The following is a 115,672-nucleotide window of genomic DNA, read 5'->3' as shown; positions in this document are numbered from 1 at the left end:
CTTTCAAATGCGGTAAGCAGAATTGCTACTTTATTTTTTATCAAAAGTTATTCGGGTTCGAAAATTGCAATTTTTCGATTTTTTGAAAGTTCAACCGCGGTTATCTCGAAAACTATGCATCCTACGAAAAAACTTGTCAGAGCATTTTTTGCCTAGAATGACCCAAAAAATACAAAATATGTTTTTTTTTGCGAGAAATCACTGTTATGTAATTCCTCAAGTTCTTTGTCTGTAACAATCTTATCGACATCCGGATCAACTGTTACCCAAAAAATTCGTATTCTGCGGGTCAAAATATATAAAAAAAACTTGGGTAAGTCCATCTGAATTAAGGAGGCCGTTGTACCCCCCCTGGCGACAGGACTAACAACAAAGTTATATCATTAAAACTTCCTGTAAAAACTAGATCGGGTTCAATCCTTAATTGTAAAATAGCCTTGTGTTTGAAAGTGCTTTACAAATGCGTATGGTCATAGAGGGAGAAAATTTAAAATTTTCACGGAATTTTAAACAAAACTGTCTGGATGATGAAATATTTTGAATAAAGTTGCAAAACGTAGCAGTTGTGCTAACACCAATAATAATTGTAAAATGGATTACTTTATTGGAAGGCAATATGTTTAAAATATCCCAGGTTGTCGAGGCATTTAAAGACATAGTAAATATTTTTACCCAGATTATTCCATTACTTCCAATCAGTAAGCCCGAGGAAAAGGAATGCTTATATCTAAATTAGAATAAAAATGGCAGTGAAGCTGCACTATGCTGCAAACTGACTTGATTCTTTTAACAGGACAAAGCATCACTGGTAAAGAGCATATATTAGCTAAGCAGTGTATAGACAAAATATTAACCAACCATCCTAAGTTTATTGACAAAAAAGAAAACATTTTTATAAAACTAACATACAATAGACATACAACATACATACAATACACACTAACATGCAATAGACTAACAAGAAAAAATACAATATTTCCATAAGTTTCCGAAAGTTTCCAATATTCCCGGAAAGTTTCCGGAAACTGTCCGGCGTTTGAATCTTCCCGGAAATTTTACATCACTACCTACACCTATATGATATGAAGGGTTATATGCGCTGTTTGGGATGTGATCATTAACACTATCCAATATGAGACCAAAACAAGTTCAAGCCTGACAAAACTTGCTATCAACCACTATTGCGATCCCATTATAGTGATGAATAACTTCATTTCCTGAGTAGTCTATTTTGGCACCGTCGACATCGATTTCGCTAGATCCAGGCCATCTGGTCTCGCTTAGTCCCATTATATTGACTTTCAGTCGACACATCTCATGTATCTCATTGTGGATCTTCCCTGCTTCATATATAGGCTTCACATTTCCGGTACCTATCTGCAGTGCGTTCATATTTTTGTGCCTGACGCGGGGTTTTCGCATGTTGACGACCTGGAAGTCACTGCGGTCTAACTGACAATTATCTCCCCTGCCTGATCTTGGTATCCGACATCCATGATCAGTAGATGTGAAGTTGTCATTTATAATAGCCATTAACTATCAAATATAATATCATTAACCCTTTAGTGGTTAGTGCCCTCTTTGTTTCATATTTCGAGAATTTACTAAAAGAAACAAAAAAATGCGCTACTATATTATTATGAAATCTGTAGACCCACTAGAAGCAGAGTTATAGCGAATGAAAAGTTGGGTTATATTGGTTTAATTCCAATTCAAATATTTAACTTAAAATAACCAAAAAATCAAGCACTTTTTGGAGAAAACTCGTTGCTTAAAACTTTTTTAAAGTGTTCTAAAAAAAGTTTTACTTTTGTTTTGTTTTTAAGTTTCTTTAATAGCTAGATAAAAACAAGAAAGAAAAACTTAAACCAACATGTAAACCGACTGGAACCAGATGGATTAGCGAATATCTGTAAAAACACCAAGCCAACTAATGAGGTTTTTTTACATTACTATCTATAAAAAAAAAACACTTTCTTGGTTTTCCTTCTATCTTTCCTTGGATTATTTTTTTTTCATACACTTAAGAAACGGAAGTAAACGGAAATTTTGTGTTTTTAGCCACTCCCGTGAAAACTTAGACCTCCCATTACCATCGGAGAGGTAGGACAATATCCAACCATAAGTCACTGACAGCAGTCATTTGGGGAAACAAGTTTTTTTTGGGGGCATTCTGGCTCCTTTTCGTCTTCTCACCTGGGTCTACAGGAGGCATGGTTTTTGCCCCATCCTGGTGCTCATTTCCGGGGATGCAGCAGCAACCTCTTTAGGAATTGTTTGGGTTTGTTTGGAAACAATCAGTGTGGTAATATGAGTAACTATTGTGGTTCATATGGCAAACATTTGGTTGATGTATTATGTTAATAAATAATTTTTTCAGATTTATCTTGCATTTATTTGTTTTTTTATATACATAAAAGTTAAATACGTTCCCAAACTCATGTATAAACCTGCGGTATTGTATGTTGAGCTCGGCATAATTGCCAAAAAGGTAGTAGGTTTTTTTTATATTTTATTGGTAATTTAGTCGATTTCATATCATTATGTAAATTTAGGTTGTATTATTTGCTTGTTTCCCAAATATGTTATTATTTATTCGCTTTATTTCATTTGTTCGGTTAATTCGTCGTTACTTTATTTCATTGCATTTGCTCGTTTAGTTTAGGTAATCCTTTCGGTATTTATCTTAACTTCATTACTATAACTTTTATTCATTTGTATATTTAATTTTGCTTATTCATTATTGTATTTTCTCTTAGTGAGGCTTGGGCCTATTTATTTGTATTATTTTCATCTTTGTCGGTTTCAATTTAGTGGTACGTAGCAAGCATACTATAACCATTTGGTAGAAGACTCATGTGAGTTGTACCCTATATATAAGTAAGAGGTATAATTTTGTACATACAAGTACCAGTATTGTTGTTATCTTGAATATATCATGTTTAAGTATAACGTATGTCATTTTAGAGTCACATTATATTCAATTTGATCTAACTCAGAGATTGTTAAAAATCTGGTAGTTAATTTTAATAAATGTTTATTTATTTTGTATATCTTATTTCCTTTATATTTCCATATACTCATATATTTAATATATATAATATTTGACAGCAGTGTAAGATACCTGGGAGAATGATCTAAGATCATTTTCATGGCGCCCATGATTTGTTAGTTTTATTTATTTTGTTCGTCTTTAGAAATTATTCATCTTCATTTATTTTCAGTACATTATTCTTATTTTATTATTTCACATTTTAGTCATCATTACTATTTACTTAGAGCTACTGTTCTTCGACAGGCATGCAAACGAGCCGTATCCATCCTTGAGTGTCAAGTTGTTCTCCTGCATCTCTTGCTAGCCCAACTCCATTCAGTTTGCCTCTGTCTCTTCCCACTTCTACTTCTATCCCTTTTAATCCCCCCTTTACTTCTACTTCTGCATCTTATCATTTTTCCCTTTCTTCAGTACTACTGTAAAGTAGTATTTTTCCTTAATATTATTCCTACTGCGGCTTCTCAACGTAGAAGCCACTTCACTCTCTTCTTTACATCCCATCAATCTTTATTTTTGTCCCACTAGTTACTTCTCATTTTCCTTACTTCTGTTGGAGTATATTTTTCTTTTTACTTTCACTACAACAGAAGTTTTCTTTTACTTGTTTCACTGGCACAAAGTGTTCTAAAAAAGTTTTACTTTTGTTTTGTTTTTAAGTTTCTTTAACAGCTAGATAAAAACAAGAAAGAAAAACTTGAACCAACATGTGAACCAACTGGAACCAGATGGATTAGCGAATATCTGTAAAAACAACAAGCCGTAAAGCAGAAGACCCGTTGGAAGGCCGCCGAAAAGGTGGGAAGACAATGTACTGTCAACATCAACTGAAACAGAATAAGAGGCAGACAAACAGGAGTAATCCTATTCGCACGAAGAAGAAGAAGAAGAAAAAAGTTTCTAACAACAAAAATTAAGTAAGTTATGCTCAAAATAGTGTTTGTCCATTTTTTTGTTAAAAACATCATGAAAATCAAACCCCAATTAGCATCGCAAGTGAAATTAATCGTCATCGCATCACAAGTTACTTTATTTATGTATTGTTTATATGATCTATAAGTTTCGTCGGTTCTTTTTGAAAAGGCTTGAACGAGTCATTAATCACAAGGGTATGCAAATTTTGAACAGCCATATCTTAACCAATTTTTGTCTTACAGTAAAACAAACAATTTAACACATTGAGAAAAGCAGAACCTACATAGTTTACTCATTAAAATTTTTGGTATCACTAATAATTTTTAAGTTGTTTTGAAAAAAAAATTTTTTCAAAAAAAATACTTTGAGCCCAATTTTTTTTCAAAACTAATCACTTTGAACCAAACAAACTTACAGATCATACAAACAATCCATATGTATAAGTAAATTAACTTGTGAAGAGTTGATGATTAATTTGATTTGGGAAGCTAAGTGGGGGGTGATTTTTACGCTTTTTTTTAAGGAGCCAGCTTTATTTTGAGCGTAACTTACTTGTGATGCTAGAAACTTTTTTAAAAATAAAAATAAAGCTTTTTTAAACAGTTTAAAAAAGTTTTGAAGAGTTTTCCTTAAAAAGTGCTTCATTTTCTGGTTACTTCATGTTGAAATATTCGATTTAGAATTTGACGAATAAGAATTTATTTTTCATGCTCTGAGTTTTTACTGAGTTTACTGACTTTTATACTATTTGTTTCAGTTTTTTGTGAGCTATATTTTGTTATAAACTATTTTTAATGGGAAATAATCCACAATTTTCCAAAAAAACATTATTTTATTAACGTTTTGACGCCCAAGTCGGGTGTCGTTGTCAATATACAAAATACTACTACTTGATAATATTTTGTATTTTGACAACGACACCCGACTTGGGCGTCGAAACGTTAATAAAATCATTTTTTTGGTAAAATTGTGTCTAATTTCCCATTAAAAATAGTTGTAACAAACGAATTCCTTACGATACGTCCCTGGAGGGTGACTGTATGATCGTCAAAAGACCCAGAGGGCATATGGCTTTCCGGGAACTGGCCCAGGGCCCCGCTGAAACATATGTGTTTACCTAAGAACGATACAAAGACCTTTTTCAATTAGTTAGCATCGAGATCTTATAACGTATAGACGAAAATACACCATTTGTTCGATTATCGTGATTTTCTTAAGCGTCGTTTAAACACAACGACAAGTCACAGCAACTAGTTGTGATGACAAGTTGAAACGCTGTTTAGACGCTGCGATTCAATGCGATACCACCTTCAACCCAACTCCAACTTTGATAAGTTGTGCGATGCACCGTTTACACACAATGATAAGTTGCAACAACTCGATTGACCTTGATAAGTTGTTTGATTTATCGCTGTGTTTAAACGATCCTTTATAATCTACCCTAAAACCTGAGATAATTTCCTTAATTAACCTTTACATAGTTTATTATAAAAATGCCACAAGGAAATAGCTTCAGAACAACATTAAAAAACTATATTTTGTTATGAATATTTTTTGATAAAATACTCACATTTTGAGTTATTTGCGAAAAACCGTCTAAAAACGGGTTTTTTGTTGAAAAATAAACATATTCACTCGCACATAACTCGAAAAATATTGACTTAAGGAAAAAACTCGATGGAACAAAAGTTTCTTAGAATTAGTCATTTTATCAAATTCCGGACTAATTTTGAACGTATATTTTTTCACCCCCGAGAAGGGGGTGAAACTTACCCCAATAATACTTTTTTTGTTTGACATGTTAGCTGTGTGTATGGCAAAGTTCATGTCAATCCAAGCGGTTCTTTAAAATCTACAGCAAAAACCGTGAGAAAATGGATGACCTGTGAAAGTCTATACGGTAAATAATAGTAGATTATACCACGAGTCAATAATGATGGCTATTATTCCCGAGGAATATTTACGAACCGAGCCGCGTTAGCGGCGAGGGAGTAACATTCCGAGGGAATGAGAGCCATTATTGCGAGTAGTATACTCTACTTTATCTACGACAAATTAATTAATTTAAGATTTTTAATGAACAACTTTATTTGTTAAAAACATTAAAATTAGTAATAGTACAATTAATAAACTGAATTGGTTGAGAATCATCATTAACTTTAGTAGAGTTTTTAATACAAATATTTGGGATCTCGATTGCTGTAGAACAAGAAGATGGTACATTACTGTTTATCTCTTTAGCGATAGTATCTGCTGTAGTTGCCTTGTTTCTCATAGACTAATCAATGTATCCTTCAGCTACCTGTGTTGACTTCCAGCCCCCATGACGCTTTAATCCAGTTAAATCGCCTCCTCCATCAATATACAGAGTGGCAGATGATCTGCGATAAGAATGGCCGGTATAACTTTGAGGCCGATATACTATTCGTTTGACAGTGACACTTTTTGAGGTTGATTATTTTGTTTCCGTGGTGAATTTTGTGATTGTTGTGCGAGAGGGATTAATAGCTATTAATCCCTAAGGGATTATTATATGGCATTATATTGCAAACACCACAAGTATAATACATATATTATGTATCAGTCGTAGGTAAATAAATAAAAAAATTGGAAGAACATCTCACCTGACAACTTAGGAACATCTGAACAGTACTTTATGCACACAAATCAGGTATGTCCTATTCGATATCTATTTTAATTGTACGATTCGATTAATAATGATTATATTATATTGTTTTTTATTTAAGTATATTTTAATGAGCGGTAAAATTTAATTAATTGTCCAGTATTGTCCATTGTTTCTTATGCCATAACCCATCAGGGAATGAAAATATTTGGGTATAAAAGGGAAAAAAATCTGAATCAAGGCACTTGTGTTTTCAAAACTAAGAAGATGAAGCTTAACTTGATTGTCATTGCATTTGCGATCTGCATTTATGGTGTTCAATCACACGCTGTACCAGGGTCTTCAGAAATTTCTCCGTAAGTGTAAATTATAAATTCTACATTTTATTTTTTATTATCATAGATTATCAAAAGTTTTATATATATATATATATATATATATATATATATATATATATATATATATATATATATATATATATATTCATATATATCATAGATATTCATCGTGATTATGCAGAGCAAGAACGAAAAATTTGAAAAGCAGTGTACATGAATTAATACATACATCTGATGTAGCAAACCCACTAAGAGCTGGAGAATTCTTAGAAATCTACGTAAAGAGACAGGAAAAGAACTTATAACGGCAATATCACCGAAAGAGTGGAAGGAGTATTTCAGCGACCTACTGACAGAAAAAAGGAATGAATTCGAAACACCAGAACCATCCCAGGACACAGTAAGAGTAACAGGATCTCCAATAAGGCTATCCACCAATGATATAAAGAAAGTATGTACCGAACTAAAAAACGGTAAAGCACCAGGACCTGGGGGATTCCAGCCGAGTTGATACAAAAAGAAACTCTAAGACTTTACGAGTACATAAGGAAACTGCTACAAAGACGCATCGAAAACAAAGAAATCCCACAAGAATGGAAATTATCGTATATGTCACCATTATACGCATACACACTCCATTTCTATCTATATTTTTCTTCAAACTCACTTTACATGAAATTTCAATATATTCAGATTTTACTATTCTAAATGTTGATTTGAAGTGCCGCAAGCAAAATCAGAATTGCCATGTTAATAGCCAACTTTCGCAACGGACAGGGCACTTGAAGAAGAACAAATGTTGATTTAGATGTATATTTCTTTTAGAGTCTGTATCTGCTCTGTAATCTACATCAGTTGATTGTCTATGAAATAGGCAATATTTTAAATTTACACTTAGACTTAGACAACATTACAGACAAAACGAAGTGTACCTATAAAATTTAAATTCAGGGCACGCGAAATAGAATTCTATTTTGCTGACGTCACAAAATAGAATTTCATAATGGGAGAATCGACGGTTGCTAGGCAACGTGACGTCACTAAAATATAATTCTATTTGGCGTGCTCCCGCACCAGTGCTTGTGATAATATTGATATTAAAAGATACACATAGGTAGTTACAAAGGTTTTATATTATGTTTTTGATATATATTTTTAGAGAAAGTGCTCAGGCTCTTTTGAATATCGTAAAAAAGCTGCTCGAAGAATCTAAAAACCCAGTACACGTACAAAAAAAGGTTATTGAAAAGTAAGTCATTTGTTCCATTTTCTTTACTTATTTATCATATGTGTTGTACCAGAGCTGTAATTTATAGGCTATAAAAATTGAAGATATAGGTATTATCCTAAATAGTGCAGAAAGTGATACTTTCCAGTACCCGACTGTAGTTGATTAGATAGCGAATTTCGCTGGAAAGACACTTTCCGCATTAGTTAGGAACAATATTTTTTCTACGGTCGTATGTTTGCAAAAAGCCACAACAGATTATAGAGTTATATCAATTTTTATTTACGAGTAAATACAACATACAACAATGCGCCATACAAAAATGTATGCAAATAATTTGCATACATTTAATTAAATTTTAATTAAATTAAATTTAATTAAATTTATTTAAATCTAATTTAATCAGTTGGAAAAACAAGAAATATGGCCGGCGTAGCTCAGGCCGTAGTATGCTTGGCTCGAGTGCTGGTAGGTCGGAGTTCAAATCCCACCGCCGGCAAACAACTAGACATTTTTAAAAATGTATATAGGCCCCAGGTCGACTCAGCCTGAATAAAATGAGTACCTTGGGTAAATCCAGGGGGTTGTAATAGGCAGTTGAAGCGTAGCACTGGCCCTGTTACCTTCCTTGTATACCGTAGGCCCTTAATATAGAAGACTACCCTGCTATACTCCCAAAACCACGTGAGCGGTATAAAACGGGAGACTATTATTATTAAAATCAAGAACGTCTTTATTTATTTCTTGGTAATATTAAATGTACACGAGCGATTCGTGGCATTTACAAAGTATCACGGGTACAAGCTGATCCTTGAATTTATTGTTCAATACGTTCTCTGACAAGGTTCTCATTTTTTCCAAACCAAAACCAAACAATAAATAAAATTGATTTCGATGACAAAGATTTCAAACCATTGTTTGTGTTTAATGATTTGTCTTTTGAATATTATGTCAAAATAATTCTCTTTCAAAGAATTACCAGTAGTAATTGCACAAGATCTCTAAAATTATCGAATTTTTCCCGAGTGACACTTTGACAGTTTTAATTTCACGACCCGAAGGGGAGTGAAATTATGTCAAAGTGTCACGAGGGCAAAATTCGATAATAATTTTAGAGTTCGAGTGCAATTTGTTGCGATTATTTCATGAATAAAACTGTTCAAAACCAAAATTTTATTGTAATTTATTTATGTAAGTACAAATTAGTACAATTAAACACAAAGTTTTTATAAATATTTGACGATTGAAAGTTATCACTTTTATAATTTTTAAAACATTAATTGTCATTACTGTCATTGAATGTATTTTTCGTAGCAACGAAGGGCATCTGACGTAATATACTTGACGACGGGACATTATCAAAAATTATCAGTTTAATTTTTATTTCTGTAGGTAGCTTTCTATTGGTCAGAATCTCCCATGAATGAAATAATCGCGTTAATTTCTTTAAAAGATGTGTTCATCATGAGATAACTTTGAAATAAATTAGTAAATAATATCTAATAATTAGTTTATTGCATATATTATTATAATACATTATAAAACCATATTACAAGCTATTCTACTTGACCGTACTAGTGCGTGAAAATTTACTTTCCCGCACTAGTGCGGGAAAATGCAACTTCCGGAAAGCAAATTCGTGCGGGAAAGTGGCTGTTTTAGCACGGCCGTAGAAAAAAGGCTTTTATCAAAATAAGAAGAAATCTTAACATATAGGCAATATAGGTAACTAACTTATTATTTATTATACAATGTAATCTAGTTTAATATTAACTTAACACACATATTTAATACACAACATAATATTAGTAACATAATATTATATTAGTAATTAAATAATATAGTCCTGTCGCCAGGGGGGGTACAACGGCCTCCTTAATTCAGATGGACTTACCCAAGTTTTTTTTATATATTTTGACCCGCAGAATACGATTTTTTTGGGTAACAGTTGATCCGGATGTCGATAAGATTGTTATAGACAAAGAACTTGAGGAATGACATAACAGCGATTTCTCGCAAAACAAAACATCTTTTTGTATTTTTTTGGGTCATTTTAAGCAAAAAATATTCCTACAAGTTTTTTCGTAGAATGCATAGTTTTCGAGATAACCGCGGTTAAACTTTCAAAAAATCGAAAAATTGTAAATTTTAAACCCGAATAACTTTTGATTAAAAAATAAAGTAGCAATTCTGCTTACCGCATTTGAAAGTTTAAGTCAAATTATATCGGTTTTGATTATTTGCATTGCTAAAAATTTATTATTTTATTGTTAAACAAAGCTGTAAACTGTAGTAAACACCTAGTATGTGAGTGATGTTTTCTATGATTTCTCATTTAAAATCGAACGAGTAGGTAGAGTAGCTACAAGTGCAAGCGAGGCAATTTCTACGTAGCATGCGGTAAAACGCATGTATTAGGCACGGGAAACCTATGTGTTTATAGATTAGTTTAACAATAAAAAAATTAATTTTTAGCAATGCAAATAATCAAAACCGATATAATTTGACTTAAACTTTCAAATGCGGTAAGCAGAATTGCTACTTTATTTTTTAATCAAAAGTTATTCGGGTTCAAAAATTGCAATTTTTCGATTTTTTGAAAGTTCAACCGCGATTATCTCGAAAACTATGCATTCTACGAAAAAACTTGTAGGAATATTTTTTGCTTAAAATGACCCAAAAAATACAAAAATATGTTTTGTTTTGCGAGAAATCACTGTTATGTAGTTCCTCAAGTTCTTTGTCTATAACAATCTTATCGACATCCGGATCAACTGTTACCCAAAAAATTCGTATTCTACGGGTCAAAATATATAAAAAAAACTTGGGTAAGTCCATCTGAATTAAGGAGGCCGTTGTACCCCCCCTGGCGACAGGACTAATAATTGTTTATTAATAATTAAAAATTGTATCAATAACTTACGGGGAACGGAGCAAAATGCAAAATTTTGACGTATGTCAAAATTTTCAATGTGTTTTAACTGTAATTATGTTTTTTTCGAATCTTGAGAAAACTAATAAGTATTTTTGAAAAATTTAAATGCAGAATGAGAGGCTACTTTATTGCCGAGAGCCGAAAGTCTCACAAAATAAATAAAAGGTTTCTTTTGAATGAAATATTTACGATTAAAAATCACACTAAATTTTCTCTTTTATTTTCACACTTGTAACTTATTAAAATAAACATTATAGAAATTTTCAGGGACTTGCGGTTCTCGGTAATAATGTAGTGTTTCATTTTGCTCTTAAATTTTTCAAATATATTTATTAGTTTTCTTAGGATTCGAAAAAAATGAATACATTTTTAAAACACATTGAAAATTTTGACATGCGTCAAAATTTTGCATTTTGCTCCGTTCTTCCAAAACTAATCCGTACATTGAAAAATAATCGTCTATATCGAAAGATTTAATTGGGGCATATTTAAGGGCGTATTATAAATCTGGCTTACTTTTTTATTTCCCAAAAAATCTTTTAAAAACACAGCTGTTTGCGCTTGTAATAACATAATATGTCATTTTTTTTTAATAATTGGCCCTTACTTCCAAGTGCCCTTTCAATTATTTTTGACTTAAATTTTCCCTCTTGTCTTTCTAATGACGTAATTGTGTAGTCAAAACTATTACTTTTCTTTTTAATTGTAACTAATTAATTCATAAGTACACAATGACAGTACAATTGGAAGAAACCACAAAACCCATACCAATTAACAGAGGAGTGCGACAGGGAGATGTTATTTCTCCTAAACTATTTACATTAGAAAATTGGAAAAGTCTTCCTCAGCTGATCTGCTGTTCACGTGGGCTCAAAATGGTTTGACTCAGCCATGTTGTCTTACTAATTAATAAAAGAATTTAGATGTGATTTTATTCACTTTAAAGGGTTATTATACCCTATATCTGTGGCTTTTGCCCAGTATCCATGTTTTTTATTGTGTTGTTTAGCAATTGCTCTTATATGAAGGTTTTATAAGAGGACGAAGCTCTGATGATGACACGTTATGTGTCGAAAGTACTTAGCTGATAATAAAATATTTTTTACACACTATCAAAAGTTTTTTTGAAAACATACACCTGTTTGCCGTTTTGACCTATTTACATTAGCACTGGAAGATGTTTTCAAAACAATGGAATGGACAAACATGGGAATGAACATAAATGGAAAGAAACTAAACCACCTAAGATATGCAGACGATGTAGTAGTCATAGCATTAAGTTTTGAAGAACTACAAACCATGCTAACCGAACTAGCAAATGAATCCGAATAAATAGGTCTAAAAATGAATTTCTCCAAAACAGAAACAATGACAAGCACACAAGGCAATAGGAACGTAATACTAAACGACACCACAATAGAAGCGGTTAATGATCTTATATATTTGGGACAGATGATAAAAATAAATAAGGAAAACCAAACAGCTGAGGTAAAAAGAAGGGTCAGATTGGCCTGGGCAAGATTTGGAAAATTAAAATGGGTCCTAAAGAATAAAAAATACAACAATACTTAAAAACAAGAGTGTTTGACCAGTGCATACTCCCAATTCTCACATACGCATGCCAAACATGGACCTTGACCAAGGCAAACATGGATAAAATAATGAAGACACAAAGAGCCATGGAGAGCAATGTTAGGAGTAAAATTGACAGACAAAAAGCAAAACAACTGGGTCAGAAATAGAACAAAAGACGCAGGCCAACATATAGCCAGGCTAAAATGGAGCTTCGCAGGTCATAACGCTAGACAAACGGACAATAGGTGGAATAGCACGATACAACAATGGAGACCATGGACAGAAAAGAGAGCAAGATGACGACCCCAGATGAGATGGGGAGACGACATTAAAAAGATAGGAGGAACGCACTGGAAACAGAAAGTACTAAACAGAAGCGAATGGAGGAAACTGGGGAAGCCTATGTTCAAAATTGGACGAATTAAAGGTCAAAAGAAGAAGAGAATTAATTCATTAATATGATTTGAAAGTGAGATTTGCAGCAAAATATTAACTTAAAATATTAACTTTAGACTAACCACTAACGGATAGCCTTCTACGGTCGTTATCAACTGAAAGAGACCAACTTTCAGTACAATAAATTTGCACAGATGGTCATATTATCAATCGTTGCTTATTTACTTTATTTACAATTAACTGAATAGATTACATATTTACTTTGAGCTGTAATAAAGGCCTGGATCCCGTGTACCAAAAAAAGTTTATTAATAGCAAGCTGAAAATTGTTTGTATGGAACTGATACTTTGATGTACGGGAACACTGGAACAGGGGAAGTTTTAATTGTGGAACAGGTTTAAAGTGAGACTACGAAAACGTCCCATGTATTTTGTCGGACAGAACTTCCATTTGATTTGTTACCATTTCATTAAACTTTTACGCAAAAAATCAGGCTGCTATTTACCACCAAACATATCTGTCGGACAAACATTTTTTCATATATTATACAGGATGCGCCAAACCTCTGGTTTTCTTTGATTACGGCTAAATTATGGGATATACAAAAAAATGTTTTAAACAAAGTTAATGTATATCGAAGCCGCCTATAATTTAAAATTGTTTTCGATTATATAGGGTGAGTCAGAACGACGGTACGAACCCAAGTTTTGTTTTTTTAAATGGAACACCCTATATGTTAAATCATTTTTGAATATATTTTTTAAAAATATTAAGAATTTATATAAGGTATTATAGACCCAAAGTTAACAATTTTCGAAATATTTACACTTTTATTGAGAAAAATGGTAATATTCAAAGGGCTGTCAATTAGGCTTTCAAGGTAATAAAAATTTAAATTACATATCAAAGTTTTTTTAGTATACTGTTATTTTTAAATAAATTACCATATTTGACATACAGCCATAAAATATACAGTGTGATCACTATTTGCAAATACAAAATTTTCTCATTTTTTTAAATGGGACACCCTGTATATTAGTATTTCCTTTTGTAGTAAATATTACAACCTTTCTTTTGGTATAAGGTTGTATGTACCCAGCATGTTTCGTTTTGTAGATATTTAAAAAAAATACTATAGATTTTACGTTTTTGCGGATTTTTTATTAAAAAAATTTTTTTCAAAAAAAAATAATTATAATCTGGTTTTAGAGACATACGTCAAAATATCAAATCGGAAAATAAAAACGTAATTAAAGATTAAAATAAATCGTATACTAGTACAATTCAATTGAATTTAATTTACAATTATTTTACAAAAAATATTTTACCATACTAATGAATGCATAAATTAGTTACTAAATTAAATAAACAACCAAATTTGATATCTACCCTAGTAATTTTTCTACCACAGCAACTTTTCTGTACCAAATTAATTGTTAGGTATATTGTATTTACGAGTAAGATCAGTTAAACTTTTAATTTATCTTTTAAATTTACTTACATCTTGAGAACATAATTATAAAGTCTGCTTTGAAACAAGTGAATGTTAAATAAATGTATTAGCCAAATTATTTTTATTAATATCAATAGTATAAACTGTTGTCACAAAAGCTGGTAATACTTTTGTAGTTGAAATTTTTGTAAAAATTTTTTATATTTTAAATGTTAATTTTTCAACCGAACAATTGATGGATATGACATTTGTTTTGGGCGAAACCATTAGAAATTATTACCAGCTTTTGTAACACGACTACATAGATAGATACTATTTATTTCAGAATATACTTCTATAACGTTCATTTCTTTCAAAGCATACTTTATACGTTCTCAAGATGTAGGTAAATTAAAAAGTTATTAACTGATCTTATTCGTAAATACAATTTAACTAACAAAATGGGGTACAATAAAGTTACTAGGGTAGAAAAATTTCTAAGGTAGATTTTAAAATTGGTTGTTTAATTTAATAATTAATTTATTTATATTAATTACTTATTAGTATGTTAAAAAATGGTTTGTAACATAATTTTAAAGTTATTAAATTCAATTAAGTTGCACTTGCATACTTTTTATTTTAATCTTTAATTACGTTTTTATTTTGATCTTTGATATTTTAGTGTGTTTCTAAAATTAGATTATAATTTTTTTTTGCAAAACAATTTAATTAACATTATCGCTGGTATAAAATATCCGCGAAACGTAAAATCTATAGTTCGTTTTTAAATATTTACAAAACCAAACATGCTATGTACGTACATGCAACCTTATACCAAAAGAAAGGTTGTAATATTTACTATAAAATGCAATACTAATATACAGGGTGTTCTATTTAAAAAAAGTGAGAAAATTTTGAATTTGCAAATAGTGATTACACTGTATACTTTATGACTATAAGTAAAAGATATTAAATTATTTAAAAATGACACTATATTATAAAAACTTTGACCTACCACTTAAATTTTTATTATCTTGGAAACATAATCCACAGCCCTATAAATATTACCATTTTTCTCAATAAAAATGTAAATATTTCGAAGATTATTAACTTTACGCCTTTAAGACCTTATACACATTTTTCATATTTTTAAAAACTAGATTCAAAAATAATTTAATATATAGGGTGTTCTATTTAAAAAAAATACAACTTTGGTTGATACCGTCGTTCTGACTCACCCTGTATAATCGAAAATAATTTTAAATTATAGACGGTTTTATATAAATTAGTTTTATTAAAAACATTTTTTTGTATATCCCATAGTTTAGCCGTAATTAAAGAAAACCAGAGGTGTGGCGCACCCTGTATAAAGTTTGCCAATAAATAAACTTAAAACAACCTACTAGTTTTCACAATCATAAACTTGTCAGGATGACACATTCCACAATTAAAACTTCCCCTGTTCCAGTGTTCCCATACATCAAAATTTGTCCGACGAGACACCGTTAAGCTATTAAGAAATTTTCAGGTTGCTATTAATAAACTTTTTTTGGTAAGCGGGATCCAGACCTAATGCAAATAAAATAAATAATAAAAATTAAAAATGGTATTTATCGACCTTTTTTTTAGAACTCAAACTCTAAAAAATAAACTTGAAATAACTCATTCAGAACGTAGCCTAATCCCAGATTTGCAGTATTTGGTTGCACTCATACTTAATGGATTGGGGGATGTAGTTAGACTTTTATTGCCTCCTGGTCAGGATCTCTACCATGTAAGTATAGTGTAATTATGTAAATATCGTATTCATTCATTAATTCATTCATTACTTCATTAATTCATTCATTCTCTAGGCTATCTTCCTCTTTTTTATTAATCGTCGATATTTCCATCCCGTATGTAACAACTGGTCTTATTAAAGTTTTATATGGGTTCGTCTTTGTTCTCTTACTTAGAGTCTTGTTTCTCAGCAGATTTCTACTCATTCCATATGTATTTTTGCCTTTCAGAATTCTTTTCGCTGCTCTATCTTTTCCGGTTTTCCCTATTGTTACTTCCAAGTAACTAAATATCGTATAGACATCTAAATATATTGATTTTTGTAAGGGGGTTTAACAATTAAACTACCAACATACCATTATTTATTTTAATAAAAGTGCAGTACTCTTATACAGAACAAATCTTTGTGAAAATCACCGTTAAAAAATCTAATCCGATTTGTAACCTGTTTGAAACCTGGCATCTACAGACTTCTACATAGTTCCGGAATGGCAGAAGCAAAAATTCAAATTTCGATCATCTGTTGATGGTTAACGCTGTCAAATGTTTTTCTATAATCAATAAAACAGCCATACATTCTACATTCATGTCTCTGCATCGTTGTGAGCAAATATTTAAAGTAAAAGGACCTTCTCGTGTTCCCAATTCGTTTCGAAATCCGAACTGAGTTTCACTAATTTGGAACTCATACTTCTCGTAAATTCGTGTATAGATAATTATAAGAAAAGTTTTCAGGACATGAGGCATCAAGTCTAATATTCAATAATCATCGACTGTTGAAGAATTGAATTTTTTTCGCTAATGTTACGAATGTTGATTTTAGCCAGTCCTACTGTCTAGAAAATTTAATAATTAAGTAAAATTTTGATTTCGAATCGAAGTAGCTGGAGGTTACTAACACTTCTTCTTTATGTGTGTTGTCGATTCCGAACCTTGGCAATTAACATAACTATTTGTTCACGGCAGATCGGAATAGTTCGGCAAATGACAATCCGAACCATTTCCACAAGTTTTGGAGCCACGACTGTCTCCTCCTTCCCCGACCCTTTCTGCTGTCTATTTTCCCTTGAATAATTGGCTGAAGTGTTATACATTTACTGTGCTTTATAAGGTTACCCATGTCTTCCAACTTTCTTTAAGACCACTTCACAGCTTGCAATTATACGTGCAAGACGCAAGAAAGTTGCATAAAGACATGCGCATTATGTCGTCAGTTGATTATTGCCTGCAACTTCTTGCAATTCCGCGATAATCAGTTTGGTGCCATTTTCTCTGCCAGTTCTCATGCAAGTCTAGCGGAATTTGTAAGCCTATTATTTGTAGGAAGTTTGATTTTTCCACAATGTCAAATGTCATAATCACTTATTGACAGGGATACATCCTGATCAGCTATTTTCTTCCACGCTTGGGAATGAATAATGAAATGGCACTTTCTGAGATTCCATAATTGTACATTAGGCTCCGGAAGCTCTCTCGTGTAGCTAAGTATCTTAGGGTAATAATTATAATTTGTGTTTCGCAGAAATAGAATCTCGGAATATAGATTTTCTTGTGATTATGTTCAATTTTTCCCAAGAGTTTATTAAAGGTACTTTTATTCATTAATATTTTTCATCACCGACTTTTATAAATTCTTCTGTAAAAGATATATTACCCCTCTTTTTGTTCAACCAAGGTCTTACCCACCGTCTCCGATCTCGGCGTTCTAAATTAGTAATTAAAAGGCTGGCTGAAGCAATAATAATACTTATGGTTGCTGCTACCGCTACCTTTTTTCATTTATATTTGGCTATTTTTGATAATCTTGGCATTTCAAAATTTACTTAAGTAAAATAAACAGCAATAAAGTAATTAAAAAAAAAAAACAAAAGTTTATCAGTTAGGTTAAGGGTAAAACTTTCAACATTAATTGCATGCAAGCTGCAAAATCGCACATACAGACCATGCATGCAGACCTCGTTACTAGGGATTGCAATCCAGCAGCATTGTCAATCCATCTGGCTTTTTGCAAGATTGGCCTAAATCCAGCTGGATACAGCGCTGATCCAGCAAAATGTGGAATGAAAATAAGAATACGATTTTAATGTTTTTTTTTTGTCTGTATTCCAAATTTCTAAATAACAGAAACATGAATTATTTAGTTTTTTGGAAGTTAGACCTTAAAAAAACATATTTTATCTAACGTCTTATCGCCTAATCTACTTCACACAGAACTTTGGCCTTTATGCTGGTCGGTTTTAAGGTCACAAAATAGTCATAGAGCATGGACAAATGATCGCCTTTCACTCCTTCGGTCTCATCTGTTTCCAAAATCTTTTCGTAATTTTTTTGAGAACCAGTTTTTTTTTAGTTATAAAAGATTTTTCTTGCTTGTTTGAATACAATCTTAAGTTCTTGTTCCAAACTAAAATGCACGGGCTCCGGATTAGTTGGCCCATCTTCTTTCATTATGTCCTCTTCCACTGGTTTCACAATCACTTGTTTATATATTCGACTAAACAAATTTTTCATCTCTTGTCGCATTTCATTCATTTTCGGCATGGGGAAATTACCAGGATTGTTTAGTCCTTCGTCATACTTTCTTGTATTTCGTAATTACACTAATGTACCTGTAATTTCAGAGAGGTGCTGTTCCGCTATTCTGTTGACTTCGTTGCTATAGATTGGTACTAAGGCTAGAGCCTTAGCTATTTATTTTGTCTAAGACAAATTTCATGCCTGTGTCGGCCGTTATCAAAGTGGGCTCTCTTCTGCAAAGAGCTTCTAGAGTTAGTTTCAGCGGCTCATTGATTATTGACCACTCTTCAGCTGAGAATTTTATCGCAGAATCAATGTCTATCAATGCTTTATCGATGCAAACTTTAAGGCTATAGAAACTTTCCAAGATAGTGAGCTACTTTTAGCGTGATAGAATAGCTTGAGTTGCCGACTCACGGCTTTGAATAAAGAGGCTAATGAAGACATTAAGTAACTTATTTCGAATTTGATAAAAGAACTGGATTGCTGGATGCTGGATCCAGCAATTGCAATCTCTACTCGTTACTAAAGTCCTCGGTGCAGGATATACGTAATATTCGTCGGTAGGCCAACATTTCGAAGGCCCCTACTTTCTTCATTAATGATGTGGTCATTTTCCACGCCTCAGATCACATCCTTATCATATTCGAATCCGGGCTCGGGCTTCATGTCCTGCCCACTGCACAACGAAGAAAGATTTCTCCCTTAATATTAGGATTGTTGGAATGAATAATAATTGTTCTTATAAACCTAATTATTTATTTAAAAAATAAAACCCTCTCTAATGAAATGTTTAATGAGATAAAAGAAAAAGTGAAGAAAATTGAAAGTGTTCGACTGGCAACAGATTCATGTTAAGCTTCACAGTCCACTTGAAAAAACCTTATATTTATCACAAAATATGTACTACACAAACTAGATATATTCTGTTATTAATTAAATAAATGCATCTTATTTACAGGTCATCGCTAAAGGTTTACAGAAAGTTGTACGGTGGTTTGTTCACGACAACGAACCATTGCTAGAGCTCTTGGACAAACTCATCGTTGCTGGAGAGAATATAGCGAGAGTAGCAATTAATAGTGCGATAAGAATCCTTCTAGGACAACCTTTGGTTACTTTTATTGTTTGACCATAAATATTATTTCCTTGACATGTTACAATTCTATGATAATAAATGTTTTTATACCTAATAACGAGATTATTGATTAAAAATATTAAATATTACTAATAAATAATCATTTCGTTTTGAACCGAACCAAGAGCCGTCTTCTTTTAGTTAGTTCCCAGAGCGCAAAAAGCACTCTAACTAGTTTCAACTCTTTTTAGAGTTTCTTCTAAGAGAGCATATTTAATTCTCTCTGAACCACTAAAATTCTGGTCGCCGGCCTCTAAAAGATCATAATGACATGGAAGCCGTGGCGTCATCTGCTAAAGATGAACGAAAGTTTTATGTTAATATTAACAATACTAAAAATAAAACTTTATTAGAACTAATATTATGGTTACACCATTCGTGGCTTCTAAAATTTGCAAGCCAACGAATCGCCGGAGCTAAGAAGGCCGAGGTAGATCTATCAGGTTGTATCTCACTACCCGCCTGTCCAGCACGGTCAAATTCCACCAATAATTAGTTCTTATATGCATATTCTATATTCTTAGTTCTTATGTATAACTAATATACATTAAGTTCGCTTAATTTTATTAACTAGCGGGTTTTATTGGTTAAATTTATCTGTCGATAATTAAGTTTCATGCTAGCTAACATAATTTAATATTTCACCAATTTCTTTTTAATAATGAAAATATATACCATTTTTATTCAGCTGCAATGCGAAGCCAAAAAATGTCTTAATTTTTACTTAGATTAGAGAGGCAACCAGCACTCTTATCGACGATTTCACCTCTTGTTAGAGGCTCTTCAGAGAATGCATAGGTTGCTTTCTCTAATCCAGTAAATTTTTCGACATATATTAGTCCCACACTGCAACTGACGTGAATGGATTAGGTGACTAGCGTCATCTGGCAATTGAAAGATAAAGTTTTTCAATCATAATAGCAACATTAATAATATTGAAAAATATTAAAAATATTACTAAAAGATTTTTAAATTGAAAACTTATTGGTACATTTCCCTGGTGACACCTCCAAGGCTTCTACAATTTGCAAGCCAAATGGATGCTGCAGTGAAGTCAAAAGGGGAGGAATTCTACACTATGCAATTCACAACCCCCGTCTGCAGCTTGGTAAAGTTCCAACGGAAAATGCAACTAGTTACTCTACGGAGTAATACTACTAAAAATAAAAGTGTATACCATTTTTATTCAGCTGCAATGCGAAGCCAAAAAAATGTCTTAATTTTTACTTAGATTCGAGGTGGTCTTGGAGGTGTCACCAGAGAAATGTACCAATAAGTTTTCAATTTAAAAATCTTTTAGTAATATTTTTAATATTTTTCAATATTATTTATGTTGCTATTAGGACAGAAAAACTTTATCTTTCAACAGCCAGATGACGCTAGTCACCTATTCCATTCACGTCAGTTGCAGTGTGGGACTAGTATATGTCGGAAAATTTACTGGATTAGAGAAAGCTACCTATGCATTCTCTGAAGAGCCTCTAACAAGAGGTGAAATCGTCGATAAGAGTGCTGGTTGCGCTCTCTAATCTAAGTAAAAATTAAGATATTTTTTGGCTTCGCATTGCAGCTGAATAAAAATGGTATACATTTTTATTTTTAGTAGTATTACTTCGTAGAGTAACTAGGTGCATTTTCCGTTGGAACTTTACCAAGCTGCAGACGGGGGTTGTGAATTGCATAGTCGGGAATTCCTTCCCTTTTGGCATGCAAATTATAGAAGCCTTGGAGGTGTCACCAGGGAAATGTACCAATAAGTTTTCAATTTAAAAATCTTTTAGTAATATTTTTAATATTTTTCAATATTATTAATGTTGCTATTAGGATTGAAAAACTTTATCTTTCAATTGCCATATGACGCTAGTCACCTAATCCATTCACGTCAGTTGCAGTGTGGGACTAATATATGTCGAAAAATTTACTGGATTAGAGAAAGCAACCTATGAATTCTCTGAAGAGCCTCTAACAAGAGCTGAAATCGTCGATAGGAGTGCTGGTTGCGCTCTCTAATCTAAGTAAAAATTACGACATTTCTTGGCTTCGCATTGCAGCTGAATAAAAATGGTATACATTTTTATTTTTAGTAGTATTACTCCGTAGAGTAACTCGGTGCATTTTCCATTGGAACTTTACCAAGCTGCAGACGGGGGTTGTGAATTGCATAGTGTAGAATTCCTTCCCTTTTGTCTTCACTGCAGCATCCATTTGGCTTGCAAATTGTAGAAGCCTTGGAGGTGTCACCAGGAAAATATACCAATAAGTTTTCAATTTAAAAATCTTTTATTAACATTTTTACTATTTTTCAATATTATTAATATTTCTATTAGGATTGAAAAACTTTATCTTTAATTTTTTTTTTAATTTTGGACACTGTTTTGGGGAATATTCCCATTCCCCCCTCGTAGACCCGCCACTTGGTCTCTCGAAAAATTATAGTAAATCGTAATTGCAACAATTTCAGTTCTTACACTTTTTGTCGAAAAGTTGAAAATGGCGGAGATATTGAACAAAAACAATTAAAATCAATCAGGTCTTACGCTCGCGCCTTTACCGCATACGTACTAGTTTAAATATTGATTTTATCAAAAAAATGAAGATCAATTTTGCACATAATTTAATTCTCTTAATTTTTGTATAGGTTCAAATTTGTTGTAAAACTAATAATAAACGAGATAATTTAATAGATCAATAATTATGCTCTAACTGTCACCATAACTCGGAAAATATCGACCGTGCGAAAAAAATTATAATAAACGAATTTATAGAAAATCGAATTTTCAACAATTTTATTTTGTACACATTTTGTCGAAAAGCTGAAAATGGCGGAGACATTGAGCAAAGACCGTCCTCGTTTAAAATCTAGATGGCGGCTAAGTCAACGGTCAAATTCAGTCGAGACTTCAAATTTATACTACTATTGAATAAAGAATAGAAAAATAAAATTTGAGGCAGCTCATAATACAAGGTCAAATGCTATCCCGACTGGGATATAAAACATGCATGATACTAATGTCTCTGCTCAAACTGTCAGGAATATGTTGCATAAGGGTAATTTTCATGTTACGTGTCCCATTAGAGTTCCAGTGTTATCCCGTGGGAATCGCAGAAGTAGATTAGAATGTCCCGAAGAACATCAAATTTGGCAAGAACGAGAATGGACAAACATTATTTTCACAGATGAAACCAGATTTGATTTACGGCCGATTCACGAAGATCGAAGGTGTGGCGAGCACTTGGCAACGCATCTCGCTTGCAAACCGTTCAAGGAGTTGACAGATGTGAAGGAGGAACTTTCATGCTTTGGGCTAAAGTTCTAATAGATGTATTGAAACTAATCTCGTTCATATTGAAGATGTTCAATCAATCTATCAGGCAATAATCTTTATTTCATCTGACTTTTACAGAAAGTTAACAGAAAAACATATAAAATATACACAAAAATATACAAATTGTTAAAAAGATGTCTGCAAGTATTCCTCTAACGAATAGAAGGTGTTTTCCAGAAGTAAGTCCTTAACTGTTCTCTTAAATACATAAATATTTGACTCTTTAACATAATTAGGTAATCTATTATACAAACGAACGCATGTTGGGTAAGGACCCTTGCCCACAACGGTCAAGTGGCGAACAGGGGTCACCAAATCATTTTTGAAACGGAAATTGTAGCCACTCGTTAAGGAAACATCATTTCTGCAAATAAAATTGCATCTATGTTACTTTACAAAAACAACACAACTGAAAATATACAGCGAAATTACAGTTAAAATATTTAATTGTTTAAAAACTGGTCTACAGGAATCCAAGCGTCTTCTAAACATCATGGTACGAATACTTTTTTTTTGAAGAACAAGCACCTCATTAATTCGCGAGCAATTTTCCCAACAAACTAAGCAATATTGCAAAATTGACTGTACATGAGCAAAATAGTAAAGTTTTAAAATAATCTAGGGAGACAAAATTCCAAAGTTGCCATAGAACATAACAGTGCACAGACAATCTTCCCACTACATCATCAACGTGAGAGCTCCAAGACAAATTAGAATCTAAGTAAACACCTAACAACTTAGTGGAGTGGCTATTTACCACTGACCTATTGTCAAGTTTTACTAATGGACTCATCTGCATAGTAGAAGGTGAAAAGGTTACCATATTGGTCTTTGATCCATTTAAGATTAGGGCATTATTTAAACAGTAATGAATCATACTCCTTACAAGACAGTTTGCTTTTTGTACTACATGAAAAAAATTATTGGAATTTAGTGCAACTGTGGTATCGTCAGCAAATTGAGTGACATAACAGCCAGATTGCTGTTCCACGTTTTCTACTCGAAGGCCTATTGCATCAGAAAAATTTTCTAATGGATTCCGAAACAAACATGTTGGACTATCGTTTATCATTTGATTTAAATCATTGACGAAAATCAAAAATAAAAGAGGGCCAATGATACTTCCCTGTGGAACTCCGGAGAGGACACTTTCTTCTGAAGAAAATATTATATTTCCATTCACATTGACCTTAATTTTTTGAAACCTGTTCGATAAAAAGGAGTGGATCCACTTTAACGCAGTTCCTCTAACACCACTATGATAAAGTTTTTCCAGCAATATTGGATGATTTACAGTTTCAAAAGCTCGTGCTAAGTCAAAAAACAAACAGACAACTTTATTACCCTTATCAACGTTCGATAAAATATGATTGCACAGCGCTAGTAGTGCACCTTGCACACTTATACCTTCACGGGAACCAAATTAAGACTTTTCTATAATGTTGTTCTTGTTAATATACGAGAGGAGACGTGTGTGAAATGCCTTCTCATATATTTTTGAAAACACAGATAAAAGTGATAGGCCTCGATAGTTATCAAATTTTGATTTGTCACCTTTTTTATGTATAGGCACAACTAAAGCAGTATTTAGAATTTGAGGAAAACTCACTTCCTGAAATGAAAGGTTTACTAGAAATGTCAATTGTTTATATATGTTATGAGATACATGTTTAAGAGCAAATGAATATCCAGTTCATATTCTTAAACCTGTTTGGAGAAAATTTTGTGCTGGTGCACAACAATGCACGTCTGCATGTTTCAAGAATCATGAGATATTTTTTAGAGCAGAACAATATTCAGATATTGACCCCTGACTTGAATCTCATCGGTACATCCGGGATAACGTGTACAATATCAAAGATTAATGTTCCAGACAAGGGAAGAGCTACTATATTGTATGCAAGAGCAATGGCAACAAATTGAGCAAGACGATATTGTCAATTTGATAAAAAGTATATATACCAGATCAATGCCGAATTTATTTTTAAATGTATGTTGAGCATTTTTGTTTAATTATTTTTTTCAAATTTTTTAAACTCTGTATACAACGACCGGTTTTTGTGTTATTCATAAATTATTGTTAAGCAGCATCCATATTTGTCGAATTTCAATATTTTCCAAATAAATTGTCAAATAATCATTAAGTTATTATTTAATTACTTTGTCTCCTAGACCATTTTGATGTGGTACTACATATATGTACATATACTACTATGTATTGTAAAATAATATTTAAGTTATAGATTAGGAAGGATTTGTTTTTAGGTGGATGTGAGAGTTGGCATTCGGATTTTTGCAAATCCTTCTCAAATATGCCCGGAACATTAATAAAAAAAATAAAATATTTAAAAATTACAAAATATTTCATTTTTTTCTAATTTCTTTGCTTATAACTTTAAAACGATTCATTTTGGAACAAAGTCTTATAGGAGTAAAACAAAGATAGTTAAATTTTCTATCAGATACGATTGGTTAAAAATGTCGTTATCTAACACTCTTGCTGCAAAATAGCAATAAATAAAAAATAAGGGGCAAAACAAGCCTGTCTTTATTCAATGTTTTTCCATCACTTAAGTTACTCTTGGAACCTTCCAAATTCGCTTAGAAAACTTTTGTAATATTCTTAAACCGTCCACCAAATTTCATTAAAATTGACTTACTACATTTTGCATAATAATTTTGTAATCTAAACTTTTTTTTAATTAAAATTTTTAAATCTTGCACAACAAAAACTATAACATACAAAGATTTGTAAATTTTTTTACATATAAAGAAGCACTCCACCTATCTAATGAACTTTACAGAATTGAAATCGGATTGTTTGAGCAGCCTCAGCAATGTTTTAAAGTTATAAATAATTTTTTGGCTTATGGGCCATGGGCTCCTTTCTTTAGATGGACATATCCAATTTTTTTTTATGTATTTTGACCCGTAGAACCCGAATTTTTTGGGTAACAGTTGATCCGGATGTCGGTAAGGTTGTTATAAACAAAGAACTTAAGGAATTACATAACATCGATTTTTCGCAAAATAAAACGCGGTGGAACATTCAAAAAATGGAAAAATTGCAATTTTTGAACGAGAATAACTTTTGATTAAAAAAGAAAATAGCAATTCTGCTGACAGCATTTGAAAGTTTAGTGTTATTCTGAAGCTATTTTCTTGTGGCATTTTTACAATTTTAACTATTTATAATGGGAAATAAGCCACAATATTATTAAAAAATGATTTTTATTAACGTTTCGACGCCCTTTCTTTAAATTAACTGTCGCAAATTCCTCGGTGGAATGCAGTAGGATGTGGATACCCATACTGAAAGAGGAAGTCAATAGAAAGAAAATACCACAATTAGTAAGTCAATAGTCGAGTTAGTACATATTTTATATTTTAGTATTACTTATATATCCATGTATTATTGATATTATCTATAATTTAAACAAAATTATAGTAAAGTCAGAATTTGATATTAATTTTGAGAGTAAATTAAATGTAAGACCAAATACTTACGATGTCGGGATAGTATCACGAGGTTTTTCCTGGTTTTCCCTCGTGATTTACTATGAGATCTCTAACGCGAGAATTTTAATGTCACCGTTGCATGTGGTTGTCTTTTTAAAGACAGATCACATGCTATGATTTTTTTTGTGACGGATATTCTTGATTTGGGATTGATTTCATGTAATCGAATGAACTATATTTCAGTAAAGTCGTCCCAGGAACGCAACTCATAAACATTGGCAATATCATTTTAAAGTCTTCTACTTTAAAATGTATCATATGTATCAGAATTGCCGATATAAATGAGTCAAATTAAATAAATTATTAGAAGAATTTTTTTACTAAGCAACAACATTTTTGTTTATGTTAGTAGTATTTTGTATTTTGACAACGGCACCCGATTTGGGCGTCGAAACGTTAATAAAAATCATTTTTTAATAATATTGTGGCTTATTTCCCATTATAAATAGTTAAAATTGAAAGTTTAGGTCAAACTATACCGGTTCTAATTATTTGCACTGCTAAAAATTAATTTTTTTATTATTAAACAAAGCTATTTGTTTATAAGCCAGAAAATTGTTTATAATTTTAAAACATTGCTGAGGCGCCTTAAATAATCTGATTTTAATTCTGTAAAGTGTATTATATAGGTAGAGCACCTCTTTATATGTAAAAAAAATGAGCCAACTTCTAGATGGTCTATTTTTGGTTCAGAAAGATTTTAAAAAATTTGAACTTTTTTAAAAACATTTATATTGCAAATTTATTATGCAAAATCTATTAGGTCGATTTTAATGAAATTTGGTAGATCATGTAAGTAAGTTATAAGAATTTTCTAAGCGAATTACTAAGGTTCTAAGTGCCACCAAAGTGGTTAAGAAACATTGAATAACAACAGGCGTATTTTGCCCCATTATTTTGTATTTATTGCTATATTACAGAAAAGGTAATACCATAAGACATTTTTGACCAGTCGTATATCATACAAAATTCAATTATCTTTATTTTACTTTTCTGCGACTTTGTTCCAAAACGAACCGTTTTTATAAGCAAAGAATGCCGAGAAAATCGATGTTTTTCGAAATTTTTAAATATTTTAATTTTTTTGTTAATGTTCCGGACATATTTGAGAAGGAGCATAAGTCAGTTATTATTACTGAAGTTGTCACCTAATTTTATCTGCAAAAATCCAAATGCCACCTGTCACATCCAAAAATACACGTTTTTTACATATTAGTCCTGGTCTATTAACTATGATAGTCATAGTTTATGTTGGCCTAGCTCAGTCTCTCGGGTAGTACGTCTTGTCTTAATCAGAAATATAAACAATGAAGATCTATATTGGAGTCAATAAAAACAATAAGTTAACGAATAATGTTTATTTTTCATTAAAAATATAAAGAAAATAGTGCATTAAATTCAATGCAGACTTGCCAAAAGTTGACAGTTTAGATTATGTACTTATTTGGCTTCTTGATGTCGGCTGACTGCTGGTTCTGAGACTGACTCTGGGTTCTGAGATGTTATGGCCACCAGGTCTAATGCAGTTGGTTGGTTGGATGCATCGTGATGTCATCGCCGGCGACGGAGGAGGCTTCAGGCTCAGGAAGTCCTACTGAAAGGGGAAGGGTTACCCAGTTAATTGTCCAAAAAACTAGAACACATATTGTACATTAGAGACATCAAGAAGCATTGAAAAGTTCCTTGCCGTTCTTCAAAAATAATCAAGTAAACTAGCAGATGGCAAGGATGAAGTAAATAGTAAATATGTATGTTAAATATAAAAATATAAATAGGTTAAATATAAAAAAAATGATTAAAAGAATTCTTTTCACGTGGAATGTGTCCAGGGCATAAAACATAAATGTCTTATGATGGAATAATTAGATGTTTTATGACAAATATACGGACACATGCCTACAGAAAATAATGAGAGAATTAGTCAACAAATTTTTAACGAAAAACAGTTAGAAAAGGCGAAAACGGCGGGTTCGAAGGGAAAAATATTCCCATGAGATTTTTTTGCATAATCACATTCGTGAGACATCCCAGAATAAGGTTCAAGAAGTCGCCCACGTGAAAAGTGGGCCAATTTTTTTTAACAATTTTTTTTAATCAAATTGCAAGAATCAATCTCGGTTAAAAGTTATTATTATGAAAGTCAATATATGACTAAATTAAAGTTTAAAGCCCCGCCTACAAGATCCTGAAGAAATTTTTGTGATTATTTTATAACTAAGCTGTTATTTTTAAGTAATAATAATAAGCGCCATGCACGTGTGCGGGGCTGTAAATGCTGATTGCGAGAGAGAAGCCATTCCAGGCAGTCCAATTGTGCATCTTACTCGCACTCACATTTACAGCAGCGCCAATACGATCTAACCACTCATTGTTATTAATTAAGAATAACAGCTTAGTAGTAAATTAATGACACAGATTTCTTCAGGATCATGTAACGGCGACTTTAAAGTTTGACTTAGTCACTTTCTGACTTTCAAAATAATAATTTTTGACCGAGTTATTAAGTCTTAAAAATGGCCATTTTCGCGTTTTTCAAATTTTAAATTGCTTATAAGTCGAAAACGATCAACTTTAGAGAAAAATTATAAGAGATCTTTTTTGTCCAGAATGGTCCAAAAAATTAAAGAAAAAATTGTTCGGGCCAAAAATATTGATTCTTGCAATTTGATTAAAAAAAATTGTTAAAAAAAAATTGGCCCACTTTTCACGTGGGCGACTTCTTGAACCTTATTCTGGGATGTCTCGCGAATGTGATTATGCGAAAATATCTCACGGGAATATTTTTCCCAATGAACCCGCCGTTTCCGCCTTGTCTAAAAGGAAAAATTATAAATGTTTATAAAGGAGAAAATTAGAGAAGACCAGGTGGGTTTAATAGCGGTGAAAGCATGCGTAGATCTTATTGACACGGTCGAAAAACTAATAAAAAAGTAATGGCCAAAAATAGATCCGTTAATCTGGCTTTTGTAGATCTTAAGAAGACATATGCTTCGATACCTAGAACCAAGCTATGGGAAGCAATGAAAGACATCGAAGTTCCACGAATATTAATAAAAGTATTAAATGGACTCAAACTACAAGAACAACAAAGTAGCTATCAAAGCGGGAAATATCCTATACAGTTCAGCTGGGACGACAAAGGGTGTGATGATAATATAATTTTATCGTCTAGAGTAGGTACTCCAATGAATTAAGTAAAACGTGTTTTTGTACCTTCTCGGACGATATAAAAGTCGGAACGAAAAGCCTAGTTGATTATTATCCTTGGAGCGTTAATCGAAGAATAATATACAACAACGAGGTATAAGAGGTGAGTTAATCCGACTATTTTCCGCCTTCATTTTGGTGTGTTAAACGAATCCGACGGTTTTCCTTTTACCTATCCTTCTATGAGCGTTGCTCGTATTTCCCTACATGTCTTTTCCGCTGGCGAGCTGAGCGAGCTTTCCTCTCCTTATGTGTCCATTTCATATTAATAAATGTAATTCCTAAATCCACGCGATTGTCGGTAGTATTCATTCATGTACCAAATATCGTCACATCAATCCGAACCTAATGTTCGATACGTAGGTTATAAAAATATATTTTATTAACGAAATTAACGAGTAGTAATTAAGGCTAATTATTTATCTTATCATTTGTAATGTTTTGATTCTAAAATAAATGTCTTAAAAAATCGAACCTTCTGTCTTCGGCTTTATTTTTGTTACCTGGAGCAACAAATGCAACGACCACGTTACAAAGGACTACTACAGAACTGCACAACACCCCCTACTCTGTTTAAAATGTTCCTGAAAATTACCCTGAAACCGTGGGAAATAAACTGTAAAGAAATGTGTATACCAGTAAGGAATGAATATTTATATAACTTAAATTTTGCTGACGACCAAATAGTGACCGCAAAAGAAGAAGATACCCTCAGTTTTCTGATGGGAAACCTGGAACAGGAATATACAATGAATGGGATGAAAATAAACCTAAAGAAAACTGAACACGGAAAATACAGAAATAAAACAGCTGACAATAGATTAAAGTAAACAAATAAAAGGAACAGAAAAGTGCAAGTATTTTGGTTTCATAATATCAGACAAAGGAACAACGGAAGAAGCTATAAAAAATGGACTAGGACAAACAAAAGACTGCATACGAAAATTGAACCCGGTACTGTTGAATAAGAACATCGGCATAAAAATAAAAAAGAATGTAGTAATATAATACCATGACAAGAATTATCCTCACTTATGGGTGTGAAAATTGGACAATAAATAAGAAAACCAAATCAAAATAAGAGCAACAGAGATGAAATTCTTAAGGAGAAGTTGCAGAGTAACAAGAAGAGATAAAATAAATAACATGGATATTAAGGAAATAACGGGAATGCACTGTATATTAGACTACATCGTACAGAAGAGATTAACCTCATACAGTGTGTCAATTTTAAAACTTACAATGGCTATATCTCACGAACAAAAGCTGATATCAAAAAATGCTTGAAACCGTTTCTAGGATAGTAAGGGGGAACTAAAATGACATGAAAGAGAACTCACCCCCATCAACCCCCTAGGCCCCACCCATCACAACCAAAAAAGTTTAAATTGCAAAACCCTACTTGTGATACATCATTGAAAAGTCTATAAAAAATGCTATTCAATGGTATAAATAATAATTATGCAGGGTGAAGCAATAATTGTGAAACTTTGGCTTAAATGAAATATTTAATAAGGTATTGTTGAATTACAAATTTATTTAAAATGTCAATTAAGTAAATATTTAATGTGAATTCCGTTGTTTGGTAAACAATAATACAGCCTATTTTCAAATTCTGCACGAAATTTAGCAAATGTTCTAGTAATAGGGCGACATGCTTGAGTAATTCTTTCTCGCAATTCCCCAAGTGAAGCAAGTTGAGTTTTATAAACAACTGATTTAGGGTAACCCCATAGAAAAAAGTAATATACTATCCTACTATAAAAAGTACTATCCAATGGTATAAATAATAATTATACAGGGTGTTAATATCAGCTGGCTTACTATGACTTTTGTATTTGTAATGCTATCTCCCGGACTATTATTTTAAATGGTAAGTGTCCGCTCGTACTCTTTTTTGTTAATTAAAACTTAATTTGCCATTTTTGCCTTAAATCAGTTGTTTATAAAACTTAACTTGCGTCACTTGGGAAATTGCGAGAAATAATTACTCAAGCATGTCGCCCTATTACTAGAAAAACATTTGTCAAATTTCGTGCAGAATTTGAAAATAGACTGTATTATTGTTTACAAAACAACGGAACCCACTTTGAACATTTACTGAATTGACATTTTTATCAAATTTGTAGTTCAACAAAACCTCATTTAATTTTTTATTTAAGCCAAAGTTTCACAATTATTGCTTCACCCTGTATAATTATTATTTATACCATTGGATAGCATTTTTTATAGCCTTTTCAATGATGTATCACAAGTAGAGGTTTGCAATTTAAACTTTTTTGGTTGTGGTGGGTGGGGCCTAGGGGGTTGATGGGGGTGAGTTCTCTTTCATATCATTTTAGTTCACCCTTACTATCCTAGAAACGGTTTCAAGCATTTTTCGTTTTCAGCTTTTGTTCGTGAGATATAGCCATTGTAAGTTTTAAAATTGACACACTGTATGGACATGTCAGAACAGCAGACCAAAATCGTTGGATAAATAAAATAACAGAGTGGAGCCCGATAGGAAGAAGAAATAGAGGCAGGCTCCGAAGATTTTTCAGAGATGAAGTTGACGAAGCAATCTGCGGGAAGGAGACTGGCAAAACAGAATAAATGGTGAGAACGTTTGAGTAAAGAGATACAGTGAAGAATGTATGATATCCTTAGTATATACACTAAGCACCAAAATTAACGCACCACTTTAAAAATGGGACATTTTTGATGCCTTGTATTTTCTAAACCTGTTTTCCGATTTTAGTTATTTTTTTAATATGTTATAGCTTTATTCGTTAAGAATACCGATGTAATAATATTGTTGCTAAACAGATAAGTGTCATTGTATACTGGGTGTAACAATGATAGTGTGTTTTTTCCTCAAAGTTTGGAACACTCTGCGGAATATTTTGCCGTATATAAAATATTAAAACTAAAACTCAATTATAGCCTTATGCTTTCCTAACATTATGCTTTTTGATTCATTAGCTTATGTTGGATAATAAAAAAGTTAGGTACTTTAACATCTAGCAACGTTCTTCATCAATACAGGGTGTCTCTAAATAAGTGCGGCAAACTTTAAGGAGTAATTCTGCATGAAAAATTAATGACCGTTTGCTTTATAAACATATGTCCGCAAATGCGGCCATTTTTGCCTAGATACGGGATGTTGAATTTTTTCTTACAAACTGACGATTTATTTATTGCTCTAAAACCGGTTGCGATATGCAAATGAAATTTGGTAGGTTTTAAGAGGTAGTTATTGCGCAATTTTTGGCATACAATTAAGCATTTCTATTCACCATTGGCGTGCATACGGGTAATAAGACCTATTGACTTTGGTTTTCTGTAGTATCCATGTGTTTGTTTTCCTGTCCTTAAGTGATATGCTATAGAAGAATAATTATTTCCTGGGTAGATAGAGGTACGAACAACGAAGTACTAAGAAGAATAGGTAAAGAGAAGGAAGTTGAACTTACAATTAAAGAAAGAAAACTACAGTATCTCGGACATGTGATGCGGGGCGAGAAGTATGGCATCCTGCGACTCATAATGCAAGGAAAGATAGATGGCAGAAGAAGCATTGGAAGAAGACAAATTTCATGGCTGAAGAACCAGCGAGAATGGTTTGGATGCAGCTCAAAACAAGTATTTAGAGCTACTGCCTCAAAAATTAAAATAGCTATGATGATTGCCAACCTCCGTAGCGGAGATGGCACCTGAAGAAGAAGAAGAAATTATATACCTAGAATTGCTCTTTCCATCACGTGCTGAGTAACTCTGAGTATATTCATATTCTTTTTTGTGACTGTCCATGTTTGTGCCCCATATGTTAATATCGGAATAATGCATGCATCGAAAGCTTTAGATCTAAGATGTAGTTGAATTTCGTGATTTCTGACTATATAGTTCAGTTTGCCAAATGCTGCCCATGCTAACTTTCTTCTTCTTTTTGTTTCTTCCATTTGAATTTGCCCATTTAGTATTATTTATTGTCTTTAGACCAGGACTAATCTGTAAAAAAACGTGTATTTTTGGATGTGAGAGGTGGCATTCGGATTTTTGCAGATAAAGTTAGGTGACACATTCAGTAATAATAATTGACTTATGCTCCTTCTCAAATATGCCCGGAACATTAATAAAAAAATTAAAATATTTAAAAATGTCGAAAAACATCCATTTTTTTCTGCTTTCTTTGCTTATAACTTAAAAAACCGTTCGTTTTGGAACAAATTCGTAGACAAATAAATTAAAGATAATTGAATTTTGTATGATACACGACTAGTCAAAAATGTCTTAAGGCAAAACCTTTTCTGCAATATATCCAAAAATACAAAATAAGGGGGCAAATTACGCCTGTTGTTTTTCAATCTTTCTTAACCACTTTGGTGGCACTTAGAACCTTAGTAATTCGCTTAGAAAATTTTTATAACTTCCTTAAATGACCTACCAAATTTTATTAAAATCGACCTAATGGATTTTGCATAATAAATTTGCAATATAAATGCTTTTAAAAAAGTTCAATTTTTTAAATTCTTTCTGAACAAAAAGTAGACCATTTAGAAGTTTGCTAATTTTTTTACATATAAATAGATTCTCTATTCTTTTTAACATATAAAGAGGTGTTCTATCTATCTAATACACTTTACAGAATTAAAATCGGATTATTTAAGGGGCCTCAGAAATGTTTTAAAATTATAAACAATTCTTTGGCTTATAAACAAATAGCTTTGTTTAATAATAAAAAAAATTAATTTTTAGCAATGCAAATAATTAAAACCGATATAATTTGACTTAAACTTTCAAATGCTGTCAGCAGAATTGCTATTTTATTTTTTAATCAAAAGTTATTCTCGTTCAAAAATGGCCATTTTTCGATTTTTTTAATGTTTCACCGCGTTTATCTCGAAAACTATGCATCCTACGAAAAAACTTGTAAGAACATTTTTTGCTTAGAAATACTCAAGAAAAAAAATGTTTTATTTTGCGAAAAATCGATGTTATGTAATTCCTCAAGTTCTTTGTTTATAACAATCTTATCGATATCCGGATCAACTGTTACCCAAAAAATTCGTGTTCTACGGGTCAAAATACATAAAAAAAACTTGGGTAAGTCCATCTAAATAAAGGAGCCCGTAGCACCCCCTCCTGGACACAGCACTAATTTGTTTATAAGCCAAAAAATTGTTTATATCTTTAAAACATTGCTGAGGCTGCTTAAATAATCAGATTTCAATTCTGTAAAGTGCATTAGATAGGTAGAGTGCTTTAAATTAAAAATTGACAAATCTTTGAATGTCCTAGTTTTTTGTTGTGCAAGATTTTAAAAAAATTTTATTTTTTAAAAAAAGTTTAGATTGCAAAATTATTATGCAAAATCTAGTAAGTCAATTTTAATGAAATTTGGTGGACGGTTTTAGCACATTGCAAAAATTTTCTAAGCTAATTAGGAAGGTTCCAAGTGTAACCTAAGTGATGGAAAAACATTGAATAAAGACAGGCTCATTTTGCCCTATTATTTTATATTTATTGCTATTTTGCAGCAAGGATGTTAAATTAAGACATTTTTAACTAATCGTATCTGATAGAAAATTTAATTATGTATCTTTGTTTTATTCCCATACGACTTTGTTCCAAAATGAATAGTTTTAAAGTTATAAGCAAAGAAAATAAAAAAAAAAGAAATTTTTTGAAATTTTTAAATATTTTATTTTTTTTTATGTTCCGAGCATATCTGAGAAGGAGCATAAGTCAATTATTATTAACGAAGTTATCACGTAACTTTATCCGCAAAAATCCGAATGCCACCTGTCACATCCGCCTAAAAACAGATCCTTCCTGGTCTATAAGCATATTATGTAAATGGTAAAAGGCTATACGCTAAGTAAATAAATAAAAAATCGGAGGAAAATCTCACCTGACGATTTAGGAAAATCCGAACAGTATATTAAATGCACGCAAATTAGGTATGTCATATTCGATATCTATTTTAATTGTCTGATTTAATTAATTAATAATTATTATACATTGTTTTATTTATAATTTAGTGAACAGTAAAATTTAATTATTTGTCCACTATTGTCCATTGTTCTTATGTCATAACCCATCAGGAAATTAAAATATTTGGATATAAAAGGGAAAAAATCTGAATCGAGGCACTTGTATTTTTAAAACTAAGAAGATGAAGCTTAACTTGATTTTCTTTGCATTTGCGATCTGCTTTTATGGTGTTCAATCACACGCTGTAGCAGGGTCTTCAGAAATTTCTCCGTAAGTATAAATTTTATAAACTCTCTTTTATTTTTTTTTAATATCATATATTACAAAATGTTTGGTCATATGTATGGATTCATCAATATTCTCTTGTCATTATACTCTTATCATCATCATCATCATCCAGTTTCTTCTCTTATTCACTGCAGGACATAAGACTCCTCAGCACGTCTCCAGAAAGTTTGATCTTGTGCTAATTGCATCCATCTACCTTATATTCTTTTTATGTCATCTGTCCAGCCTGTTGGTGTTCTACCTCTGCTTCCCTTGTCCATACGAGATCTCCATTTTAATAATCTTTTTGTCCACCTGTCATCCTGCAGTCTCGGTATGTCCGGCGAAACTCCATTTTAATCTGGTAATTCTTTTTATGATATCTTGCACACCAGTTTGTTGCCTTATTTCTAAATTTCTCACTCGATCCGCAAGTCCTATTCCCAGTATGGATTCTTCCATTTTTTGCTGTGCTCTTCTAAGCTTTTGATACCGTTGCTTTGATTAATGTTAGTGTTTGAGATCCGTACGTAATGACTGGAAGAACACATTGATTGTATCTTCTTAAAGTGCCGTCTCCTCAATGGAGGTTGGCTACTACAATTGCAAACTCTTCTCTGTCTTCAGCTGTTCTTATTAGCTGTTATAAATTTAGCCCTGTCCATTGTCGGATATTTCTGAGCCAAAATAGTATTTTCCTTCCTAGTCCCCTCCTTCCCTCGATCTTTCCTTTCACTATAAGTTGAGCATATTGGTACCTATTATTTCTCAGTATGTGGCCCAGGTATGATGTTTTTCTAACTTTCACTGCGTTGAAAAGTTCTCTTGCCTTGCCTATTCTATGCAGCACTTCTTCATTTGAGGTATGCGATGTCCACGAAATTTTGAGAATTCTCCGGTAGATCCACATTTCAAAGGCCTCCAAGTTATTTATGGTTGACGTTTTAAGGGTCCATGTCACAACTGCATAGAGAAGAGTCGACCAGGCGTAGCATTTGGATAAACGTAGTCGAATTTCGAGATTTATTCGAGAATCACAAAGCAGTTTTTTGATTTTTTCGAAAGATTTTCTGGCCTGTTCTATTTTCGATCTTATTTCTAGATCAGGATTTAGGCTGATATCGATCCAACATCCCAAGTACTTCTAAATCTATTGACTTGTTCTAAAATGTGCCCATTTATTGTGCAAGGTTGAGGTACGTTTTAGTTTTTTCGGATTGACATCACTTTGGTTTTTTTAATGTTTATTTTCATACCAAACTGCTCACGGGTCGAGTTGGTCTTGTCGATGAGTCGTTGTAGACCCAAGTCGGAATCCGCAATCAACACCGTATCATCGGCGTATCTGATGCTATTTACGCCATTCACCTTGACTCCATCCTTGGAATGCTCCAGTGCCTCTTTAAATAGAAACTCGAGAGTGAAGATTAAACAGCAGGGGCGACAGAACACATTCCTGTCTAACTCCCCTCCTAATTTCTACTTCTGCGGATGTGAAACCCTCGATCCTAACTCTGGCGTTTTAGACTAAGAGCCGCTATAGGTGAAAATTCTTAATCATTTTAGGCACGACGGCGACGGGACCCTATAACTTAAATAGTAGAACCTAAAAGAAAACGTTTGAACACTGTGCCGTCACTTTTCAGTGGCACATGCGTCTACAGTGGCGCATCAAACTTTCCACTTATGGACGGGATACATAAATTAAAAAATACCCTCCCTAATTACCAGAATTTAATTTTTTTCATTTTTTTAAGTTTTATGTGATTAAGACATACGATTCATCGTAATTTTAACCCACCACCCCCTTCTCCCTGCCCCCACCATCAAAAAGTTTATTTTTCGATTTTATTTTTTTTTTGGTGGGATGCAATCAATTTTAAAATATAAAAAAATTTACACGCATAGCTAAGGGTTATATAAAACACGTCTATTTTTATAGACCTGTAGGTTGAGTGTACATAACCTCAAAAAAATTTAAAATTTTTTTTTTTTTGAAAAAAAGTATATAACTTTTTTTGGGGATAGCTGCAGATCTAATTTTTTCTTAGTTTTGTGTATTTTATCAAACACTATATTTCTAATTTTTTTCAGATTTTTCTGTAACGTTGGTCACCTTCAAAAATCCAAAAAACTGTTTTTTAAGGGGGTTTTGGGGGGTTTGAACGTGTTTTTCTGACTTTTAAATATTCTAAAGAACTCAGTTACTTCAAGTTACATATAACCTATAAAAACAAAATTGATTTGATATATTATAAAGTCTATAAAATAGGGAAAATCCCCCAAAGCCCCCCAAAAAACAGTTTTTCGGATTTTTAAAGGCGGGGAGAGTTACGGAAAAATCTGAAAAAAATTTAAAATATAATGTTTGATAAAACACACAAGATTAAGGAAAAATTAGACCGGCAGCTATTCCTCAAAAAAAGTTATACGCTTTTTTGAAAAAAAAAATTTCTTTTAATTTTTTGAGATTATGTACACTCTACCTATGGATCTATAAAAAATAGGCATGTTTTATAAAAGACTCAACTATGCGTGTGAATTTTTTGAAATTTTAAAATTGATTGCATCCCACCAAAAAAAAAATAAAAACGAAAAATGAAGTTTTTGATGTTGGGGGCAGGGGGAAGGGGGTGGTGGGTTAAAATCACGATGAATCCTATGTGTTAATCACATAGAACTTAAAAAAATAAAAAAATTTAATTCTGTTAGTAAGTTCTGTTACCTTTTAATTTATTTATCCCGTCCATAAGTGGAAAGTTTGATGCGCCACTGTCGACGCATGTGCCACTGAAAAGTGACGGCACAGTGTTCAAACGTTTTCTTTTAGGTTCTACTATTTAAGTTATAGGGTCCCATCGTGCTTAAAATGATTAAGAAAGTTCACCTATAGCGGCTCTTAGTCTATTTTGATTCCAGTACAAGTTCTTTAGTAAATTGATGTCTTTTCCATCTAAACCGACTTCTTGCAAACGTTCTAATAGTAGCTCGTGTTTTACTCTATCAAATGCTATTTCGAAGTCTATAAAGCATATAAATATATCTATTTGTTGGTCGTAGCATTTTTGCGCGAGAACTGGTAAATTGAAGAGGGCTTCTCTCGTTCCCATGCCGGCACTGTATCCAAACTGATCGTCTCCGATGATTGTTTCGCATTTTTTATAGATACGATTATGTACGACTTTTAACAGGACTTTGACTGCATGATTCATAAGGCTTATTAGACGGAACTCATTGCAGTGTTGTGGGTTTGGCTTTTTTGGTAGTGGGATGAATATTGACTCTAGCCAGTCTTGGGGTATTTTACCTGTATTATATACTTTCTTTGATTGTGATTGTATACTTTCCTTTTAAGGCTTAAAGGAATTTCACTGCTGAATATGTCTTTTAATCTGCCATAATATGCTGCACAGTCTAGACTTCTAGACCAATCCTTCTATCTGTCTCTTGGGTCTGATGGTCTCTAGAAATTTTTAATGTCTTGTTTGACATCCATACCCAATTTCTATATTTTTCTTTAACGGCACTTTAAATGCCATTTCAATATATTCAGCTTTTAGTATTCTAAATGTTGAATATGTTTCTTTAAGAGTTTGTTTCTACTGTGTAATCTACATTAGTAACTAAAGTTAATCGTCTATGAAATAGGCAATATTTTAAATTTGCACTTTAGATTTACACTTCTTTATTAACCCTTAAACGCCCAAGGGTGGGTAAAAAATGTCCACCTAATGCGTATTCCCTTGTAACATATTTATTACGTGTTTAAAAAATTTTCAAAAATTATTTATTGTTAAAAATACAGCCCTTTATCGAATGTTAATTTGGTTTCACCGATATTTTTGAAAATAAAAGTAATATCTTGAGTTAAATATGGAAGGGCTTGAAAAGTACACCCTTGATAAAACTTGTTACTAAAGGTTTCTCTATAATTTTTCGTTGGTAGGAACATAATCTATATAATTACCTACGTATAATTACATTATCGACATAATTATCCGCCAATGAGGAGGCTGAAAGGAATAATGTGGAGAAAATCGACAAATCTGAATTAATGGCTTTTACTGGTATGTTAATTTGGATGTACATTGTAATTCTGTTGTAAGGTTTGCAAATTGTTTATATTAATATTTTAAAAGATGCTGTGTTTATTAAGCATAAGATTCTTAAGTTTAATCCATTTCCAACAACTCTCAATAAATATAGTAGCTATTTTCGAGGTGGACATTTTTTACCCACCCTTGGGCGTACATGGAACCTATAAAAGGTTGGGCGTTTAAGGGTTAATAAGAAGAAGAGGAAGAAGAAGAAGAAGACTTAGATTTAGACGACAAAACATACAAAACGGAGTGTATAAACTTTAAACTAATACATGCTAAAACAGTCCTTCTGATAATATTATTATTAAAAAATATATTTACAAAGGTTTTATGTATTTTTAGAGAAAGTGTTAAGGCTCTTTTGGATATCGTACAAAAGGTGCTCCAAGAATCTAAAAACCCAGTACACGTACAAAAAAAGGTTATTGAACAGTAAGTCATTTGTTGTATTTTTTTAACATTTTTATCATAATTGTATAATAGCATAACCAGAACTCTGATTTATAAACAACAAAAATTGAAGATATAAATTTATACTCAAAAATGCGAAATCTTAGCATATAGGCAATATAGGCAAATATCGTATTATTTATTATATAAAGTAAAATAGTTTGAAATTAGGGGTAGGCGCAAAATCTTGGTCCAAAGCTATTTCAATGCATTTATTTTTTTCAAATCCTGAGTAAACTAATGAGTATTTTTGAAAAATTAAAACGCAGATTAAAAGATTACATTACTACCGAGGGCCGAAACTCCCTGAAAACTTCTATATTGTTTATTTTAATAAGTTACAGAGGTGAAAAAAAAAAGAGAAAATTTAGACTGGTATTTAAATTCAACTATTTCATTCAAAAAACGTTTTGTTTATTCTAAGGGACTTTCGTCCCTCGGTAATAATGTAATCTTTCATTCTACGTTTAAAAGACCCCGCAGAAACCTTATGGGAAATGGCTCTCTGTCAAATGCTCTAAAACTTTGGGTTCTGGTAGTGCTTGATGTGTAGAACAACAGCCTCATTGGCGCGTAGCTCCAAAAAATCATGGTTTCAAGATATAAGCCTCTGAAATTATAGGTACAGTGAGGACGTTTGAGTTGGAATAAATTCATTTTCTCGAGAATGGGCCACTCTGGAGATAAATTACGAATCAGGTCGATTTTTATTTTTGAATTATAATTTTTTGCCATATATATCATACTAGTGACGTCATCCATCTGGGCGTGATGACGCAATCAATGATTTTTTTAAATAAGGATAGGGGTCGTGTGACAGCTCTTTTGAAAGGTTATTCAATTTTCTATCCACTGATATAAATATTAACATAATTATTTATGCAAGGTGGCCAAAATTTTTTTTTAATTAAATTAGTTGAGACAAAAAGAAAAATGTATATAATTTATTTAATTCGGAATACATTTTACTGCTGCTAGAAAATAGAAAAAAATGTTAATTTGAAAAATAAACATTGATTTTCGCTTAAATTAAATGTTCAAACTGCTAAGAGGCAGGTGGGTGGCAGCTTTAATATTGAATTTAAGCGAAAAACAATGTATATTTATTAAATAAACATTTTTTCCTGTTTTCCGACAACAGTAAAATGTATTTCGAATTAAATAAATTATATACATTCTTCTTTTTGTCTCAATTAATTTAATTAAAAAAACTATTGGGCACCCTGTATAAATAATTATGTTAGAGTTTGTATTAATGAATAGAGAGTTAAATAACCTTTCAAATGAGCTATCACACGACACCTATTCTTATTTAAAAAAATCATCGATTGCGTCATCACGCCCAGAGGGATGACGTCACTAGTATGATATATATGCCAAAAAATTATAATTTAAAAATAAAAATCGACCTGATTCGTAATTTATCTCCAGAGTCACCCGTTCTCGAGAAAATGAATTTATTCCAACTCAAACGTCCTCACTGTACCTATAACTTCAGAGGCTTATATCTTAAAACCATGATTTTTTGGAGCAACGCGCCCATTGAGTCTTTTGTTCTACACATCAAAGACTACCACAACCCAAAGTTTTAGAGCATTTGAGAGAGAGCCATTTCCCATAAGGTTTCTGCGGGGTCCTTTTTCAAAATTATGTATTAGTTTTCTCAGGATTCGAAATAAACGCATGCATTTACCTAGCATTGGACGAATATTGGTACAAATTACTGTAATAACTGAATATGCAAGTAATAGAAATAAAATAATTACTAAAAATGAAAAACGGTATTTATCGACCTTTTTTTTTAGAACTCAAACTTTAAAAAATACACTTACAATAAAAACTTCAGAACGTAGCCTAATCCCAGATTTGCAGCGTTTGGTTGCACTCTTCCTTAATGGATTGGGATCTGTGGTTAAACTTGTATTGCCTCCTGGTCAGGATCTCTACCATGTAAGTATAGTGTAATTAAATATCGGATACACGTTTAAATATATTGATTTTTCTATGGGGGTTTAACTATTTAAGTAAAAACATATCAGTATTTATTAAGAAAATTGCAGTACTTTAATACAGAATAAATCTTTGTGAAAAGTACTGTTAATGCCTGGTTGCACCAACAAATCTTAAGCTCCAGCTTAGCTAAGCTCAGCTTATAGATCCATAATTTTCGAGTTTTATCGAAGCACGGCTTAACTGAGACTAAGTTTAAGATGCAGTCCACGTGGCAATCTGTTGTGGCAAGCTGGAAATTGATCTAAGACCCAATGGTGCAACGCGTATATTTCGTAAGCGGAGCCTGAGACACGTCTTAAGCTTAAGATATGTTGGTGCAACCAGGCATATAAAACATCTAATGCCTTGCTACACCAACAAATCTTAAGCTCCAGCTTAGCCCAGCTCAGCTTATAGACAGAGCTGCTTTAAATCTCACTTATGTTAAACCATAATTCTCGATTCTTATCAGTAATCCACTTGGCAATACATTGTGGCAAGCTGAAAGTTGACCTAAGACTCAATGGTGTAAGGCGTATGTTTGGTAAGCTGAGCTTAAAGCTTGTCTTAAGCTTAAGATCTGTTGATGAAACCAGGCATAAGTTTTGTATAATTACACAGCCCAACAAAAAAAAAATTTTTGTCTTGCTGCCGAAAAAAAATCAACGGATTTTAGTTAATTCATCTGTGCTGATTCCAAAAATAAAAACCTTTTCTTTGTATCAGCTCTAGTTTTCGAGATAGGTATAACATATTTATCAAATACTTAAATATTCTTACATTTCTGTAGATTCCACCACTATAATTGCAATATGTTTATAAACAAACTTAACAAATTCTAAGACAAATGGGCAAATGGACAAAAGGCCTATTTTGGTGGTAATTTAGGAGATCAAGATAAATCCTGAGCTCCACATGTAGTGTGCAAAACTTGTATTAAAAACTTGCGACAGTGAGTGGACGAAAGGACAACGAAAATGTTTAGATTTGGTTTTCCAATGGTATGGAGGGAACCAAAAATCATTTTGACGATTGGTATTTCTGTCTTGTGAATATAAAGGGCATTAATGGTCACAATCGATATACGTGAACATATCCTAACCTGGATTCAGCAATAAGACCAATTCCACATCAGCTTGAGCAGATACCCATTTCAATATTTAGCAGCCTACCTATGTTACCAGAGGATAATGCCGAAACATTATTTGACGAACTGCAGACTAATAGATTTGAGGAAGACGACAGTGATTTTGAAGGGGATTCAACACGTCCTGAGCGCTTTACTCAGGAACAGCTAAGTGATCTTATCAGAAATTTGAACCTTCCCAAGGATTCTTCCGAGTTCCTTACTTCCAGACTAAAAGAAAAAAATGTTCGTCACTCAGACACCAAAATTACATACTACGGTAATAGAGATAAAAGATCTTTTGCCTTTTTTACACCAGACCACTGGCATCTTTTTATCGACAGTTCCAAACGAAGTTTAAAGTGTGTCCTTCTACATAATGGCAACAAATATGGAAGTATACCAATTTAGCATTAAAGTGAAATAAATGCTCAACAATTTTAACAAACACGGTTGTCATATGAGTATTAAAATTCATTACTTCCACAGCCACTTAGACCGTTTCCCAGAAAATCTTCACCAAAATATCAAAACGATGAAAGAGAGGTATCAGGAAGATGGGGCTATCACATGATGGCTGATTACTGCTGAAGTCTTCAAAGGGACCGTCCTTTTAAAGCCTTTGCAAGAAAATCATATAAAAGGAAGTTTTTAGGTGACGCCGAATAACACATTTTTGTTGCGACACTGCCGGTTAGGTTAGAGTTAAAGTTAAGTTTTTTTGGCAGATATGTGTGACGATTTTTGTAAGTACATTATAGTACACTTTATATCTTACTTTTTTTTCGTATTTGGTTTATTTTATGGGTAGCAGCACTACATATGTAGGTGGTGCTGCGTTAAATTACCCTATATGCTAGAAATGTGATCTGTTGTCGTATTTTCTGAAAACGATCTGATGAAACAAATCTGGTGGCATTTTTGGATTCAGCAGACCCAAATTACCTAGAAACAGTAAAAAAATTTCCGGCAGCAAACTGTGTGTTTACCAGTGTTATATCTACTACACTTACCAGTGTTATTTCTTTATCTAAGTCAGTAACATTTCATCTTCACGTACCTTCTCCGTTCCGAATTTGTTTATGGCAGATCTGATCTAAATAGTTTGGCAGATGACAATCCAATCTGCTGTCTATTTGTCCTTGGATAATTAGCTGAAGTACTCCACATTTACTGTGCCTTATAACGTGACCCAAGTATTCCAACTTTCTTTTCTTTATAGTTACTGCTACGTCTCTTTCCTTGCTTAACCGGAAATAATTCCTTGTTGGTTTCGGTCTCGGATATACGTAATACACGTCGGTAGACCCACCTTTCGAATGCCTTTACTTCCGCATCTCGCTGTGGCTTGAATTCTCTGATTTCACGTTATCTTTTGCTTTCTATATTAGCTAGCATCGTCGTTTGGTTCAGGTTTATTGTAAGGATATATATAGATATACAATCAAATAAGTCTCACTATCACGTTGCTACAATATTTAGAGGGCCTCGACTTTCTTAAACTTTTTGTGCCTTTCTTCTTTATCATTTACTTCCAGTTTGCAGTAATTATCTTCTCAGTATCCTGTGTTATCCCATTTATCCACCTCAGCTTTCGTCTACCCTTCATTCTTATTCCCAGAGTTTGCGCTGTTAGAATATTTTTTATCATTCCGCATTTTTTAACATTTTTAAGTTTTTGAATTCCCTCTTGTCTTCTTCGCTTCAGCATCCATTTGGCTTGCAAATTTTAGAAGCCATGGAGGTGTTACCAGGGAAATGGACGAGAAAGTTTTCATTTAAAAACCTTTTAGTAATATTTTTAATATTTTTCAATATTATTAATGTTGCTATTAGAATGAAAACTTTACCTTACCTTTCAGTTGCCAGATGACGCTAGTCACCTACTCCATACACGACAGTTGCAATGCGGGGATAAACTCTCATGGTTTGGTCACTTCGAGCAGAGAGCAGCAGGCCTGCGCCTCTCCGATGATGACTCCAGTAAGAGTCGAAAATCGCCGATTCGGAGTGCTGGTCTGGCTCCCTGTTCTAAGTGAAAAATAAAAAAATATGAAAAAATATTTTTAAGACACGTTTTTGTTTAGTTATGAGTTACTAAAATTAAACATATTAAAAAAAATCAACTAAAAAGCAAAAAATAAAAAAAAATGAAAAAATCTAACACACTCGTCAAAGAAAAGCGTGGCGCGTCTTCATCGAATAAACCGTTTTCGTACCAAGCTTTTCTTTAACGAATGTGTTAGATTTTTTCATTTTTTTTTTATTTTTTGCTTTTTAGTTGATTTTTTTACAATATGTTTAATTTTAGTCACTAGTAACTAAAGAAAAGCGTTTCTTAAAAATATTTTTTTCATATTTTTTATTTTTTACTTTTTAGTCTTACCCTTTTCAAACATTAAAATATATCGTCATGTTTATTAAAATATGTATAAAACATATGATGTACAAACATGAAGTCGGTATCAACAAAAAATTTGAAACTTTATTGTTTATTTATGAAGCATAACCTAAAAAATTAACGTAAAAAGTGAAATTAGGTATAGTTCATATAATTAGCTACAATTTGTAAAAGTTTCAACTTTCTTCATTGTCTTTTATTTAAACAATTAATAAACAAAAACATTTTATTGACTATTCGCCTATTGTTCCCGCGAATGCATATGTCTGCAAATTTTTATTCATTTTCATTAAAGAAAAGGCATAACGTAAACAATTAACGTTAAAAGTGAAATTCTGTATAGTTCATACCATTAGCTACAATCCGTAAAAGTTTCAAGTTTCTACATTGTAAAAAACAAGAGAAATTAAGCATTTTCCGTTAAAATCGTTTTTTTTTATTTAAACAATTAATAAACATACATTTTTTTTATTGACTATTCGTGTATTTTTCCCGTGAATGCATAATACGTCTGCAAATTTGCATTCATTTGCATTGAAGAAAAGTCAGTCAAATTAACGTCTAAAGATTTGATGCAAACTGTTGCAAGTAAAGAAAAGCGTCTAATAAGATTGTTTTGCCTTCGCAGTGCCACTGAATAAAAATGGAATTTTTATTTGTTTTTATTTTTTATCATGTTCGAATCCGGAGCTCAGGATTCATGTCCTCTGCCCTCTGTTAAGGAAAAAAACTTGTTCCTTCTAATGTTAGCATTCTTCGAATTAATAATTGTTATTATAAACCTAATATGTATTTGAAAAATAAAACCCTCTCTAATGAAATGTGCAAAGAAATAAAAAAAAACAGCGAAAGAAATATTGGACTGGCAACAGCTTCATGTTAGTCTTCACAGTCCACTAGAGAAGACAATTGCTCAAAATATTTATTACTAAAAATGGATAACACAAACTAGATACACTCTGTTATTAAATAAATGCATCTTATTTACAGGTCATCGCTAAAGGTTTAGAGAAGGTTGTAAGGTGGTTTGTTCACGACAACGAACCATTACTAGACCTCTTGGACAAACTCATCGTTGCTGGAGAGAATATAGCGAGAGTAGCAATTAATAGTGCGCTAAGAATCCTTCTAGAAAAATCTTTGGAACATCAACATCACGTACTATGATAATCTGACTCTTGGTTATTTTATTGTCTTAACCATATATATTATTTTCTTGCCATGTTAATATTCTATGAGCTCAATAAATCTTCTTAAGACTAATGCAGAAAATTATTTCATTACCTTTTTATAGGTTGTAGTCTAGAATTTAAGACATCATTAGAAATATCAGAATATGATAAATTGAGTATAATCACAACAATGAGGACATGAAAGGCTATTTAAACATTTTAGTAGACAAATATTTTAAAAGAAAGTTTAAATATGGATTCAAAGTCCTTTGCGAATTTTTAAAGGTTTAAGTAGTCTAAGATTGCCACTGTAGAGCAACAGTGGCAATTCTTTAACAATGGAATTATCGAACCAAGTAGCAGAGAACTCACAAAAACCAGATGCAAGAAAGAAGATTGGATGACAAGAAATCTTGGAGATTACAAAGGACATAAGGAGACAAAAGAATATCAACATAACTCAGTATAAACAGTTGCATAATCAAATAAGAAGGAAAATAAGAGAAGCAAAAGAGACTAACTTTGCTGTAAAATGCGAGGAAATAGAATACTTACAAAGCAAATAATACAATAACTTTAATCTCCATAATAAATTTAAAGAATAAGCTGGGGTAGTATAACAGCTGGGGTAGTATAACAACAAACCTCAAGCAAACTATTGGCCAAATAATGAAACATTTTTAATGGAGACTGAACAGAAATTAAGAAGATGGCAAGAATATATAGAGGAATTATTCCATGACTGGAGACAGAAAAATATATAAAGGGTGTAACAAAAATGCAGGTCATAAATTAAATCACATATTCTGGGACAAAAAATAGTTCGATTGTACCTAACTTACCTTATATCGAAATCTATTAGAAATTTTTTTTGAAAATGGACATGTGGCATTCTTATGGCAGGAACATGTTAAAAAAAAATAACAGTAAAATTTGTACACCCCACAAAAATTTTATGGTGGTTTGTTCCCTTAAACCCCCCTTCCCTTAAACCCCACCCCCCAATTGTGGTACCATTAGTTTACCACAATTTTTTTAAAACTTTTTACCTCCTAGCATTTTTTCTGATAAGCCAGTATTTATCGAGATGAGGCTTCTTTTTTAATATGTTTACAGAATAATTTTATGGGGGTTTTGTTCTTTTAAACCCACCAAATGTTTGTGTACGTTCCAATTAAACTATTATTGTGGAATCATTAGTTATACACAGTGTTTTTAAATCTTTTTTGCCTCTTAGTATTTTTTCGATAAGCAACCTTTTATCGAGATGTGGCTTCTTTTTTAATATGTTTCAAAATATTCCTAAAAATATAAAATATAAATTAATAAATTTTCAGATCATTAACAGGTCCTTAGTCATTTGGATTCGACAAATATTCAAAATATCTCGATAAACACTGGCTTGTCGAAAAAGTACTAAAAGGCAAAAAAGTTTTAAAATCAGTGTGTTTAACTAATGGTACCACAATAATAATTTAATTGGAACGTACACAAATGTTTGGAAGAGTTTAAAGGAACAAAACCCACATAAAATTTATATGGGGTGCACAAATTTTACTATAATTTTTTTTAATGTTCCTGCCATAATAATGCCAAAGGTACATTTTCAATAAAAAATCCATCATAGTTTTCGATATATAGGAAAAAATCGATTTTCATTTTGTAACTTCAAAGGGATATAACTTTTTTATTTACACATTTGTACTAAGGTAAGTTAGGTTCAATCGAACTATTTTTGATCCCACAATATGTGATTTAATTTATGACCTGTATTTTTGTTACACCCTGTATATGAAGATAATCAGAGTAAAAACGAGGGACCCGAAATATCAAAATGAAAAGTTATGCATGCAGTAAAGTTCATGAAAAATAATAAAGCTGCTAGCCCAGATGAAACACCAAGCGAATTGCTAAAACTAGTCAATGAAAAAATTATAGATCTTTTAGGCCAACTATTTAACACAATCTTTAAAGCCGGGTCCAGACAAGGTAACGTGTAATATAAGATTACGTTGCTACTCATTGATTTTACTCAGTTGCTATGAACAGCCGAATAGGGATGTCGTGACAGCAGGTAGGTACTGCTTTTATTTGTATATATTTACTAACTGAAGACCGGAAATAACGTTCGGTGCGCCAATGGTGGAAAACTGATTTGTATCAGAAAAGATCTAGTTTACTTGAGGATCTAAAGTCTCAGCAAATGAGTGCCAATATTAAAAAACTTTACCCGGATGCCGCTTACTGATTTTGAATATTTATTAACATAGGTAGATTGCATCTAAAATATTAAGACAAGATACTGTCATGAAATCTGCAATTTCGCAACAAGATAGACTGGCACTAACATTAAGATTTTTGACGACAAGAGATTCATATTCTTCTTCTTCTGGTTCCTATCTGTTTCGGATGAAAGAAATCATATTGGAAATCATAACCTTGCTCGCTGCGGTTCGAAGCCATGTTCCCAAATTCCTCAGCCATGACATTCTCCTTCTACCGGATCCGCGCTTACCTTTGACTTTACTTTGCAATATGGACTGCATCAGGGAGTAACGATGCTGATTTCTCATAACGTGTCCCAGATACTGTAATCTATAAAGCCATATCTCAAATGCTTTAAATTTTTTAATAGTGGTGTCTGTAAGCGTCCATGCCTCCGCTCAGTACAATAATACAGCGATAACGTAACATCTCAAATGTCTCATTTTTGTATTTAGGGATATGTTGAGGCTTTTGAATATGGAGCTCATTTCGTTAAACACCGTACATTTGTACATTGCTCCACTGCTCATTTATAACAGTTCTCAGGTAGCAATACTGTTTTATATCCTTCGTACCAATCAAAAATAATACTATAACTGGGATATTCTAATAACCGATCATTTGTGGTTAGTAGAAATAAATGTACTAAATATAATTATAATAATGATAATAGTACATACGATGTACATACTATATAAAATATGTATGTACATATTACATACATAGGTATATACAGGGTGTAACAAAAATACAGGTCATAAATTAAACCACATATTCTGGGACCACAAATAGTTCGAATGAATCTAACTTACCTTAGTACAAATATGCACACAAAAGAAGTTACAGCCCTTTGAAGTTACAAAATGAAAATCGATTTTTTTGAATATATCGAAAACCATTCGAGATTTTTTGTTGAAAATGGACATGTGCCATTCTTATAGAAAGAACATGTTAACGAAAAATTATAGTGAAATTTGTGCACCCCATAAAAATTTTATGGGGGTTTTGTTCCCTTAAACCTCCCCAAACTTTTGTGTCCGTTCCAAATAAATTATTATTGTGGTGCCATTAGTTAAATTCAATATTTTTAAAACTTTTTTGCCTCGTATTATTTTTTCGATAAGGCAGTTTTTATCGAGTTGCGGCTTCTTTTTTAATATGTTTACATAAAAATGTTATGAGGGTTTTGTTCCTTTAAACCCCCCAAATGTAATTAAACTATTACTGCGGTACCATTAGTTAAACACAATGTTTTTAAAATTTTTTGCCTCTTTGTATTTTTTTGATAAAGCATATTTTATCGAGATGTGGCTTCTTTTCTAATATGGTTCGAAATATACTTAAAAATGTAAATCATAAATAAATTTTCATATTATTACCAAGTCTCCATAATCGTACTTTACCATATACAAATATGTGGTGGATTTGACAAATATTCAAATATCTCGATAAAAACTGACTTTTGGAAAAAGTACTAAGAAACAAAAAAGTTTTTAAAAACTTGTGTTTAACTAATGGCGCTACAATAATAATTAAATTGGAACGTACACAAAAGTTTGGGGGGGTTGAAAAGAATTAAACCCCCATAAAATTTTTATGGGGTGTTTAAATTTCATTATCATTTTTTCTTAAAATACTACTGCCATAAGAATATCACATGTCCATTTTCAATAAAAAATCTCTAATAGTTTTCGATATATTGGAAAAAATCGATTTTCATTTTGTAACTTCAAAGGGCTGCAACTTTTTTTCCGTGCACATTTGTACTAAGGTAAGTTAGGTTCAATCGAACTATTTTTGGTCCCAGAATATGCGATTAAATTTATGACCTGTATTTTTGTTACACCCTGTATCTTTATATGGTTTTAGGCCTTTTTATGTCAATGATACAGCAATGTAACCTATTTTATTAAAAAACCAAATTACGTTTTCTGTGCACGCATCTATTAATAAACATGAAATGCATACGATATGTAGGTATGAAGCATTTTATGTAGATACATATTTTCCTATTAAAATACATACAGCAGAATTATTTATTTACTCTCGAAAAAAAATTTTGGATCCCAAATACCGGGGTTTTGTTGGTATAAGCAGGTAGATTCGTCAAGCGATTGCTCGTCACACGTCCACACGGTACAACTTTCACGAATGCCGTCCAAACGGGTACTGCGAGCGCCCAAATACTATGGACTGTAAATTACAGTCTGTATGTATTACAGTCTGTAATACATACAACTCTTGACATTTCCCATTACATTTGAGGAAGCAACAAAAATAGCGCCATCTAGGCGGTCTACGGTGATAATCAGATCAATCTAACCTTACATTTATAAAATTGCTTTATTATTGTTTTTGTATAAGTGCTTGAACTATTTTTATTTTAATTTAATTTAGCAACATTAGCTTGTTATTCAAAAATTTATAAAATTAAATTTGAATGTTTAAGTCAAATTTTACGTTGTCACAACGTAGTTTCACCGCAAGCCGACAGTGGCGCTAGTGGCAACGTGCTTCCAGATTTCTGTGGGAGTTGGATGTATCACAGTCAATAGTATTTGGAGCACCTTTGTGTTCACGCAAAAACCGACTGGCACCGGATCCCGGCGAGCTCCAGCGCGAATGGTAAATGTAATGCTCGCAGTGCCGTCCAAACGCAGAATTCGCGTTTCATTACACGTTACGTTACGCATTACATTACACGTGTCTGGACCCGGCTTAACACACGAATCATTCCACGTGAAATGCTGACACAAACATTTATTTGTTTACGAAAGAAAGTAAATGCTAAAGAATGTAGTGATTATCGAACGATCAGTCTGTCACATACCTTAAAAACGCTGCTAAAAATTATCCATAATATGGATATAGCTACACTCTAAGCTGGATATGGATATTAGCGGTTCCCAGTTTGGATTTCAGAATGGAGTAGACACAACAGAGGCACTATTTTCTTTTAATGATGCTTGGATGTTAACCGAGATTTGGATAAGTACTCAAGAACAAGAACCTGGATATAAAGGATGTAAGATTGATATCAAATTTATACTACTGCCAACGATCAAATGTGGAAATTGGAAGAGAAGTGTCTCGCTAGCATAAAGCAGCGTTGGTCTGATAGTACGATTCAAACAGGGGTTGAATCTCGCAAACTGGACACAAGAGTGGTTTTATTTTTTTTTTTTTTTCTGGTATATCAAGGGGTGCTTGTACGTTCTACAAAAAAGTTACTTAATATAAATATGAAGAGATATTTTCTAGAATCTATTTATAACAGCATATGTCTATCGTCCACCGATTATCGCGAGTGGCGCCCCAAAGTTGACAAGTTTTAAAAAAAGATGTTTTCGAAAAAAAAAATTTTTTTTCCTAACTCTAATGGGAATCAAGAAGAAACTCTGCACCAATTAGTCATAAATAAGTGGCTGATTTTTTGGTATAGGTTTTTATTTGGTAACCACATTTTTATACCATCTGAAACGATTATGCTAGAGTAAAAAAACTTTCAGCGATTAACCATGTACTGATGTTATTTACAAATTTGTATAATGCACCCCCATTTCTCCCCGGAATCACCCAAAAAAAGGAGAATGAATACAGAAACTGATTTTCTTGGAATCCTTCACACACGATCCCCTTTATTAAAATGCTTCATATATCATTTTGTGCACGTTCTTATTACCCATGCAGGGACACAAAAGGAGATGTTGATGTGCGTAGTAGACAAAATGGCACAACAATACGCAACACAGCGCCAAACATGCAATTGACACATGGTACTGTTTTATAACCTATCAGATATCTCAGCAATAAACGCTTTAAAAATTTGTAAAATTAAAATTAAAATTACGATGGGAAACAAACAAGGCGAAGCGATTTTATTAGACTTTAGACTTTCCCCTTTTGACTTAAAACCAGAATTGGTGAAATAAAATGTTGTATGTATACAGACAGTGTGGAAGGCACTTATGGAATAAAATTATTTCTGCCCTTGTTTCAAAAAATTATAAAAAATGCTGAGACCCGTCGAATTTTAAATAAAAATGTGCACTTTCTAAACATACATTTAAATTTACAGGGTGATTTATGCAAGTCCAACAGAGTCCATAAGCTTTATTTTTAATGGAGCATCCTGTATACTTTTATATTTTTAAAAGCTGCTTGATTAACTGATTTCAGCGAACTATATCATGTAGGGTATATTATGAATAATACAGGGTGAAATTTTGAAATTTTTAAGTATGGAAACCACTTATGGAATATAATTGCTTGTGTCCTTATTTTAAAAAATTATAAAAAATGCTGGGACACGTCTACTTTTAAATTCAAAAGGGCGGTTTACAAACATAAATTTAAATATACAGGCTGATTCACGCAAGTACGGCATAGTCCATGATCTTTAGTTTAATGGATCACCCTGTAGGTATTTACGTATTTTTTATGGGAAATAAGCCAAAATTTTACTAAAAAATGAATTTATTAACGTTTTTTTAATTTTTATAAAGTAAAAAATTAATTTATAAAAAATTAAGAATAGTATTTTGTATTTTGACAACGAAACCCGATTTGGGCTTCGAAACGTTAATAAATTCATTTTTTAGTAAAATTGTGGCTTATTTCCCATAAAAAATACGTAATTATAAAAATGCCACAAGGAAATAGCTTCAGAACAACACCCTGTAGGTATATTTTTATTTTCTTAGAAGCTACTTTACAACCTCATCTCACAAAAGTGTATTATGCAGGGTCCATTATGAATTTAAATATACAGGGTGACTCACGCAAGTCTAGCAAAGTCCATGATCTTTAATTTAATGAAACACCCTGTATATTTTTATATTTTTAGAATATGCTAAACAACGTCACATCAAAAAAGAAGTGTATTATGTAGGACCTATATTATGAATAATACAAGGTGAAATTTTGAAATTATTTATAAATTTCGGCAGACCTTAAATACAAAACCAAATAGATTTATACTTTTAGTTTAGAAAGTGTATGTCTTATTTAGCTAATTTAAAAATAATATCATTATTTAAAGTATGATAAAGTATTAATTTCAAAGTTTGATGTAGGTTTTTAATACTCGTATCTTGACGAAAATTATACATAATTTTAAAATTTCACCTTGTATTATTCATAATATAGGTCCTACATAATACACTTCTTTTTTGATGTGACGTTGTTTAGCATATTCTAAAAATATAAAAATATACAGGGTGTTTCATTAAATTAAAGATCATGGACTATGCTAGACTTGCGTGAGTCACCCTGTATATTTAAATTTATGTTTAGACAGTGCAAAATTACATTTTAAAATTGTATATATCTTAACGTTTTTTATTATTTTTTAAAATAAGAACCCAAACAATTTTATTCCATAAGTGGTTTCCACACACTATAATTTCAAAGTTTCACCCTGTATTATTCATAATATACCATACATGATGTAGTTCGATGAAATCAGGTTGTTAAGCAGCTTTTAAAAATATAACAATATATAGGGTGTTTCATTAAAAATAAAGCTTATGAACTATGCTAGACTTGCGTAAATCACTCTGTACAATCAAATTTAGGTTTAAAAATCGTATATTTATATTTAAAAATGGATGAGTGTTGGCGTTTTTTAAAATTGTTTAAAACAATGACAAAAATAATTTTATTCCATAAGTGCCTTCCACCAGATATCAAACCACAAATAATATGCACTCTCAGTTACGTCAAATGACGAAAATTGCATATCCTGAATTGGCCGTTTCTGATGTTTCACCTGGAGATAACAGAGTTACGGGACTAGGTCGACAAGTTAGTTAGTTAGTTATCTTTATTCCAAAAAATCACAAATTTACAATAAATATAATTTTAACAAAAATATTTGTACAAGAACAATATGTGATTTTAGCCTAAGCGTTGGAACCGTCTAGATCAGCGATTCTCAATCTGTGGTACATGTACCACTGGTGGTACATATTATTATTTGCGGTGGTACACAAAACACAACAAAAAATCAAAAAAAGTAGTATTTATTAGTCTTGGTAATACAATCTAAAAATGTAGGTGGTACCAATAATAATAAAAAAGGACTCTAGGTGGTACATAATTCAAAAAGTTTGAGAACCGCTGGTCTAGATCATTAAAATTTATTAAAAAGAATTCATCCAGACTATGAAAAACATATTGACCTAACAATTTTTTATTTTTTTTTAAACTTACATATTATTGAAAGTGCTTTAATCCCAGTGGACAAATGGTTGTATACTTTAATACCGGAGTACAATGGACCATTTCGAGTACGTCTATAATTATAATTGGGAAGAATTATATCTTGCCTGCGTGTATTGTGACTGTATATCAGAAGGTTTTAACAATTCATGTCGTTTTCTATGTATAAGTAGAGACATCTTATAAATATAAATATTAATGAGCGTCATTATTCCATGATCTTTGAAGAGAGGTCTACATGAAGTTCTATTTGTTAAGTTGAATAGTGCTCGAATTGCTCGTTTTTGAGCCACAAATGTGGATTCTGCTGTGCTAGCCGCGCCCCAAAATTCCACACCATATTGCATAATACTTTGAAATTGAGCAAAATAAACTATTTTTGCCACACAAAAATTTGTATTTTGTCTAATTGCTCTTATGGCATATGTAGCTCTGCTGAGGGTTTTATTAAGTTCAGTTATGTGGTAATTCCAATCAAGTTTGCTGTCTATGTTTATGCCTAAAAATTTAATTGTATGACAAGAAGTAATGCTTTCTTGATCTACTTTAATAAAAACATCTTTCACATTTTGATACAAATTAAAACGGATACTTTGTGTTTTACTAATATTCAGAACCAATTTATTGGCGAGAAACCAGTCTGATATCTCTTCAACTGTAGTAGCGGCACAGGATGCTAATGTATCAGAACCATCGCCTTTAATTACTATACTCGTATCATCTGCAAAAAGTGAAAATGTGGTATTCGGGAAACTAGCTACCAAGTCATTGATATAGATAAGAAACAGTGTTGGTCCTAAAACAGACCCTTGTGGAACTCCACACTGAACTTCTGCGAAATTTGAATAGAATGCTTCACAGCTACTATCAGAATTATTTATTCTAACACACATTTTTCTGTGTGATAGGTATGTCTGAAACCATTTATGTGGTGTACCTCTAATGCCGTAGTAGTAGATCTTGTCCAGTAGTATTTGATGGTCTACGCAATCGAATGATTTCGATAAATCACAGAAAATACCAAGAGGATGGTGTTTTGCTTCCAAGATTTTATGCACATTTTCGATTAGAGAAAATGCTGCATCTGTAGTACTCATATCAGATCTAAAGCCATATTGAGAAGTTGTTAGAATTTTATGTTTATTTAAAAAAAGAAGTAATTGTTTATTTACGCACCATTCTAATAGTTTTGAAAGGGACGGTAATAGAGACACTCCGCGATAGTTCTCTATATTAAACCTATCACCTTTTTTATGTACAGGAATAACTACCGATTTTTTAAAACATTTAGGAAATATTCCGTTTTCAAGAGACAAATTAAAAAGAAAAACTAAAGGCCTACAAAGGGTATCAATATTTTCTTTAACAAGGGTAATTGGAATTTTGTCAAGCCCCGCGGATTTCTTTGGTTTTTGTGACAAAATGCACTCCCTGACAGCAGTTTCTATTAAAGGTCCAAAAAACAATGAACTTAAATTATTTGCCGGTAAACTCTGCAAATAGTTATCACTAGATTTTTTACTTTTGATATTAGGAATAATACTTGATGCAATGTGTTGAAAATAAGATTTAAGTTCTTCTGCAACTTCAGTTGGATTTGTGATATCAATATCATCTTTTTTAATAAATATATCTTTCTTAGCTGTTATGTTTTTTTTGTTAAAATGTGAAATTAAATTCCATGTCGCTTTAGATTTATTATTTGAGTTGATTATACCGTGGAAGTACTTATTTTTTGCCTCTTTAATTATTTGTTGTAACCATCGACAATACGTTTTAATGTAGTTTTTTATGGTAATATTATTTGTATATTTTTTTAGTTGTAATAAGAATCTTTTGTTTTTTGACGATACTTTTATTCTGGGAGTTAACCAACCTTTAAAATTTCTTTTGTTATGTATTTTTTTACGTTTAGTCGGGAACGCGTATTCGAAGCCCGAACCAATTTTTTCATTAAAAACATTATAAGCTATTTCCACATCTGATATTTCATATACATCATTACAGTCGCACTGACGAAGATACTCAAGAAATTTTAATTTATTAGTTTGACAAAAGGATCTAACCAGATGATATTGATTAATAGCATCAGCTTTATCCACACTTATGGTTAAAATTTGAGCTTTGTGATCAGACACTCCTAGTTCAAATGTAGACCCCTCAAATAATAGTTTAGGATTCAAATTAACACAAATATTATCTATTCGTATAGCAGACGCTATTGTTACTCTAGTAGGTTCTAAAATAGTTGGTATTAAATTATACATTGTCAATATGTTTTCAAAATCAAAAACATTCCTATTCTTAAATTTTAAGTCTATATTAAAATCGCCGCAAATTATAAATTGTAATTTCTGTATTTTAAATACAGTTCACTTAACAAATCGCACAACACATTAAAAAATATTTGCAAATCTCCCGAGGGGGGTCTATAAATACAAGAAATTACTAATTTTAAATTATGATTGTTTAAAACGGTAAATTCAATTTTGTTATCTACTGAAACAGTTTCTAAATTAACAACTGGACTAAAATCAAATTTTTTATTAGAAAAAACGGCCGCTCCACCATGGGAATCCGTTTTCCTACAATATTTGTTTATTAATTGATAGTCCTCTAAAGAGTAAAAGTCAAATTCTCCCTCTTGCATCCAATGCTCTGTGAAACAGATCACGTCAATACAGTTTTCTGAACTATAATCGTCAATAAAAATATTTATGTCATCAACTTTATTGCGAATTGAATGAACATTAAGATGCATTAATGAGAATTTTTGCGAACATTGTTCAGTTGAATTCGGATTTAGCTCCGTATTCCACTTCTCAAACTGTAGTTTTTTGAAGACGATGATGAATTTTGTTGTTGCTGTGATGAAATTGGTTTTTTAGAATCGTCGAATTTTTGCTTAATCTCTGTCAAAAACATTTTTTTGTTGTCCACTATTATATAATTATGTCTAATAAAAGCCGTTGCACCAGAATCTTTAATTTTCTTCAAGTAAGGGACCAGTTGTTTTCTTTCTTCTATCGTTTTTTTACTAAACTGCTCTGATACACTATAACTGGTGTCTTTTAATTTCCTAGCATTTCTCATAATTTGATATTTTTTTTTAATTGAATTAAGTCTTATAACTGTCGGTCGATCTCTGCGTTCTTTTTTATAGCCAATCCTATAGACATCCTGTATATCACGTTCTTCCAACTTGCCTTCCATTTTCTCATTAACTACCGATAATACGTCTTCTATAATTGCGTCTTGGTTTAGAAAAAGATTTTATTTCAGTCCATATACAACTATATTGTTTTATTTCGATTATTTTCCAGATTTACTATTTTATTTTCAAGTTGACTGAACTTTAATTTCAATTCATCGTTTTCTTGTCGCATTAGTTCCATGCCAGTTTTTATTGAATGGATATCAGATTTCATTTCTTCTATTGATTGAATTAGTTTATCAAGTTTTAGCTCCATTATAGTTTTAAACATTAAAAAAAGTAGATGACTTACAACATCACGATGAATTCACATACAAAAATAAACGTTTGGTGTACTTACATATACCTTGTATTTTATGTTTATTTTACGTGTTCACTCAACAGTGTCTAGACTACGAGGTAACCTCGTGTTAATGAGGTAACTATTTCAATTAGACAAGGTCGGTGTTAATTATGCCAAATAAAAAAAGGCCGAAAGTCCCGGCATTACTGTATAGTGTGTGAAAACTTTGTGTTGCTCACTCTGTGAAAAGTTCCATGTGTTTGTCTTGTAACGATAATTAATTATTTTTAAGAATAAATAAGTACTTTGTTTGTAAAATTATGTTTTATGGTACAACAGTAAAACCTGTGTTAACGACCACCTGTCAAAACCGGCCACCTGAACTAGCCGGCCAGTTTCAAAGTTCCCCAAACCAAAATTTGTGGACTACAAAACCTGGTATTAGCGGCCACCTTTTAATATCGGCCATTAGTTCGATCATTTTTAGTGACCGTTATTGACAGGTTTTACTGAATAAACAAATTTTAGTTAGTTCGCTAAATATTGTTTTCACGGTAAACGCCAGGTCATGGATGTAATTATAGATCTAATTCATCATTCTGTTTTGCCTTATTTTTACATATTAAAAGGTATCAGAGAATAAAAATTCGAATTTTAGTTCCTGCCTCTTTTAGATGCAGGAAAAGTCCACACAGCGATTGCGGAACATTTAGAGACAGACCATAATAAGAATTTGTGTTTTAGACTGCCCAAATCGTGCCCACCGTGGAAACTTCCAGGACTTTATGGAATGTTTCCAAGTAGCAACTAAATGACTGTGTAAATCTGACATGAATATTTTTAATTGCATTAATTCTACTTTAGTATCTGCATAACATATTATATAAAATATGTGTATGTAGTTATCATACTGTAAAAGTCCATACGTTAAATAAATAAAAAACAAGCTGAAAATGCGAGCATTATCATAACGAAAACTTTGTTTATTTACTTATTTTAATTCATAATATGGAAAAATGCTATTATGAAAAGTAGTTAAGAATTAATAATTATGTTTTAATGTGCAATTATATACCCTATTCCACGAACATACGCCTGTTTTGCATTACTTCGACAACGAATATTTTACTGTGCAAAATCAGAAGAACGAAAGTAAATTGTAAATTACATTGTTGTTTATTGGAATAATTATTAGCGCCATTTACTTTCGTACTTCTTATGTTGCACAGTAAAATATTCATTGTCGAAGTAATCCAAAACAGGCGTATGTTCGTGGAATGGCCCATATCATTCTAATTTAAATGTTATGAACTATAAAGGTAGTTTACTCTTGATCGAAATTCATATTTTTTATATACCTCGTATAAAATTAATAAAATTTTATATTAATTTGATGGTTGCATCATAAATCTTAGAACATGAAGAGCTTTTTATGAAGAAAAACTTTTCTTTGTCAAATTAAAAATAAAAGAGTTATAAATGAAAAACCGTTGTCGGTATTCATAATTTGAGAAAAATCTTCAAATATTTTTTTCCATTAGAAGGATGTAATTGCACATATCAGACCATAATTTTTTATACCAAACAATATTATTTCATATACTGTCGGTTCGCTAAACTGAGACACAACTGGCTAGTGATTTTAGTCAATAATTTTGCCAATTGTGCAAAAAAATGATTACTAATTAGTTAATAATTACTAAATAATTAGTAATTTTGCCAATTTTGGCAAAATTCGCAAAAAACAAAAAAATTACCTACTAAATTCATTAGCCAGTTGTGTCGAGTTTAGCGAACCGACTATATTTTAATTTCATAGCAAATGGAACAGTCCATTTATCATAAAGGTGAGGCTTATACTCGTATAAACATTTTTAAAGCTGTTAATAAATTATTGCTTTTAAAATATACTCAAATTGTATTTTTGAACATCTTATTTATTTTATATAATAATTAAATTCACTATCAAATATCATTGATGTTTTATTAATACTTAATTTAAAATTTAGTTTGACATTCACGAAGTGTCAAACTCAAATGTAAATAACCTATGCTTTGCTTAACAAGTCGAGATTAAAAAACTAGCCTACTGAATAGCAACGATTTCAGCTGGACGTGTAGTATGTCGACAGAAAATAATAATAAGGTTGATTATCTCGAAGACGGTTAGAAATATCGATATGCCGTTTTCAGATTTGGATTCAGAAGAAAAAACTACATAAGAATCCATCGATAAATCTCATCTGAGTATTGGAGGAGCGGCAAAGCAATAACACACACACTTTTGCGAATTTATAAACGAAATGTTTTCGTTGAAAAAATTCGAAGGAAGATCTCACCTACGAACTAGGGAATCCGAACAGTATATTCACACAAATCAGGTATGTCATATCCGATATGTATTTTAATTGTCCGGTTTAATTAATTATTAATTATACATTGTTTTATTTATAATTAAATGAACAGTAAAATTAATTTAATTATTTGTCCAGTATTGTCAATTGTTCTTATGTCATAATCTACCAGGAAACAAAAAATATTTGGGTATAAAATGAAAAAAAAATCTGAATCAGGACACTTGTGTCTTCAAAACTAATAATATGAAGCTCAATTTAATTTTATTTGCATTTGCGATCTGCATTTATGGTGTTCAACCTAACGCTGTACCAGGGTCTGCAGAAATTTCTCCGTAAGTGTAAATTATAAACTCGATCTTCTTGTTTTTAATTATCATATTTAGCAAAATGTTTTGTGTATGTATGAATTCAACAATATTCTCTTGTCTCTATACTCTATACTCTATACTCATACACCCCATTTCCATATTTTTCCTTAAAGCCACTTTAACCCTTAACTGGACGGTGTTATGCAATAATGTCCTAACCCACACCTCGTACAAAATTGAGATTTTAGTCAAACAGGTTCCATATGAGGTGTACTGCAGTAAGCAAAAATGTTTTAAGTTGATTGGCGCTCTCATAGACATCTAGGAGAAAACATAATAACCCACAAATGCTATATGTGGCGAATGTATAAATAAGCAAAAGTGTTCTAACCCACCAGGAAGCACAGGAAAAGGGATGTTTAATGTATGTTTAGAGCATGAAGCTGGCCGAGGAACCCAGGAAGTCGGGTCTTGTCTTCATAAGTATATAATTGAAAATGTTAAACCTCACGTTACTACATTAAATTTGTGGTCAGATTCGTGCTGCGGCCAGAACAGAAGTATAAAATTGGTACTAATGTTAATGCACATTTTTCAAAATCATCCCTCATTGGAAGTTATTCAATTAAAATTTTTATTGTCGGGTCATTCCTTTTTACCCAATGATTCCCATTTCGGAGACGTTGAATGTGCATTAAAAACCAACGAAAGAATATACACATATCAAGACTATATCAACGTTATGAAAGGCTGTAGAAACAGAAATAAATTTATTGTGAATAGAATGACAAAAGAGGATATGGTATCAGTGGTAAACTTAATAAACGCAGTTACAAACAGAGAGGTTGATATCAATAAACAAAATATTAGTTGGTTAAAAACACATGAAATTCTACTAAAAAAAGATCAACCAAAGATTTTGTTCATGAAATATAATATTAAAGCGGAAGAGTATACTGAAGTTAATATTGAAAAACATGGAAAAGGCCGCAAATGTAATATACTGGAATCACACCTACCATTGTTATGGCCAAGCGGTAAACCTTTATCTAAAGAATAAATAAAAGACTTAAAATATATTAACCCCAAGTGCCAACTTTGAAGAGGATATAGAAGGGTTCGGAAGCGAGTTAGATTTTGACATTGACGAAAGTTTTCTTGAGGACTAGATCCAAAAACATATTTAAATTAAATGATTATTACCAAAGTTTAGTGTTTAGAGCAGTTTTGCTTGTTTTTATTAAGGTATAATTGTAGTTATTTTAAAATGTCCTAACCCGCTTTTGACACTTATTTCTGTCAAATTTGACATTTTATCTGTATAATCTTAGAATGTAGTATCTTTTCGTTGTGTATCTTATAATTTAAAAAATAAATAAAATTATAAATAGCAATAGTCTATTTCTTATTTGAGTTTAAGTTTTAAATCAATTTATCTCCCAAACAACTTGTTGTGGGTTAGTACATTATTGCATAACACCAGCCAACTACTGGCATGGATGTTTCAGGACGAAGACTTTGATATGCGGTATGTCATACCGTTGCGTATTCTCTGTTTTTTTTAATATTAATTTGTTTTATAATACTGTATTTGTTTTTTACATCACCTACGGCAGGGGTCGGCAAATTGCGGCCCTTTGCAACTTTTTGTGCGGCCCGCCAAAGCGCTAATACAATTTTAGGAAAAATCAACAAATTAAAGACAGAAACACAACAGACGATTAAGGACAGAAGTTGCATGGACCGAAATTCACCAGAATATAAGAAACTTAATAAGCCAATAAGAAAAAGGATAAGACCGAACAAATCAAAAGTATTATAGAGAAAAACAAAAGTTTGAAAGTGTTAAAAACTCTAAATAAGTAGTAAAGACCGACAACAAATACACCAGATAAAAGATAAAAATGGAATCACTAAAACGGCAAAAATAAGATAATAAAAATATTGTTGAAGATTACTATGTATACAGAATTATACTCATTCAGCGTTGCAAAACCAGAAAACCACGACATGGAAATATTAAATGTAGGATCTGAAATACTACCAAAATTACTATCGAGAAAGTTATAAATGTCTTAAAACAGATGAAAAATTAATATACAGAGTGAGTTTTATGTATGGAACGCCTCAATTATCTTAGAACCGGCTTGCACGATTCTTATAAATTTTGGTGTGTAAAGGTCTTGTGATACGACCGATATTATGGTGGTATTTTCAGATCTTTCGTTTTTCTGAAAATCTAATGAACTTTCTTATTTCAAATGGGACACCCTGTATATTTTTTGCGTTTTGAAGTCCTTAAAAAAGACTGATTATTTTTTATGTAATATTTCCTATACCTAAATGCGGCAATTTCGGAGTTATTGCTACATTTATTTAACAAAAAAATGTTCTTTAAAATACCTCTCTAAAGTTATAAACAATTGAGTTCTGAAAACAACGAACGTTTTTGTACATTTGGACGTTTTTGGGTTATAAACAATTTAATACTGAAAACAAAGAAAAATGACCATACTTCTTCTATCAGCTCCCCATGAGAATTTTTGGCATGTTTTATTCTAAAATATTATTTTTTAAGAAGAGTGTAAATGAATTGCTTATGAGAGAACAGACGATCATGCTGCATTAACAATAATTAAAAAACAATCTTTTAAAATGAAATAAGCCCAAACTGCGCATAATAAGGTTTGAACTTGAATTTAGGATGTAATTACAAAAGTAATATTTTTTTACTTGGGATTTTGATCCTTGATTACAGTCATCATTTTTTTTCCAGTATAAAATTGTTTATAACTATTCAAAAACGATCGACTTTAGAGAAAAATTACAAGTTACCTTTTTTATTTAAAATGATCCGAAGAACCTAAAATAATATCTGATCGGGCCGAGAAAATTGATTTTTATAATTTGTTTTAAATTTTTTGTTATATAAATATAGCACTAACGAAGAAATTATGGCATTTAGGTATAGGTAATATTACATAAAAAATAATCAGCATTTCTTAAGGACTTCAAAACGCAAAAAATATACAGGATGTCCCATTTCAAATAAGAAAGTTCATTAGATTTTCAGAAAAACGGAAGATCCTAAAACAATGTAAATACCACCATAATATCGGCCGTATTACAAGACCCTTACATAACAAAATTTATAAAAATCGTGCAAGCCGTTTCCGAGATAACTGAGGCGTTACATACATAAAACTCGCTCTGTAGTCCATCTGAGGTCCATCGAATGAGCTATGTTACGAGTATCTCTGAAAAAACAACATATTATGCGAAAATAAGGGCATATGAAGCAGGACGAAGGTGGAGGATGTAATTGGAAGAATTGCGCAAATGAAGTGAAACTAAGTAGGACACGTGACATGACAAGACCACAAAAACGATAGCTAGACGGTATCAAAGCACAAATGGGGAGTAACTGGCACTAAATAACACAAAACCGAGAGAAGTGAAGAACTCATTGGAGGCCTTTGTCAAGGAGTGGATGCAAACAGACTGAACAAGAAAAAGACTATTTAAGTTACATTTTAATATGCGGCCCGCATCAAAGGTTTTATTTTGAACATGGCCCGCCATCCGAAAAAGGTTGCCGACCCCTGACCCACGGAATGATTCTTAAAGTATGAACGCATCCACAATATTAAAAAAATGGTGGAGGTTCTGACAAAATCTTTTATAGAGTGAATTACAAAAAGACTTGAGTATTGGTAATCAAAAAATAGCAAAATAATGCTTTCCATTTAAAGGTAGAAAAACTAGATGAACACCGGACTGCTTTTAACTATAGAAACGTAAACACTAACGTGATACCGAAAGAAAACTTTACGTCAACGTAGCTCAAAGACCAATAGACCAGGTTAATAAGCTAGAAATAGACCATGTTCGGGGCACTCAAAGATCCAGGTAGCTGACTACTTTTTAGTTATTGTATACCTATAGGATGAAAACCTACCTATTTCCTGCCTAGAGTTTGCGTCCGTTTTTTAATTATTAACAATTAAGTGCAAAAAATCGCGATTTTTTTCGATTTTTTGCACCCTATTCAAAAGCTAAATAGTTGACATAAAATTACAAAATTTAATTTTTTAGAACATTAAAAAACCTTCAAAATGCCGATTTTTGAAACTAAAAAAAAGTTAATTTGTTGCTACACAAACTGCAAAATTAGTGAAATTGGTTATTTGTTAATAACTTTTACTAAAACTACCTTAGAACTTTAGTGTTTCACCCAAAGTTGGGTATTGGGGTACTTCAAACCCTTAAAATTTAAGACTGATCCATTAATAAGTTTAAGAGTTATTCTAATTGTTTCTCCCAGAGACCTTTATTTTGCAATAACATAAGACAGAAAATAATGAAGATATGGCAATTCTGAGTATGCCAAATGAAAGTAGAAAACTGATACTATCAAAATGTACTAAAAAACTATAAAAAGATTATCTAATATAGTTAAAAATCCTAATGCCAAATTTGTGAAATTTTGTAGTTTAAAAACATTTAATTAAAAACATTAAAAATATTGTCCTTAGAAAAAGTCATTTTACATATTAAAAAAGCTGGTATTTTACACGAATTTTTGAATATGCAACTTAAAACTATTATCATTTTCTATATCTCGGGATCTACTGAATATATTTTGATCGTTCTTTTTTTAATTTGTATGTAATTTTTCTGTACATTACAAATATACAATTTGTCTAGACATTTATTAATTAATAAACAGTCTAATTTGTTTAAACAATTTTTGAATAAGTTAAGGTATACTTTAATAAATAAATTACCTTCAATAAATAATTATCTAATAAAAATCATTTATTTATTAAAGTGTACTTTAACCTTTTCTGTGATCATTAATAATACTATGATTAAAAAATAGATTTTTGTAAAAAAAAATTTTTTCAACAATAAGACTGTTTATTAATTAATAAATTTATAAACAAATTGCATATTTCTAATATACGTAAAAATTACATACCAATTAAGAAAGAAAGATCAAAATCCATTGAGTTGATACCGAGATACAGCAAATTATATTCGTTTGAAATTGCTTTTTCGGTATTTTAACTCGCTCGATTTGTAGATTCCCCCTAGTAATCGTCTGCACTACATATTTAAAAAATCGTAGAGGGTGCTGTGAAGGTATAATGTTTGTACAAATTTTTTAAGAAAAAATACAAATCCCATTCTTTAAAATGGCATTAATGAGATGCCTTAATTTTTGATAGACAAATTAGCTGTGAATTAAAAAAAACATATGGCTAACTTTGTCCCAAATGAGCCCAGGCTAAATTTTTTAATTTGAAAATTCGTGTTAAGATAGTATATTTTCGAATATATAAAAATATTGTTTCTACGGACGACATTTTTAAAGTTATTCTAAATGTTTATAAACTACAAAATTTTAAAAATCTGGCATTAGAATTTTTGACTATGTTAATTATTTTTTTATCTTTTTGAAGTTATACTTCTTTACGGGCGTAATGACGGTGAAATTTTATATGGGAAAACCTAGCGACCGGGCGCATGCGCATTATAACTTTGTTCTGATTGGATGTTCAAATGACATGACAAAAATTTTCCAATATGGCAGCTGTGGCACAGCTGTGGGACTGTGTTTGGTTATAATGTATGCTTGTTGCGTTTTAAAATTTGTAGGAAGAGAAACAACAAACAAAAAGTTAGTTAATGGTTATACTGCCTTTTTAAATAGTTTTCATATTATATTTTTGGACTTATTTACATAGAAGAGATGCTTGTTGCATGCCAATGTGAAAGCTCATCAAACTGTGCCTAGTATGAGTGCCGCAGATCTCGCTTATTCAAAGCTAAAGAATCTTTCACTGGTAAGTGTTTTATAAATAGTTGATCAAATTTTGTTATGATATTTGAACATAGCCACTTTGCACGACGCAAGTGATTGCGAAATGTATTAGTCGTTATACGGGCTCCGATACCTACCTTGAACCTACCAAAATACATAAGTAGTATGTAATACTTTTTTTTACATAATTTGATTACCATCAAAATTTATATCAATATTCACCTAATATATTGTCTTCTTACCCTATGTTTTGTTGTATTTTTTCAATTCTAAATCATTTCAATTCAAAATCAAAATAATTTGATTTACAAAGTTAAAAATGTCAAAAGGTTAATCTGTTTAGTTAGACGATCTTCGCACATAATGACAAGCTGCCTCTGTGGTCCAGTTTTAATGCGGGTGAATCCCAATACAACGCAAATACCAGCCGCGTGGTAAGTTGGTTCGAATCCCAATAGAAACTTTTATTTTTTTATTTTTTTTTATACATTTTATGATTGTAAGTATATTTATTATATAATTTTATTTTCAGAAAATACGTATTTAGTTAAAAATTTTTCCGACAATTAATGTTCAGAAATCATTTGTGGCATTTTTAATGTGTTTGTGTGTGTTTTATTTTTTTATTATTTTAATTTTTGGCACTGTTTTAATAAAAATGTTTGAGAAGTATTAAGTATAAATTAATTTAATATTTAAATAAAATATAAATAAAAAGTATATTAATTTCGTTTATAATCATATAATCATATAATAGAAGTATAACTTCTTACGTGCGTACAAAGTACACACACATTCTTTTTTTTTAATACATTTTGATACTACCATGCTTCTACTTTCATTTGGCATACTCAGAATTGCACTATCTTCATTATTTTCTGTCTTATCTTATTGTAAAATAAAGATCTCTGGGATAAACAAATAGAATAACTCTTAAACTAATTAGTGGATCGATCTCAAATTTTGTGGGTTTGTTAAGTACCCCAATGTCCAATTTTGGGTGAAACATTAATGCCTGGTTGCACCAACAGATCTTAAGCTCCAGTTTAGCTAAGCTGTACTTATAGATAGGGCCTCCTTGAGTATCACTTACGTTGCAGCATAATTTTAGATTCTTACCTTATTATCAATTATATATATTATTATATTATGGTATTCTCATTGTAATATATTATAATTATATTATATTAATTCTTATGATATTCTCGACTTAAGCTTAAGATCTGTTGGTGCAACCGGGCATAAGTGCTAAGGTAGTTTAAGTAAAAGTTTTTTTTTTCTGATTTTGGCTTTGGTTTAGAACTAGAACCTTTAGCCACGTAATTGTACAACTTAACACTAAGTCAGGGGAGTAATGTGTAGTGTGTGTGTTGAGTAAGTGACTTTGCAAAGTCGACGTTATTGTCTTTGCAAAGAGACGCTAATTGTTTCCGAACGTCTGCGGTCCCTCCGGTGAGTACCGATCCCACAAGGACAGAAACTATTTTTCATTTATTAATTTATAATAAATGAAAAATTTCTGCCCCTGGTAGGATTCGAACTCCCGACCTTTCGTTTCAAAGGTAGGCGCTCTTACCACTGCGCCACAGAGGGGTTATGAACAAATAAGTAAAAGTAAAAGTTATGAACAAATTACCATTTTTACTTATTTTGCAGTTTGCGCAGCAACAAATTAACATTTTAACTTTCAAAAATCGGCATTTTAAAGTTTTTCAATGTTCTAAAAAACTGAATTTTGTAATTGTATGTCAACTATTTAGTTTTTGAATGTGCAAAAAATCGAAAAAATCGCGATTTTTGCACTAAATTGGTAATAATTAAAAAACGGACGCGAACTCTCGGCAGGAAACAGGTTGGTTTTCTATAGGTCTACAATAACTAAAAGAGTAATCAGCTACCTGGATCTTTGGGTGTCCCGAGAATATCCTTATTACCCTGGACTACAAACCATACTAAAACTGCAGCTCTTGATAGCACGCACAATTACACACCTCTTGAAGGTACAAAGATGGTGTTCTAGATATCTTTTATAAAACACGTTTTACAACAAAATATATTTTTGGCAAGGTATGACATACCACATGACAGTGGATAAGGGTTAAATTTAAACACATATATTCATATTTTATTATTATTAAAGTACTGTCATAAATTGACCAAACGCATTGTCGAGTGGAGGCCACGAGAAGAGTCACTAGGGAGCAGAGGACGCCCGCCGAGCAGATGGGCCAACGATCTGAAGCATGTTATGGGCAACTGGATGCAAGCCACACAAAACAGAGAGAGATGAAGGGAGCTGACGGAGGGAGAGGAAGCTGAGGTTGTTGATGATGATGATTATACACCAACGGTTAAACTGCAAAACCTCGTAAGTTAGTTTTGTGTAACTTTAGAGGAGAGACGAAAAACATTTTGGTTTCTTTATGTAAGATTCAATTTATTCGTTTTGTGTGTGTAGGGTTCTTTTTAGGTAACGATTCCATTGCCATTAAGTAAAATTCAGTAATATTGTTTTTTTTTTGTCAAAGAGCAGCTTACGAGGTTTTGTAACTTAAAAACTTACTTATGAGGTTTTTGCAGATGTCGCTAGTAGCATTAAATTTAAATATTGACTTACAAGATTTCGTAGTTTAAAAGATATATAAAAGTATAAACCAACAAAGTATAAAAGTAATAATGGACCAAAAATCGACTTACGAGGTTTTGCAGTTTAACCGTCGACATGTTGAATCTGTCTCTTTAAAAGTCTGTTTCTACTGTATAGTTGATCGTCTATGCAATAGGCAATACAGTCGAACCCGCTTATTGGAATAGCCTTTGTACCAAGCAAAAATATTCTTATAACCGGGATATTCTAATAACCGATCATTGGTGGCTAGTCGAAATAAGTGTACCGAATATACGTAATAATATTATTTACATACTATGCCAATGTGTAGTTTTACATACTATGCCAATATGTAGTTTTACATACTATGCCAATATGTATATCATATACAGGGTGTTTCATTAATAATTGTCCATATAGCAACTGGAGAAACCTTAGCACAAAATACGAAGATTTAACCTAAAACACTTGAATAAAATGTGGTTCCTTACTGAGTTACAGGGTGTTTTATCTAAAAATTTAAAAATTATTTTTGCTCAGCATTTTAAAACTATTCGACTTATTCTTTTCATACTTGGCAGGAAGTATAGATGCTGTACAAACTACTAAATTATGTTAAACAAAAGTTTGTGGCTATTGCCAGAGGCGTACGACGGGGGAAAGTGAATGGTTGACCCTTTTCAAATTCTACGCCACTGGCGGAATTACTATTTTAGTTTAATTTTTAGATTTCCAATACTTTCTATGAAAATAATATACTCTTCATTCGTAACGATAAAGTCATTAGTTTTCGAGATATTTGAAATTAAAAATGAAACGACACTGTTATTTTGATTAATGTATTGTGTCGCTTCATTTTAAATAATTTCAAATATCTCGAAAACTAATCATTTTATCGTTACGGCGAAAGAGTATATTATTTACATAAAAAGTATTGAAAAATCAAAAAATTGCACGAAAATAGCAATTTTGTCAGTGGCGTAGAATTTGGGAAGAGTCAACCAGTCACTAACCCCTGTCGTACGCCTCTGGTGGTAGCTAGAAACGTTTATTTATCTTAATTCAGTAGGGTGTACAGTACCTACACTTTCTGCCAAGTATGATAGGGATACGCCAAATAGTTTTAATGTAATGGTACAAATAATTTTTAAATTTTAATCATATATGAATCATATCATAAATTAATTAAAGTAACTGTGCCGTTTCATATTTAACTTCAAATATCTCGAAAACTAATGACTTTATCGTTACTAATAAAAAGTATATTATTTTCGTAGAAAGTATTGGAAAATCTAAAAATGGCACTAAAATAGTAATTCCTCCAGTGGCGTAGAATTTGAGAGGGGTCAACCATTCACTATTCCCTGTCGTACGCCTCTGGAAGTAGCTAGAAACGTTTGTTTATCATAATTGAGTAGGGTGTATAGTAGTCGCACTTTATGCCAAATATTAAAAGGATACGTGGAATGGTTTTAAAATGCTGAGCAAAAATAATTTTTAAATTTTTAGATAAAACACCCTGTAACTCAGTAAGGAACCACATTTTATTTAAGTGTTTTAGGTTAAATCTTCGTATATTGTGCTAAGGTTTCTCCATTTACTATATGGACAATTATTAATGAAACACCCTGTATATACCTACATAATCAGTATATGTAAATATTTTTAGGTCTTTTTACGTCAATAATACAGTAGTGTAACTACTACTTATCTATGTATGTGTTAAATACCAAATTACATTATATTATGTATGTGAATGAATACAGTAGCAGTAGGTAATTAATATAAAATGTATGCAATATGTAGATATGTAAATATTTTCTTATTAAAATGCATATAACAAAATTACTTATTTTTCTTGCGAAATTATCGGTAATTATAGCTTTTTCGTTGTTAATCCGTGTGGTCATCCTTAATCCATTGGTTGAATGGAACTTTTATTGGCGGCAAGAAATGGATGAATTTAACAAAGCCATAATTCCCATCTTGCAAACAAGTAGGTAAATACTCTCTGGGTGAATTCTAAATAAACTGCTTCTAACAATTTTATAGCAGGCAACAGTGCCTTTGTGTAGACAAATAAAAATTAATTTATGACCCATGCATTTTTCGGCTAAAGATCGAATTGGTAGGTACTCGTAACAAAGTAATAAGTATTTATTACCCTAATAATACCTAATCCAGCACTACAGGCCCTTGACGACTGACCATAATACCAAACATAATTTAAATTTTTAGTAGATTGTAAAAAAAATATTTGTTGACCTGCAAAATATGCTAATAAGCGGTATTATCTAATTAGAACCTATTCCAATAAAAAGATAAAATTAAGGAGTAAATGGAAACGTTTCGGGAATTCGAATTTATATTCCATAAACCGGCATATTCCTATAACAGGGATTCTAATAAGCGGGTTAGACTGTATTTTAAATTTAGATTTTGATTTAGAAAACAACATAAAAACCGAAGAATTTATGCCTACATATATTTAAAAATTTAAACTAATACAGTCCTTAATAATAACATTAAAAGATATGGTTACAAAGGTTTTATATATTTTTTTTTATAAATTTTCAGAGAAAGTGCTTAGGCTCTTTTGGTAGCCCTAAACAAGCTTCTCAAAGAATCTCAAAACCCAGAACACGTACAAAAAAAGGTTATTGAAAAGTAAGTCATTTGTTGTATTTTTTTAACATATGTAACATAGGTATCATTATAAACGGAACTCTGATTCATAGGCAACAAAAATTGAAGATTAAAATTTTTACTAAAAAAGTCAAAAATCTTGACTTAACTTATTCTTATATATTATTAGTATAAAACTTATTATTCATTAAACACTTCTCGCCACAAAATTCCGTCACCCAAAAATTTTTGATTAAATTTGACAATTTATAATATTTTTAATTATATTCCAATTTTCAAGATTCTTGCTTCATGATTTTCCAAGATCAGTTTGTATTGTCATGTATTGACATGTATTGTCATGGTTTGTTATTATTCTGGTAATAACCCGTTTTTGCTTAGTAAATTATACAGGGGTGAATGGAAGCGTTGTATGTTCGCCTAACTTAAAAAATTTTGTGAAAAAGTTGAAGAGCTGATTTAGTTTCACAGTCCTTTCGTATTATCTCTTTTTGGAATTATTTGAATATCTCGTTGCTTGTAAGAGCTGCACAATTTTTTGTAAATCCAAACACTGATTTTCATAAACATGAATATCTTCAATAGAGGTTTAAGTGATAATATTGAAATGGCCCGCATACAGCCCAAATCTTAATCCTATCGAGCATTTATGGGATGAATTAAAAATAGCTATCCCCGTTATCCTAGGCCTCCAAAAAATTTGGAACAGTTTAAGTTGGCGCTGGTAGAGAAATATCGGGCTATTACAAAGGCAAGGATAACACATCTTATTAATTTGATGCCAAACAGATTGCGAGCAGTCGCTGCTGCAAGAGGTGGACATACCCGCTATTGAATTGTTTTGTTTTGTTTTTAATTTGATTTGGGTTGTTAATAATTTTAGTGCGTTTGATATTTTTAATTTAGTCGATTGGAAAATGTTTCTTTTTTTTAATTAAAAAAAATTTAAAAAAAAACCTCATTAGGAAAACGAAAACTGATACATTTATTACCCTTCCAGTAATAATCGATAAATATATTTCATCTATTGCGAATTTCTAGTACGAGTCAGATGTGTCCTTTTTTTTAGGTTAGGTTGCATTATTTTTTGTGTGTTTAATTTATAAGCATTTTTGACTAGAATGTTAAATTATGAGGTATTCTAGTAATAAAATTTACTCTTGCTTTAAGTCTGTAAAATACACTGAGCTTTTTTATTCTTTCAAAAGTTTGTCTAAAATTCAAAAAGTGAGAAATTTTCAAATCGTTTTTTATAAAAAACCGTGTATCCTACCGACTTAAATCAAGAGCACCTTTTAGTAGAAGAATACCTCATAATTTAATAATCCAATGTCAAAAATGCATAAAATTTTAAGTCAAAAATGTTAAGCAATAAAATAATCGTTGCTCTACCCAAAAGAGACGCCTATGACCGGTACTAGAAATTCGCAACTTATGGAATCGATTTACCTATGGAAGATAAATAGGCGTACTAGTTTTCGTTTTTATAAATAGAATTGTTCTAGAGGTATTTAAAAAAACCTAATTAAAAGGAACCATCTTAAAATCTTATCCAGAAATCGTTCAGAAATGTTGAATGGACTCACTCTTTTGTTACTTAGCTTAAGAACTTAAATATTGGGATTTGCAGCAAAATACTTATTGAATAGAAATATAAACTTGAGACAAATCCATATAAAATACCAATCTATCTACAATAAAAGGGAAATTGCATAAAATTTTAAATTCGAAAAAAATGCTGTAAATCATAATAAAACATAATTTAAAACATGTGCCAAAAAAATTGAGGTGCTTTTAGGTATATTATATGCCTATATTGAAATAAAATACATATATACACATAGGTATTTATTATTCTTAATATTTATATACTTTATTTATTTAAAATTATAATTCACAGTTGAATGGTCTTAAAAGGTAATTTTTGATAAGTTTTGACAAGTTTGAACACATTTTATATGACAAAAATAATTGTGTTTGTATTGTGCATGTTACCATGGAAATGGCGATCCTATGTATGTAAACCGGCGGTGAACCCGTGAGAAAAAATATTTCTCACTGCAATGGCCTCCTTTTCTCACTGCCTGAGAAATTGTTCGTTTTGAATGTATGTAAGTAGTGAGAGAAGTTGCACATTGTATAGCATCCATAGAAAAATATAATGATGTGACGACACAAGTGCTCGCGCGCTTTTTGGGTGGTTTGAAATGGTTTAAATACATAGAAAATTTTAAATTTATACTTCCAAGTTATTATGAGCTTTTAAGGCGTGAAATTTTGGAAATCTCATTTTTAAACAAAACAACATTATTCTGCAAAAAATGTGCAAGTTCCCTATTTGTACAGGTGGTCTAGCATATAATTACTTTGACAATAATATTTGAATAATACAAGTAAAATGAATACTAAAATTTAAAAATGGTATTTATCGACTCTTTTTCTAGAACTCAAACTATAAAAGATGTACTTAGTGTACAAACTTCACAACGTAGCCTGATCACAGATTTGAAGCACTTGGTGGCACTCTTCGTTGATGGATTGGGATCTGTGATTAACCTTTTATTGCCTCCTGGTCAGGATATCTTCGATGTAAGTACAGTGGGATTAAATATCATGTACACTAAGATCCGCTTGCTCATTCGGAGTTCAACTCAAGTTCAGCTTCATGATCGAGTTATAGGGCGCGTCCATAGTCCACGGTGGTTTTCGAGTCAGAAAGCCGAGTCCGTGTGTAAATAATCCAAATAACTGCGCGCAGGTACACTTTGCACAGGCCCGTTTAAACGAAGGATTATTTGCACACGGACCCAGCGCTGACTTTGGAAACCCTATGAAAGCACTATGGACGCGCCCTATAACTCGATGTTGGAGCTGAACTTGAATTGAACTTCGAATGAGCAAGGGTGGCATGTGTACACTTGAGTCCAGGGTTCTTTATCCGTGCGTCATTAATACCTGGCGAAATAAAACACATACTTTTTATGTAGCATCTTCCACGCATGAAATTAAAGACAAACCTGCTTCTTCTAAAAGTGCCTATCTTCTGGAGATGTTGACGATCACATTGACCCATCTTATTCTATTTACGGCAGCTTGAAATAGATCAGTTGACGTTAGACCAGTCCACTTTCTAAGATTGGCCAGCCAGGACATACGTCTACGTCCAGGGCCTCTCCTGCCCTCAATCTTGCCTTGTAGAATCAACTGTAGCAGTCGGTATTTTTCATTACGCATAATGTGGCCGAAGTAAGCCAATTTTCTGTTCTTTACGGTGTTAATTATTTCTTTGTCTTTTCTTAGCCTCTGGAGAATAGTTATATTAGTTGTGTGGTATATATATGAGACCCTCAACATACGTCGGTAGCGCCACATTTCAAACGTCTCTAACCGTTTTATGGCATCTTCTGTCATGCTCCAGTTTTCGACTCCGTAGAGGAGGACACTAAAGACGTAACATCTAAGAATTCTTATGCGTATATTGATACTTAAAGACAAGTTGCATAGAATTTTCCTAAGACTGTTAAAAGAGCTTCTGGCTTTTTCAATACGAGTTTTTATTTCGCAGCTATGATCACAAGTATCCTTAATATTGCAGCCGAGATAGCATATTTTCTGTACTCTTTCTAGGGGTGTATTGTTTACGGTTATTTGGGCGTTTATGTTGGTGTTTTTACTAATGATCATTATTTTTGTCTTCTTACAGTTTAGTTTTGGGCCGTCTTTGTTACATGCTTCTACATCATTATCCATGATACTTTGGAGCCCCTGCGCACTATCTGCCAGCAATACTGTATCGTCTGCATATCTAATATTATTTATAAGTTGTCCATTTACTGCAATACCATCTTCTGATTCGTCCAAGGCCTCTCTAAAGATGTTTTCAGAGTATATGTTAAACAACGCTGGTGACAGTATGCAACCCTGTCTAACTCCTTTTTTGACTGAAGATTTTGGACAGTTCATTTTCGAATCTAACTGTTGCTTTTTGTTGGAGATATAAGTTTGAGACGAGTCTTGTATCCTTACCATCGAGTCCTGATTATTTTTAGGATATCGATTAGTTTTCCGTGTGGGACTTTATCAAATGCCTTCTCGAAATCTATGAAACATGCATACACATCGCAGTTGACATCCTTGGCTCCCTGTATTAGATCTTGCAAGCTGGATAGTACTTCACTCAGCTGTTCTTCTAATTTGGTGTATATGCGCGAGTGAATGATAGTAAGGAGTACTTTAAGTACATGGCTCATCAAACTAATTAATCTATGTTCTTCACATTTTCTAGCGTTGGCTATTTTGGAAAGTGGAATGAATATTGGTAGTAGCCAGTCTGTTGGTAAGTAACCAGTCTCGTATATGTTGTTGAATAACTTCGTAAGAGCTGTAATTTGTTGTGCCTCTAATAGCTTTAAAATTTCACCATGGACCTTATCAGGTCCTGGTGATTTCCCATCTTTAATCCGCTTAATGGCCATAGTTATTTCTTCGTTCGTTATTTCTGGGCCGTAGGGATTGTCTATTTTATACGGACTTCGTGCAGCATCTTCGAATATTTCTTGCATATATTCTTTCCGTCTTCTTTATTTACAATATCTTCAATTGTAGTCGAAATCTGACCTTCCATGTCTACGACTATGCCGGTATTGCGTTGTTTTCCGATGTTCTGTACTTTATTAATAATTTTGGCAATATGGAAATCGTCATGCTTGCGTTGTAGTGTTTCAATTTCCTTATATTTCTCAATCAGCCATGCTTCTTTTGCTCCTTTCATTTCCCTTAGTATACTCTTATGCAACTTTTTGTATTCATTGTCATTTCTACCTTTTAATTTCCTTCGCTCTTCCATCATCTGCAATATTTTATCTGTCATCCATTCTTGCTTCTTTTTTCTTTTTGATTTAAGATATTCACGCGAAAGTGTGTTAATAGATGTCTTCATTCCGTTCCATTGTTCTTCTATGCCACTAGGAGTGTCTTCAACTATTTTCGCAAAATTCTTATTAATCTCTATTTTTATTTTTTCCTGTTTTTACTACAAACCTGCTACCGCCTGTTATTAAGTAAAAACACATGTTTTTTTAGTAACGCTCTAGACTCAGTATATTGAAAAGAGATAGATACAAAAAAGACGCTTAGAAATGTTTTCAGATTTTAATTACAATTTGTGACGTTTCTGGTTTGTTTATTTTGTGGCTGTCAGTCTGTTGAATTTTTTGCTGTTTGCCAAATTTATGCATTTTGAATATTTTTGTATTACACAAACAGTTTTTTCACACTAATTTTATATTGGAGTTTGAAATTTTACGGTAAGTGTATTTTATTTTGTTAAGGAGGTTTTGTTAAATAGTAACAGTTAAGAAATGGTTGTGTTAAGTTTCCGGCAAGGTGAATGAAGTGGAAAAAGAAAATATCTTATTGTTTTTTTTTTACAAATTTTTTATTTATTTATTAATCACTAATGATATTAAAATAATTTATTAAGCTACTAATTCTGCACGTTTTAAATGTAGCTGTAATTCTGCACCAAAATTTTAATGCAAAACTTACATATTATGACATTCCATTTATTTGATAACGTCAAATTTTAACCCGTGATCGGAGCAGTAGCTACAAACTGTCACTTGCTGTTGCGTTTAGTAAATATCCGACTTATTTCGTATGCTTTAAATGATGATGCACGGGTAAAGAACCCAGCAGTGGGATTATGAACACTCGATAAGAATCGTATCCGCCATGTTTCACCATAGCGCCTTATGGTAAAACATGGCGGATACGATTCGCATCGAGTGTTCGTAATCCCTATGCTGGACTTAACTTAATAGTTGATTCTTAACCCTTTTTCAATGCGTCAATAATTTTGACGTCATATAGGATTTTAAGAATGTCGCCAATCATTGCATGACATTTTAGTTAAATCTGACTGTTGTCAGAACATTTATATTTATATACACATCAATATTTATACAAATATTTGCCAGAATATTAATAGTTAAAATATTTTAATGTAAAAATAAATAAATATAAAATTAAATTTCACTATACCATGTCCGAATATACAGTGGAGTCCGCGAGTCTTTACCCGTGCGTCATCATTTAAAGCATACGAAGTAAGTCGGAAATCTATTTCACGCAACAACAACTGACAGAAAGTGGCTACTGTTCCGATTATGGGTTTTATTATAAAATTTGACGTTATCAAATATATAGAATGTCAAATGTAAGTTTTGCTTCAAAATTTTTGTGCAGAATTACAGCTACATTTGAAGTAGCTTAATAAATTCTTTTATTATTATTGATTAATAAATAAATAAACAGTTTATAAAAAAATTCAATAACATATTTTATTTTTGTTATTTCATTCACTTTGACGGAAATCTAAACACAATCATTTCTTTTCTGTGTGAATGACGTTAGCTTTGTATGTTTTAAATATTAATTGCCAAAATATAATTATTTACTTTAAAATTTCAAAGCCCAATATGAAATTAGTTGTGAAAACAACTGTTTGTGTAATAGAAAGAAACTTCAAAAGGCAAAAATTCGACAAAAATCGCAAAAAATTCAACTGACTGACAGCCATAAAAGTAAACAAAGCAGAAACGTCAAACAAATTGTGCTTAAAATATGAAAACATACCGAATCGTCTTTTTTGTACCTATCTCTTTTCAATGCACTGAGTCTAGATGGTTCATAAAAATAACATGTGTTTTTACTTAATAACAAACGGAAGCTGGTTTGTCATGAGTTTCATGCGTGGAAGAGAATGATGCTAAATAAAAAGTATGTGTTTTATCTCGCCAGGTATTAATGACGCACGGGTAAAGACTCGCGGACTCAACTGTACCAATGGCATAAAATATTTTTATTTACGTCGCTTAAAAATACTAAATCGAAATTGCAATTGTCATTTTACTCGTTGATATTGTTAAAGTACTGTAACTGTCGATTACTTTTGTGTCAAGTTGTCTTTATTCGCATCATTAATTTATTATCCATTTAGATTAGAGTATTTTAATCGCCAACCAATTATTATACATCTATAGGTACAGGGTCGTTTTAATGTGCAAATACCTGTCAACGAATATGTACATAATTTTTTAAGTTCTACATATGTATAATAATCATGGAGTTACGTTTTTTCTCTCACTTCCAACTTTAACGCGTTAGAGAGAATTCGATAATCTATGACGCACTAAAAAAATACTTTGGGATCAACTGTAACGTCAAATTGGGGTCGCCAAAAATGTTAGATGACGACGATAGGACCAATCAACGTCACCTAACATATAAGTTATTACCTATGGCAGAGTCACCTAAACTCTGCCATATAAGGTCTTACCTTCATATACTCCAACCAACATGGTTGATGTCATGTGATGCCAGGTGTTAATTTGGAAATATTTTTACCATCTTTAAAAGATCCTATAATATAATGTAACCTTAACAATTATTTAAAAACAACTCGAGGGTTTTTACCCGTATATTTCGGTGGCTAAAACATGTAAACCTGTAATAACACTGATGATGGAATATTGATGCCGAAAACGTTCTGTTGTGATATAACCTTTTTTATCCATTAGTGATTCTGAGTACATTCCGTTGGCATACTTCGATCAATCGATTATCATTATCGTTTAACACATTTTCACCGAAAGGTCCTGTAACTTTATTGTTTTGTTTGCTGTCAGTTCTGACGTTAACGTCTCGCAAAATCACAATTTCTCTCTCTCTAGAGTGATGCCTATTTGTGAGATTGTTTCATCTAAAGATTCGTAGTTCTTTTCGTTTTCCTCTACTCTAGTGTTTTCTTTGGTCCATACGTACCAATAACTGAGATTCGATGTGACTTTAGGTTTAATTTCATCTTTATTATTAGTGGAGTCAATGAAGGTTTACACCTCCGATTTCGTTGAACCTCCATCGATTTTCATGAAAATTGGTAAGTATGTAGAGGATACCTCAAGGAACAAAGGTGACATGGTGCCAACTTGCGCTTTTGCCCTGGGGGGGATGCTACCCCTTCTCGGGGGTGGAAATTATTTTATTAAAAATAATACCAATAATCGATAGAGGGACATATTATAATTAAAATTTTTATATAAAGTTATTCCAATAAATCAATAGTTTTTGAGTTATTAAAGATCAAAAGTTTTGATTTTTCCTGAAAAAATCCATGTTTTAAAGCAGTTTTTCATAAATAACTCAAAAACCATAATTTTCTTCAAAAAAGTTGTTGTTACCAAAATCGAAGATAATATAAAAATAAATAAGCTCCTTATTCGAAAAATCCTTTATTACATATACAAAGTGAATTATATTCAATTGAATGTATATTTTTTACGCGAGTACTCAAATCTTAGTATTCAAGCTTAAATAACAGGAAAACGATGCACTTTGTTAAATATAGACACTAAACATTTTAATAAAGTACTTAAAGGTAACTATCAAAAAGCTATATAAGAAGTCGATAGCATCAAAATTAAGCAAGTTATGATGGAAATAAGAGGACCCTTTCAGATTTTTTAGGGAAGAAATAAAAATGAAACATACGTCATTTCCACAAAAATTAAAATTTATAGTAACCCATTAAAAACTTTATTTATTTTAACATGAGTAATAACTTTAACAATTTTGACCGGTTTAGAATGCATATTTTTGAAAAAAAAATACGATTAAAAAAATTATGACCTTTTCAAATTTTCGTGAATTTCATTTTCTTTTGATAATAACTCCAAAAATACTCGATATACTTAAAAAATGGTAGAGAACAAAATTTTAGTTTTAACTTTATTTAAGCTTTTTCTTTTTTTAATATTTTTTTTACGACAAAAAATAGCCGAGATAGAAACATTTAAACCCTAAATTTTACTGCGAGAACCATGTAAGCGGGGCACTTTCACCTTGTATTTAAAAAAAATAAAGGATTTAGAAAATTATGTTTAATACAGTGTTATAGACCTTTTACTTAGTTTTGTAATGGTTTTTGGATAAATCTCATATTTCAAAAATTAACGGAGTTATTTCAAAAAAAACAATAACATTTTCTTTGAAAAAATTTTATAGCGGAGATTTTGTATGTATACAGGTTGTGGGAAGTCCAATTAGTCGTTTGTTGTAGGAGATACGAAAAAAGTTTATTTAGGTGAGATTGGGGCATAGATAATATCAGAATTTAAATACATTTCCAATATACAGGACCACCATATTGACAGGGTGAAACAAAATTATCTTTTGTTTAATGGAACACCCTGTATATTTTTACATTTTGGATTCTCCTCTATGTTTTATTTCTTAAAATATCAGGTTTTGTGATGTTATACGAAGTAGTATAAAAGATAATTACGTTTTTTTTTTCAAATTTCATAGCAATATTCACCCCTGTATAATTGTAGTGATTTGACATCAGAAAATCAATTTATGTTCAAGTGATTTTTAATATAGTCTATTATTGTTAAAATTATTAATCTAGCAAAACGTTTAATTTTAGCTAATACAGGGTTGGTCGAAACTGAATGAGTGTTTTCTCAAAGTTTGAGAGTATGAGTTTTCTCAAACGGAGCAGCCTGTAATGTCTGTAATGAGATTGAGCATTGTAATGAAATGCGATTGTATGGCACTTTATTATTTCCCACCCTGCCAGTGAGAACTGAATTTATTTTTGAAATCCCTAACTTTATGTCTTTAATTATTCAAAATATTGTAAACGATTAAAAAACAATCAAATTAAATTGAAATGAATAACCAGTGTATATCTTCCACATTTACTTCATATTTAACGTAGCCTGTACCATAACATTGCACAGATTATTATCCCTGTATAGCAACGATATACCAAGAATGTGACTTCATACTTGAGAAATGTCCTATATCCAGTCTCACAAAAAAAGGGATTCCTCAAACATAATATATATGCAGACAAAATGAGCCAAAGTGATTTGCGATATTTAATTAAAGGCCGTACCAAGTTGCTTTTGTTGAATATAGCATGAAAGCACGACGATACTTTAGTGATAAGCGTATTTTTCGTAGTAGCTATAGTATGTTGTTTTATATTATGTATTACCTATATTAAATTAGTTTTAGTATGATTCGTTTATCTAAAAAAATGTAAAATAAACAAAAATTCTGTTTTTCTTGTAGTTGTTTTTTCGTATAGATATTGTTTTATATTGTAGTAAATTGAATTTAGTTTTAGTATGTTCCGTTTGTTTGTAGAATTATATTTAATTATATTTGCTTTAATTACTAAAATAAATAAATTTTCAATTATATTTTATGTATTTGTGGAAAAGGAAACCTAGCATTAGGGGCCACATTTCTATAACGGCCAATTGTTTTCTATTTTTAGTGGCCGTTATTGTCAGGTTTTACTGTACCAATAATATTTTATTAAATCATGAAATAATATTTAAATAAAAAATTTATAAATTTGATAAAAGAAAGTTTGCTTAGAATTTACTCCTCTATCTAATTATGGGGTTATTTTTAATAAAATAGTGTTCACCCATGAGAAGGGGTAACATGCACCCCAGGATAAAAGCGCAAGTTGGTACCACATAATTTTTGTTTCTTGAGGTATCCTCTAACTACTTACCAATTTTCATGAAAATTGATGGAGGTTCAACGAAATCAGAGGTGAAAACCTTCAGTGACTGCCTTTTTGGGAATATAAAAGAATAGTTTTTTTCGTGATTGTCGATTTGCTAATTTTCTGATTTTTGGTTGCTATAAGGTTTGAAAAATTAATAAAAATTATAAATTATGCACACAAATGTAAAAAACTATTTATTTTACTTAATTAAACGAGATTGCTTGAGCCAGAATGCTGAAATTTGCATTTTTATCATTAAAAGAAAGGTGGATTTCACCCCTAAAATGCAGAAAGCGCAACTTGGTGCCATATCACTTTTGTTTTTTGAGGTATCCTCTAACTAATCAACAATTTTCATGAAAATCGATGAAGGTTCAAAGAAATCGTGGGTGAAAACATTCAGTGACTACACTTTCAGAAATATAGAAGAATAAGGTTTTTGTGATTTTCGACTTGTTAATTTTCGGATTTTTGGTTGCTATAAGGTTTGAAAAATTAAAAAAAAATGTAATTTATGCACATAAATATAAAAAAAAATATTTATTTTTCTTAATTAAACGAGATTACTTGCGCCATAATGCGGAAATCTGCATTTTTTACAATTTAAAAAGTAGGGGTGTATTGCATCCCTAAAATGCAAAAGCGCAAGTTGATGCTATATAACTTTTATTGCTTGAGGTTTCCTCTAACTATTTACCGATTTTCATGAAAATCTATGAAGGTTCGACGAAATAGGAAGTGAAAACTTACAGTGACTGCACTTTCAGAAATCTAAAAAATAATTTTTAAAATAGGGGTGTATTTCACCCCTAAAATGCAAAAAGCGCAAGTTGGCACTATGTCACCTTTGTTCCTTGAGGTATTCTTTAACAACTCACCAATTTTTATGAAAATCGATGGAGGTTCAACGAAATCTGAGGTAATAACTCATATCCACCTTCATTGACTCCACTATATAGGCTATTGATTATATTCAAAATAACATAGCTAAAAGGAACTACAACGTTAACGGGGTTTTATTATTTCATATGGTCAATGAACATCTATATATGAAATAACCGCGGAGTGCTACCATTTAGAGTGGTGCGTTTTTGACAAATGGGTGAATTAGTCCCTGGCCACAGGTTACATTAGGGTGAGTTCTATGCACTTTTGGTACAAACACGTCTACAGAAAAATTGTTCCTGGCTAAATTTTCTATCTAAATATCACTTTTTAAAGTCAATGGTACTTTTTTTTACAAAAATATGTTCAAAAGAAAAAGCACAAAGAAACCCAAAAGAAAGAAATTTTGTTTTTTGTCCCATAACTTTTGCCCACGAGGATATAGGTATAGACATTGCTTTACAGAAAAAAAACCTACATATTTCTTTTTTAAAATGTTGTTTAGTAGAGGTAATTAGGATTTACAGTTTTCGAAATATGATTCTTCAAAGTTTGCCACTCACAGCAATTTTCGGCAATTTTCCTGGTTACTTCGCAAATATTGTTCTGTAACTTTTTTCTACGTAACTTTAGGTATACGCAATGGTACACGTAATAGGAAAAGAAACCAATTACCTTTAAAATGGTTTACTGTATAACGTTGTACGACTTTTTTTAAAGAGATTATTGTTTTTCAAGGTTTTATGCTTTTAACGATTTTTTATAATATATAGAAATAAAATAATATTATTATATAATATATTATATAATACCTAATATAGGAAAAGATTATTTTTTACATTTTTTACGATTATTTTTGAAATTTCTCATTATATTTTTTTTTCTTGTACATAAATATACCATATATTGCTCAATAAAGAGAGCTTACTTTCTGTTGTTTAAAATGGTGTATCATCTATATTTAAATATGTAATGAAAACCGAGTGATTCGTTGATATTTTTTTACGTGTATTATTTAAAATTATTTCTTTTACAAAAATTGCATAAACATTAGTCTCAGAAAACATCACTTTAGTTAAAATTATTTAAGCGTTGACATTTAAAAAATTTTCAAAATCAAAGTCCATCTCCTCGTTAGTATTAGCTTCAATATCTTCTTCTGACACCTCAGTTATCTTAGAGTTCCCACAATTAGTACCCATGCACATGCACCCTTTGTAGAATATTGAACAACTAATTCCTATCTTCCTACAACCGCAGTTTTTTGTACATCCTTCGGTACATTTACATGCTATTTTTTCAAGCAAAGCTTGTGGTGCAGGAGCTTTGACAGTAACTATTAGAATTAATCCATATTTTGAAGTTTTCCCGGCCGAGTCTAGTGGATCCAAAGTATTAGCTATAAAAATAAGATTCAATCATAACACACAGTCACATAAGAAAGTTATAATGAGGAATTTAAAAAATAATCCTAAAATCAAAAATCGTTGCAAGTACTTATTACATTTTGAAAAAGCATATCTTATTCAAAAATAATCCTAGAATTTTTTATAATACACCATTTTAAAGTAAATAGAATAAGCTTTATTTTTTATTATATAATATATACCCAAATGTAGAAAAAAAAGTTATAATGGGAAATTTAAAAATAATCGTAAAAAGTATAAAAACTCGTTAAAAGTATAAAGTCTTGAAAAAGATAACCTCTTTAAAAGAAGTCGTATAACATTATACAGTAGAATATTTTAAAGGTAATTGATTTCTATTCATATTACGTGCACCATTGCATATAGCTTAAGTTACGTAGAAACAAGTTACAGAACAATATTTGCGAAATAACAAGGAAAATTGCCGAAAATTACTGTGAGTGGTGAACTTTGAAAAATCATATTTCGAAAACTTTAAATCCTAATGACCTCTACCAAACATAATTTTAAAGACAGAATATGTAAGTTTTTTTTCTGTGAAGCAATGTCTATACCTATATCCCCGTGGACAAAAGTTATGGGACACAAAACCAAATTTCTTTCTTTTGGGTTTCTTTGTGCTTTTTCTTTTGAATATATTTTTGTAAAAAAAAGTATCTTTGACTTTAAAAAGTTATATTTAGATAGGAAATTTAACCGGGAACAATTTTTATGTAGACGTGTTTGTACCAAGAGTGCATAGAACACACCCTAATGTAACCTATGCCCAGGGACTAATTCACCCATTTCTCAAAAACGCACCCCTTTAAATGGTAGCACTCCGCGGTTTTTTCATATATAGGGATTCATTGACCATATGAAATAATAAAACCCCGTTAACCTTGTAGTTCCTTTCTATAGTACATAATCAATAACCTATTATTCGTTCCTTGATTATTTCCCAACTCGTGAGGCTTTTGTTATATTTCTTTTTGACAAGTATTATTACGTGTCCCTTCTCATGTTATTCCTTCTTCACTCAACCATATATGTATACCTACTTACCTATGTTTTGAGTACCCTCTCCTATTTTCTTTGTTTTTGTTGGTACTATCAGATGTATTATTTTATCTTTGTCAATTTCCGGTATTATTTCTTCCATCTTATTTCTAACACCCCTCACATTCCAAGTATCAAAATCATTGTCATTTTTCGTTGCTGTTGTCGTCTTGAATTTTCAATCTTGTTCCGATGCGAATTATAATTGTTTGAGCTATAGGAATACAGATAATAGGTTAAAGGCCCATTGCTTCATTTGATTTTCTGTAGGGGTTTCTTCCCTTAGCAGATCTGTCCCAGTTTTGAGGCGCCAGCAGCTTGCTTTTTACCCATCTCTCGTCGGTTACAACACATCCATTGTACGCAGTGCATCCAACACATACGCGACACTATTGGGTCTTCGAGGACGTAAGAGTAGAATATTTATTTTGTTGGTACTATTTTTAGAATATATTCGTTGGGAAATAGTGGGAATTTCTTGGGGTTTTGTATGATTAGGATATCGGCATCTCATCACGCATCCAAGACCATTTACCAACTTTATCTACTCAATCAAGATAAATATGCTCTGTTATTAAATAAATGTATCTTATTTGCAGGTTATCGCTGAGGCTTTGAAGAAAGTTGTAAGGTGGTTTGTTCATGACAACGAACCATTGCTAGGGCTCTTGGACAAACTCATCCTTGCTGGAGAGAATATAGCGAGAGTAGCAATTGAAAGTGCGTTAGACGTCCTTTTAGGAGAACCTGTAGAACTTGCGAAATAAACTAGTGCGTTAGACATCCTTATAGGACCTCTGCATCATAACCGATGATAATCTGAATCTTGGTTAATTTTATTGTATTCACCATATATTATTTTCTTGCTATCTTAAAATTGTATGAACTTAATAAATCTTTTTAAGCCTAATAACTAAAATTATTTCATTACATTTTTATAGATTGTAGACTAGATTTTAAGACATCATTAGGAATATCAGAATATTGTATATTGGGCCAAGCTGGTGTATAATCACAATAATAAAAACAATAAAGGCCATTCAGAAACCAACATTTTAGAAGAAAATTCAAATACGCTTTGCAGGCTATTGCCTAAAAGATCGAGTCCACGTTTATGAACCGTCAATTTTGAAAAAAACATAATCTGCTAACAACTTCTTGGTAAAATATCCTCTTTTTTAACCTAAGTTCTAAGTGGAAATGGAAAACTCAAAAACATTAGGTAAAAATGTAATAATCATTGCAAATGTTGGTTCCATATAAATATAATATTTAATTAAAATATAAAATATTTTTTTTTATTTATTTATTCGCATTAACTACTAAGAGTTATTAGCGACATAAGTTACATTACATTATTGTACAAATATTCTCTCATTACAATTACAACAGATGAAATAGACCTACATTCTTCAAAAAGTTTACAACATTTACCGGATTACAATTTTCTTTCAAAATAGAGAGGTTATGGATAGTTCTTATGTTGTTGTGTTTGTTACACTCCGTTAGTATGTGATACACAGTTAGGTCTTTATTACAGAACTCACACTTAGGAGGATTGACTCTACTAAAAAGGTAAGAATGAGTTAGTCTTGTATGACCCAGACGTAACCTGTCAATTTTTACTTGGTTCACACGACTTATATTTAGTTGTTTCCACGGTTTCACACTCGGTTTTATTGTTTTAAGTTTCGCTGCAGTCATATTCCACTTGTTTTGCCACATACACTTTATTTTATTTTTAATAAAATATAAAAAATATATTCTCCCAATAAATTCATACACAGGTAGTGACTGAAGTTGCAGAGAAATTATGGTAACCACTATGGTAACCAATTATGGAAACCAACCACTGTTGGATCTCTTGAATAAAAGCTTAGTTGTAGCTACATAGATGTAGATTTATGATTAGATGAAGCTATGAAGAGTAGGAATTACTAGTGTTTTGAACATCATCTTGAAAGATCACCAAATCACCATGTTGTTTAAATTCGTTGTGAATCCTGTCAATAAATTGTTTAAATTATTTATACGCCATAGACAATGAGAGCAAAAGCAGGATTTTACCTCCAAATTTTAGCCTACCACTTGGATTTTAATGAAATTTTGGGAACTGCCTCTACTTATGTCCTAATTCAAAGTCTACCCCATATACTATGCCAGTTTTATCTTGGGGGTGGTTTCCAACCCTCTTTTGAGAAAACTTATTTTAAGAAAAAAGCGATGTGTACCTATTTAAACTCTCATCTACCAGAATTTAACTGAATCGTTTTACTTCTACAATACCCTTTATTATGGTATTTTTATAGTGTCATTTGACACCTCAGTTGTCAGTCTATCTGTTTTAATAACGGAGAAATTTTATTGGCTGATAAACAGATGGACGGACAGACAGATATGAAACCGGAAGTATATATTTTGTTCTTCTTTTGCTAAGGCGCGTTGGATATTAAGTCGCTTGTAATCTTTTGTGCCATTTTAAAACGTACTTTCAGTTGCAGCTCTAAAACCGGAAGTCATATATCAAATTTAATAGGTACCATCTTTGGGTTATAAACTTTCAGTATATACCTCAATTGTCTTTCTATCTCATCTAATAACGGATGAGTTGTGTTTACCAAGTCTCTGGCACAGACCGTCATGGGTAATTTAAGGTTTTCACATTTTTCTAAACGGGTGAAAACAATAAAGGTATTATTTATTGATAATAAAACAAACAAAAAATGTTAATCAATTTATTTGAAAAATGTGTAATAAAGTTAACCAGCAAACGTATCGTTGGTCCTATGCTCGATCTAATGGTGTTATATATGGTATTGGTGGTATGATGATATCTAGAGCACTCGTAACTGCTACTCTTGCTATGGATGATACAGCAATTATGACTTTTTCTAAGAGGTCCAAAAGTTGTTTGTTGTCATGAACAAGGTGACTAGCAATTGTTGCTGCAACATCAGCGGCTATCTGCAAATAAGGTGTAAATAATTAATAACAGAATACAGGGTGTTTGCTAAAGAATGGGCCATAGCTTAACTCCTGAGTATAAAATAGGTTGATTTAAGCTAACTTACCTTAGTACGAAAGTTGAAAATAACTGAAATACAGAGTGTCAAAATTAAACTTTTATTTCATTTATTCTTGAATATTTCCTGATAGACATGAGTTAACAACACGAAATTTGGAAAGCAGGGATTTTTGGGACCAGAAATCTAAATTCGCCATCAAAAATTATGTGTTACCCAGATGGCGCCACATACGTCTTTCAGCGCTCAATGAATACGTTAAATTTTTTTATCCCCCACTCTACATACTTTTTGATTCAGAATTTGTATTATCTTAATATTTTTATTTAAAAAAGATGTACTACATTCATCTCGCTAAACTTAACCGTTTTCGAAATAAACGCATTTTAAATATGCGATGCAACATAATTGTTTGCATAATATCATTGTAGTTACACCCGAAAAATAAACTTAAACTCAAAATAATTTCCAAAAATGTATCGCAAATTTCTTCTAATGAAATTTGAGTTGCAATAACATAAATATTTGAACTTTCGCAATTATTATGGCTTTAAGTTTACCTTTCGGGTATAACTACAATGATAATATGTATGCAAAAAAAATGTTGCATCGCAGATTTAAAATGCGTTTATTTCGAAAACGGTTAGGTTTAGCGAGATAAATGTAGGATACCTTTTTAACATAATGATATTAAGAGAATAAAAGTTTTGATTCAAAAAGTATGTAGAGTGGGGGATAAAAAATTTTAACGTATTAATTTAGCGCTGTAAGACGTATGTGGCACCCTCTGGGCAATACATCATTTTTGGTGGCGAATTAAGATTTCTCTTTCTATTCCACAAAATCCCTGCTTACCAAATTTCGTGTTGTTAGCTCATTCCTCTCAGGAAATATTCAAGAATAAATGAAATAAAAGTTTAACTTTGACACCCTGTATTTCGGTTATTATCAACTTTCGTACTAAGGTAAGTTAGCTTAAGTCGGTCTATTTTAATCTCAGGAATCTAAGGTTAAGCTATGGGCCATTATTTACAAAACATCCTGTATATCCTGTTGCCAAAGAGCTAGTCGATGAAAAACAATTGGAGAGATTGAAACAAAAAGGCCAAAAAAAAAGGAATACGACTAAGAAAAACAGGTTAAATCAAAGAATGAAAAGCACAAAACATATAGTAGGGGAGGCAAGTATGCTAAATTTGCAGTTAATCGAGCGTTATGGGGGCCTATTGGGTTGTAAAGATTAGGTCCTAAAACTAAAAAAAGTTAAGTAAAGTTTTCCATTTTAGTGGGGACTTTCCATTTTATAATTTAATTTTCCATTTCCAACAATGGTTTCTTCCGATTATAGCGCCATCTATCCATAATTCGAAAAAATGTCTCGAATAAAAGTTACGTATTTTTTCACCCCAGAGAGGGGGTGAAACTAACCCCCAGGGAGAAAGCACACATCGGCACAATATCACTTTTTTTTAACATGTTAGCTATGCGTTTGCCAAATTTCATGTTAATCCAAGCGGTTCTTTAAAATTTGCAGCAAAAACCGTGAAAGAATGTCCTATATACCTATTTTTCAGTTTTTTGATCTGACCTTCACTTCCTGAATATTCACTATTTTTTAACTTGTGACTCGCCCATTTCCTTACGCTCCGCTCCACATTTTTGAAATATAAACTGTTCTGCATGTACTTAACTTATATTTATATAGGGTGAGGCAGATAACTGGCCTATTAGAAATATCTTGAGAACTAAAGGCAACAGAATCATGAAAATTTGAATACAGGGGTTTTGAAGGATGATCTATTAAATGAAAATATTTTCATCTCTTTGCAACTTCCGGTTATACCGGAAGTTGCTTATAACTTCGTTTTTTTAAATGGGACACTCTGTATATTTTTATATTTTTGGATTCTCTTCGATGTCTTCTTTCTTAAAATATAAGGTTTTGTAATATTATATAGGGTATTTTAAAAGATAATTACGTTTTTTTATTAATTTCGTAGCAATATTCACACCCTGTAGAATTGTAGTAGTTTGACATCTAAAACTCTACTTACGCTCAAATGATTTTTAATATACTCTACTATTGTTAAGAATCATTAGTATAGTTAAATTTTTAATTTTAGTATACAGGGTTGGTCGAAACTCGGAATGAGTATTTTCTGAGTTTTCTTAAATGGAACACCCTGTATTTTTGTATTGTAGTGAAATAATATTTTACAGTACTTTTTTATTTCTTAAGCATTCCCTATACCTAACTGCTTTAGTTTGTGAGTTATTGGTGATTCAAGCTAAACATTAATTGCAACAAAAAATACGTAAAATTTTATTAGGTTGGCCGTGAAAATACTCAATCCCAAATAATTTTTCAGAAATAAATACATATTAATCCAGACTGGTCCTTAAAATTACCAATAATGGTTTAGCTATCGAAATACCTACTTAGTTAAGATTGTTGGTGCGATTAACAATTAAGCACAAATTAAAGCAGTTAGGTATAGGGAATGCTTAAGAAATAAAAAAGTACCATAAAATATCATTTCATTACAATACTAAAATACAGGGTGTTCCATTTAAGAAAACTCAGAAAATACTCATTCCGAGTTTCCACCAACCCTGTATACTAAAATTAAAAATTGAGCTATACTAATAATTCTTCACAATAGTAGAGTATATTAAAAATCATTTGAACGTAAGTAGAGTTTTAGATGTCAAACTACTACAATTCTACAGGGTGTTAATTTTGCTACGAAATTAATAAAAAAAACGTAATTATCTTTTAAAATACCCTGTACAATATTACAAAACCTTATATTTTAAGAAAGAAGACATCGAAGAGAATCCAAAAATATAAAAATATACAGGGTGTCCCATTTAGAAAAACGAAGTTATAAGCAACTTCCGGTATAAATATTTTCATTTAATAGATCATACTTCAAAACCCCTGTATTCCAATTTTCATGATTCTGTTGCCTTTAGTTCTCAAGATATTTCTAATAGGCCAGTTATCTGCCTCACCCTGTATACACCGTTATTAGGCGTTAACGCCCTTCGCTAGGGATCTACGGAGGAATATCACCAAGCCGCAAGCTTATCAGACTCCAGTTTATTTCAGACCAAGTTGTAGATTCTTTTGAATTCTATACTACGACGTTGGCCTTTTTATTAATTTCAAATGACCGGGCTGGGGCTCGAACCTCGATTGCAAATCCACTACACTTGTCGATCGACTGCACCTCAGCCAACTGCCATCTGACCGACTTGTACTTAACTTACCTTATGTTAATCTGACGATTTCGTGTTTTTCTAAGAATAGTTTTTTGGGAACCCCTTAACCTTCGGATGACCAAGCGGGGGAAATTGTGACCCCAGCGTATGTTTTTCTTTAATAAATTCAAAAGTATTTTCAATTTTTAACTCATTATTTTTCTATTTGACTTTAATATCATTTTAAATATCTTCGTATTTTGAAATAAAAAAAATTCCCTATATTTTACGAATAAAAAATATATTCTGAAGTTGATGTTTAGTAAAATATCGTCTATTATGTGTAATTACAAGTAGTTTTACGCTAATGACGTCGATATTGCAAAGTAACAAAACACTTACTCAACATACACACTACACATGACACTAATACTCATGTTGTGACTGGCTGAATGACATAAAGTCCATGCCGAAAGAAAAAATTTAAAAAAAAATTTAAAAAAAATTGAATTGTCATTTTTGACATTTTTGACCTGGGGTCATTTTTCTCCCCCTTGGTCATCCGTGTAACAAAAAAAGGTTGGTCATCGGAAGGTTAACGAACTCCCCTCTATTAAGAGTCTATATATGGTAGGGATACATTTACAGGGTGCAAGGTTTTCTACATGTGATTTTTCTGGCGCGCTCGAGTAACTGCAAAGATCCCCGCTTGAACTCTCCTAGCAATATAGACACATCAAGTGAGAAAAATATTGAGCATACTGTTTGAAAAATAGGTGCGTGGAACATAAAGAGTATAAATGGCAAAGAAAGAGAACTAGTAAAGGAGTTTGAGGCAGCATAATTATATCAGAGACCAAAGAAAAAAGACAAGCAATAATAAAAACGGAAAATATTTATACCTTAATACGTAGTGGAGTATCAGGAGACAAAAAGCACCTAAGGATATTAGGAAGGAAGTAATACAAAAAAAATGGAAAATAGTAGCCGTAATAAAGCATTATACAGTGAGGACGTTTGAGTTGAAATAAATTCATTTTCTCGGGAATGGTGGACTCTGGAGATAAATCCCGAAACAGGTCGATTTTTGTTTTTAAATTATAATTTTTCAGCATATGATATATATCATACTAGTGACGTCATCCATCTGGTCGTAATGTCTCAATTAATTTAATTCAAAAACAATTATGTTAATGTTTATATTAGTGAGTACATCATTGAATAAGTTTTCGAATGAGCTATTACACGACCCCTATTGTCATTGAAAAAATAATCGATTACGTCATCACGTCCCCATTGATGACGTCACTAGTATGATATATATACGCCAAAAAATTATAATTTAAAAATAAAAATCGAGCTGTTTCGGAATTTATCTGCAGAATCTCTCATTCTAGAGAAAATTTTCAACTCAAATATCCTCACTGTATAACAGTATATAGACCAAACAAAAATGATAACGCACAAAACAACGATGAGATATTATGGATAGAGTTAATATACCTACATATTATAAAAGCAATGGATATATAAGTAATATACTCGTAGAAATAAAAATGAATGAAAAACCAGTACAGAAAAGGAAAAACCAATTATAAGAAGGACGATAAAACTTATAAGCCAAGAAACACAGGAATGGCAAAAATAATTAAGAAAAAAGTAAACAAAAAACTTGAATTTGAATAAACAAAATATTAAAAATAATATTAAAAATAAAATTTTTATTGAGACCAATTTTCTGGTAACGTTTTTGTGGTCTCTACAATTTACAAACCAAACGAACGCTGGAAACAGCAGCGTGGCAAAATTCCAACGAAAAATGGGTCCCGCATACTAAGTTAGGAATAAAACTAATAGAAAATAAAAATTTCGTTTTAAAACTAAACCAAGAGGCGTCTTTTTGTTAGAATTTTGCCACGTTGTATACAAGTTAATTAAAAACAATAAACTTACATCAAAGAGATCCCTATTAGGGGGCAGCAAAAGTTTAATTACTCCTCCCAAACCATAATAGATTGTCGCTAACAATTTTTGCAAATCTGGAATTAGGCTGCGCTCGTTAGTGGTTATTGATAATGCGTCTTTCAATTCGTGAACTCTAGAAAAATAGTAACAAACTTATTTCTTGAATTTGTTTGTTGAATTTATTTTGTATAGATATGATTTATAGCAAACAATACAAAATTTGAATTGAAAAAGATTATTTGAATGTCGTATTATATAAATCCATAGGCGTGGATCCCGCGTACCAAAAAAAAGTTTATTAATGGCAAGCTGAAAATTTTGGTAATACCTTACGGTGTCTAGTCAGACAAACTTTGATGTATGGGAACACGGAAACAGAGAAGTTTTAATTGTGGAACGCGATTTTAATTGTGGAACGTGTCATCCTGACAAGTTTATAATTTAGTCCAGGAACCGAAGCTTTTCACCTCGCAAATTTTACAGAATGGATCGATTTGCTTGAAAATTTTAGAATAAGTAGAGGATAGTCCAAGGATCAAAATCTATGTGATGCCAAAAGGCGCTTTTACCATGGGGGTGGTTGCCGCCCCATCTCAGGGGTGAAATTTTTTTATTATATTTTGACCGCAAAAGTTAATAAACACGTTCATTCTAAGCAAAAAATGTTTTATAAACTTTTGTGATAAAATTAATAGTTTTCGATTTATTCGCTATCGAAAGTGTTAGTTTTATATCGATAAAATCAATGTTTTTTGATATAGGTGCTCATTTACAATTCACTCAATTTTTGCCGTAAAAAAATTTTTTCAAACCAAATTCTTGGGAATTAAATAACCTACAATTTCATACTTAAACATCTTTTCGTATCTCTAATACTAATCTTTCTATTCGGAAGAAAATGGCATTCTTTACAAAACTACAAAAATTCGTTATTCGCTTATAACTCCAGTTCTTTAAAAAGTAATCATTCTAAGCCAGTCAAACTTCTAGAATCTATTAATAATACATAAATAAAGAAGACTGAATAAGGCCAATTACTAAAAACATCGCTAACTTACATTATTCTGCTTCCAGTTGGATTTCTCCATTTTCATTTTCAAAAAAATATATTGATTTTTTAACTGTAACGAAAGTAACACTTTCGATAGCAAATAAATCGAAAACTATTCATTTTATTAAAAAAATGTATAGAACATTTTTTGCTTTGAATGAACGTTTTTGTCAACTTTTGTGGTCAAAATATAATAAAAAAATTTCCACCTCCGAGATGGGGAGGTAACCACCCCCATGGTAAAAGCGCCTTTTGTCATGATATAGATGTTGATCCTTGGACTATCCACTACTTATCCTCAAATTTTCATGCAAATCGATCCATTCTGTAAAAATTGCGAGATTTTGTCCTATTTTAAGCTTCATTACTTGGGCTAATTGTGAACACTAGCAGGTTGTTTTTAAGTTTATTCACAATAGCAAACTTTATATTATAATAGGTATATGAAAAAATGTTAGATATGTTATATATATATATATATATATATATATATATATATATATATATATATATATATATATATATATATATATATATATATATATATATATACAGGCTATACACTCCGTGCGGAGTTAGAGCCACTCTTATTGAGCTCATTGACTCATTTATTGTGGTGAGTCACTCCACATTCTTTCTTATCTCAAGTTAACTAGTCTAATCTAGGGTTCCTCTTTGCGTCCTCTGTTATTTTCCTCCATATATCCCGGTCCTGTATTTTCTGTCTCCATCTTGGCACTTCCAATCTTTTTATGTCCTCCAACCTGTCTGTCCTTTTTATGTCTTCCCACCTGCTTTTTGGTCTTCCTTTCGCTCTTGTTATATTTGGGTTCCACATTGTAACTTTTCTTACATCTTTTTCTTCTCCCATTCTTCTTAAGTGTCCATACCACCGTAGTCGCTGGGTTTTTATATGTTGGTCATTTTAATAAGTCCGACACGTAGAACATGTCAAATGACACGTTTTAGGTTGGTGGTAAATAGCAGTTTGATTTTTGCATCAGAGTTTAATGAAATGGTAACAAATCAATTATAATTTCTGTCAAACAAAATACACAGGACGTTTTCGTAGTTTGATGTTCAAAATCTGTAACCTGTTCCAATGGTCCCGTACATCAAAGTTTGTCCGACTAGTCACCCTTAAGCTATTAACAAATTTTTAACTTATTAGCTACTTATTATAAACTTTTAACTAATTAGTAAACTTTTTTTGGGTACCTACTCGAGATCCAGGGCTACCAGTAAATTCCGATGATATTGAAATGAAACGCGGAGCCCGGTAAGGATATATAAGTACTTATAACTCTCGCTGCTGCTCCTCAACATAATATACTTTGAGGAAATTTTTCAACAAGCTGTAGAGGATCTTGAAACCGGGATTCCTATTAACAGAGAATGTATCTATAACATGAGATATGCAGACGATACGGTGCTATTAGCTGACAGTTATAAAGACTTCCAGGAGTTAATGAATAGGATCACAGAAGTAAGTAGGAGATATAGATTTTCACTGAATATTAATAAAACAAAACGTATGATGATCTCTAAGAACGAACAGCACTTTGGACGAATCAGTGTGAACGATAAATTAATAGAAAAAGTAAAAACATATACTTAGCTTGATACGAACGTCAATGAAAATTGGGACCAAGTCAAATTTAGGACAGAAAAAACAAGGTTGCCTTTAAAAAAATGGCTAACCTATTCAAAGCCATGATTTATCACTATACAGGGTGTTTCATTGGAAAAGTAACATACGTTAACTGTAGAAAGAGGACACTTAGGCGGTCTCAAAAATACCACACCTAATGGGTCTTACTTCATTAATAACAAAGATACTGGGTGTTTTATCTATTTTGTCATTTTCTTATTTAGTTCATAACTTTTAAACCACACTGTATACTTATTTTCTATTTGGCACGCAAATATTCTTTAAGGTGTACAATCAACTGATTTATTTATATTTGTAAAAAATCCAGGTCCGGATTAAAAGATATTGGAAAAATTTTCCGACACAAAAAAAAACACCCTGTTCATTAAATTTTTTTAAAATGGATTTTGCATTTGAAAAAAGGATGAAAAACTAAATTTAGTGGTATGCTTTGAATTGCCGGCAAAGGATTTTCTGGTAAAATTTTGAATTTTAATTCTGAAATAAATTATGCGAATTGCGAGAACTCGAAGTAGAAAAAAAAATTGAAATACGACTTATAACTTGTTAAACACACTGTATATTTAATTTATATTTAACACCGAATATTAGTTAAGGTGCCCAATCAATTAATTTATTTACAATTATAAAAAATCCAAGGCCGAATCAAAAAGAAACTGAAAAAAAGCTTCGACCCAAAAAACACCCTGTACATTAAGTTTTTTTAAAATTGATTTTGCATTTAAAAAGAGTATGAAAAACTAAATTTAATGGTGTACTTTGAATTTTCGGCAAAATTATTTTTCTGGTAAAGTTTTGAATTTGAATTCTGAAATTATGTGAATTTCGAGAGTTTGAAGTAAAAAAAATTAAAATGTGACTTAACTTTAATTAATACCATTATTTAATCCAAATTGGTAAAAAATCTTACATTTTAGTGTTTTTGATTATGGCGACAAATAATTCATAACAAATATTCACCTTTAATTAATGAATAAATAATAAAGAGTCCACAAAAAATACATAACTACAATCAACGAACCCTTTTAAAAATTAACCAAAATAAATAATAAAAAAATATGAAAAAAGAAATTTTTAAGAACCGCTTTTCTTTAGTTACGAGTAACTAAAATTAAAAATATTATAAAAAGAATCAACCAAAAAGCAAAAAATAAAAAAAAATTAAAAAAATCTAACACATCCGTCAAAGAAATGCGTGGCGCGTGTTCATCGAATAAACGGTTTTCGCCCCACGCTTTTCTTTAACGAATGTGTTAGATCATTTCAATTTTATTTTTATTTTTTGCTTTTTAGTTGATTTTTTTATAATATTTTTAATTTTAGTCACTCGTAACTAAAGAAAATCGTTTCTTAAATTTTTTTTTATATTTTTTTATTTTTTACTTTTTAGTCTTACACTTTTCAAACATTAAAATATAAAATTTGTATTTTATAATTTGTATATGTTTATTAAAATATGTATAAAACATATGATGGTACTAATATGAAAAGTAGTCGGAATCGGCAAAAAATTTGAAACTTTATTGTTTATTAATGAAGCATAACGTAAACAATTAACGTAAAAAGTGAAATTATATAATGTTCATATTATTAGCTATACAATACATAAAAGTTTCAAGTTTTTACATTGTAAAAAACAAGAGAATTTAAGCGTTTTCCATTAAAATCGTTTTTTTTTATTTAAGCAATTAATAAACCTGAAAAAAATTTTTATTGACTATTCGTGTATTGTTCCAGTGAATGCATATGTCTGCAAATTTTCATTCATTTGCATTGAAGAAAAGGCAGTCAAATTAACGTCTAATGATTTGACGCAAATTATTGAACTAAATAAAACGTTTAAAAACAGAATAACTTTTTCAAAAAATGACTTATCAAAACTATAGTAATTGTTCAAAATGGCCACCACCTTGTTGAAGACAAAGTCTTTGTTAATTGTCTGACTGACTTCATATCTCGTCAGGGTTATTCTTCATTTCTTGGAAGGCGTCTCGAATCCGGTCAAGAAGTTCGTCCCTAATATTTATTCCTCGTTATAAACTTTGGATTTTGGATATCCAAAAGTTATTTTTCAGCAATTTTTTTTCTGTTTTTTAATTGTTAAGATAGTTTGTTGATTAAAGTTATGTATTTTTGTGGACCCTTTATTATTTAACAGTTATTATTTAAAAATATTAACATTTTACCAATTTAGATTAAAGAATGGTATTAAGTATAATTAAGTTACATTTTACTTTTTTTTACTTCGAGCTCTCGCAATTCACATAATTTCAGAATTCAATTTCAAAATTTTACCCGAAAAATCATTTTGCCGAAAATTTAAAGTATACCACTAAATTTAGTTTTTCATCCCATTTTAACATGCAAAATCCATTTTAAAAAATGTAATGTACTGTTCTTACGATGTCAGTTGGACCAGAAGCATTTTTGGGGTCCGGTCAATAATTCTACGAAGAGCATAGAAATAAAGATAAACCATATAAACATTTGCTTGCTTCAAAATTGATCACTCCTTGTATTAGTCCACATGGACGCGGGTGTGGCTTACTACTTTCTAACGTATCTTATTGGGCAATAGTGAAGAGTAATTGGTCAAATTGTTCGGAAGTGCTTAGGCTCAAATCATATCGTTATCTGGTCAAAATACCTTCTCATGTTTCAAAGGCGGCAAGCAATATAAACACTAAATAAACAGTGTCGTCGTCATAACTTACAATTATTTTATTTTTATAATATATTTTTTGTCTCATTTCTTTAGTACTTAAAAAATGAATAAGCACATTAAATTGCATTTGTATGTATTATATACTTTTAATGATTAAATTTTGTTGTATTGTATTATACTGAAACTGTATTGTTTATACAGGATGTCCCATATATTATGCGAGATTTAATGACGTCAATTTGTTATTTTCTGTTTTAATACAATATAATATATACTTACAAGTCAAAAGTGACATTTGGAAAAATTGTGTAGCTCATGTTCAAGTAAAATAAAAATATTATCTTGCTTTGTCACCAATATTAATGTCTTCTTCTTCTTTTCCTTCTTCTTCTTCTTGTGTAGACATGACTGTCTGTTTTTCAATGTGGTTGTCATTCCATCGTTTTCGTGGTCTTCCCACTTAGTTTTGGATCCCGCGTATGAAAAAAAAGTTGATTAATAGCAAGCTGAAAATGTTTGAATAGCTTAAGGGTGTGTAGTTGGAGAAACTTTGATATATGGGAACACTGGAATAGGGGAAGTTTTAATTGTGGAACAGGTTAAAAATTTGGAACGGCCAGACCACGAAAACCGCACATGTATTTTGTCCGACAGAACAGACTTAAACTCTCCGAACAGAGATTAAACTCTCATGCAAAAATCAGCCTACTATTTATCACCAAATGGGCGTTTTAATGAGTGGAACATGTAGAATATGTCAAATGACAGGAATTATGACAGCTGATAAATAGCAGTCTGATTTTTGCATGAGAGTTTAATCTCTGTTCGAAGAGTTTAAGTCTGACCGTTCCAAATTTTTAACCACAATTAAAACTGCCCCTGTTACAGTGTTCTCATATATCACAGTTTATCCGACTAGACACCGTTTAAGCTATTAACAAATTTTCAGCTTACTATTAATCAACTTTTTTTTCATACGCGGGATACAGACCTAACTGATCGTCTTCCTATTGGGGAACCGTCTCTCGCCGTCCTTACTACTTTGTTTTTTGTCACTTGGCTCATGTAGTTGTTCCATTATACTCTTCTGCTTTTTACCCAGTTATTGATGTTGTCCACCTTGCATATCTGTCGTATATCTGCACTTCTACCTCTTCCCATATCCCATCGATTTTTCAAAGTATTTTTATCTCTGCTGTTTCTAGCATTCTTTCTGTCCTTTCTGTATCAAGTCGTGTTTCTGCCGCGTATTTATGTCATTATTGGTCTGATAACTGTTGTGTAAATTGCGCCTTTCACTTCTTTTCCAATGTTGGTGTGGTAGTTATAAACACGACAAGTGTCGAATCAAGTTCTGAACACACGGATAGTGATATATTTCAACTTGTCAAAAATATGTCCTATGTGTAGTATTTTTACTACAAAGGCGATATTATGTAGGTCAAAATTTTTGACGTAAGAGAACTGTCAAAACATTAGAATGTGAATTTTCATTATTGCCATGTTTATTATAATGAAGAGTCACAATCTAATGTTTTGACAGTTCTCTTACGTCAAAAATTTTGACCTACGTAATATCGCTTTTGTAGTAAAAATACTATACAGTAGTAAAAGTGATCTCTTCATTAGTCATGAATTAGACAATTCGACTGGAAGAGAAATTGTTCGTTTTCATGTATTTTATGTGTATATTCAAAGTGTAGTCTTATTTCTTTAGTTCTCAAATTAATAAGCACGTTAAATTTCATTTGCATTATGTATTTTTAATTATCTTTGGTGTCAATTTCATAAAGAAATGTGAACAATTAACAACATTATTACTGTTTAACAAATATTGAACCATAATTTAAAAATAAAAGTTTACTCATTAATTTCTATTGCGCCGCCTATGTTTTACAAACGGTGCCGACAATCGGTGTCGAATTTTGTTTTTATACTGGTCCAACTGACATCGTAAGAACAGTACAGGGTGTTTTTTGGGTCTGAACATTTTTCCAATATTTTTTAATCCGGCCCTGGACTTTTTATAATTGTAAATAAATTAAATGATTGGATACCTTAAAAAATATCAGGTTGTTAAATATAAAATAAATTTACGGTGTGGTTAACAAGTTGTAAGTGGTATTTCATTTTTTTTTCTACTTAGAACTTTTGCAATTCACATAATTTCAGATAACAAATTCAAAATTTGATCAAAAAATTCATTTTGCCGAAAATTCAAAGTATACCACTAAATTTAGTTTTTCATCCTCTTTTCAAATGCAAAATCAATTTTAAAAAAATTTAATGTAAGTACAGGATGTTGTTTTTGGTCAAAATATGTTTCCAATATTTTTTAGTCCGGACCTGGATTTTTACAGTTTTAAATAAACTAGTTGATTGTACACCTTAAATAATATTTGCGTGACAAATATAAAATAAATATACAGTGTGGTTAAAAAGTTATGAACCAAATAAGAAAATGGCAAAATAGATAAAACACCCAGTATCTTTGTTATTAGTGAAGTAAGACCCATTAAGTTTGGTATTTTTGAAACCGCCTAAGTGTCCTCTTTGTTACGTATGTTACTTTCCCAATGAAACACCCTGTATACCCGTAGCAATCAGGTTACTTCAATGTTATACTTAACCTATACTGTTGTCCGAAGCTGAGTCGTGGACTCTCACTGTCGCTACGTTCAAGGAAATTCAAGCTTTCGAAATGTAGCTTTATCGTGTAATCCTGAAGATATCTTATACCGACCACGTTACTAATCACGACGGTCTTATTATCAAACAAAAATGAGCTAAAACATCCAAAATCGAATATCCCGGTCATATCATGAGGACCAACAAAATATATGGGTTGCTGCAACTAATTTTATAGGGAACAGTTTAAGGAAAACGATAATCTAGAAAGAAGAAGGCGAGACGAAAAATTTCCTGGCAGAAAAATCTACCTACGTGGTTCAACACAAAAATCACAAATCTTTTCAGAGCAGCAGATTGCAAAGTATAGATTGTTATGAAGATCGCCAACGTCCGAAAAGAATTGGCACTACAAGAAGACTAGTTAATGTATGAATGTGGCAACAAACCGCAGCAAAGAGAGAGAATATTGGATAGCAATTATTCATCAAATAATATAACGTCATGTCACCTCATCCTCGCTAAACACAAAGGCCAGAGGAGTAGTAGGTTTTTAAGAAGAAACTTTCATGAAAAAAACAACCAAAGGACAAGTAGACAAATGATGAACTTGTTGCTGGTATGAGCACATTGTGTAAATGTTAGGATATAAAGAGTCTAATGCTCATAATCTTATTGAAGATTTTATTTATAACAGTTTGCGGGCGACTGGTTGGCGTTTAAAATTTATACGCCATCATCAGCCCTTTCAGAAACTGAACAAGATATCAGTACAAGAAATATCTTCCTCTTCTTCCTACTTTATAAACAGAATCAATGCCTGTTTTACTTCGGTTGTTAGCCTCAATTGACATTGTCTGACCATCTTTTCCTCGGTCGTCCCAATGATCTTCCATTTGACGATTTGTCTCTTGCTATTCGTACTATTCTGTTGTCTGCCATTCTTTCTATGTGTTGAGTCCATTCTATTTTTCTTCTTTGGGTCCACATGTTTATTTCTTCTATACCAAATCTCGCTCGTATTTCCTCACTTCTTACTCTGGGTCTTGGAGTTTGGTGTGTTATTTTTCGTAAGACTTTCATTTCTGGTGTTTTCAGTAGTCCTTGTGTTTTCGCCGTATCTGCTCTTGTTTCAGCTATGTACGTCATTATCGTTTTTTTGTTGATTTATATATCCTGGTTTTAATTTCCATTGTGAGGTATTTGTTTCTCCAGATTGTGTTGTTCAGACATCCTGCTGCTCTGTTCGACATGTATATTTCAGTACAAGAAATATACGGTGAACAATGGGGTGTTATATTGTAACCGTTCATTATATGTAAGAGTTTTGAGAGTACAAAATACCAGGTTAATAGTCATTTTCATGATAAAATCGTATTATGTCTAGACTATAATTTTTGGTAATTTGTTTTTTTTTTTTTCGTTTTACTACTTTTACTTAATTGTTGTCATTATACCTAATATGCGTATGTTATGTAAGTTACAAAATAAAATAGATTACTTACTTTTCAACAACCTGTTTGTGTATATGTTCTGGATTTTTATAAAGTTCGAGTAACTTTTTCAAAGCATCTACAAGGGCTGCAAAATTTTCTCTAAAAGTAAAAAAGTTTTTTTTCTACAACCGTGTTAAAAATGTCTACTCCATGTCATATTATATATAAGTTTTTAGTTTTTGAAAACTGTCATTATAGATAGCAGTGCGTGAAGGGTTTAAAGTGTGCGTGAAGTAACATTAGGTTTGTTCTAACATCAGTTTCAAACGGTTTGAAACCATCAGCGAATAGTGGACCAGCGCGAGTAGAGGGGATAGCACTGGTGACTGCATTATGTTCTCTCACTGACCAACTGTTTGCTGACGGTTTCTGACTAGTTTGGCTGTTTGCTAGAACAAACCTAATGTATTTTAAATGGGATTTACTTTTTCGCACACTTTCAATGGGTTTTTTGGCACACTTTCATATAATCAAATATCCTTAACTTTCGCGTTGTCATGGTGATGACAATATGAGCAATGACTTACAACAAAATGTTTGACAGTTTTGGGGTTTGAAATTAGTTAGGATTTTTAAATGTCAAAGTTCTAGAAGTTGTAGAATAGAAATGAATTCCAGTGACGAAGAGTTACAGTTTTTTTATTTGTTTATTGTAGATAAAATATTGTATGAAACTGTGCGTGAAGTACTTTGTGCGAACGTACGCGATGTATAGCACTCGCTCCGTTGTCGCTCGTGCTCTAAATATCGCGTGCGTTCGCAAAAAGCATACTTCACGAACTGTTTCATAAATAACTATTTTAGCACTCCATAGGAGCGTACAAAATGCTACTTTAAAGTACTAGTGCTTTAAAATTTTAAGGCACTGCAGTTAAAAGTGAATTGTCATATTGTGAAACGTCAAAATATTTATATTTTATTTATTAACAATAATATTAATAGTACAATTTGCGCAATTTAAAAAAGGTGGAATAAAGTTTTTTAAATTTAATTTAAATTGTATTATTGCATTTTTAACACGTTTGTAGAAAAAAGCTATTAAAATTTGTTAGAATATACGACAATAAAGTAATATGTTATTCTATAGTTGTTATGATTTACGTATTGACAGTATAGGCAGTTTTGATGTAATGTCAGAAAAATATAAAAATGGAATGTCAGTCAAGTTCAAGTAAAAGTTTTTGTAAATATTGTCCTGTAATTGAGAATGAATAAATTATAATTGTTGATATATAAGACATTTGTAGAAAAAATATTGTATGATATACGTGTTATAAAGTACATTTTTAAGGCACTCATGTGAATTGCGGAATTCGCTTCGATCATTCTGCAAATTTTCACATGCGTGCCTTAAGGCCCGGTTTTTCAGTGAGCGGTTAAAATTTTGGTTAGCTAACCTAGTTTAAATTTTAACCAGTATTTTAACCCTCATAGCGTTTTTCAGTGCTTTAAACCAAGTTACGAAAATCTCGGTTAGCTAACCACTTTTTTTCTTCTGTTGGCAGCAGTAACTGTACGTGCGCATGTGCAATTCGAGAAATAATGATCAATTTGACAGAAAACTAAATAAAAAATAATTTCATAACCAAATTAAAAAAATGATTAATGCAATGCAATATCAAGTTCGGAATCTTTGTTTAGTTCATAACGTCTACCTCGGTTTCATATCAGAAGAAAATTACAATTAATGGGACGATTTAGACTTTTTTCCGATTTTGTTTGTCAAAGACCACCACGGTCTTATCACTATTTGAACAGATTGACCAGGAAATAAGGAGTCAGACTGTTTGGTAAATAATTATATTGCTGTGTAGACAAATATAAAATAATATTTTTAAAATATTACTAGGAATCATGCATTAAATGCTGTTACAGTAAATGTAAACATAGCCTAATAACCTAACGTATTACAGTTATATTTAAATAAATATAATTCCTTCCTATACAATAACGATAATAATTTATAATTTCCTTATAATAATAAGGAGGTATCAGAATACTTCCCGCAATGAAACAAAATAACATAACCCAACCAATCCCTGCTGTCAGGCAGGTACTCAAAAAAATAAACATGATGCATTCACTCCACCCATGCGCAAGCATAACCGCAAAATTCGGAGTTAAACCATCTAACGAGGATCGGTTAAAATCTTGGTTAACTTAAACGAGTTTAAGCTCTAACCTAGTACTGAAAAACTGATTAAACATGAATATTTCGGTGACCAAAAAATAAATAGGTTAACCCAGCACTGAAAAACTGGCCTTAAACGTGTACTTTTAACACTTATATCATAAATAACTATCAAAAATACTCTGTTAGGCATATGACGCAATATTAACTCAATATGTAGATAGCCTGCAAAGATTACTCCACAGATGTAACATAAGAACAAAAGAATTCAACGTGACAATTTCATCGCAGAAAGCTAAAACAATAGTAATCAGTAAAGAACCAATGAGATGTAAAATAGAAATTGATGACATCAATATTGAACCAGTAATGGAAATAAAATACCTTAGTAGAATTATATTGTTCAGCTATGGAAATCTGGACAAGAAAGTGAGAAATCAAGTACAAAAAGCGAATAGACTGGAAAGATGTCTTAATAACACTACATGACGAAACCATCATATTAATACTGATATGAAGTCAAAACTTTTAACACAAAACTTTTATGTTACCACTACTCATTTCAATAAAGGAAGAAACAGGACGGGAAGAGAGGAGAAAAAATAAGATATCAGAAGAAGTAGAGAGGTTTTATAAAGAACTATAAATACACCTCAAAGAAAGACACAAACTTCAACACTCAGGAATATATCAAGAAAAAAATCACGAATGTAAACTCAGAAACATTACCAAAAATAGAAAATTATGAAATAGAAGCAGCACTATCACAATTAAAGAACAACAAAGCACAAGGACCAGATGGAATCCTTGCTGAAATGTTGAAAGAAGGGAAAGAAGAAATCTTACAAACATTAAGAAATCTATTTAATCAGTGTCTATATAAAGGAGAAATACCCGACGAATGGAACGAAAGTCTTACAATCCTGCTATTTAAGAAAGGCGCCAGAAAGGACATAAAAAATTACAGACCCATCTCACTGCTGCCGCAAACGTATTAACTATTCATGAGGATTATCAACAACAGGCTAACACACAAATTGGACTCGTATCAACCAGTAGAGCAGGCAGGATTCCGAAAGGGATATAGCACCACTGACCATCTTCTAACAATTAAGACACTAATAGAAAAAGCTAACGAATACCATATAGATCTGCACTTAGCGTTCGTTGACTACGAAAAAGCATTTGACAGCGTGGAAATGTGGGCAATAGAAAAAGCTATAAACAACTGTAGAATAGATTCCAGATACAGAATGCTAATACATAATATATATAAGAAAGCAACAATGACAGTACAATTGGAAGAAACCACAAACCCCATACCAATTAACAGAGGAGTGCGACAGGGAGATGTTATTTCTCCTAAACTATTTACATTAGCACTGGAAAATGTTTTTAAAACAATGGAATGGACAAACATGGGAATAAACATAAATGGAAAGAAACTAAACCACCTAAGATATGCAGACGATGTAGTAGTCGTAGCATCAAGTTTTGAAGAACTACAAACCATGCTAACCGAACTAGCAAATGAATCCGAACAAATAGGTCTAAAAATGAATTTTGCCAAAACAAAAACAATGACAAACACACAAGATAATAGAAACGTAATACTAAACGACACCACAATATAAGCGGTTAATGATTATATATATTTGGGACAGATGATAAAGATAAATAAGGAAAACCAAACAGCGGAAGTAAAAAGAAGGTTCAGATTAGCCTGGGCAGGATTTGTAAAATTAAAATGGGTCCTAAAGAATAAAAAAATACAACATTACTGTGTTTGACCAGTGCATACTCCCAATTCTCACATACGCATGCCAAACATGTACCTTGACCAAGGCAAACATGGATAAAATAATTAAGTCACAAAGAGCCATGGAGAGAGCAATGTTAGAAGTAAAATTGACAGACTAAAATCAAAACAACTTGGTAAGAAATAAAACAAAAGTCAAAGACGCAGGACAACACATAGCCAGGCTAAAATGGAGCTTCGGTCATAACGCTAGACAAACGGACAATAGGTGGAATACCACGATACAACAATGGAGACCATGGACCAGGACGACCCCAGATGAGATGGGGAGACGACATTAACAAGATAGGAGGAACGCACTGGAAACAGAAAGCACTAAACAGAAGCAAATGGAGGAAACTGGGGGAAGCCTATGTTCAAAATTGGACGAATTAAAGGGCAAAAGAATGAAGTCAAAAATTTATAAAACCAGTGTAAGACCAAAAAAAAACATGCTATGCATCAGAAACAAGACCCGATGCAATCAAAACACAAAGAGTACTGGAAACGGCAGAGATGATAGTACTGAGAAGAATTACAGGAAATACGCTGAGAGATCTAAAGATGAATGAAGACATTAGGCGACAATGTAACGTACAGTGTATAAACGAATAGACACTAAATAGAAAAAAAGATGGAAAAGCCACATAAGCAGAATGGGGAGACCGGTGTGGTCAACATAGTAAGAGATAAATCACCAATCGGTAGAGTAAGTATCGACTGACAGCGCAAAAGATGGAGTGTCAACCTACCAGGAACAGGCGAATTTTCTTGCAAAAAGAAAGAAGAAAAAGAAGAATGATGGTGATTGTAAAATATAATATTTTAAAAAAATATCAAATTTGTAGTTTATACTTACTCGGTAATCTCGACAGGTTTTACTGGATGATCGGACTGAACATTGCTAATGCAGATCACCGCAAAGATAAGCAAATAAAGCTTCATCTTAATGGTTTTTGAAACGCAGATAGTTTTGTGTGTTAAAATTTTGTGCCTTTTTATACTTAAATGTTGTAATATAATTATGTCATTAAAATAATAAAACAATGGATAATATATTGCACGTTTAATGGGTTAATTAAAATTAAAATTCAATATGACTAAATTATGTATGTTCAAGTACTGATTGAACTCTTCTCAAATTAGTGGCTGAGGACTTCACCCAATAATATAATAATTTATTTCTTTATAGTTATAAGAAAATTGGTGGCTTTTGCATAATTTTTGATTTTTTTTTTGTTACTTTAAAATAGTATTATTTTTAAATGGTAAAACAATTTTTTAAATGATGAGATAACTGATAATCTTATATATAAAAATCAATTGCCGTTCGTTAGTCTCGCTAAAACTCAGAAATGGCTGGACCGATTTCGCTAATTTTGATGTTGAATTATTTCTGAAAGTCCAGGGATGGTTTATGCGGTTTTATATAGTCATTTTGGTAGCCACCAAAAATTTTATATCTACATGTATAAAATGCTCTTTTTACAGTGTTTGCTGCCATACTCCTCCGAAACGACAAACAAAAGAAAGTCGTGTTAGTTACCAACACATAACTCGAGAACGACTAAATAGATTTTTATGAAATTTTCCACGTGTATTTGACAGGACTGAGAATAGGTTGTTATATATTTTTCATATCCGTACGTCATAAAGGGGGCTGCCCCCTAATATATGTTTTTATTTTTTTGGTCAAACTGTTTTTCCTTAATTTTTTGTGATGTGGAAGGGAAAGGTAAATACAGCCCTAAATTTTCACGTGTTTCAAATTCTTCAACCGTTATTTTTTAATAGCTATCTAAATTTTTACATCTTAATCTTTATATTATTTGCATTTATAGATCACCTGCCTCTTCCGTGGAAGTATTTTTTCAGAACCTGCGAAATTTGTTAGATGACCTCCCCATAAAAGTAGAAAAATTTTATACGGGGACTTTAACATTGATTATGCTGCTGCTTGTGCTACACAAATATCCTTGGTCAACATATTTGAATCGTATGGTCTAACAATGCACGTTGATTCTCCTACAAGGATTACAAAAACTTCATCCACCATAAATAGTAAATACTATGTCCACTGTCGGACATAGACCTCCTCAAGATGTCTCCACCCTTCTCTGTCCTAGGCAGCTGCAATCCAGTTTGTCGCTATTCTCTTAATATCGTCGGTCCATCTGGTAGGTGGTCCTCCACGACTTCGTTTGTCCGCCCTTGGCCGGCACTCTAAGATCTTCCTTGTCCATCTGTTGTCTCTCTGTCTTGGGACGTGTCCTGACCATTTTCACTTCAACTTCGTAATGCGCTTTATGATGTCTTCCACTTCAGTTCTTCGCCGTAACTCATCATTTCGTATTCTGTCTCTCAAAGTTAGGCCAAGCATGGATCTTTCCATTTTTCGTTGTGCTACTTGTAATTTTCTTATTGATGTTTTAGTCAATATCGGTGTTTCAGCTCCATAAATAAGCACCGGAAGTACGCACTGGTTAAATGCTTTTCTTTTTAGCTTTATTGGGATGTTTTCCTTGAATAAGTCTCTAGTTTGCCATACGCTGCCCATCCTAAAGCTATTATTCTAGATAATTCGCATGTTTGGTTGTCTCTACTTATTTGTATTTCGTGGCCCAAGTAGATGTATTTGTGAACTGTTTCGGTATGGCAGTTTTCTAGTGTCAGTGGTCCGCTAGGTACTAAATTGGTCATCATTTTAGTTTTCCCAAAGTTTATTTCCAACCCTAATTTTTGAGAAACTCGTGGTAGTTCTTGCAGCATTTCGTGAGCTTCCTTTAAGTCGTTGGTTATTAAAACTATATCATCTGCAAATCGTAGGTGGTTCAGCCTTTCGCCATCGACATTCAAACCTCTGTTTTCCCATTCTAACATCTTGAATGCATGCTGCATTACGGCATTGCTGAAAATTAATAAAGATAAACAATTGCTAAAGAAGAATAAATTTAATAAAACAAACCAATCATGGGCGCCAGGAAATGATCTTTGATCACTTTTCCAGGTATCTTACACTGCTGTAAAATATATTAACTTAGTAAATGTGAACATAAAGGAATAATAAGAATTGATATGCAAATTAAATAAATATTTATTAAAGATAACTACTATATTTTTAACAATCTCTGAGTTAAACGAAATTGAATATTAAGTGACTCTAACATGACAAGAGTTATAGTTGAACATATTATAAAATATAACAACCGTAATGTTATACAGGGCGAGTGGGGAGGAACGCGCCAAACTTTAGGGCTGTAGAATATGCGTAAAAATAATCAAAAATAACTCATATGTTGTTATTCGATTTTCATTTGTTTCCGAGATATGGGTTGTTAAAATTTTTCTTACAAACTGACGATTTATTTATTGCTCTAAAACCGGTTAAGGTGTGCAAATGAAATTTGATGGGTTTTAGGACATAGTTATTGAGCATATTTTGACACACAATTAAGAATTTTATATTCACAATTAGCGCTCGTACGGATAAGGGTCTGAAATTTTTTAAAGAAAGAAAAATAGTAGGCCACTGAGATATTTCAAATTAAAAATTATTTTTGAATTTCCTGTTCAATTTCTGACAAACCATCTATCTTCATGTTTGTTCATACGACGCTTCGTTTTTATGCAAAAAATAAAATATCTTAACTCTTACAAAGTATTCGAAATAAATTTCTGTGTGCGTGTGTTTGTGTTTTATTGGCACTGGTTTAAGCAACCAACTGGCCAGTCACTGTGTTTTCAGTTCTCTCTTTTACAAAATATATATGCTTAGTATCGAAATTTAAAACTATTACTACTACTAAGTTTTTTTCTCTGTTTTTTTTATTATTTTTTTTTGTATTATATTTTTTTAATTATATTGTTTATTTATTTTTTTTATTTAGTTTTTTTTTGTTTTTTTATATATTTTTTGTATATTTTTGTACTACGCTAGTATCTAAACCCGGTTCAACACCTCGTAGGTTTAGATGATCTTAGTAACTTTTTATTTTATTTTGTTATTATTTTTTTTATAATTTTTTTTTATTCTTTTTTTCAGAGCATAAATTTTAAACAATTAACATGGTCGTATAAAATTTTATAAACATCTAGATTGTTTGATTGAAAAAGGTATATAAGATTAATAGGAAATTGTACATTAACTTGAACTAGATTGGTATAGAAATTTGATATTTCAATAAAATGTAAAGGACATTATAACATTCATATAGAAACATATAGACATATAGAAACATTCATATATAAACTTCGTTGAAAATTTTGTAAGCGTTAAGATTTGTTATTTTTTGCCTGAAAACTAAGCGTCGCATGAAAAAAATTTAGATAGATTTTTTGTCACAAATTGAACGAGGAATTCAAAAAAGATTTTTAATTTGAAATATTTCAGTGGCGTACCATTTTTATCTTTAAAAAATTTCAAAGTATTACCCGTACGCGCGCCAATGGTGAATACAAAATTCTTAATTGTGTGTCAAAACATGCTCAATAACTATGTCTTAAAACTCACCAAATTTCACTTGCACACCTCAACCAGTTTTAGAGAAATAAATAAATCGTCAGATTGTAATAAAAATTTTAAGACCCCGTATCTCGGAAACAAATGAAAATCAAATAACAAGATATGAGTTATTTTTAATTATTATTTTACGTATATTATACAGGCTTAAAATTTGGCGCGTTCCTCCCCATTCACCGTGTATATTACAAAATTAAATACCTCTTCCTTACATATAGGGTACAACTCACACGAGACTACCTTTACCAAATGGTTATAGTACGCTTGCTACGTACAACTAAATTAAAACCGAAAATATGACTAATAATACCAAGATACAATGAACTCTAAATGAGTTAGTGAGGCACTAGCCTGACTAAGTGAAATACAACGAAATGAATTAAATTAACCAAAGCATTGATTAATAACTACAAGGAGGAATATTTATAATCAATGACCAAAGTTAATGTTAAAGAAATTGAAGCGAAGAGATATAATATATAAACGACTTAAACTGACCGAACAAATGAAATGAAGCAAATTAAAAATAAAATATATCTGGGAAACAAGCAATTAATATGACAAAATAAATTTAAACAAATAACCTAAACCAATCAAATCAATAATAAAGTATAAGGACCTATTTTTCTGGGCTTATTACCTTGTGCACAATGTAACGTACCGTAGGATCGTAAAAAAAGTGTGGGAACTTAATAGTCCTGTCGCCAGGGGGGGTACAACGGCCTCCTGTATTCAGATGGACTTACCCAAGATTTTTTTATGTATTTTGACCTGTAGAACACGAATTTTTTGGGTAACAGTTGATCCGGATATCGATAAGGTTGTTATAAACGAAGAAGTTGAGGAATCACATAACAGCGATTTCTCGCAAAACAAAACATTTTTTTGTATTTTTTGGGCCATTCTAACCAAAAAATGTTCCTACAAATTTTTTCGTAGGATGCATAGTTTTCGAGATAAACGCGGTTGAACTTTCAAAAAATCGAAAAATTGCAATTTTTTAACTCGAATAACTTTTGATTAAAAAATAAAATAGCAATTCTGCTTACCGTATTTGAAAGTTCAAGTCAAATTTTATCGGTTTTATTTATTTGTATTGCTAAATATTTATTATTTTATTGTTAAACAAAGCTATAAACAGCTAGTGCTTGAGTGATGTTTTCAATGATTTCTCATTTAAAATCGAACGAGTAGGTAGCAGAGGTAGAAGTGCAAGCGGGGCTATTTCTATGTAGCATGCATTAAAACGCATGTATTAAGCACGGGAAACACTATGTGTTTATAGCTTTTTTTAACAATCAAAAAAAAAAAATTTATCAATGCAAATATTTAAAACAGATATAATTTGACTCAAACTTTTAAAGGCGGTAAGCAGAATTGCTATTTTATTTTTTATTCAAAGGTTACTCGGGTTCAAAAATTGCAATTTTTCGATTTTTTGAAAGTTCAACCGCTTTTATCTCGAAAACTATGCATCCTACGAAAAAACTTGAAGGAACATTTTTTGGTTAGAATGACCCAAAAAATACAAAAAAATGTTTTGTTTTTCGAGAAATCGCTGTTATGTAATTCCTCAAGTTCTTTGTTTATAACAATCTTATCGCCAAAATACATAAAAAAAACTTATGTAAGTCCATCTGAATTAAGAAGGCCGTTGTACCCCCCTGGCGACAGGACTATAATACATTCATATACAAATATGTTATATAAAAAATCAAAGATAAGCTAAATCTGAAAAAAGTAACTAATAAACATAGTACATCAAACAAATGTCTGTGATATGACACGCCATAGTTACTCAATATCACAACTAACTGTTTCCAAACAAACACATGCCTTGAACTACTCCCAAAAGGTTCGCTGCTGCGTTCCAGAAAATTAGCACAAGAGGGGGTGCTGAACCATGTTTCCTCTAGGTACAGGTGTAGAATAGAGAATCAGGCGCTGAAAGCTCAATTACTCGTTCCCAAATGACTTATTCCCAGGGTGACTTGACTGTGGCTGTAATAGGGCTTCCCTAGGTGGTCAAAGGGGCTACGACTTCACAGGATGGTTAGCTCTTTCATCCAAATTGCGGGTGATTTTTATTCAGGTTCCAAGAGTAGTTGTGTTATACATATATCTCCATACTCCAGACAACAAATGGTGATAGCTTTTCACTTTAAAATTAAACTTGAGACGTTGAATCAGTCCTCATAATTTACAGCCACTAGCCAAGTGAAGTATCGCTCCTTCACCGAGCAAAACGTTAAATTCTCAGAACACGAACCAAACGCCAGGGACACCAATCCAACAAAACTAACAGGTAATTTTAAGTGTGTTTAGGTATGACGTCATTAAAATAAATATTTTTAAAATATAAGAGAAAATAATAGTTATAA

The 115,672-nt window shown here is 31.7% G+C and overlaps 2 protein-coding genes across 7 annotated transcripts; one reads left to right on the top strand and one right to left on the bottom strand.

The window, feature by feature from the left end:
- The first annotated feature begins 6,779 nt into the window (after positions 1-6,779).
- On the top strand, positions 6,780-88,058 carry LOC114331187 (uncharacterized). Of its 6 annotated transcripts, none has more exons than XM_028280681.2 (4): positions 6,780-6,949; positions 8,091-8,180; positions 16,128-16,272; positions 19,756-19,990. In XM_028280681.2, the coding sequence occupies exons 1-4, from the start codon at positions 6,792-6,794 to the stop codon at positions 19,924-19,926; spliced, it is 564 nt and encodes a 187-aa protein (XP_028136482.2). In that variant the 5' UTR covers positions 6,780-6,791; the 3' UTR covers positions 19,927-19,990. The 6 variants fall into 6 exon arrangements, 5 of the variants coding, with proteins under 5 accessions (XP_028136482.2, XP_050508433.1, XP_050508434.1 ...); XM_050652476.1 differs by lacking the exons at positions 16,128-16,272; positions 19,756-19,990 and adding exons at positions 75,643-75,787; positions 87,739-88,058 and having other exon boundaries at positions 6,793-6,949; XM_050652475.1 differs by lacking the exons at positions 8,091-8,180; positions 16,128-16,272; positions 19,756-19,990 and adding exons at positions 40,670-40,759; positions 42,583-42,727; positions 47,287-47,568 and having other exon boundaries at positions 6,846-6,949.
- Positions 88,059-89,860: 1,802 nt separating this feature from the next.
- Positions 89,861-109,790, bottom strand: LOC114331182 (uncharacterized). The gene is made up of 4 exons (XM_050652473.1): positions 109,632-109,790; positions 104,853-104,942; positions 95,320-95,464; positions 89,861-90,103 (listed from the first exon to the last, which is right to left on the bottom strand). The coding sequence occupies exons 1-4, from the start codon at positions 109,715-109,717 to the stop codon at positions 89,924-89,926; spliced, it is 501 nt and encodes a 166-aa protein (XP_050508430.1). The 5' UTR covers positions 109,718-109,790; the 3' UTR covers positions 89,861-89,923.
- Positions 109,791-115,672: the final 5,882 nt, after the last annotated feature.

This window comes from Diabrotica virgifera, chromosome 5, assembly GCF_917563875.1.
Source record: "Diabrotica virgifera virgifera chromosome 5, PGI_DIABVI_V3a".
Classification (NCBI taxonomy): domain Eukaryota; kingdom Metazoa; phylum Arthropoda; class Insecta; order Coleoptera; family Chrysomelidae; genus Diabrotica; species Diabrotica virgifera.
The sequence above is the reverse complement of the archived record's forward strand: the minus strand, read 5'-3'. Positions and strand labels throughout refer to the sequence as shown.

Coding starts and splice junctions, on each gene's coding strand:
- LOC114331187 (XM_028280681.2), top strand. CDS start 6,792: ATGAAAATATTTGGGTATAAAAGGGAAAAAAATCTGAATCAAGGCACT. Junction 8,181..16,127: donor CAAAAAAAGGTTATTGAAAA/GTAAGTCATTTG, acceptor CCTTTTTTTTAG/AACTCAAACTCTAAAAAATA. Junction 16,273..19,755: donor CTGGTCAGGATCTCTACCAT/GTAAGTATAGTG, acceptor TCTTATTTACAG/GTCATCGCTAAAGGTTTACA.
- LOC114331182 (XM_050652473.1), bottom strand. CDS start 109,717: ATGAAGCTTTATTTGCTTATCTTTGCGGTGATCTGCATTAGCAATGTT. Junction 104,943..109,631: donor AAACCTGTCGAGATTACCGA/GTAAGTATAAAC, acceptor TTTTACTTTTAG/AGAAAATTTTGCAGCCCTTG. Junction 90,104..95,319: donor CTAATAGGGATCTCTTTGAT/GTAAGTTTATTG, acceptor CCTTATTTGCAG/ATAGCCGCTGATGTTGCAGC.